The sequence below is a fragment of the Macaca nemestrina genome, chromosome 1 (genome assembly GCF_043159975.1).
Source record: "Macaca nemestrina isolate mMacNem1 chromosome 1, mMacNem.hap1, whole genome shotgun sequence".
Taxonomy (NCBI): Eukaryota; Metazoa; Chordata; class Mammalia; order Primates; family Cercopithecidae; genus Macaca; species Macaca nemestrina.
In genome coordinates, this window is record NC_092125.1 from 102165095 (window position 1) to 102309273 (window position 144179).

General features: G+C 42.7%; 1 protein-coding gene across 10 annotated transcripts; it reads left to right on the forward strand.

Annotated features, from left to right (window-relative positions):
* The first annotated feature begins 322 nt into the window (after nt 1–322).
* Nucleotides 323–43346, forward strand: LOC105498090 (Fc receptor like 5). Of its 10 annotated transcripts, XR_011615843.1 has the most exons (18): nt 323–521; nt 3659–3679; nt 4887–5141; nt 6659–6910; nt 7191–7475; nt 8599–8877; nt 12358–12636; nt 15788–16066; nt 23078–23356; nt 26405–26683; nt 29667–29942; nt 30411–30527; nt 31205–31232; nt 32196–32278; nt 32481–32549; nt 35141–35172; nt 35250–40953; nt 42359–43346. XR_011615843.1 is itself a non-coding variant. In XM_011769930.2 (17 exons), the coding sequence occupies exons 1-17, from the start codon at nt 491–493 to the stop codon at nt 35337–35339; spliced, it is 2934 nt and encodes a 977-aa protein (XP_011768232.2). In that variant the 5' UTR covers nt 323–490; the 3' UTR covers nt 35340–41077. The 10 variants fall into 10 exon arrangements, 9 of the variants coding, with proteins under 9 accessions (XP_011768232.2, XP_011768233.2, XP_011768235.2 ...); XM_011769930.2 differs by lacking the exon at nt 42359–43346 and having other exon boundaries at nt 35250–41077; XM_011769931.3 differs by lacking the exon at nt 42359–43346 and having other exon boundaries at nt 3659–4616; nt 35250–35474.
* Nucleotides 43347–144179: the final 100833 nt, after the last annotated feature.

Here is a 144179-nt window from a genome sequence, read left to right on the forward strand (position 1 = left end):
TCAAACAAGGTGGTCTCGTCTTCTTGGCATGTTCAGATTTACCTTATTCTTTAATGATTGCTTGTCATTGTACGGAAGAATCAGAATATTCTTAAACAGTCTCCATATTGTGGTTTTTTGTTTTGTTTCCAGTGTGTAGGCAATAATGAATGCTACAATAAACGTTCTTATAGAACTCTCTTCAGATACTTCCTTCAGGGTAATTTCCCAATAGCAAAAATGTAGGGTCAAGGGTATTTGATTTTTTAAAACCTTAACTTTTTTTTTTCTTTGATCATCGGACAGGAAACTCTGATTAGTAGCCGAAGATGGGTATTCCCACTTCCTTTTTTCTAATTCACTAATGTATTCTGCTGTTTTTGAGAGCGCAACTTCTCGGATGTGCTCCTTGGAGCTGGTGTGCAGTGTCCTGACTGTAAGATCAAGTTCAAACCTGTTATTTCTGAGAAAACTTCTCTTTTGATCTCAGCCCTTGGTGGTCCAGGTCTTCATGCTGCTGTGGGTGATACTACTGGTCCTGGGTGAGTAAAAGGGCTCACGATGGGACCTGGGTGGGGTCGGGACAGCTTCTCTCTCCACCACAGGCCTGGTCCTTTCTTCAGCACAGCCCCTGCTGAGAGAATTTTTCCTACATTAGGAGACTGTGTTTTTGAACTTGGCTCTGCAGCTCAGGGCTTTCTCTTGAGGCTGAAGAAAATGGCCACAGCTGGAAGGAATTTTCAGTCTTACAGAGTAGGAAGCCACAGTAACCACGACAGTTAAAATTTCATTTTTTTTTTCTTTAAAAAGAACTTCATGAAGTCCAGAAAATGTTTCATGTTTGTTTGTTCATATCATCTTATTCATAGAAGAGCCCACTGTCCTCTCTGTAGAGGAGATGTGTTTACTCTTTGTATGACAAGGCCAGATCCTGGTCCCAAGCATGAGAGGGCAAGATTTCTAACAAGAAAGACAGCTCTTTCTCTTGCACATAATTGCAAAACACTGCAGCAATGGGTTAAGAATATGGTGTGGAAGAGAGGGGTCGGTGGACAAAGCAAGGACAAGTCTAAAGCACATGACTTTCTCTTTGTCCCTGTGGGTGTGTATAAGTCTCTATCAACTCGTATGTGCAAACTGGTTGATTTTTACTAACGTTTAAATATTGGAATTAAATATGCTTATTTATTTGTTCAGCAAATGTGTTTAGTCATATCTACGCACAGTATTGTACCAAGTGCTGAACAATGAGAGTCCATAGGAGACACTATGTCTGTGTTCTGGAAGGTCATGACATAGAAAGGCTCCCAGCAAGGCCAATGTACTTTCAAGCAGCTATGCAACAAGATCCCAGTTAAGTAATTGTCCAGGCAAAGTTACCAATGAATGCTGTAGGCAGATAATAAACTGTATTCAAAATAGCTAGTGAAGACTTCATGAAACTTAGAGGTGAGTAGGAGCTAGAGGAGCAGAAATGGAGCAGGCATAATATAAGAAACGAGGACCCCAAAGTTGGAAGATGCATGGACTATAATTCCTGAAGTAGGAACACCTCTCAATTATGGCCCCACACATTGTGGGTAATGGCCAGGTCCTGAGCATGAGAGGGCAAAATTTATAACATGGGCTCTGGGGTCAAACAGGATCTAGGTTCAAAACTTCATCCCGCCACCTACTGGCTACCAGATTCCTGGTTTACAAAATGGGGTTAATCCTAGCACTTACCTCATAGGGTTATTGACATGGTTATATGAAATAACCTATGTAAATGCAGACCATATAGAAACCACTCACAAAAATACTAGCTTCATTTAAAACAATGCAAAGACCAAAGAAGCCAAAATATTCAGGTGAATGGTGAATAATTTGTTGTTCTCAGTAAAACACTTAAGTTTGGATAAGTCTCCAACAGCCTCATGTGGACGGGGATGATGTGTCTCTCACACACTCCTGGATTTCTATTGCCTTGCTCTGGAGCATGATTGGCATTCCAAAATTGTGTTGAATAAATAAATCAACCCATATGCAGAATATATATTCAATTGATAAACATGCCAGTTTTGTGTCCTCTCTCTCTTCATTACCCATTTCTCAAATCTCTATTCTTCTACCTCTATATTATTAACCTAGTTCTTTAATTAATTCATTATACAACAAAAATATATTTAGTGAATATTAAAGGAACATCTTTTATATGCCAGTCACTGTTATAGGTCTTGGAGGATATATGGCAAACGTAAGAAAAGTCCTAGATCTCATACAGCTTGCATTATAGAGAAGGGAAAATAAACAAGCAGATAATGAAGATAATTTTGGAAAAACACTCTGAAAAAAATTACACATTACCATCTCTTGGGCTGAGTATCAGGTCTAAATAATCTGAGCCTCAGTTTATTGTTTAAAAATTAGGCATGATGATAATGAACCCTTGGATTCAATGATCTCATGAAAAGAGTATAGCCTGGAGTCTGGTGCCCAAGGAAGGCTTAATTCGCGTCCATAATCTTGCCCTGCCTTCTATTCAGTCTCCCTACTTCATATTATCCCATTAAATTCTGTCCACTGACAGAGTGCTCCATGAAAGTTTCAAATTCTAACCTTGTCAATCTCCCCTTGAAACCATTGCATGACTCCTTATGACTTTTATAATAAAATTAGAGCCACTTACTCAGGCCCTGCATGCTTCTCTTATCTTATTTCCCCCAACCCTCCCAACTCCTGAGCACCAATGTCCTTTCTCCACCTCTGTGCCCTTTCTACTTTGATTACCCTCTGCATCGCCTCTTACCATACACAAATGCTAACATCCACCTGCAGACTCATGTTCTCACTCACAGTTTTGTGAAGTATCATCTCCTTCAGGTACCTTCAAGGATCCACCTATCCTGTTCAACACATGTACACACAAACACACACTCTACACACACACATATATCCTACACACTGGGCTAGGTGGCCCTTCTGCCCCCAACATACCCCATGTGTATTTCTGTTATTGCACTTACACCCTGTGTTATATTATTTTAAATCGTGTTTCTGTTTTTCCACTAGTCAACTTCTTGATGGCAGATATCTTTTTTTTTTTTTTTTTTTTTTGAGACGGAGTCTCAGGCTGTTGCCCAGGCTGGAGTGCAGTGGCGCGATCTCGGCTCACTGCAAGCTCCGCCTCCCGGGTTCCCGCCATTCTCCTGCCTCAGCCTCCTGAGTAGCTGGGACTACAGGCGCCCACCACCGCGCCCGGCTAATTTTTTTTTTTTGTATTTTTAGTAGAGACGGGGTTTCACTGTGGTCTCGATCTCCTGACCTTGTGATCCGCCCGCCTCGGCCTCCCAAAGTGCTGGGATTACAGGCTTGAGCCACCGCGCCCGGCCGCAGATATCATTTTTAAAATACATTGTAAAAGTCCAAATACCATGCCATCTATATGTATATAATGTATGTGTGTATATATATGTATGTATATATATCTGTATAGATGTGTGTATATATTTTTGTATATATGTGTGTGTATATATATATCTGTATATATATATATACACACTTGATGAATAATTATTAGAGTTTTTAAATGAATTTTTTAAAGGGACAAGTAATACCTGCATGGGTTAAAAAAGGGAATTATCTTCTTCAAACAAAATAATCATGGTTCTGTGCTCATCTCTGGCTCTTATTTTTGCAGCTCCTGTCAGTGGACAGTTTGGTGAGTTCTCCTGTCTTTGTCTCTTCAGCGTCTCTGGTTGAGTGTCTCTTCCTAATCAATAGAGAACATTTGTGATGGCTGCCTGAGATCTCTAATATCTCCTGCTTTCTCGCTGAGGTCTGCAGGGATTTGAAAGTGATGCCTGGTTTTTTGGCATCTCCCAAGGGCCAGGAGAGCTCCATGGTCACCCTCTGACCCTCCCGGGGGGAAGGGGTGAATGCCCAAGCAGCTCCTGGCCTTTGCTAAGCCCTGCATTTACTGTTATTGCCAACAGATCCCATTTAGCCAGGCAGGACATCTTCAACTCCACGGCAAGTGTGCTGGACTCAGGATAGGATCCTCTCCCATCAGCAAGCCAGAAAAATCCCCAAAAACATCCCACTCTGCTGATGCCAGCAGGAATGCTGCATTCTCTGCAGCTTTGGAGTAAAATCCTCCTGGACATCCAACAACTGGGTCCTCACAAAAAAGAAAGGCACAGAAAGGGGAGATAGGGGAGAAGACAAGTTATCTGCATCCCACATTTAATTAGTTCTGGCTCTTACTGCCATTCCTTTGGCTCAGAGTGGATGATTGAGAACCCAAGAGTAGCAAGAACCCTCTACAACCCCTCTCCTTGTCCAAATCAGTGGTCCCAGCTGTAACCTTGTCCTAGTCACCTCTGGATGCCAGTGAGTGACTTGCCCCTTCCTTGCTCTGCCACAATTAGCTATGATGGGGTTCTTCTGGGCACTTGAATCACCATCTACAAAATGAAGATGTTAGGTAAGTTGAGGTCTCGAGGCTTTCTCAGGGACAAATCCTAAGATAATATGATTTATTCTCTTAGGGAAAGTGCAAAATTGTGATTTTAACATCACCTTTGGAGTTTCTTATGAGTGTTTGAACATGATGAAATGGCAGCGCAGCATTGATTTTCTCTGGGACCCACTTCCATGTAAGGCTACTTAACTGTGATATTTGATGGTGAATCCTGCTGGTGTCACCCTTCTGAAATCATTTTGCCCATTGCCATCCCCTGGGCAATTTCTCCCTTGGGTGAGATGAGGGCCACTGGCTGACAGGGAGCTTTGAGCTATCAGTGACCCTCCCCGAGGACCTCTTTCAGATCCTCCAAACCCAGGTCCTTCAGGCTATGCAGCAGGAGGCCCTGAGGCTGGGCCTGCAGGTGCCTCCACCTCAGACTCCTTTTCTCTTTCCTCTTCAGTAAGGACATACAAGTCCATTATTTTCCTCCAGCCTCCATGGACCACAGTCTTCCGAGGAGAGAGAGTGAATCTGACTTGCAAGGGATTTGGCTTCTACTCATCACAAAAAACAAAATGGTACTATCGGCACCTTGGGAAAGAAATATCGAGAGAAACCCAAAAAAATACCCTTGAGGTTCAGGAATCTGGAGAGTACAGATGCCAGGCCCAGGGCTCCCCTCTCAGTAGCCCTGTGTCCTTGGACTTTTCTTCAGGTGAGAGAGCATGAAAGATGCACCAACTTTAGAAATCAATTCAGCCCATGTTTCTCTCTAGCTGTTATTACTGTTTCCCTCAGACCCTTCATGAGTGGACAATTTTATTTCACACTATGGTAAGACAGGGAGAGAGTAAAAAGCTCAGAATACAACCAGACAGGGAATGGAATTAGCTGCTTAATTTTAAACATTCAAATGAATAAAATTTTTACTTGAGTAGATTAATGTCTCTGCACCTGTGGTTCTTGAAGTTTGATTTGAGTGAGAAAGCCTGGGCAGCTTATCAATCATAGAGACACTCAGGACCTACCTATGCTTATTCAATCAAAATCTATAGAAGTGAGGTCCATTAATTTGCATTTTTTACAAGGTTCTCGGGTACCAGAAAGCCTGAGGACTAATTTATTTGAATGGTTCCTGAACAGTTTTTTGGTTTTGTTTTGTTTTGTTTTGTTTTTTGAGATGGAATCTCGCTCTGTCACCCAGGCTGGAGTGCAGTGGCGTTATCTCGGCTCACTGCAACTTCCGTCTCCCGGGTTCAAGCAATTCTCCCACCTCAGTATCCCTGGTAAGTAGGACTACAAGAGCCCGCCATCAGGCCTGGCTAATTTTTGTATTCTTAGTAGAGATGGGGTTTCCTCATGCTGCCCAGGCTAACGCTGAACTCTTGGGCTCAAGTGATCTGCTCACCTGGGCCTCTCAAAGTGCTGGGATTACAGGTATGAGCAGCAGCACCCGGCCTCTGTGTCTAGTTTTAAGCCATATTATTTACTTGGAATAATAAGTGGCAGGAGAATTGTTCATACTTATGGGTACATAATGCATAGGTAGATAAATATACAGAGAAAGAAAGATAAAGGAAGAGACATTTCCTTTTTTGTCCTAAAGCCACGTGTTTTGAAGTTGAAGTTATATCATTTTTTAAGGTAGTGGGAGCAGTGTACCAGCAAGGAATAAATAAAATGCTTATACTCTTTGATTTAACAATCCCTCTCTTAAGAATTTACCTACTGAAACAATCATAGATGTACACCCCTGAAAATGGCAGACCTTGACATGGTTTAAAAAAAGAACAGTCATTAAAGAAATTACATTACTGCCAGGGAAGGAAAACTTTATGAACATTAAAAATCAGGTTCAATAGTGATACTAATGACATAGGAAAGTGTTCATAGCATAGTAAGTGAAAGTTATCAAATCTACAAATATTATTATTATTCCATAAAATAAATACACATGAGCTCTCAAGTACTTGAAAGTGGAAGAGAAAGCTGGAAAAACATATGCCAAAATGTGGGTGGTGAGATGATAGGTGATTTTACCTACATTTCTGCTTTTCACTTTTCTCGAGGTGTATGTGTTCATTTCTAAATCAGAAAAAAAGAAGTGATAATTATTTTAAGAGTTCTTTTTCCCAACCCATTTTTTTAAAAATAAAATCTTCTTGGAAAAACAATGAAAAGAAAGGGGAAACAATGGGATGCACCAAATAACTACTGTTGTGTTTCTCATAGCTTCGCTGATCCTGCAAGCTCCACTTTCTGTGTTTGAAGGAGACTCTGTGGTTCTGAGGTGCCGGGCAAAGGCAGAAGTAACACTGAAGACTACTATTTACAAGAATGAAAATGTCCTGGCATTTCTTAATAAAACAACTGACTTCCATATTTCTCATGCAAGTCTCAAGGACAATGGTGCATATCGCTGTACTGGATATAAGGAAACTTGTTGCCTTGTTTCTTCCAACACAGTCAAAATCCAAGTCCAAGGTAAGGCATTATTTTGTGAAGTGAGTTGGTCAAAAGGAGACTCCTTGGGGTCACAGAGATAGAACAGGAGGAAAAGGGTGGACTGGAATACCACTAAACTACAGGCCACGTGCCTGCAAGGACCAGAGCAAGTATAGTAGTGCTTTGGGCTGAAGGAAGCTAGGGATCAATGACATCCCTTTCTTTGCCTGCTTTTGGATGTGCTGCTGCTTGAAGTTTGTTTTTCTCCAAAGCACTTCCAGCCTCATTGCTCTAGGACTGTTGTGATTCTTCTCTCTAGAGTCATTTACACGTCCAGTGTTGAGAGTCAGCTCCTTCCAGCCCATCAGCGGGAGCCCAGTGACCCTGACCTGTGAGACCCAGCTCTCTCTAGAGAGGTCAGATGTCCCGCTCCAGTTCTGCTTCTTCAGAAATGACCAGATGCTGGGATCAGGCTGCAGCCTCTCCCCGAAGTTCCAGATTACTGCCATGTGGAGTAAAGATTCAGGATCCTACTGGTGTAAGGCAGCAACAATGTGTTATAACACCACATCTAACAGCTTGAGATCCTGGATACAGGTGCTGAGTAAGTGTTGGTGGAATCTGAGATTTGCTGCAGAGAGGGCTGGAAAAGTGGGACAGAGCTGCATATCAGCTTGGGTCACCAGTCTCTATAGAAAAAACTCATACCTGTGAGAATGGGAGTTGTGCAAGCAAAGAGACCTTTACTCTTATGGGCATCTTAAAAGAGTTTAGACCCAGGAAAATCCAAGAAAAGAAAGGTCTATTTTTTTTTCTTTCAATGCCATTAAATACAAGTCTTTCTTTTCTCTCACAGGCCTCTCTTCCCTGACATCATTTTTTTTCTTCTAGGCCCATAGGGATAAGCCATGGGCTGTGGCATAGCTCTCTGACTCTGGGGTACAGAGGGATCTGTTGTCCCAATTAACATTACTTATTGACAATAACCAATGTGAAAATTTCTGTAGGATACAAAGACAGGTTGCAACATCATAGTTACTCCAAATATGTAATTCTGGAGGTTTACCATTCCCTAGTTATGAGTATAAATATGCACCCCAGATTACATCACCTCCCTTACTAGTATACAGCACCATCCTTCCCCCAAAGCTATTGTGGTAGTTACAGTGATGAGGGAAAAACAGCTTCTGTAGAGCCCTGTGTCACCCCTCCACTCATGGCAAACTCCAGGCTCACTTCTAAGGAGACAATGTGATCATCACCAGAGTAGGAGTCAGGACACCAACTCTGGCCCTGGCTGGCCCTGAAAACAGCCTACACAGGCAGGTCTCCTCATCTCTCTCTGACTCAGTTTTCTCACCTGTAAATAAAGAATGTCAGTCTGGGCCAAGGGAGAGAGTAGGAGCAGGAGAAAAAGCTCTAGAAGACTATGCTAATCTTTAAGGAAACACTACCAACGGCAAACAAATCCCTGAGGCCAATGCAAGTGAAGGAGAAATGAACAGGAATAGGAAAGAAGACTCATAATAATTGGGCACTCCAGGTGCAACGTTTCATAGTCATAGGGCAGAGGGAAGGAGCAAGAAGCAGGTGCAGGAAAGGGTGTGTGGTTCTGATGGCAGCAAGGTAAGGGTGGAGACTGGAGATTGGGCATTTGCATTGGCCATGCCTTGGAATCTACAGTAAGAGGCAAAAGCAATTCTTGACTAATTTTTTCTCTTGCTCAGTCCCCGCATCTCATCCTGTCCTCACTCTCAGCCCTGAAAAGGCTCTGAATTTTGAGGGAACCAAGGTGAAACTTCACTGTGAAACCCAGGAAGATTCTCTGCGCACTTTGTACAAGTTTTATCATGACGGTGTTCCCCTGAGGTACAAGTCAGTCCGCTGTGAAAAGGGAGCATCCATCAGCTTCTCACTGACTACAGAGCATTCAGGGAACTACTACTGCACAGCTGACAATGGCCATGGTGCCAAGCCCAGTGAGGCTGTAAGCCTGTCAGTCACTGGTAAGCCCTGGGTTCCTGCCAACCACCCACCCCTGGCCAAGAGTCCTGTCTCACCCCGCCCTTCAGAAATCAGCATGTACCTTCCAGTATCCTCGGTTTCTTTCTTGGGAAAACCTAATGTCCTCCTCCACTCTCTGGCTCACTGAACCAGCTGTCTGCCTCTTGAGTCTCGTTGCATTGCAATCTGGGTGTCTTCATACCCCTGCCTGATGGTGCAGTGGCTTTCTCTCCCCTGGTCACCAATTTCTGAGAAGCCAGGTGCTTTTCTTGTGCTTTCCACTTGTCCTCTGGCTCCCCAGATGCCTGATTTTCATTCACTATATTATTCTCAGTAAACACAGACTCAATTTCCAGGAGCACAGAGGTATCTCCTGTTCTGTTAATATCAGACATTAATCAATAAACCAGAGGCAAAGACAGGTAAGACACAAAGACAAGTCTCTGGATCATAGTTAACCCAGCATGTCCTTCTTGCTCAAGCCTTTTTTGGAGTTGATTGGGCAGTAGGTAAGAAAGGCACAGACAATGGTGGGCTTGGGGCAGGCCAGGAGGAAGTTTCACCTCTGCTTGCTTGGCTTGATGCCCTCAGAGCTATTCAGGTACCAATTCAGCTGCCAATGAGTTATGACATCAAAAGGTTTCCATTGAGCTTTGGATCTCAGTTTTGAACCATCCATGCATGACTGAATGCCAGGTCCAATGTTGAAGGAGATAGTGTGATTTGGGCCTATACTGGTGACAGAGAGTCCAGTCTTGGTTGGGCCTGGAAGCAACATCAGTTTTCTCTCCTGTAAAACAATAATACCAGCTTGGAAGACAAGCAAGAATCCAGTGCCTCCCACAGGGATGTGTGAGATTATAAAGGAGAGGACCAGGGAACCCAGGGGGAGACATCAAATGACACAGAAAGAGAACAGTGTCCCTGACATTCAGAGGCCCAAGGAAAGTGGAGACAGTGACATCATGATCAAACACGCTCAGAGCTGTATCAAATTCTATTCAATGATTCATTCCTTCACCTAATAAATACTGATTGCATATATTCCGTGAACCAGACTGTACTGACATCTAAGGATGCATCTGAGAATATACTAACCTGGCCCTGCCCACACAGTTGGTAGAGGCTAATAGCAAATGCAAACAAGTAATAGAGAAAACATCAACCTGAGGATAAAAGTACCTGGTGGCTGCAGGAGCAGATGGAAAGGCAACCAATCTGAGTTGGGAAGTGAGAAAAATTTCTTGGAAGAGCTCATGTGTGAGTTGAGACCTGAGGATGAGTGGGAACATTTCAGGAGAAGAAGATTGTGGTGAGGGAGGGAGGTCATGATCCAGGAACTGGAGGGACAGTCAGCTCTTGGTGACTGTAGCACAGACTGAACAGTGGAGAAAGGTAGGATAAGGTTGCAGAGGAAGGTATGGTTAGACCATACTTAGAAGCAGAGTAAGGGCTTGGGCCATATTCTGCAAGGCAATCTGGGCCCCATGAATGGTTTAAATCTTGGGGAACACCTCCCTAGCAGCACAGTGAGGAACGAGTCATAGAGCAGACAGTTTGGGGAGCAGCCAGGAGTGAAGGGGAGGGCTCATCAAGAGAGTGTCCAGTTGGACAGCACTCCCAGGCCAGTCCCAGTGGACGAGATGGGACTTGAGAAGAGGCACTGTGAGAGTGTGCCCCACTGTCACCAAGGGCAGACTGTGTTCTAAGCAGAAGAGAGGGAGCCAGTTTGGATAAGGCAAAGCTAAGAGATGATGGAAGATAAAAACTGAGTCACATCCAGTGAATTTTGCCACAAAGTACTCTTTGGCAGACGACAGAGTAGAATCAGAATACCTCAGTTTGACTGCTGCCTCTTCACTTACTAGGGGTCCTTCACCCACTTGGGTCCTCAGCATCTTCATCTGTGAAATAGGGACAACAATTGTACCCACTTCAATGAATTGCTTTGATGATTAAATAAGTGTCTCTCTATATATCAATACTTACAAATTACATCCAACAAATATACACACACCAGAACTTAAAGACACCATAGTGTCATTATAACAAACATCTATTTTATTATTTTTATCATTTTCACAATAATTATATTCAGAAACATGAAAATCCACTTTAGTAGATTGTTGGGGATAAAATCCGAGTTGTAATAGACAAAGCATGCATATGAGATATGAGATAAAGAAGTAGAGATGTTAAAGGTAGGTCACTTCTTCCAGAAGACTGACTACAGAAAGGTGGAGAAACCGACTGTGAGGAACTTCAAATGCAAATGGGGTTGTTTTTCTATTGTCTGATGGTTTTTTTTTTTAACATGGAGTGGGTTAAACACATGCAAATGGTGTTTGCAAGAAGCCAGTAGAGGTAAGAATGCTTTATCTAGGACAGAGGCAGGTGTGCACAGGATGAAGAGTCAGAAGAAAATCCCCCTAGGCAGGCCAAAGAGGGCTCTTCTATGGTCTCAGGGCACAGGATGGAGTGAGGAGCTGCTGTGGGTAAGGGTGTGATTCCGCTCCTGGAAAGACAAGGAAATTCTTCTTTGAGAGTAACATCTCTCCACAAGAGAGGCAGATCATACAACAAGGGGAACTGGGAGAGGAGAAAAGACAAGAGGTCTGGTGGAAAAGGAAGAGACAGGGAATGACTAGCAAGAGGACAGGGGAGCCGGTGAGAGCAGCCTGGGAAGTGGCTGGGTCACCCTGTGGGTGGGTGGAGCCTGGAGACTGTGGACTGGAGACTGAACATCTGCACTGGGGAAATGTTGAATCTGTGAACCAAAACCTATCTGAGACAGGTCTCAATCAATTTGGATAGTATATTTTGCCGTGGTTAAGGATATGTGCCCCGGATTCAGCTCCCTGCCTTCTCCAAAGATGATTTTGAGGGTTTCAATATTTAAAGGTGAAAGGGCAGATACTGGAGAAAAAGGAAGACATTTTTTTAAAAGTATGTGTAGATAACAGACAAACAGCTGCATTCTTTTGAGTCTTTGATCAGCCTTTAGCAGAATACACAATTTACATGTGAGAGAGGGGCAGAGAAATAGTCAATGCTGTCTTCCTCTAGCCCAGTGAGTCTGCATTTTTAAATCAGGGAAACAATCAGATATGCATTTGTCTCCTATAAGCAGGGATGACTGAAAGTTCTGTCTTTTGTCCCACACCTGTGAAAATCAGCTATCAATTTACATTGTTAGGGTAAAACAGAACCATTTAAAACAGAACCATTTTAGGGTAAAGAGCTTGAGGCCCACAAAGAAATATTTCAGTGGACAAATTTTGAGGGAGGTATGTAGCTTTTTAAAAAGTCTTTGAAGTTATCTTATTAAGAAATAAAATAAAAGGCAGGTTTGCCTGAAACAGTTCTCAGCTTGACTTTTCCCTTTGGCTTAGTGATTTGGGGTTCCCAAGATTTATTTTCCTTTTACAAAATCTACAGCAAGCGGCAGAAACAAATCTTGACTAATTTTTTCTCTCTCTCAGTCCCTGTGTCTCGCCCTGTCCTCACCCTCAGCTCTGCAGAGGACCTGATTTCTGAGGGAGCCAAGTTGACACTTCACTGTGAAGCCCAGAGAGGTTCACTCCCCATCGTGTACCAGTTTCATCATGAGAATGCCTCCCTGGGGAATAGGTCGGCCCACTCTGCAGGAGGAGTGGCCATCAGCTTCTCTCTGACTACAGACCATTCGGGGAACTACTACTGCACAGCTAACAATGGCTTTGGCCCCCAGCGCAGTGAGGCAGTGAGCCTCTCCGTCACTGGTAAGCCCTGGGTTCCTGCCAATCACCCACCCCTGGCCGAGAGTCCTCTCTCACCCAGTCCTTCAGAAGTCAGCATGTACCTTCCGGTTTCCTCTGCTTCTTCTTTGGGACAACCTAATGTCCTCCTCCACTCTCTGGCTCACTGAACCTGCTGTCCACCACTTTCAGCCTTGTCTCACTGCAGCCTGGGTGCCTTCCTACCCCTGCCTCATGATGCAGCACTTTCTCTTCCCTGGTCCTCAAATTCTGAGCAGTCAATTGCTTTTCTCGTGCTCTCCACTTGTCCTGTAGATCTGCCAGATGCCTGATTTTCATTCACAAAATTATTCTTAGTAGATATAGACTCAGACTCAGTTCCCAGGAGCACAGAAATGTCCCCTGTCTGATTAATATCAGACCTCAATGAATAACCAGATGCAATATCATGTGAGACACAAGGACAAGTCACTGGATCATAGTTAACCCAACATGTCTCCCTTGCTCAAGCCTTTTTTACAGTTGATTGGGCAGTCGGTAAGAAAGGCACAGACCGCGGCAGGCTGGGAGCAGGCCAGGAGACAGCTTCACCTCCAGTTGCTTGGCTTAGTGCCCTCACGGCTATTCAGGTAGCTGTCAAACAGTTATGACATCAAAAAGGTTTCCTTTGAGCTTTGGATCTCAATTTTGAACCATCCATGTGTGGTTAAATGGCCAGGTCCAATGCTGAAGGAGACAGTGTAATTTGGACCTACATTGGAGACAGAGAGTCCAGTGTTGGTTGGGCCTGGAAGTGGCCTCAGTTTCCTCTCTTGTAAACCAATAATACCAGCTCAGAAGACAAGCAAGAATCCAGTCCCTCCCACAGGGATGTGTGAGATTATAAAGGAGAGGACCAGGGAACCCAGGAGGAGACATCAAATGACATAGAAAAAAAGCAATGTGCCTAACATTCAGAGTCCCAAGGAAAGTGGAGACAGTGACATCATGATCAAACACACTCAGAGATGTTTAAAGTCCTATTCAAAGACTCACTTCTTCACCTAATAAATACTGATTGCATCTATTCCATGGACCAGACTGTACTGACATCTAAGGATGCATCTAAGACTACACTGACCTGGTCCTGCCCACACAGTTCATAGGGGCTAATGGCAAAGGCAGACAAGTAATAGAGAAAACATCAACCTAAAGTTAGAAGCACCTGGTGGCTACAGGAGCAGATGGAAATGCATGCCAATCCGAGTTGGGAAGTGAGAAAACAATTCTTGGAATTTGAGATAAGACCTGAAGGAGAAGGGTATTGTGGTGAGGGAGGGAGGACACTTTCCAGGAACTGGAGAGGGGTCAGTTCTTGATGACTGAAGAAGCATAGACAGAACAGTAGAGAAAGGAAGGACAAGGTTGGGGAAGACGACATCATTAGAACCTACTTAGAAGCAGAGTAAGGGCTTGGGTCATATTCTGCAGGGCAATCTGGGCTCTATGAAGGTTTTAAATGTTGGGAAAACCACTCCAGCAGTACAGTGAGGAACAGGTCATAGAGCAACCTGTTTGAGGAGCAGCCAGGAGTGAAGGAGAGGGCCCAACAAGGGAGTGCCCAGTTGGACAGAACCCCCAGTCTAGTCCCAGTAGAGGAGATGGGACATGAGAAGGAAGGCCTCTGGCCGAGGGAAAAGGCACTCACTATGAGAGTGTGCCCCACTGTCACTAAGGGTAGAACATGTTCTAAGCACATGATAATGAGCCAGTTTGGATAAAGCAAAGCTAAGAGATGATGAAAGATAAAAACTGAGTCACAGCTGGGAGCAGTGGCTCGTGCCTATAATTCCAGCACTTTGGGAGGCTGAAGATGGGTGGATCACCTGAGGTCAGGAGTTTGAGACCAGCCTGGCCAACATGGTGAAATCCTGTGTCTACTAAAAATACAAAAATTAGCCAGATGTGGTGGTGGTTGCCTGTAATGCCAGCTACTTGGAAGGCTGAGGCAGGAGAATCGCTTGAACTCAGGAGGCAAAGTTTGCAGTGAGCTGAGATCATGCCACTGAACTCCAGCCTGGGCGACAGAGTGAGACTCCATCTCAAAACAAAACAAAACAACAAAACAAAACAAAAAAACTGAGTCACATCCGATTAATTTAGCCACAAAGTACTCTTTGGCAGGAGAACACAGACTAGAACCAGAATATCTGGGTTTGACTGCTGCCTCTTCACTTACTAGCTGTGTGACTCAACCACTCGTGCCTCAGTATTTTCATCTGTGAAATAGGGACAACAATAGTACCTACCTCACTGAATTGTTTTGATGATTAACTTAGTGTCTGTATACGTATAGATATTCACAAATTACATCTGACAAATATATACACACCAGAACTTAAAGGCACTATAGTGTCATTATAATAAATATCTTTTTTATTTTTATCATTATCATCATTACTACATTCATAAACATGAAAAATCAACTCTAGTAGATTATTGTGGGTAAAAACTGAGTTGTAATGGACAAAATGTGCATATGAGATATGAGATAAAGAAGTAGAGATGATAAACGTAGGTCACTTCTTCCAGAAGACTGTCCACAGAAAAGTGGAGAAACCGACTGTGAGGAACTTCAAATGTAAATAAGGTTGTTTTTGTATTGTCTGTTAGTTTTTCGTATACGGAGATAGTTAAACACATCAAAATGTAGTCTGGAAGAAGCCAATAGAGGTAAGGACTTCATGTCTAGGACAGAGGCAGGTGTGCACAGGTCAAGAGATGTAGGAAGTTCCCCCTTGGAAAGGCCAGGCGTGGCTCTTCCATGGTTGCAGGGAAGCCTGCATGGTTGCAGGAAGAAGTGAGGAGCTGGTGCAAGTGAGTCTGGTGGTGGCAAGACAAGGAATTTCTTCCTTGAAAGCATCATCTCCTCTGCAAAAGGGAGGCAGATCACACTACAAGCGGGGCCATGAGAGAAGAAGAGACTATTGGTCTGCTGGAAAAATGAACAGATGGGAAAGACCAGCATGGCACATAGGGGAGCTGGTCAGAGAAGCCTGAGAAGTTGCTTGGCTGCCCTCCCGGGAGGCGAAGCCTGGAGACGCTGGACTGGAGACTGGGCATCTGCACTGGTCAAGTGTTGAAATCTACAGTAAGAGGCAAAAGAAACTCTTGACTCATTTTTTCTCTTCCTCAGTCCCCGTGTCTCGTCCTGTCCTCACCCTCAGCTCTGCTGAGGCCCTGACTTTTGAAGGAGCCATGGTGACACTTTACTGTGAGGTCCAGAGAGGTTCCCCACGAATCCTATACCAGTTTTATCATGAGGACGTGCCCCTGGGGAGCAACTCAACACCCTCTGTGGGAAAAGTGTCCTTCAGCTTCTCTCTGACTGCAGCACATTCAGGGAATTACTACTGCACAGCTGACAACGGCTTTGGTCCCCAGCGCAGTGAGGCGGTGAGCCTCTTTGTCACTGGTAAGTGCTGGGTTCCTGCCAATCACCCACCCCTGGCTGAGTTCTCTCTCACCCATTCCTTTAAAAATCTGTTTGCACTGTCCAGTTTCCTCCCCCAATCAACTTAATCCCCTTCTTGGCTTCCTCCTCAACTAACTAGCTGGGGTTCTCAGTCCTCATAAGTCCAGGCTCAGCCAGACCCCTAAAATAGCTCAGTAGATTCCCCAGCTTTTACCAAATGAATTTATTTATTGTATTTTCTCCTCATTACTTGTATGTCCTAACAGTATGCTGATTTTTCTTGAGGCACAGAGCGTGTCCTACTTCTCCACTGACATTTACATATTAACTTAGCTACAAGCACAGTCTTGTAGGTAACTGTTGGTCAAGACCTTAAATTCTCCAAAGGATTTCCAATCTTATGGTAGATTTGGAGAAGTCTGCTTGTGAACAAAGGGGGAAATGGCTCCCTAGGAACCAGCTCCTCAAACTTCTGGAGTTTTTATGATCCCTTGTTTTCTAACCCGCTAAAATCAGTATCCTTTTATTGCATTATTTTAAAAAACTGTTGTTGAAGTATGACATACATTCAAGAAACGTGTGCAAATTATATGTGTATGATTTGGTGTCTTTTTAGGAGCTAAGCTGCTTCTATTTTTACTTGAATCTTTGTTTAGTAGAAACTGGGGGAAAGTTTATTTTCTTTTCAGAGAATCAAAATGGTATGATAGAAAAATCTTGAGCCTGATGTGTCAGACATGCCCCTAGTATAACTTGCTGAGTAAAGAGGTTATTTTTAAAATATAAATGTTCTGAGACTACTCCAAAGTCAGAGCCAAATCTATCTAGGAAGCTTCTAGGCTTCATGCATTCTGTATCCCATTACCATGTTTTTATCCATGTTTTACTTTCTTCTCATATTTAGCAGCATCTTAAGCCTCTTTATTTTCTGTTTCTTCACTGTCACCCTTAATGCCAGTGGAATGTAAGCTTCATGAGAACAGAACTGCATCCACCTTGGTCTCCACAACCTCCCTGTGCCTACTCAGTGTTTGGAACACAGTAGGTCCTCAGTCAACATTTGTAATTTAGTGGACAGATGATATGACAGGATGGTAAGAGGGGATTTTTAAAAATCATCTAGCAAAGCCCAAGAGGAAAAAAATCAAAGCTATTTTAGAAATGAAATACAAATTTGAAGCAGTAAGACTAGAATGGATACCTTTGAAAACCTCTAATTGAATGAAGAATCAATCTGAGAAAACAATACAGAATGCAAAGTAGAAAGATACAGAAATAAAGACAAAAATTATAATATGGAAATCAGACAATGGAGCCCCCCAGTTATCCAGTTATGTCGATAATTAAAATGGAGACCTTCAGAAAATTGAACTGAAGGGTAAAATGAAACTCAAAGACGTAGTAGAAATGGTTGAGAAGTAAAGAAAACTTGAATATGTAGATCAGAACATACATGCTGATAAAGTTATTGACCTTTGAGGTTAAAAATATATTTATGTGTTTATGATTATGGGGAAAAAAGCAGTCATCTCAGAAAGAAAAATATCAAGTTAGTCTTAGATTTTGCAGAGCACTCAATACCAAAGAGAGAGGAGTGATGTCCAGACTTGGACCTCCGAGGGAGGAATAATAACTGAAAATTTTATATCAAATCAAAAAGGCATTGTCAAAAATACAAGGATTCGGGAAACTGAGAATGCACTAAGCCTTCTGAAAAATCACCTAATGACAAAATTCAGCCCAACAAGATGTAAATGAAGATAAAGGACTCATAATGAGGAAACTGCACTATGACTTGTTCTCAACCCCAGTTGCACATTACACTCATCAAAGACCTTTGTAAAAGACACATTACTAAGCCTCTCTCCAGACTAATTCAATTCAGGATCTCACAGATGGGGCCACAGAATCAATATTTTTTGACAAAACCACAGGTGAGAATATTGTGTGGACAAGATTGGAAACCACTGATTTAGATATAGAAACAAAGGCTAATCAACTGTGAGAATTATGGTCACAGAATAGAAAGTAACTATTATAAACACTGAAAATGTAAAAAAAAAAAAAATTTGACAAAGAAAAATCAGTTAGAGGAAGGAGAGGAAGTAAAGGAACAATCATTTTCTCATGATTATTATTATTTCAGAGTAAACCGAATTATTTCATAATTCAAACAGAACAGGCAGTTTTTAAAAATTAGTGACATTTCAAAATGTTCATTTTGTAAATCATTTCTGAATACTTTGTCAATAGTAACTCATCATTAATGGCTTATATTTCACTAAAATTCCATGGAAAACCAACTAGTAGCCTGTAGGGTCACATAGGATAGGACAAGTGAATTCTTTGGGTGAAGCAACCATAGATGTTAGGGCTGACCAAAAAATAAATAATAAAAATAAGCCTGTGCAGTGATATGATCACAAATGATCAGGGAAAGAAGAAACAGAAACTCTCATACAAGAGAGTACAAGTTATTACAAGTGTAAATTGGTTCAACCTTTTCTTCTTAATTGACACATTGTAATTGTGTGTATTTATGGAAGTACAATTTGATGTTTTGAGACACATACATGGTATTTAATGACCAAATTAGGATGTTTAATGTACCCATCATCTCATGCATTTATCATTTCTTTGGGATAAAAACATTCAAAAGCCTCTCTTCCAGCTTTTTTGTAATATATTGTAACTGACTGTTAACCATCATCACCCTACTGTCCAATAGAACAGAATTTATTCCTCCTGTCTAATTATAACTTTGTATCCATTGAACAACTTCTCCCTATCCTCCTCTTCCCTCTCCCCTCCCCAGTCTCTGATAACCACAGTTCCACTCTCTGCTTCCATAGTATCAACTTTGGTTTTTTTAGATTCAAAATATGAGTGAAATAATGCAGTATCAGTCTTTTCGTGCCTGCCTAATTTCATTAAATATGACATCCTCCAGGTCTTTTCATATTGCTGCAAATCACAGGATTTCATTATTTTTTATGGCTGAATACTATTCCATTGTGTATATATACCACATTTTATTTATCTATTCATCTGTTGGTGGACACTTAGATTGCTTGTATATCTTGGCTGTTGTGAATAGTGCTGCAACAAACTTGAGAGTGCAGATACCTCTTCAATATAGTGACTTTATTTCCCTTGAATATCCACCCAGCAGTGAAATTGCTGGATAATATGGTAGTTCTATTTTTATTTTATTAGGAAACTTCCGTATTGTTTCGTGTAGTGGCTGTACTAACTTACAATGCCACCAGCAATATAAGGGTTCTGTCCTCTCCACAACCTAACCAACACTTGTTTTCTTTTGACTTTTTGATAACAGTCATTCTAACTGGAGTGAGGTGATACCTCATTAGGGTTTTAATTGTATTTCCCAATAATCAGTGAGATTGACCATTTTTTTCATGTACCTGTTGTCCATTTTTGTGTCTTCTTTAGAGAAATGTCTGTTAAAGTCTTTTGCCCATTTTTTAATCAGCTTGTTTGGTTTTTCCTGTTGAGTTGTTTAAGTTCTTTATATATTCTGGATATTAACACGTCAGACATATACTTTGCAAATGTTTTCTTCTGTCCTATGAGTTGTCTTTTTACTCTGTTAATTGTTTCCTTTGATGTGCAAATTCTTTTCAGCTTGATATAATACCACTTGTCTAATATTTGCTTTTGTTGTCTGTACTTTTGTATTTTAAAAGGTCCAGTCTTTTAGAAGAACAATTAGACATTATGTGTTATTAAAATGTTCGTATGGCCGGGCGCGGTGGCTCAAGCCTGTAATCCCAGCACTTTGGGAGGCCGAGACGGGCGGATCACGAGGTCAGGAGATCGAGACCATCTTGGCTAACATGCTGAAACCCCGTCTCTACTAAAAAATACAAAATAACTAGCCGGGCAAGGTGGCAGGTGCCTGTAGTCCTGGCTACTGGGGAGGCTGAGGCAGGAGAATGGCGTAAACCCGGGAGACGGAGCTTGCAGTGAGCTGAGATCCGGCCACTGCACTCCAGCCTGGGCGACCGAGCGAGACTCTGTCTCAAAAAAAAAAAAAAAAAAATACAAAAATATATCTACAGAATTACTTAATGCTGCATTACTTGACATTCAAGAAACAACAACATCCCAAACATCCATTAATGGGAAAATGCTTAAATGTATTATAGCATATCTATACATTGAAATACTTTGTCATTGTTAAGAATAATCAGGTAGGCCGGGCGCGGTGGCTCACGCTTGTAATCCCAGCACTTTGGGAGGCCAAGGTGGGCAGATCACCTGAGGTTGGGAGTTCAAGACCAGCCTGACCAACATGGAGAAATCCTATCTCTACTAAAAATACAAAATTAGCCGGGTATGGTCATACATGCCTGTAATCCCAGCTACTCGGGAGGCTGAGGCAGGAGAATCGCTTCAACCCAGGCGGCAGAGGTTGTGCTGAGCCGAGATCGTGCCATTGCATTCCAGCCTGGGCAACAAGAGTGAAACTCTGACTCAAAAAAAAAAAAAAAAAAAAAAAGAATAACCAGGTAATATATTTCCAAAACTATCAAGTTGCAAATTTAAAAGTTGTACTTTCTTGTGTCTAAATTATGCTTTAATAAAGATGAGATTTAAAAGTTAGTGATGTAGATTTTTAAGTAATACCACAGAAAGATGTCCATAATGTATTGCTAAGGGGAAAAAGCAGGTTGTAGGCTAGTATATTATTGTGATCCCATGCATGTGTGTGCTTCTAATGTATTTATTTGTCTATGAGTGTACTTATACATAGAAAACATTCTAGAAAGTATCACCAAATACTCCACAGAAGTAATTTCTGAAAAAATAAAGAAAATGGTAAAACTTTTTATTTTTACTTAGATAATTCTGTAAAGTTTGATTTTATTAAATGAAGAGCTGGGTTTTTCTTTCTTTTTTTTTTTTTTTCCAGTAGTTTTGGGGATCAGGTGGTGTTTGGTTACATGAGTAAGTTCTTTAGTAGTAATTTCTGAGATTTTCGTGCACTCATTACCAGAGCAGTGTACACTGAACCCAGTGTGTAGTACTTTATCCCTTACCCCACTCTCACTATTCCACTGAATCCCCAGAATCTATTATATTATTCTTATGCCTTTGTCCTCATAGCTTAGCCCCCACTGAGAAATGAGAACATACAAAGTTTGGTTTTCCATTCCTGAGTTCCTTAGAATAATGGTCTCCAACTCCATCCAGGTTGCTGTGAATACCATTATTTTGTTCCTTTTTATGGCTGAGTAGTATTCCATAGTACACACACACAAACATAGACACACACGTGCATATATATATATCACATTTTCTTTATCCACTCCTTAATTGATAGGCATTTGGGCTGGTTCCATAGTTTGCAATCACGAGTTGTGCTGCTATAAACACGTTTGTAAAAGTGTCTTTTTCATATAAGGACTTCTTTTCCTCTGGGTAGATATCCAGCAGTGGGACTGCTGAATGAAATGGTAGTTCTACTTTTAGTTCTTTAAGGAATCTCCATACTGTTTTCCATAGTGGTTGTAATAGTTTACATTCGCACCAGCAGTGTAGAAGTGTTCCCTTTACAACACATTCATGCCAACATCTATTATTTTTTGTTTTTTTAATTATGACCATCCTTGCAGGAGTAAGGTGGTATCGCATTGTGGTTGTGATTTGAATTTCCTTGATAGTGATGTTAAGCATGTTTACCTGTTTGTTGGCAATTTGTGTATCTTCTTTTGAAATAGTCTATTCATGTCCTTTGCCCAGTTTTTGATGTGATTGCTTGTTTTTTCCTGATTATTTGTTTGAGTTCTTTGTTGATTCTGGATACTGGCCCCGTATCAGATGCATAGTCTGTGGATATTTTCTCCCACTCTGTGGGTTGTCTGTTTACTCTGCTGATTGTTTCTTTTGCTGTGCAGAAGCTTTTTAGTTTAATTCAGACCCATCTATTTATTATTGTTTTTGTTGCATTTGCTTTGGGTTCTTGGTCATAAACTCTTTGCCTAAGCCAATGTCTAGAAGAGTTTTTTTAAATGTATGTTCCAGAGTTTATATGGTTTTGGGTCTTAGATTTATGTCTTTGATCCATCTTGAGTTGATTTTTGTATAAGGTGAGAGAGGAGGATCCAGTTTCATTCTTCTACATGTGGCTTGCCAATGATCCCAGCACCATTTGTTGCATAGGGTGTCCTTTCCTCACTTTACGTTTTTGTTCCTTTATCAAAGATCAGTTGGCTGTAAGTATTTGGCTTTATTTCTGTGTTCTCTCCTTCCATTGGTCTACCTGTCTGTTTTTTATACCAGTACCATGCTGTTCTGGTAACTATAGGCTTGTAGTATAGTTCAAAGTCGGGTAATGTGATGCCTCCACATTTGCTCTTTTTGCTTAGTCTTGCTTTGGCTATGTAGGCTCTTTTTTTGTTCCATATGAATATGAGGGGTGTTTTTTCTAGTTCTGTGAAGAATTATGGTGGTGTTTTGATGGGAATTGCATTGAATTTATAGATTGCTTTTGGTAGATGGCCATTTTCACAATATTGATTCTACTCATCCATGAGAATGGGATGTGTTTCCATTTGATTGTGTCATCTATGATTTCTTTCAGCAGTGTTTTGTAGTTTTTCTTATAGATATCTTTCACTTACTTGTGAAGGTGTATTTCTAAGTATTTTATTTTTTTGTAGGTGTCATAAAAAACTTTGAATTTTTTATTTGATTCTCAGCTTGGTCACTGTTGGTATATAGCAGTGCTACTGAGTTATGTACATTGATTTTGTATCCTGAAACTTTACTGAGTTCATTTATCAAATCTAGGAGCTTTTTGGATGAATCTTTAGGGTTGCCTAGGTATACAATCATATAATCAGTGAACAGCAACAGTTTGACTTATTTCTCTTTACCAATTTGGATGTTCTTTATTTCTTTCTCTTGTCTGATTGTTCTGGCTAGGACGAAGAGCTGTTTTTAATTTTAAAAATACATGTGTCCCTAACTCATTTTCTCTCTCAGTTCCAGTGTCTCGCCCCATCCTCACCCTCAGGGTTCCCAGGGCCCAGGCTGTGGTGGGGGACCTTCTGGAGCTTCGCTGTGAGGCCCTGAGAGGCTCTCCCCCGATCATGTACTGGTTTTATCATGAGGATGTCACCCTGGGGAGCAGCTCAGTCCCCTCTGGAGGAGAAGCCTCTTTCAACCTCTCTCTGACTGCAGAACATTCTGGAAACTACTCATGTGAGGCCAACAATGGCCTGGTGGCCCAGCACAGTGATACAGTATCACTCAGTGTTATAGGTAAGTTGACCTAACCAGCAGCACAAAAAGAAACAGACCATCTCCCCCAACTTTACCAGTAGCGAAAATCAGAGGTATGGTTTCTAGAGCCATTTGCTGTGTGACATCCTGTCAGGCTTGGTGCCTATACAGCCTCTATCTCTGAGTTTTCTTTCCTACATGTTCAGGAACTTGCACCTTCCCTTCCCTTGCTGTAATTTTCCTGCTAGCAGCAGTCCAGCCACCATTACCAAAATTACCCTAACATAGGACTAAAGGTTTTCAAAATACAAACTATATTCTGGCCAACAGTGATACTAAGAAAGAAAGTTATAAAGTTCTCTGTGCTTCACCTTGGAAGAGATTTAATTGTGGTTTTCTCTGTCTGCCAATCAATAAAAAGGCCAACACAATTCTCTTATTGACTCACACATTTCTCTCTAGCCTCTCCTGCCCCTGTCCCAGAATGGCTTGGGTTCCCACCCAAGACCATTGTTAGAAGACATCATTCTTCTGCCTCCTTATCTGTTCCTGTTCCATTCAGCAACGTCATGATCTTCCATGCATCCTTGTCACAGGCTGACTCCTAGTATGTCCACTCTCAGTGAAGGCTTTGGCACCTTCAGGCTTCCTCCATACCCCACAATCTGCCATCATTTCCTGACTCTCATGGCCACATGTATGACCCCCTTAACACCATGGCCTGTCCTCTCCACACCAGTCAGCCACTCCCACATACATACACTACTTCATCTCCAAAAGGACAATTTTAAGCCCTTATCATCTGACAACAACCCCCTATCCTTCTGCTTGAGTCAGCTCCTCCTATCTCTATTGTTCTCAGACCTCAACAGAACCCCCAGGTCATTAATACCTCTACTCCTTCCCTACTCCACTAGACAATAACCCCCTCCACTCCCACCACCAAACTGAGTGTCTAGCTCTGTATCCAACCAGTAACTCATCTCTCCTTTTCCTAAAATATAGAGGAGAGGACTCTCCTCCCTACAGGTGAACATCTCCATCTGTTCTGCAGATTTCATCATTTTGTGCATTCTCAGAAGCTGTACAACTGATTATTCCTTTCTCTTCTGTGGCCCCTAACATCTCCTTCTCTGTAGGATCCTTCGCACTGGCATTTAACATGCTATGTCTCTCCCATATCCAAGGAAAACCCTCTCTTGGTCCCACTTATGCCTCCCTACACTACCCCTTCATGATTAAACTTCCAAAAATAGTCAGCTACCCAGGTTGTCCCCATGCCCTCATTATCCACTAGGCTCTAATCTGCTACATTTTTCCAACCTCTCCACCAAAATGCTTCTCACAAAGGTCACCGATGACCTCCAAGGCTTTGAATCCAATGGCCATTTTTCAATCCTCATCTTCCTTGACATCTCAGATATATTCCATGTTGTTTACCATTTCTTCCTCTTGAAACCCTCCCTTCAGTGAATCCATCTTCTTCTGGCTCTCTTTTCTCCCTGGCCACTTCTTCTCAGTCTTCTTTACTGGCTCCTCCTTTTATAGAAAACCTTTAAGCATTGGCATGTTCCAGAACTTTGACTTATGCCCTCTTCTCTTATCTAAATCCTTTCTCTGGATGATACTGGGGATGTCATTTATAAATGGCCTTGTCATCTACAAAGATTCCTAAACTTCTATCTCTAAAAGGGACCTCCCACTTGGGCATCTGCACATGACATATCTCCACTCAAATATCTCAAAAGCACATCAATCTGAGCATCTCTAAAACTGAACTGCTGACATTCCCCTCCTCTTTCAAGGGTTCCTACCTCTGTGAAACACATCTCTCCTCAACAGATACACAAAACAGGAATGGAGGAGTCTTCCTCAACATTTCTCTTCCTCACCCCTCACAGCCAGTTAATCATTAAGTCCTGTTGATTTGACTTCCTAAATATTTCTTGAGTCTCTGTCTCTACCACCTCTATCTAGACAAGTCCATCATCATTTTTACTACTGCAATGCTACTCATCTACCCCTCAATTCCACTTCCATTCCATCACAGTCCACTTCATGCACAGAGGTCAAAATTGTCTTTTAAAAGGGACAAATTTGATCATCTCACACCCCTGCATAGATAGACTTATAGACTTCCCATTGTTCTGTGAAGAAGGATCAAAATCCTTTCATGGCTTATGAAGTCCAGCCTAGATCTCCAGTCTCCTATTTCACCTTTGTTTGCAGACTCTTCTCAGTGTGATGCTACTTTATTTCAATAATTCAAATGTGCCAGTCTTATTCCCAATTCAGGGCCTTTGCACATACTGTTTGCCTGCCTGTTGTACTCTCCACCTCCCTCTTCAACTGGCTAATTTCAATGTTAATTTCAAAGGTCATTTTGTGAGGAAGCTTTCCCTGACTAATACATACATTTCGTAGTACCCTGTCCTTTATCAATTATCAAAGTTTTAATTCTAATTTACTGCATTTTTATTTAACTGCTGCCTCTCATCCTTCTGGATTGTAGGGTCTATGAGAGCAGGAACTATGTCTTTCCCGTCATTGATTCCCTAGCATATCATGCCATTCTTGGAACTTATTAAATCTCAATTAATTTTTTTTTGCTCAATTTTTTTAAAAATTCTTGTTCAATTAATTTTTGATGGATAAATGAATATAAAAATGTGCAAATAACTTGACAATACTCATTCTCTTGTGGGCCCTATTTCTGATGCAGCCCAGATGCAATTACATCCCTGGTGATGTAAGCAGCAAGTCTCTCCTGTTCTTCATTTTCTGTTGAACTGATTTCTCCTTTCTCCAATTGCCTTTTGACTTCTAAGACACCTGAGTTTCAGTTTAATATTTGTTTTCACATCCTTTGAACACATTTGAGTTTGTATATTCCAGTATTCCAAGCTGTTTATAGCACTACTATAGCACTACACAAATGTTATTCTTTCTGGAGATCTGAAAATATTGCTGAGTTTTGAGTAACATCACAAGGGCATTAAAAACAGAGAAAAACATGTGAAATGTCTTTAGCATGAAGGAATATATTTTAGCAGAAGCAGCTGATAGGTAACGTTTTTCCTCCCTCAGTTCCAGTGTCTCGTCCCATCCTCACCTTCAGAGTTCCCAGGGCCCAGGCTGTAGTGGGGGACCTGCTGGAGCTTCACTGTGAGGCCCTGAGAGGCTCCTCCCCAATCCTGTACTGGTTTTATCATGAAGATGTCACCCTGGGTAAGATCTCAGCTCCCTCTGGAGGAGGAGCCTACTTCAACCTCTCTCTGACTACAGAACATTCTGGAATCTACTCCTGTGAGGCGGACAATGGTCTGGAGGCCCAGCGCAGTGAGATGGTGACACTGAAAGTTGCAGGTGAGTGGGCCCTGCCCACCAGCAGCACAGCCGAGAACTGACTGTGCCTGCTCTCCCCGCAGCTAAAAATGGAGCCACAGAGCTCCTTAGGGCTGTTTGCTTATGTGGCGTCCCAGCACACTTCCTGCCTGCAGAACCTCCCTGTGAAGGTCTGGGATCCTTTGTGGTATGGTTCCAGGCATCTGAAGTTTCCCAGCAGTTTTCTTGAATGTGATCAAAGCACCTCACTAAAATTGCAAATAAGACTTTTTTAGAACATAAACTACATTCTGAACTGAAATTATTATATGAAAGTGAGACCAAAGAATTCTGAGTATATGTTTCTCTGCCCTAGAAAAGATTAGGTTGTTTCTTGTCCAGATTCTTCTCTCATTGACTTCCAACAAACCTCTACTCTTGAGTTTCTTTCATTCCTGGGGAAGTATATGTTCCTTACATTTCCACATTAAAAATCCTATGTGAACATGAGCTATGTGCACAGCCCTTCAAGAGACACACTCGGTGATCTTTAAAGTAAGGGACACAGGAGACCAGGGCAGAGAAGGGGGAGCAGGATAACATGGAATGGAAATGGACACCCATCAACCAAATTCCTCTATTCTCGAAGCTCTTCTTTGATCTCTTGCAATTAAGTGTAATAACCCAAGGAAAGCTGCTTCTAGTGAGCTTTGAATCTTTTTGGTGATGACCTCCTACAAGCCAAACTTTGAAACTCCTGTTTAGAGAGACCTGGTGTTTAGCAAAAGTATACTAAGGGGTGTTGAGATGAATGTTCTAGACTTGGCTCTGAAGATAACTAGACAATTATCTATATTGTATGACATTGACTAAGCACATTTTCCCATAATGACATCAATTTCCACACCCATAAAGTGGGAAAATCAGACTAGATGAAAATCATGATCATCCCTTGTCCTAGAATTCTATGATTTTGGTAGACTTACAGGCTCGTAGGAGATGTGCAAAAGTAAAAGCAGGTTGTACCTGCTCCTGGAGTATATCCTGGAGAAACAGGAGACCATACAATGGTATGCAATCACCATTCCAGTCATGTAAAGCAAAATATACACTGACGCGCTTATTCCCTTTGGCAAGGTACCTGGGTATCATAAGGAATAGACAGAGCCACATAAGCAGGTTGATCTGGGCATGCTAACCCAGGCTCCAGCATCTCACAAGGTAGGCAGTGAAACCATTTCATTGTTATCCAGGAGGTGATGACTTCAGATTTGGGTTTTCCCATTCAGTCAGCTCATTCTTCTTCCCCCACCAGCAGCACCAGCCTCAACCAATTTTCCTGAGATTTGCAGGGGCTCTTCCCACACAGTTTATACACCTATCCCTTAAAGCCAGCACACAGGTGTGTACCACAGACCGAGGGCTGCTCTATCTCTCCTCACAACAGCAAGTCAACACATCATACCTCCCACATTCTGTACTTATGATTTCATGATTTTCTGCTCATCCTCACTCCCTTCTTTCTATAATTCCCTGTCACAAACGCATGTTATTTCTGCTGCTGCTGCTGCTGTTATCACAACTAAAGGGTTTCTTGCCCAGCCTGAATAAATTGTGTCTGAATCCTGAAACTAGAACACAAGTCATAGGGACTAAGAACTGCCACAAAAGGAAATATTATTTCTTATTATCATCATGACCAATGTCATCATCATAAACACTCACTGAGCCTTCACCAGGTTCCAGGCTCTGTGCTAAATGCTTAATATGCAATATCTCATTTAATCATTAAGATAAACCTGTGAGGATAAATTTTAAGCCATTGTATTCCCTATTTGCAGAAAAGAAACTGAGGTTTAGAGAAGTGTAGTAACTAACTTGTGGTAACACAGCTAGCCAGGGTAAAGCCAGGTTGAAGCATGGTCCTCTCTAACTCTTAACATTAGTTTGAAACATGATGACATTTCCTCATCCATTGTGGCCACTTTTTAACACAGCATTTTAGTTTTTAGTAATTTGTTATTCTGAAAGAACACATGAATCTTTGTGATGAAAAAAAATCAAATAATACAAAAGGGCCAATATTGAAAAGTAAAGGTATCTTTCTACCTGCTCATAATCACTTCCTATGCACATACCCTCCAGACATAACCACTGTTAATTGTTTCATGTGTATGCTTCTAGAAATATTCTACAAACCTAAAGGTGTATAATTTTTACAAAGCCGGAATAATATTACACATATAGTTATGCCAGTTGCGTTTTTTTAACTTAAAAATACATCCTGACTTTTGTTTAAGAAGCGCATCTTGGATATCATTCATATTTCATTACCCAATCTAGTAGGTGGTCTCTAATTTTCAGCTCTTATAAAAATGCTACAATAGAAATTCCTGTAGAAATATATTGGCATATTTTATGTCAGTATCCCTAAAGGAGATGGCCCTAGAAGTAGGATTTGAACTCCTGGGCTCAAGTGATCCTCCTGCCTCAGACTCCCAAATCACTGGGATTACAGGCATGAGTCACTACACCTGGCCTGCTAGAAGTAGATTTGTTGGGTCAAAGTTTATGTTCACTTTAAATTTTGTAGATATTGCCAAATTGCCTTTCAAGGAAGTGTGTTAAATTTGTATGACCACCTAGGGCATATGTAGGTGCCTGTCTATCCACAAGCTAATCAGTATGATCAGTCTATTTAAGCTTTGCCAACCTGAAAAATAGAGAAGAGAATAGTACTGTACGGTTGTCTTTGTGTTTAGTTAATTAGTAATGAAGATGAGAATCTTTTTATATATTTATTGCTATTTGAAGTTTTCAGTGATTTATACACTTTCTACAGTTTTCTAATGGATATTTTTGTACACTGAAAAGGAACTAGGTCAAAGTAATTAGCTTTATCATCTGCATTTTAATCTACTTTCCAAGATTGAGATATGACTTTTTACATTTGTTTAAAATACCTTTTGTTTCTTACAAATATGTTAGAAGCAGAAACGGCTGTTGACTTTTTGTTCTCTCTCAGTTCCGGTGTCTCGCCCCGTCCTCACCCTCAGGGCTCCCAGGGCCCAGGTTGCGGTGGGGGACCTGCTGGAGCTTCACTGTGAGGCCCTAAGAGGCTCTCCCCTGATCCTGTACCAGTTTTATCATGAGGATGTCACCCTAGGAAATAGCTCAGCCCTCTCTGGAGGAGCGTTCTTCAACCTCTCTCTGACTGCAGAACACTCTGGAAACTACTCCTGTGAGGCCGACAATGGTCTGGGGGCCCAGCGCAGTGAGACAGTGACACTTTATCTCACAGGTAAGTTTCCCATGCCTGGGCCACAGATGTGGACAAAATGTTTCCTCCGCGGACCCTCTGATAACCCTCACAGTGCTTGACCAGGAAGGCACTCCTCAGGGACAAGTAACACAGCTGGCAGCTCTCTAAACTGCTATATTTCCTGAAGTGCTCTGAAGTGATAGCGTTGGGGCTGAGAGCGTGGGTTGGCGGGCGGCGGGCAAGAGCATCACTGACTTTAGAGCTCCTCACTTGGCTGCCTCCTCTCTCACTGGCCATCGGCCACCCTGACCCTCGACACTTGCCTCAGGCGCAGAGACGGCTTCCTTACAAAGATGGGAGTCATCTTCTGTGCCACACCAGCCCCTGCTTAGCTGCCGGGGCCCTGCTCACCTAGGTTCACCCTCAGGCCCAGGCAGCAGCTTCCGGGGACGGGTCGTTCCAGACAACAGCCTCTCCCCTGGCTCACGCACGGGGTCTCCCCCTCAGGGCTGACCGAGAACAGAAGTGGCCCTGTTGCCACGGGTGTCACCGGGGGTCTGCTCAGCCTAGCAGGCCTTGCTGCTGGGGCACTGCTGCTCTACTGCTGGCTCTCAAGAAAAGCAGGTGGGTGACTCTGGGTACACCTTGGCTTGAGTTCATGCCCTTCCCAGCAACGCTCCCTTGGGCCTCATGCTGCCTTTGTGACCATCCCAGGCTGGCAAGAACTCATCTGCCTGTCCCTCAATCATTTTCCTTTCCCGCTGGGTCCTCCAGAATTGCTTTTACCAAATGCACAGCTTCCAAAACAGACCTATAAGGTGGAAGACGTCTTGATGAGATGTAGTTTATCCAACATCATAAACTGCAGAGTGTCTTCCTCTTGACCCTTATAAACCCCCCACCCACCCCCACAACGAATGGGAAGGGGAGGAGAAAAACTCAGAGAAATAGAAATGAAAATAGAAACCAGATAGGATTTGGTAATTTTCCGATTTTTTAAATGTACGCTATTTTTATAGCTGATCAAGTCAAGTTTTCCTGCCTGCAGCTACCAATTATTATCTTTAAAATCTCCAAGTTAAAGGTTATGGATTGTGGACTCCTGTTTCACATCATAGCATACCCCTCTGGCAGGGTTAGCAGTTTTTGCCCAATCTGCTACGTCCCTGGGGCACAACAAAGAAGGATTCAACCTTCAGTGACAGCAAGTCCTGGCAGTTTCTAAGTGAGCCTTGCCTGATCTGTGCCCCACTGAGGGTCTCTTCTCCCTGAATCCAATGTTCCTCTGCTTTCCTTTACAGGGAGAGAGCCTGCCTCTGACCCCTGCAGGTAAGAGCTGAGCTGCATTCCTGTGTGATTAGTGAGATGTCCACAGGGTGGAAAAATGGAATTGAATCTGATGATTACCAAGAGCACAGTTTCCGCCAAGTGCTGCTGAGCTGGCGTGTGGCCACTACCTGTTGTACCTCCCTGGGGATATCTCAAGGCAATTCCCAGGACCTTTGCATCCACCCCCTTGGTGGTATAGGCTGTTATCTCATCAAGTGTTAATTGCCTTTTCATTTATTAACCCACTTCCTTGGACCATTGTTGGCTTGGTTGTCTGAGTGACCACTAAGACCACCAAGTCTTTCCATGTCTTGAGATGACCTTAGCTCAGTCAACCTAGAAATCTCTGGAGATGCTGATCTCATCAACACCTCTTGTGATAACAACCGAGAAGATGGAGCCACACAACTTGGCCACCCAGAGAGGTCACTCTACCAGCAGGAGGTGGTGCCTATGAAGAAGGGGCCACCAACTTCTATCCCAAAGGCTGACTTTAGGAGCTGCAAAAATGCTCACAGCTATCCCTGGGCAAGCCCATGACAGCAGCATCCAAACCATGCAGAGCACCTCTGAGCCTTCTGGTGACCGACCTCTCTGAGCATGCAGGCTTTGGAGCCAGCTTTGAGACTTGGCTCATCCCCTTTCTGGTTACATGATCTTCATAAGTCACTTTTTGGAGCCTCCGTTTGTTTCAGCTACAAAATGAGGATGACATAGAACTAACGTCATATTGTTATAAACATCGGCACAGTGCCTGTTACATACTAAATGACCATAAAACCTGGAAACATAGATAATATGATTATGATTCATAATAGAATGCCCATGGGCCATTTGTCATGTACTTGTCCATGTTTCCAGGCCTGGCAGCCACCCTGCAGTAAGAAGTCACTCACTGGAAGTGATCATTATAGCTACTTTGTCAGGATTCCTAAGAAACATTCACGTTTCTCTGTCTCACAGGAGCCCTTCAGACTTGGACTCCCAGGAGCCCACCTACCACAATGTACCAGCCTGGGAAGAGCTGCAACCAGTGTACAGTAATGGTGAGGCCCAGGGATCCTGCATTTGGCAGGAGCCAGAGGGCTGGTGTGGGAAACGGGTGGGGCAGGAGATGGGGAGGGTCTATGCGGAGACCTAGAGGGCTCTAGTCCTTCCAGAGAAGAGACTCTGGCTGGGGAAGGAGGAAGTATCTCTAACAAGAGGCAAGAGCCTCAGCATCCTCTGAAACTTCAACTTCTTTCTAAGTAAATCCTAGAGGAGAAAATGTGGTTTACTCAGAAGTACGGATCATCCGAGAGAAAAAGAAACATGCAGGTAAGACCCAAGGATGTCTCTCTTCTGACCCACCCTCAGCTTAGACAGTGTAGCTCCGTTTCTACCTCCTCAGCAGATCTGAGCCAGACAGGCATAGAGCCGCCCCTCCCACTGGGTCACGGGGCTTCTTAACTCGTGCCTACGCTGCTTCAGGTGAATCCAAGCCTCCCCTGCACTCTCCTTTCCCCATTCTCTGCAGCGGGCCCCAGTATAACCTGAATAACAAAACTTTCTTTTTCGGCGTTCGCTTAACCTCTCAGAGCTTCAGTATCCCTATCCATAAACTGTGACTACTTCCCTACTGTCTTAGTCAGTTCTGGTTCCTGTAACAGAGTACCATAAACTAAGTGACTTAAAGAACTAGTATCTATTTCTCACAATTCTGGAGTATGGAAGTCCAAGATCAAGGTGCCAGCATGGTCAGGTTCTTAGTGAGGGCCCTATTCCCAGTTTCCAGACAGATGACTCCTTGCTGTATCCCCCACACAGCAGAGAGAAAGGGAGAGATCATCTCTCGTGTCTCATGATAATCATCATGATGTAATTGTCACCCAAAGGCTCCACCTCCAAATGTCATCACACTGGGGATTAGGTTTTAACCTATACATTTGGAGAGCAACACAAATATTTAGTCCACAGCACCTACCTACCTGTACTAGTTTCTGATTGCTGCTGTGACAAATTACCATAAACTTGGGGGGGATGAAGCAGTACAAATTTTTCATCTTACAGCTCTGTGGGTCAGAAGTCTGACACCGGTCTCACTGGGCTAAAACCAAGGTGTTGGCTGGACCGTGTTCCTCCCTGGAGGCTCCAGGGGTGAATGTGATCTTGCCTTGTCAGCTTCTAGATCCCATCCATTTTCCCGGGCTGATGTCTTCTTCCTTTCCCAAAGCCAGCAAAGTCACATTTCTCTAACCATTCTTCCATAGACAGGCCTCCCTCTGACCTCAGCTGAGAAAAGTCCTCGGGTTTTAGGGAGTCAGATGAGTATATTGGGCCCATCTGGATAACCCAGAAAAATCTCCCTGTCTCAGGGTCTGTAATCCTAATCACATCTGAAAGGTCCTCTTTTCCATTTAGGGTAATATAGTCACAGGTTGCAGCAATTAGGGTGTGACATCTTTGGGGCCACATGATGACAGCTGCCATGCTGTTTCATGGGGTAACTGTTAGGACTAAATAAGAAAATAGGTGTGGAAATGCTGTTGAAACTGCAGAGGGTTGAGCAGCTGTGACGATGACTACATGCTGGAGGTCTGGCTGTGTCATCAGCCCTCACTCACAGTCGGTGGTTTGAAATGAGGGAATCCCAGCCTGGCTGCCTCCTTCCTCTGAGCGGGAAAGAGGAACAAAGTCCTTCAGGGCAGACTTTTCTTTCTACCTCTGCTTCATAAAGAGTGCTGCGTGATTTTACCCAGTGTGCTTCCCTCTCTGGTTTTCCAATTTTTCTTATATAAAGTCAAGTGAATTGTGTTTGTGCCTCATTCTTGGTTCTATCACACCCCTCTGAGACATGTGAACTCATTCACTCTTACAAGCCCCTTTGAGGAATGCGCTGTTACTCCTCCCATTTTACAGATAAGGAAACCAAGGCATAGACACCTTAAATGACTTGCCTGAAATCTTGTAGTCAATCACCAAACACTCTTCTCCAGAGTCCAAACTCTGGACCAAACTCTGCTTCTTTGTGCAATTCCAGGGAGTCCTGATGTTCATTCCAAGCCAAAAGGGGAGAGCCTTGTCTGGAGAGTGTCATACTTCTCTCCAGTTTGATGATAATATAACAATAATAACTTATAATATATATTATGTGCTGAATAGTTCCTATTATGTGCCGGGTATAGTTTATAAGTGCAATAAGTAAATACACTATATTTGTATGGATAGCTTTTAGAACTATACCTGTAGCACTTATATAGAACTATGGCATGCATACCTCTGATAATAGAGAGAGAAAATGTATTGAATATAGCAATCAGGACTGTACCTGACACACAGAAACTTCTCAACACATGATAGATGATAGAAATAATATATGCACAGACACACCGATACATGTGCACACACGTATGTGTAAACTCATGTAGCTTCACCACAACCTTGCAGGAAGAGGATATTTTTATTCCCATCATTTAGATGAGGCAACTGAGGCACAAGACGTTGAGTGACTTCCCCCAGCTACGGAGGTGACAAGGCAGGTGGCAGGCTCAGTTTCAAGTGGCCTAGACCCGGATGGAGTGTGCTCTCTAAAACTTGCACCCGCCACACTTTCCCAGAACAATAATACCAATTATGCTCAAAGAACTAATAAGATAAAAGACAAATGTCTTTCTCTAGGGAGCCTCTAGGCAGCTCAGAGTAGGCCACGAAGTGTGAAGGGGTGTTGAAGACAGGGTCTGTCAGTGCTGAGAGGGCGAGGGTGTTAGGAATGGAGCGGGACAGAGTGAGCACCAACCAAGAGGAGCGGCTGACTCACTCCACAGAGGTAGAGCGGGCCTCCAGGAGGCTCAGGGCTGGCCTGACAGTGCAGGCGCAAGGGGAGAGCTCCATGTCAGTCTTCACAACTGAACACTTTCCTCTTTCCACAGTGGCCTCTAACCCCAGGCATCTCAGGAACAAGGTGAGTCTCCCCTTCTGCATGGCCTCCCCCACCTCCAGGCCCACCCTGGTCCTCACACATGTGCCCTTGCCTCCTAGGGTTCCCGTATCATCTACTCTGAAGTGAAGGTGGCATCAACCCCAGCCTCCAGATGCCTGTTCTTGGCTTCCTCAGCTCCTCACAGATGAGTCCACACGTCTCTCCAACGGCTGTTTCAGCCCCTGCACCCCAAAGTTCCCCTTGGGGGAGAAGAAGCACTGAAGTGGGAAGATTTAGACTGCCCCAGACCATATCTACGGGCCTTTGTTTCACACGTTCTCATTCTCAGACTGACCAGAATGCAGGGCCCTGCTGGAGTTTCGCCTATTTCCTAGTTACAGCCCTGACTGGCAGGTTTTTTAATCCAGTGGCGAGGTGCTCCCACCCCAAGGCCCAGCATATCTCCTGGCTTCCTTTGTGGGCTTCCGCTGTGGTGGCTATTCTAAATACTGTTCCCATCACACCCCCACAGAGGGGGTCTTACCACACAAAGGGAGAGTGGACCTTCAGGAGATGCTGGGCTGGCCTAACAGCTCAGGTGCTCCTAAACTCCAACACAGAGTTCCTGCTTTGGGTGGACGCATTTCTCAATTGTCATCAGCCTGGTGGGGCTACTACAGTGTGCTGCCAAATGGGACAGCACACAGCCTGTGCACACGGCACATGTAATGGATCTCCCCACGGGGGCTGCATTTCACACTCCTCCACCTGTCTCAAACTCTAAGGTCGGCACTTGACACCAAGGTAACTTATCTCCTGCTCATGTGTCAGTGTCTACCTGCCCAATAAGTGGCTTTCATATATCAGGTCCCAGGTACCTCCCATCCTAACAGAGGTAACCCAGCAAGTCAAGGCCAGGAGGACCAGGGGTGCAGACAGAACACATACTGGAACATAAGCTCAATTACTATTTGACTGAATGAATGAATGAATGAATGAATGAATGAATGAGGAAGAAAACTGTGGGTAATCAAACTGGCGTAAAATCCAGTGTGCTCCCTAGGAAATCCAGGAGGTAGTCTGGCTTCTCTGAGTAAGAAATAATGGAAGAGAAGGAGCTTGGATGAGGAAACTGTTCAGCAAGAGGAAGGGCTTCTCACACTTTCATGTGCTTGTGGATCACCCGAGGATCTTGTGAAAATATAGATACTGATTTGGTCGGTCTGCATAGAGCCTGAGACTGCCATTCTAACATGCTCCCAGGGGATGCTGATGCTGCTGGTCCTGGGACCACAGTGCATGCATGTGAGGCCCTGTAAGTCTCAGCAGAGGCCCATGGAGAGGCAGTGTGTGGCTCTGGCTGCCCAGGGCCTAACTCAGTTCACACGGATCATGCTGCTCCCTGGCCAGCCCTTGGCCGCAGCACCACCAGCTGCTGTTGCTGAGAGAGCTTCTCCGTGACATGTTGGCTTTCATCAGCCACCCTGGGAAGAGGAAAGAAGCTGCCACTATCTTTGTTTCCCCACCTCAGGCCTCACACTTTCCCATGAAAAGAGTGAATGTAGACAACCCAAGCCCTCTCCATTCAGAGTTGTTCTCCCATCTCTGAGCAATGGGATGTTCTGTTCCACTTTTATGATGTCCATCACATCTTGTCTTGATCTTTGCTCCCAGTGGATTGTACGGTGATCAATTCTAAGCCCCATGGCCCTGAAATAAAATCCTTCCAAGGGCATTGGAAGCTCACTCCACCTCCCACAAGGCTTTTCATCCTTCTAAGTGTCAGGGCCTTGCCCAGATAGAAAGATTGGGGTTGCTGCCCCAACCTTTCGAGGAGGAAAGCAGACACCTGAGACAGGAGCCTGTATGCAGCCTGGTGCAGCCTTGCAGAGTACAAGGCCAGAGGCATTTGTCATCACTACAAATATGCAACTAACATAGAAGTGGAGCAAAAGAAATGCATTCCCACTGAGGCCACATTTTTAGGCCTAGTTGAAAGTCAAGAAGGACAGCAGCAAGTGTAGGCTCAGGATTAAAGAAAAAAATCTGCTCACAGTCTATTCTGGAGGTCACATCACCAACAAAGCTCACACCCTCTGCAGCTCTGAGAAGGTGGAGGCACCAGGCTCACAAGAGGAAATTTAAAATTTCTCGTGGGGAAAGTAAGGTATCCCCATCCCAGAATGATAACTGCACAGTGGCAGAACAAACTCCACCCTAATGTGGGTGGGCCCCGTCCAGTCTGTTGAAGGCCTGAATATAACAAAAGGGCTGATTCTTCCTCAAGTAAGGGGCAGCTCCTGCTTTGGGCGGGGACATAAGTTTTTCTGCTTTCAGACGCAAACTGAAAAATGGCTCTTCTTGGCTCTAGAGCTTGCTGGCATTTGGACTGAAAGAAACTGCACTATTTGGATCTCCTGGATCTCCAGCTTGCTGACTGCAGATCTAGGGATGTGTCAGCCTCTACAGTCACAAGAGCCAATTCATTCTAATAAACCAATCTCTCTGTATGTGTGCATGTGTGTGTGTGTGTAGATATGTATATGTGTGTGTGTACACAGATGAGGTGTATATCTGTGTGCTTACCTCATGAGTGCATGTGTGTAGACACAAACACACACACACACAAGCACACACATCCTGTTGGTTCTGTTTCTCTAGAGAACCCTGACAAACACAACGATTAACGAGGATATGAGAACAAAATGGGCGGGCTGAGCATCCGCTCTCGGGGCTGGACTTCCTGAGAGGAAGGCTTCCGTCTTTCAAACAGATTCATTTTTCTAGTTTGCCGCCTTGTGCTGGTCCTGAGTGAACAGGAAGGAGAAAGTGAGTAAATCCCCCATGCTCTAGCCTGGGATAGGACAGACCCAGTGAAATGGGTCTATCTGTAATTTAGAATGGACAAACAAAGAGCAAACCGCAGCCTCGAAGATAGTGTGGCCTGGAGTGGATTTGAGTTCTCGAGGGACAAAATCTCAACTGCCCAGCAGAGGTCTCAGGAGGCTCCACAGAGGCAGAATGCTTTCTTTAGGGGGATGGCCCCACCTGCTAGGAGAGCAGCACGGCTCTTGTGACTGCAGAGGCTGACACATCCCTAGATCTGCAGTCAGCAAGCTGGAGCGCCAACAGTGTAGTTCCTTTCCGTCCAAATGGCAGCAAGCTCAAGACCCAAGAAGAGCCACTTTTCAGTTTGAGTCTGAAGGCTGAAAAACTATGTCCCAGCCCGAGGCAGGAAGAGTTCCCCCTTACTAGAGGAAGAATCAGCTCTTTTGTTTTATTTAGACCTTCAACAGACTGGATGGGCCCCACCCACATTAGGGAGAGCAATCTGCTCTATTTAGTCTAGTTATTCACATGTTCATCTCACCCGGAGAGACCCTCACAAAACACTCAGAATCATGTTTGACCAAATGTCTGGACACTCTGTGGCCCAGTAAAGTTGACACACAAACTTAACCATCACAATCACAAAGGTGCTCTCGCGGCTCCACACATTTTTTTGGGTTCTCAGTTGGGTCAGATCTCTGAGCTGTCACTTTTAGGGTCTTCTCAAAGAGAAGAGAGGCTCGGCTTCCCTCACGTTTGTGGTTAAAAGAAAGCTATTCCAAGATTATGCCCACTTCCTCTTTTTGTTTTGTCTTTTGTCACTTCTGAAAGTCCACCTGTCTCTTTGACAACTAGCTGACCTGTTTCATGTCTCCTAATTTTATCTCAACTAGCCAACCTTATTGTCCTTCCCCTCTTCCAATCTCCTCTGATTGATACTGCCCACTCAACAGAGAGCTGGCCGTAAGAATAACTACTACTTATTAAGGAATTAATGTGTCATACCTTATGCTAAGCTTTTTGCATAAATTATCTTATTTAGGGTGCATAACAGGCCTATGCAATACGTATCCATTACTGTCCCTGTTCCCAGAACCAAGCTGAGTTCGGCTGCATTTTCTCAAGGCCTGATAATGAGAAGCAGACAAACTAGGAAAGAAGGGAATTTATTGCTGTAACCAGATATAGTGAGAAGGCCAGAGATAATTCCATCAGTCCAACTCAAAGCGTTACAATTTTCTTAGTGCTTATATAGGTTGGGGTTATGTGCTTATGTGCAGTATAGCATTTGCTTAAGTCTGTTAGTAACTAATTTTGTTTCAACTGGAAAGTCAGAGGCAAAAAAAAAAAAAAAAGAGCTTGCTAAGTCCAATTAAAAGGCCCCCAGTACCTTCAAAACCGTCTACTGTGGTACTGGAATGATTATTTCTATCTTATCTCCTTTACAGCTTGGTCCGGAGAGCTGTCTTAGACTCTCCAATGAATCTGTTCAAACAGCTGCCTCTGTTACCTTGACCCGTCTCAGATTTCATTGACCAGAGACAGGTCCTCGCTCTAGGAATGTATGACTGTTGGTCCAGAGACCTGCCTTAGACTCTCCAATGAATCTATTCAAACAGCTGCCTCTGTTACCTTAACTCATCTCAGATTTCATTGACCAGAGACAGGTCCTGGCACCAGGAACGTGTGACTGTCTCTATGATTTTGGTTTGCTCCAGGTTAGGGAGAAGCCCATGCAAGACTTCTACTGACCATATGTTTCATTTCCAGCTTTGATGTCTGGGCACCGCTTTCTCTAGGTTTAACTGTTTGTTCAATGTTAAGGCAGTGCTGTGGAAATGTGTGTGTGTCGCTGGGGTGCTATGCAGGCCTGTCTGTGTGATTGTCATGCAGGCCTGTGTGTGATTGTCATGCAGGCCTGTCTGTGTGATTATCAGGGAGAATTGACCTGCCACATCCCTGTTTTACAGATGATGTAACTGAGACTTAACGAAATTAGTTTAACCTAAGACCACACAATAGTAAGTCAGAGCTAGAACTGTGCATCCCCAGAGTCCACGCTTAGTCACTTTGCCAAATGTCCTCCGTGAGTATTGTGGGCCACAGAGTCCTATTTGGGGAGAGGCATTTGTGAAGTAGGAAAAGAGCACATGAGACTTGGAGCTGGAAGGCCTGGCTCCTGTACAGGCCACTAGCCGTTGCTGTTTAGCCTTTGTGAGCTCTGGTTACCTTGTGTATAAAACTGGAAAAGAAATAACAGCTACTTGACTGAATTATGTATGGAAGGAGGTAAGGTTTGAGTAAACACCATGCAGATGTTCTTGGAAGCAGGTGGGGAGGTGCCTGTGTTTGTTGCAAAGTTTGCATTGCTTTCTGTTTGCCTTTGTTTGTCCCTCCCCGATCATTACAGTGAAGCAGCTGCTGAATTGCAAAAGCATACTTCAGAAGAAAATGATGGAAAATAACCTGGTATTCTTTTTAATGTGAGAGGAATGGGAGCTGTGGGAATACATGAATTCAGCATTTCATGGATTACACGGCAGAAGACATGGGAGAGTAAGGCTGAGAGGCCGGTGCCACTCACTTGCCTGCCTTCCATCTGACCAGGCTGCGCTCTCTGTCAGGGTCACTGTCACCTGGCCTCACCAAAAATAGAATGAGCACTGCATGGGAAGGGAAGGAGGAGGTGCTGTGGCCATAACCATAGGGTAACAGAGGTGCAGGGCGGGTCAGGGAATGGCTCAGAAGGACCCTCCCCAGCTGGCCCAGGGACTCCACGCTTCAGGTTTTGGGGTGTGGGAGTGGCCAGGGAGGGGTGATTGTCTAATTTTCAAGTCTTATTATTAGAGAAGACCTTAAAGGGCATCCTCTTCTTGTACTTTTCTCATGTTTAGGCCCCTCTACAGCATCCATGCTGAGACATCAGCCAGCCTATGCTGGAATGCCTCCTGGGTCAGAGAGTTCAGCACCTCACCTGGCCTGAAATCTCCGAAGGTTAGAGCTGGAAGGGGCCCTTGGGACTGTCAGGCCCTGCCCATGCTCATGCTTCCTGTCACCCTTCTTATACTCTGAAAGTGACCTCCCTGTCACTCTTACCCTTAAGGAGAGTCTGCTCCTTGTACTTATTAGCCAAACTGCCTCTTTCAAGTGTCACATTCAATAGCTAAACCGTGGGGCAAGGCAGTGTGGGAGCTCCTCCACTCTCCTCACTATCATTTGCAAACTCCTTCACTAAGTATGTGTTCTTATTTAGTGTGAATTCATATTCAGTGTCTACAACTGAGAATTGCTGAGAAGTCATCAAGATGACCCACCTTGTCACTATGCACATCCTCAGTTCTGCCTACAGCTGAAAAATCTTATTCATATGTATTCATATTCTATACCTGCAACTGAGCCAGGTGCTTGCTGTACTAAGTACTTGGAATACATTGGTAAACAAGGCAGATTTAAAAAATTCTGCCCTCAAGGAGCTGACATTCTAGCAGGGAAAACAGACCGTGAACATAAACATGATAAATATGTAACTTACGTCAGAATTTAAAAGGTGGCATGCGCCATGAAAAAGAAGAAATAGAGCCAAATAGGGGGATTAGGATGCCCGAGGAGGCTGCAACAATAAAGAGTGGCCAGGGAAGTCCTCACGGAGAAGGTGATCTGAATGAAGGCATGGAAGTTTCCATGGCCATTTGGACAGCCCATGGGTGTCGGAGGGAGGAGTGCCCCAAGAAGAGGGCATAAAATAGGATCACACCCAACAAGTCTGGGGCTAGACAGCAGAGAGCCACGTGGAGGCACGGGGGGCAGTTAGGAGACCACTACACGATCCAGGTGAGAGATTATGACAGTTGAGATGAGGGTGAAGGTCGTGGGGTCAGAAGTGATGGAATACTGGGCATATCTTGAAGCTAGAATATCCAGAATTTTCTGATGGGTGAACTGAAGATTCAAGAGAAAGAAACGAAACAACATGATTCCACAATATTTGGCCTGAGATTCTAGAAGGATGGCAACTCCGTCCTGAGGTGGAGAACGCTGTGGGAGAAGATCAGGAGTTTGGTTTTGAGCAAGTTGCACTTGAGATGCGCATTGGACATGCAGGTGGAGATGTCAAGGAGACAGTCAGCAATGGAAGGCTGGATTCAGGAGGGAGCTCTGGAGATGTATGTGTCAGTCATTGGCATTGAGGATGGCCTGAGGGCATCAAGGGTGTGCATGGTGATGAGGTGGGCCTTCTTGACTACTTCAGAAACATGTTTTGGCTGCCAATTCAGGATGGCCACATTAGCACCAAAATGTTAGGTTTACCATTTATTGGCCATTGTCCTAACAGTACATATATTGTCTCACCCCATCTCAAAATAACTTGCAAGAGAGTTGTATTGTTCCCATTTTACAGATGAAGATGCCACGGTGCTGAGATCCAGTTATCCAAGACCACAGGATTAATACGAAGCAAGGTTTCAAACTCAGGAGGCCCACTCTTAACCACCATGTTATGCTAACGTAGCACATGTTCCAGCAAATCTAACCTTAAGCAATAAAAATAAAATCCAAGAAAGAAAATGTCACAAGATCCATGAGAATGTAGGACTCAGATGTGCCACAAAAAAATCCAAGCTGATGGCTACACAGCAGCCCCAGGAAACAATGCATCCAAAAATCAGAGGACTCGGTGAAGATTGTGCCACTTCCACCAGAGCAAGTCGCTTCCACTGCAGAAACTGTAGAAATAAGAACACAAAATAAAGATTCTACGCAGGTCTTGGTCGACTCTAAACAATCAGATGAGATATGTTATTCTTCAATAAAAATTACAGCAAGTAGAATGACAATTAGAAACCCAGGGAAAACAAGACAGTCTAAGAAAGTCATGGTTCAAATCTGATGCAACTGAAGTGTGGGTAACTGTGGATAATTAATGGAGTGGAGAAAAGAGACCTTCATTCACAGAACATTCTCCTCTGAGTGCCCAAGGTTTAATTACATAGTATTTTATTTCCTTTTCTGTGGGCCTAATCACAGTACTTGGTTCTGTAGTGAATCGTGTTTATATAATCATAATGCCGTAAATACTGTTTAAGGGTTTTCAATTTTTAGAATCAACTTCAAGCGCAGAACACTTAATTATGGCTACTTCAGTATTCAAATTCTATAAACATGTGCAATAGAAAAGTGATATTATGGCTGATAGAAATCTGGAGGTGAAGAGCAAAGGAAAGTCTACATGCACTAACTTTGTGTGTGTGTGTGTTTGTGTGTGTGTGTTTGTGTAGTACAGAATCAATATAGACTTTTTCTAAAAATAATACATCAAAAAATTGAGATTTGACTGGGTGCAGTGGCTCACAGCTGTTAATCCCAACACTTTAGGAGACCAAGGTGGGTGAATCATTTGAGCCAGGAGTTTGAGACCAGCCTGGTCAACATGGTGAAACTCCGTCTCTACTAAAAATACAAAAATTAGCCAGACATGGTGGCACACACCTGTAATCCCAGCTACTCGGGAGGCTGAGGCAGGAGAATTGCTTGAACTCGGGAGGTGGAGGTTGCAGTGAGCCGAAATCGCTCCACTGCACTCCAGCCTAGGCGAGAGAGTGAGACTCTGTCTCAAGAAAAAAAAAAAGAAAAAAGAAAAAAGAAATTGAAATGTAAGTACTTTTTTTAAAGCATAAATCTATCCATTAGAAGAACCTAGTCATATTACAGATTGAAACCAGGAAGTAAAGGGGACAGGAAGACAGGAAAGCCCCTAAATTCTTGATCTTTCCTACAATGCAGTTAATAGACACCATCTAACATAGTTTGGATATGTGTTCCTGCCCAAATGTCATTTTAAAATGTAATCCCCAGTGTTGGAGGTGGGGCCCAATGGGAGGTGATTAGACCTCTAGGGCAGATTTCTCATGAATGGTTTAGCACCATCCCCCTTGGTAATGCCCTCACAATAGTGAGCTATTGTGAGATCCAGTTGTTCACAAGTGTATGGCATCTCCCCCTACACTATTCCTCTCTCTCTTGCTCCCCCTATGGCCATGTGATGCACCTGCTCCCACTTTGCCTTCGGTCATGATGGTAAGTTTCCGGAAGCCTCCCAAGAAGCTGAGCAGATGCCAGCATCATGCCTCCTGTGCAGCCTGCAGAACCATGAGCCGATTAAACCTCTTTTCTTTTTAAATTACCCAGTCTCAAACATGTCTTTATAGCAAGAGAGAATGGACTAATACACTATCTAAAGTGGGTAAATCAAGGATTTACACGTGTTGTGTTATTTATATTCGTGTGCTGACCAGATAACTAAAAACAGAAAACGCTAATCACAGGAGTCAACACAACCTATAGGGAGGAGAAACTTTACTTTTTATTGTATGTCTGTACCAGCTGTTTGAATTTTTAAACGTGAGTACATATCCTTTAGCCACATATGTGCCTATTTAACGTGGAGCCTTCTTCTTCCACATTGAACTCAAGTACAGCCTCAGTTCTAACTAATGGCCAGTAGGTGTCACTAGGTCCCCGGGCTGTGCGGGGCTCCGAGCAAAGTAGCCAGGAGAGCTGACTGTTCTGTCTCTTTGGGACCCTGACAGGGAATGGGGCAAACGGAGGCAGCAGCTGGAGGCCAGTGGCTTGCCAGCAGCAGAGCTGGCATTCTCCACATAGCTGCAGTTCTCAGGGCATGGGCAGCCCCAGATGGCACCATCATGAGGAAAATGTCCCGATGGAGGCAGTTCACAGAAGGCTGGGCTGGGCCAGCCTGCATTAGGAGGGCAGAGACTGTGAGAAAGCAAAGGAAGTCAGTCGTGAGAAAACAGAAACTGAAGCAGAGAGCAGTACTTGCATCAAGCAAGAGTGCCTGACCCACCTTCCCTAGAACCGCCATGTGCCAACTTTGTGACTGCAGCAAGCTGCTTAGCACAGGAGAGCTGAGCATCCTCACCTGGGAGTGGGATAAGAGCAGTACCCACCCCGCGCAGTTCTGAAGACTAAAATATTCATAAACATTTTAGAAACTGCTTCTTAGTTTGGCAATTTCCTATAAAGTTAAGCATACAATTCCTGTACAAGCCAGAAAATCCCCCCAGGTTTTACCCAAATGAAATGAAATCTGAAATTCACAGAAGAACCTATACATGTACATTTTTAGCAGTTTTGTTTACAGTCACCCAAAACTGGAAACAACCCAAATATTCCTTAATAGGGAAATGGATAAACAAATTGGACAAATTCCATGCAATGGAATCCTTCTCAGCAATTAAAAAAGGGAGCAAACTCAAGAAACATATGACTTGTGTTGCAGGACTTTTCCTTAGTTCAGCTAAAAATAGGGTTCTTTGTCCCATGGACACGAAAATTCAAGCTCACAGACAATTTAAATGGTGAGTAAGACAGGTTTTTATTGACTTAAAGGGAAGAAAAGGGGCAAACAGGAGCTCTTGGGAAGACAGGGCCTGCTGGAGCGCTTCCCTCCCAACCTTCAAATCCCAGGTTCCACACAGGAAGAGGAGGGGCCGACTCCTCCCCACAAAGGGTGTGAACTTCTGTGCCTCCATCCCATTGTGCAGGCTGGTTAGAGTTTTTTCTGGGAGCCCCCTCCCACCTGGCTGTCTCATTCCCCTTTCTAAAGAAGTACATCTAACTACTGTTAGATTAAGGATAAGGATGAAGACCCAGCTTAACTGCCTCCTGCTGACAGGGGACGCTGTTTTGGGGAAACAACAGTCAGAGCTCCCTCAAAGGTCTATTTAAGGTTTCCCAGCAGAAGGGGACATTGTCAGAGGCTCCAGTTGCATGACTGTTTGGAGTTGGATGGCCTGAAGGCAAGAAGAGACAAACCAGGTTATTAGAAAACATGTATCAAAATGAAACAAGGGGAGGGTTAAGGACAGCTCTAAAATTCCGAGGCCTTTTACCAGTTTGCACAGGAAGAGGGAGGCCAAAAGCCCAATTGGTTAAAATACTTTACTCTTTTGTCAGCATGTTGGGCTCCTGGGTTCCCTTCCCCTGAGTCCAATCCTAAGCCAACCAGTTTAAGGCCTGGGAAATTAACTCTTTCCAGTTTGGAGGATGCATCTGAAGGGAGTGTCTTGTAGTACAGAGACACAATTACCTATTAGTGAAGAGAGGACAGAGAAGGAGAAAGGAAAAAAAGAGGCACCAGTTAAATGAGTCCTAGAGGTTCAGGATGCATTCGAAAGGGGTATAGACTGAAGATGAATGGCTACCCATCAAGAAAGAGGGGAGCAGGCATCCCTGGTTCACTTCTCTTCCTAGCAGATACCCGGGATACGTGAGGGAGAGAAGGAAGAGCATCCTCTTTCCTCTTCCGTCCTTCCATCCCTGAGTTCCAGTGACCTTGGAAGGTCCTGCCATGAGTGCCAAAGAGGCTTGCACCCATGAAGCAGGGGACCTTGGGGGTGGGAATCATCCACTCTTACCCACATATGCCCTATCTCCCCTGCTGTCAGTAGCCTCGGAATTCCCTAGATCTCATTTATGCCATGGATACTAATGTGGCCTTTATCCATGAAATAGGAAGCTTGGGGTTGGCTTAATTGGCAGGAATCAGCCATGCTCACCTGCGCTCTGACTTTTAGCCTTTGTGGTTGCCTGCCTCTGGATCCCTTAGATCCAGTTCTCCTTCTTAAGAGCATTGACCCGAAGCTTGCAGTTGAATTTGGGACAAAAAATGTGTCTCGGGGGGTTGCATGGACTCCTTCTCATAAGCCAAATATTAAGGTGAAACTGTGGAACTGAGTCCTTCTCCAACAAGGGAGAGAAAAAGATGTCTTGTGACACACCCAGATAACTGGTGGCTTTAGTTATCCCTGCGAAGATTTGAGGGTACTGCATCTTTTGACTTCCCTTAAAAAAATGCTTGATTCAAGCACTTGTCTTTCTTTAGGCCAAATTAATTAGAGCTCTTTTTACAGACATTACACACAATACACACACGAACAGGCAGAAGAAAACCCAGTCCACACGAGATTCTTTTTCACAATGAAAAACTTTATGGAGAATACAAACAGTGATAGTTGTGGGGCTTGGCCTAGTAAAACTTCTTCTATAAAAACAAAAAAACAGAAACAAAAAATGTGCTAAATGTGCTTAAAACTTAACTGTTGACAGGGTAGAGAAGAGGGTAAAAAAAGAGAATAGTTTAAAAATGCCTGGGGAAGAATCTCTTATTCTTAGGCAAGTGGTTCCTCCACCAAGAGAAAAGCTTAATTACTGTCCAATGGAGCTGAACCTCTTGACCAGGGAAGGAGAAGGCTCCAGTGGCTTGTGGGAAAATGCCAGCCAGCTGGCTGTGTGAGACCCTTGGGCCATGCATCCCAGCCCTGGCAGGGAGGGGAGAGCAGCGGGGAGCTGTTACTCGCCAGTGGGTCCTGAAAAGAGAAGGAAAAGGCCATTAAAATCCCAGGAGCTAAGGTGGTTAGGTGTAAGGTTTTGCCTACCCCCAAGAGTCTGAGGATGAAAAGGCTTAGAGCAACAGTGAGAGTTTTTGAGTCCCCATTTCACTCACTGCTTTTCTAGCCCAATGTTGGCCACCAAAAATGTTGCAGAACTTTTCCTTAGTTCAGCTAAAAACAAAGTTCTTTGTCCCACAGCCATGAAAATTCAGGCTTGCAGACAATTTAAATGGTAAGCAAGACAGGGTTGTATTGGTGAAAAGAAGAAAATGGGCAAGGAAGAACTCTTGGAAGGTCAGAGTCCCTGCTGGAGCATCTCCCTCCCACCCTTCAAATCCCAGGTTCCACACAGGAAGAAGAGGGCCCCAACTCCTCCCCACTGCAAAGGGTGCAAAATTCTGTGGCTCCACCCAGTGTGAAGGCTGGTTGGAGTATTTCTGGGGAGCCCCTGCCATCTGTCTGTCTCACATGGATGACTCTCAAATGCATTATGCCAAGCAAAAGAAGCTGTTCTCATAAGACTGCGAACTGTGTGATTCCATTCTCGTGATACTCTTACAAGACAAAACTAAAGGGACAGCAAACACACCAGTGGCTGCCAGAGACCATGGTAGAAAACGAGATTCACAACCAAGGGACATAAGAGAAGACGTTGTGGTCAGAAATGACTCTGACTTCCTGGTCGTCACTCCTGCCCCCACATGGCATGTGACTTGTCTCAGCTCCCCAAGGCTTAAGGTGCTATCCTGGGAAGCAGTGGGTTTCTCCTTCCCTGGAATTACCCAAGCAGAGGCTGGAGGAACTCTTAGCAGAGAGGTGACAGAAGTCCTGAAAGCTTTTGCCACTGACAGACAATAAATGCATATTTCACCACTGACCCTAAGACATGCAATAACTCTAGTTCTTTCTTTCTCCCCTCTCCTCCTATCCCCTCTTCTTCCTGTCTGTTATCTTCTTTTCTGTGGGTGGGGCCCAGCAATCTGTGGTTCAACAGGCCTTTCAGGTGATTCTGATACAGCCTAGAGTTTGAGAGTCACTGCCTTAGGGACAAGAACAGACGTGCTCCAAATTGCAAACAGGGAAAAGATTGCACCTTTGTGACGATGAAGGAGCCAAAGGTGGCCTTGTACTTAATGTGCCATAACATGTGCAGTTGGAGGCTCAGGAGTTCGAGCCACAGATTTACAGAGCAAACTCAATGAGAAAGTAGGTGCAACACCCACAAACATCCTCAGAAGGGTGAAGCCTTTCAACTATGATGCCATCAGGAAAAATCCACAGAGGCCAGGAAGAAGGGTGATGGCAACATAAAGTTTTTTCAAACAAATGTGATAAAATCAGTAAGGTCATGGGTAAAATGCAGTTAAGAGGTTATGACATATTCATCCCAAGTATGATCGTGACCAAAGTCCTATTTACAAAGAGGAGATTTATGGGGATCCTGAGATAAGAAGAACCTGTGTTCGAAAGAGATATTTAAAAACAAAAACTCTGATGGTTCTGCAGACCTGAGAATGGGGTTAACAAGACAGTTCTCATTAAATGAAGGAGGCAGCCTAATAAATTAAGGGGATCATGAGGCCTCTGGATTCCAGGCTTTCCAGAATTGGGAAAGATCAGATGCAAATGGTTTCTTCATTTTGATTCTCAGCCATTACTCGAGGCCTTTCCTTAGAATCAGGTGCCTGGCCTTGTGGTCTCCATGCTGCAGGCCCTGGACCTTAGCTATTTGTGGCAGGTTCTGTTCCCTGGGCATGTTGTGCTGCGGGACCTGACCATCCTCTTCATGTTTGATTTCCTGCTCCTGTGTGAGCTGCCTAAACTTGACAGGAGTTTCCTTGTGACACTGCATCCTTTTTCCTGAGAGCACGCTGACCTTTGGCCCCATTTGGGGAACCTCTGGCAACATTGCAGAGCAGAAATAAATGAAATTCCAGGCATTCCACTTGGAAGCAGGGATGGTCCGTCTGGAGACACAGGTGGGTCTGAAATCCTGCAAAGATTGGAAGGGCTTCGTGTGGCCTAGGAATGATGACAGGTTTGTGGGTCTTAACTGTGACCACCATCTGGAGACACACTCTAAGAACAGAAGTTGAATGTGCAGGCTCTGCAGACAGATGCCCAGTTCTGTCACTTTCTAGCTGGGTGTGCCTGGAGAACTTATGAAAAGTAGTTTCACATCTTTCTAAAATGGGAATATGAATATATTAATGGTACTACTGTTATAGGGCCAATAGGTTCCTATGACCACTGTGCAGTAACAGACCAATTACACTAGGTCAGCAGGGTTTGCAGCAGAGAAAGAGTTTAATGATCACAGGGCACTGAGTGAGGAGATAGACGAAGATCCTCAAATCCATCTCCCTGAGAAGTTCTGGGCAGGGCTTTTTAAGGATATCGTGGAGGGAGAGAGACCAGAAAGCTGGGGTTGTTGATTGGTTGGGGTAAGGGGGAAGAAATAATCAGCAATTGGAAACTGCACATTTTGGTGAGTCAGCTGCTCCTGGGATCATTCAGACTCACTGAGTCAGTAGTTTCATCAGTATGCAAGACCTGAGGGAATATCTCAAAGGGAAAATGTAACATTTGAAGTTGTTATTTATAGAGCAGTTGATAGGAACTATAATCCATAAGAGGATCTACGTGATTCTGAGGCAATAGGCACCAAACAACTGTGGGGAAGCAGTCAGAGAGCAGCAGACCTCATGATTCGTGCCGAAGGTGCTGCAAGCTCGGTTTACTTTTGCTTCTCCCCTCTTCTTCTCCCTGTCCCCAGTCCCAGGATTCAGGAAGACAATTATGAGAGTTCAGAGGTGTTGGTGGCTGCGTGATGCTGCAGGCAACTTTTTCAGGATGGCCTTGAGCTTGGGTGGGAGAGCAGGCATGGTAATGGGAATGGGTCAGGCCCAGGCTGCTGAGGACAGAGCATTGTAAAGACCATGATGACCTTTAGAATTCTGTAATCAGTGGATTTGACCATTCATAAAATGCCTGAAGTTCTCTAGCACGTAGCAATTCACAAACTTACAAATATAAAAAAAATTTGAATTGTGTGTTCTGTGAGGTTGGTGTATTGTAGATGGCTTAGCTAGTGAGTGAGCCTAGCAGACTGCCAAGTGATCCTAAAATCATGGCTTAGTGGCTCTCTAGTGGTGTACATTGTTGAACCACTCTAATTGTTAGAAATGCCTTCCTGAAAACTTTCTTACTCTAAAAGTCATCATTTGTTTCTACATTCTGTTCCTAGTATACGAAGTGTCATCCCTTCCTCCATAAAGTTGCTGCAAATACCTGAACAGCTACAGTGTGGAACAGGTCAATTAGGGGAGACATCAGGGACTGGTAGGCCCTCATTTCAACACCGCGTCAGAGGGATCCAGAGACTTATCTAAAGGAGAACCTGTTTGTCATTGAAATCGTCCACCATTCAATGAAGTTGCGGTTCTGACTTGAACCACTAGGTGTCACTGACACTATGCGTGGCAGACACTAGTGTGAGGGCCGAGAATGAGTCCTCTGTTAAAAGTGAAACATGCCCTTTGAACCCCAATTTTGACTTAAATTGCTTTATTATCACATTACTCAAAGGCATACAAATACAAAATCTATACACTGTATGCTTAGCTCAAAATAATAAAATTAAAAGTGTAGAAATAGAAACAAACCAATAAAATTCAAGTTAATTTAATGTGCTAGGTAATGTTATTCTACTGGAACTAAATGAGTGATTTGGAGTTTTTAACATCACTAATGTGCATTCATATTGTTTTGGTCTACTGGTCATGGACTTAAGTCTATTTACTACACATATGATGGACCATCATTTGAGTCATTTTTAAAACTTTTACTTAAAAACTAGCTATTTTTAAAATCATCAACCCATCCTTTCAGGTGCCAATAAATTGAAGAATACAACTACAACAATTCAATTCAATTATACCCCATTTTACACAATCCCTTGCTGTATTGATTCTTCATAATGCTAATTGTCTTTGAAATATTTCCCTAAAAGAGTTATATGTAAATACAAACTATTATGGTAGCTACTATTATTTTCTTTGTGTCCTTCAGTGAATGAGAGCTAGGCTGACCTTGGAGAGCAGAAGCTACAGGTCTGCTCCATCCTTCCTGACACCTTCACCAGGTGCAACTTGAGTCAAGTGGTGCAGCTGCTTCACCCCTGCCCTGCAGGTCCCTGTGGTCTTAAGGCCTCAACACCTGCCTCCACCAGCTTTGTCATCAGAGGCAACAAACCCCAGAATCATGAGCTGCTGACACTGGGTCTCAACTATGAGGCCAAATACGTGGGTTACCCTCCCTGCCCTGCTCAACTCAGCTCAGCTATTACAGGTCTGGGCCTTCAGGCGCGAGCTCTGAAACGTGTCTTAAGCAGAACAGCATCATATCCTGGGAGCACACCTGGGAAGCTGGGAGTCCATGTGTGGGTTCCATCCTCTCCCAGCCTCTGCAAATCAACGTATAAGGAGAAGAGTCCCATTAATTCACCCAAGCTCCAGGTCTTTCCCACAGTGGAACTGCACCCAAGAAACGTGAGGATGCGGCTGGACATCTGTTAGAAGAATTCCCAAACACTCCATTGTAATTACAGGTCTCTCTAACATCTGCAGTGGGAGCTGATCTGCATTGAGTAAGCATCTCAAGAGTGAAGAATGGCTCGATGCCAAGTGAACCCAAATCTCAGCCCTACAACAGCCAAGATACCCTGCTCTGCCTTTTGTTTCAGGAAACAAACTTTGTAGCTTCTGTAAAGCTCTTCATCCTTACCCAAGAAATTCTCCCAGAAGGGTTTGCAGTGAGTATGCTGTTTTCTTTCTTTCTTTTTCTTTCTTTCTTTCTCTTTCTCTCTCTCTCTCCCTCCCTCCATCTCTCTCTTTTTCTTTCTTTCTTTCTCTCTCTCTCTTTTCTTTGTTTCTTTCTTTCTTCTTTTTTTCTTTCTTCTTTTTTGACAGAGTCTCCTTCTATTGCCCAGGTTGGAGTGTAGTGACATGATCTCAGCTCACTGTAACCTCCGCCTCCTGGGTTCAAGTGATTCTCCTGCCTCACCCTCCCGAGTAGCTGTGGTTACAGGTGTGTACCACCATGCCCGGCTAATTTTCTGTTTTTCAGTAGAGATGGGGTTTCACCATGCTGGCCAGTCTTGTCGAACTCCTGACCTCGTGATCTGCCCACCTCGGCCTCCCAAAGTATAGGGATTACAGGTGTGAGCCACCACACCCAGCTGCCTGCTGTTTTCTTTAGGCTCTACTATTTAGAGATAGTAACACAAATGATACTGGTTACCAAGTTGGTGGGTCTTGCAGAAATTAAAATACACATGCCCACTCACAGACATGAACATTAATGGGCCACTACTGTCACTGGAAAACAGTGCATAAGCCCAGGACACTGACCTGAAGTGCAAATGTTTCCAACAAATTCAGAGAAAGGCTACAGAAACTAAGCTTTCAGAATGTAGCTACCCACAGTCCAGCCTCTAAACCCACTTGTGTCTACACAGTAGCTAAGCAGAGAACATCAACATGTGTCTCTCTCAACTTAAGTTCCAGGGGCAAGATGCAAACAGAAAGGGGAGACATGGTTTGACTCATGATATAGTCAGAAAAATGACAGACCAGGCCAGACTGTCCCCCATTCCCATGTAAGAGGAAAAACAGTACGTGAATCTTATACACAGTTGTAGAAAAATAAAACTTTTCTCTAAGAAACACAAGGAAACTTTGTTAATATACTTTAAATTGTTGAATTGTACTGGATATAAACCGGACCTCCATAGAAGCCATCGGCTCCTGAATTACACTTGCTTCCTCCTATCTCAGACCTTCTCACACACCACTCCCTCTGCCTGGAATGTCACATCCATTTCCTCTCAGTTCCCGGCTCTTTCATACTACATCTGATCTGCAGTGTTTTGCTTCTGAACCGTTTATTATTTGTAATTAAAAGTTACGTGTGCCTGTTGCTTTTAACATGTGGTTCTCTCTGCATACATATGCTCCATGAAGGACTGTATTCTCATCATCAGATGAACCCATCTGGGAATGTGGATTGAAGCTACCACCTCTTGCCCCATCCTGGAATTGTGAAAAACAGAAGATCTCTCTAAGAAGACTCTGAGCAAATCCTTTTCTGTCAGCGGGGGTCAGTGCCCACCAGGGTCTATATTGTCCTTGAGCCTCGAAGACCCCTAGGTTCAAATTATTTTTTTACAGGAAGAAAATGTAAAAATAAAACAAAATATTGAAATATATTTATATATATATATATGTGTGTGTGTGTGTACGTACACATATATGTATATATTTGAGATGGAATTTCGTTCTTGTTGCCCATGCTAGAGTGCTATGGCATGATCTTGGCTGATGGCAACCTTGGCATCCCGGGTTCAAGTGAGTCTCCTGCCTGAGTCTCCCAAGTATTTGGGATTACAGGCATGCACCACCATGCCCGGCTGATTTTGTATTTTTAATAGAGATGGGGTTTCTCCATGTTGGTCAGGCTGCTCTCGACCTCCCGACCTCAGGCGATCCGCCCGCCTTGGCCTCCCAAAGTGCTGGGATTATGGTGCCACTGCGCCCTGCCTGAAATAGTTTTTTAAAATGAAATAGAAAGATAATCCGCAGGTAGGAGAAATTATTTGCATTTGTATATGTGATAGGTATTTTTATCCAGGATATATGAATAACTCTCACAACTGAAGAATAAACAGACAAATAACCTAATTTACAAACAGGCAAATGATCTAATAGGCATTTCCCCAAAGAAGATATACAAATGGCCAATACACACATGAAAAGGTGCTTCACAGCATTAGTCAACAGGAAAATGCAAATCAAAACCATGAGATACCACTTCACAACTGTCAGGATAGCTAGAATCAAAAAGTTCATAACTACAATGCTGGCAAAGATGTGGGAAAATTGCAGCCCTCATACACTGATGGTGAAGTGCAGCCGTGTTAGAAGGCAGTCTGTCAGTTTCTCATATGATTGAACATAGAATTTTACCATATAATCCAGCAGTTCCAATTCTAGGCATATACCCAAGAGAAATGAAAACACACGTTCACACAGAAACTTGCACATGGGTGTTTACAGCAGCATTGTTCATAATAGCCAAATGGTGGAAACAACTCAGACATCAGTGGATGAATGAATAGATAAATAAATGATTGCATATCCATTCAATGGGATATTAGAACTGATATATAACACAACACTGATGAACCTTCAAATGTTGTGCTGAATTAAAGAAGCCAGTCACAAAAGACCACATCTATTTGATTCCACTCCTATGAAAGTCCAAAATAGGAAACTCTATAACAGAGACAGAAATTAGATTAGTGGTTACCCAGGGCTGAGGAAAGATGGGGAATAGGAGAAAATGGGTGGATGGCTGAAGGATACAAACTTTTTTTGAGGCAATAATGTCCTGGCCTGGCGCCGTGGCTCATGCCTGTAATTCCATCATTTTGGGAGACTGAGGTAGATGGATCTTGAAGTCAGGAGTTTGAGACCAGCCTGACTGACATGCTGAAATCCCATCTCTACTAAAAACAATAATTAAAAGAACTAGCCGGGCATTGTGGTGTATGCCTGTAATCCCAGCTACTCAGGAGGCTGAGGCAGGAGAATCACTTGAACTGGGGAGGTGGAGGTTGCAGTGAGCCAAGATCGCACCACTGCACTCCAGTCTGGGCAACAGAGCAAGACTCTGTCTCAAAAAAAAAAAAAAAAAGGTCCTAAAATGGACTGTTTTGATGGCTGCACAAACTTATGAATATATTAAAAAGTATTGAAATGTACACTTTAAATGGGGAAATATATGGTATGTAAGCAAAGTTGTTTTCTTTAAAGATTGTATTGGAAGTATAGAACAAATGTTATGGGGCCAGACTGACCTGAGTTTGAATTTTCGCTCCAGTATTTACCAGCCTTGGATCTGGATTAAGTCCCTTTGATCCTCTAAGCCTTGCTTTTCTCATTTGTAAAGTGAATACATTGATCATACCCACCACAAAGAGTTGTTCTGAGAATTGAGATAACGCATATCAAGTGCTTAGCCACATTGCCTTGTACATAGTAGGCACTAAATGACTGTTAACTGACCGAAATATGCCAGGGAGCACACAGCCAGATGTAAACACATAGAGAAGATGCCCAGGGACCCCAGAGATTATTCGGAAGCCTGCAAATAAATTTGATAGAAGAGCAGATTTTATCCTTTTGTGGGGACTGCTTTCCAAAAGGGATAAAACCTATTTGAAAGCCCCAAACATAGGGGCACCCAGGCCAATCAGTTAGTTGTAGACATTTTTCCTGGGTGGAGTGGAGATGCTCTTTGCATGGTTAGATTCTGATAAATGCCCACCCTACGGGGAATGGGGACAGTGGACTTCCCTCCTTTCCTCTACACATTCCCTGGGCAGAAGGTCCAGGGGAAAGAAGGGTGGACAGAGAGCAGAGTGGTTACATGGGTGTGATGGGCAGAGGTCAGATCTCCCTCCAGGTCATGAGGAGACTCACGGCAGATCTCAGTGGATGGAAGGGCTCAGCCCAGGGGAGATCCATCTCTGCACAGGAAAGGTTCTTCCATCTCTCATGTAGGGAGGTTTTGAGGACTTTGGCAACAGCAGCCAACATCATCTGTGGAGTCTAGTGGTCTCCAAAGGTCAGTGGGGGAGAAAGCATCCACTCTGTGATGGGGCTGGCATTGAGTGAGGGTCCTGGCAGGAATAGGGCTGTGCTCGCTAACCAAATCCCAGACAGGAGGGAGGGCCCCTGCCTCATTACTAGCCTGGTCTTATCTCTGATTGGCATTTTGGTTGGTGAGGCGCTTGGGATCATGCCACACACTTAACTCTACCCCATAGACTTCAACCCTGGGCACATATTTTTACCGTTCCCCATGGATTTCTAATGTTCGTTTGAAATAATTGCCTTTTTCATAACCAGTTTTTTCTAGTCCTTTGGACACAAATATATAATTTATTCAGCCTATCCCTTTGCTTAGGTTTAATAACATTTCTTTCTGATGAGTGAAGAATCTACTGGGGGTGTGGAGGGAAGTGTTATAAATATACACTTTAAAATTTTTCTTTCATTGTAAATGAGTTTCAGTGGTTCATACTTCAAAATGCAGAAATACGTTGACTAAAATAATTAGTAGGTATCTATCCTCAGGTGTTTCCTGTCCTCAGATTTTTTTTTTTTTTTTGAGGCAGGTTCTCCTTCTGTTGCCGTGACTGGAGTGCAGTGGTGCTATCAGGGCTTAGTGCAGCCTCGACCTCCCTGGCTCAAGTGATCCTCCCACCTCAGCCTACCAAGTAACTAGGACCACAGGTGTGCACCACCACGCCCAGATAATTTTTAGATTTTTTTTGTAAAGACGAGGTCTCATTGTGTTGCCTACACTGGTTTCAAACTCCTGGGCTCAAGCCATCCTCCCACCTCTGCCTCCCAAAGTGCTGAGATTACAGGTGTGAGCCACCAAGCCTGTCTAATAGTTTTTACTTTGAAAGAAAAATTGGAAAATACAGAGCCACGAGGGGGCGCCCTAGACTCTGGTCTGGTGTTAAAGCCAGCCCTTCATAAAGGAGGAAAGATCTCTTAGGTGCGGGGTTCAGAGTGAATTAGGATCATTGGCTGAGCATCTGCCAGGGACCTCACTGGGCACGCACAGGGCCTCACTTACTAAACGCAGATACTCCCTGAAGTGGGTGCTTGTGTCCCACTGAGATGAGCTCACAGGCTCAGGCAAGTTCAGCAATCTGTCCAGGGTCACTCGGGTAATAAGCGGAAAATGAGATTCAGACCCAATTCTGTGCACTTCTAAAGCCCAGGCTTTCCCAGGCCAGCTGACTAAGGCTCGGTCCATCTAGGGAGAGCTTGATACTTGGCAGGCGCTGGTCAGCGCGGAAGCGAGGCTGGTGGGCGCGTGTCCTCGGGGCAGGGTCGCAGGCATCAGCCCACCAGGGAGGTGTTTCCAGCCGGGGTCACAGAGTGTCGGGGTGTTCCTGAATGTGGGAGAAACAGTCCCTCACCCTGACCATCTCGGAGTCTGTGTCCAGCAACAGCCCTTGTTATTTGGAAGATGCTCCCTTATTAATGGGGAGTATCTTGGTTTGCTGACTTGGTGCCCATCCCCAGACAGGAGTATCCTTTCTATTATAAACGAGTAACTTGCTTTCTGCTTTACAGATCATTGTCCATATAATTTTGTCACCATGAATGTATCACCAGGAGTCTGTTACTAAATAGGATAAGAATTTAGAGTTTTTAAACCTGAGGTACTGAGGATAAAACTGTAGAATTTGAGGTTCTCCCGTGAGGGGTAAAGGGTTTGGGGGGAAATTAGGTTCCATATCTGAAAAATAAAGTTGAAAAGATGTGGCCAAGGGAACTACTGAGGGGGTCAGGAACAGGGAAGGTGATGTTTATCAGGATGGGGAGAGGGGGGTGAAAGAGGGTCAGGAGCAAGATAAGGACAATGAACACTTAACGAGCATTAATCTAATGAGATAACAATTCTTGTCTCCATTTTACACAAGAGGAAACTGATGCTTAGAGTTACATAATCAAGTTACATAACTTGATTAGGGTCAAACAGCTAATACTTGGCAAGGCTGGGACCTGAACCTGGTTTTCCGGATGCCAGTGCCCAGTCACTTTCCATAATGCCAAATGGCCTCTCAGAAACCCAACACCTCTTCTCTAAGTGCTTTCCCTGTTTTCCTCAAATCCAGGAACTGTTGGTCTTTTCGGCAATTCTGAGTGCAGCCACTAAGTGGCGACATTGCCCGACTACGGGGCTCAGCCCTGTTTCTCTGGGGAGGAATAGGGAAGGGGAGGGAATAGGAGTTGCTCTGCTGTGTGTTGTGCTGTGTGTGCGGCTTTATTCTATCTATTTAGTCCTACCAGCAATCCTGCAGAGGAGGTATTACCCATTTTCCAGATGAGGCCATTGGGGATCTGCTGGATGATAGAGCTTAGTGGTAGAAGCAGGAATGGAATCAGTGTCCCGCTGGATCCCAAGTCCTGCCTCCGAGCATGTTGGGCTCCCAAATATAAAGTCATTTTGTGCCCTCAAATTTTAGTCTGGTGGGGAGGTAGATGGGGGAACTCCCTTCAGCCTGGGCTTGGATGGCCTAGTGAAGAAGGGTGGAGAGGGAGTAACCATGCCTTTCCTTCGGTTACTGGAAGGAAGAATTCAGTTTTAAAGTGGAAGTTAAATACAGTTAAAATTACTCTGGTGTTGGGACAACTGGATTTCCACATGCAGAAGAGTGAAAATGGACCTTTATCTCACTCCATGTGCAAAAATCTACTCAAAATCAATTACAGACTTAAATATAAGACCTGAAATTATAAAACTACCAGAAGAAAACAAAAACAAAAAGAAATAAATAGGCTTACTTTAAACTAAAAGACTCCTGCCCAGCCAAGGAAACAATTAACAGAGTGAAGAAACAATCTATGGAACGGGAGAAAATAATTGCAAACCATGCATCTGATAAGGGATTACTATCCAAAATATAGAAGGAACTCCAAAAACTCAATAATAAGAAAACAAAGAATCTGATTAAAAAGTAGGCAAAGGATCCAAATAGACATTTCTCAGAAGAAGACATATGAATGGCCAATGAGTATATGAAAAAATGCTCGAAGTCACTAATCATCAGGGAAATGCAAATCAACACTAGTGAGCTATCACCCCACAGCTCTTAGAATGGTTATTATCAAAAAGATGAAAGATAGCAAGTGTTGGTGAGGATGTGCAAAAACAGAACCCAAGTACACTCTTGGTGGGGATGGAAATTAGTACAGCCATTAGGTAAAACAGCATGGAGGGTCCTCAAAAAATTAAAAACAGAACTACCATATGATCCAGCAATTCCACTTCTGGGTATATATCCAAAGGAAATGAAATTAGTATGTTGAAGAGATAGCTGCACTTCCATGTTTATTGCAGCACTATTCACAATAACCAGGATACGGAATCAACCTAAGTGTGCATCAACTGATGAACAGATAAAGAAAATGTAGTATTTATACACTGTGGAATACAATTTAGCCATTAGAAAGAAGGAAATTCAATCATTTATGACAAAACAGATGAACTTGAAGGACATTACATTAAGTGAAATAAGCCAGCATGGAAAGAAAAATATCTCATGACCACACTTACATATGAAAGCTATAAAGCTGAAGTCATAGAAGCAGAAAGTAGAATGGCAATTACCAGAGGCAGGGGAGTGGGAGGAAATGTTGGGCGAAGGATACACAATTTTAGTTAGAGAAGAATAATAAGTCCAAGAGATCTATAGTAAAACATGGTGACTATGGCTAATAGTGACACACTGTATTCTTGGAAATTTACAAGAAAGTAGATTTTAAGTCTTCTCATCTCACACACACACAAACACACAAAAGATAAGTATGTGAGGTAATGTATATGTTAATTAGTTAGATGTAGCCATCTACAATGCTCATGTATTTAAAAACATGTTGTGTACAAAAATGTACACGATTTTGTCAATTAAGTAGAAAATAACATTTAAGAAATAGAAAACTGAATAAAATTACTCTTGTGAATCCATTAGAGTTCTTCCTGCTTTAGAAGAGACTGCATTTTCTTCCTGATGAATTGTTTGGCTGGTGTTTAGGGGCCATGCTATGTGAAAAATGTGACCTTCACATTTAAACGTTAGATCCACCCACGGACAGTGTGTGCTGGAGCCAGCTGGAAACCACTTGTGAGCTGGTTTTGTGCATCTCCTCCCAAATCTACATTCACAGTCATGATGTTGGTAGCTTGAAATCAGCCAAAGTGGGGTATTTACACCACAGAAATTGGCAAATGCTTGAAAGCAGGACTCTTTGCTCCTTGAGAGCTGGCCTTTAATCAGATACCAGCAAACCATGGGCACCCAGAAAGGTAGGTGGGAACAGAGAGATGGACCAAGGGAAACATGGATTTACAAATCCCAACTCCTATTCACTCCTAGGCTTAGGTATTTGAAAGAAGTCGATTCTACTGGGGTAGAATTGCTGCACAATTTAAACTGTTACTTTTTTCTCTCACTTTTCTTTGCTGAGGGTAAAAAACTGTATTTCAGAAGTTCAGCCTGCACCTGAAACGCCTCTCCCAGCAAGCAAAATGGCTGGCACTGGAGTGTGTCTTGGGGCCAGCCCTGAGCTGGAGCCCTGCTGGCTCCTAAGGAGGTGGGCACCACAGTGCCAGGGTGGGCTGTGCTGTCAGCTATGGAACAGCAGCGCACACCTGACTGCTGAGGGCCACCTGAAGACAACTAGAGGAGAGGAGCTCTCCTTCATTTTACCACAGAACACGTAACTTGGGCCCTTGTGGGCTGAGGTGACTGTCAGAAGGGGAGGTGCTGGGTGAGGTTGTGCTCTCTGTGAAGCCACCTAGGGGCTCAGTGACAGCAGCAGATGGTGACTGGACAGGAAGGGAAGTCTCCTCCAGTACCAGGCTCAGGTGTGCTCGGTAAATATGTGCTGCATGACAAGCAGTCCAGGCTGCTGCCTGTAGCTTAACTGGAAGCTAATTGTCTTGTTCCAGAGCATACATGACACCCTCAGGGTCTTCATGGAGAACAGCTAAGAGTCCTGAGGGAGCCCAGAGCCCCTAATTCACCTGGGGCGGGCCGGGGCCGGCTCCCCAGGGCCATGTGAGCTGCATGTGGAAGGGGTAGCAGACATTTGACAGGGGATGACAGGGAAGGCTTTTACTCAGGGACTGGGTGCAGGCAGGCAGGCTGGAGGCTGACGGGGCGTCCTTCTGTGGTCCATAAGGAATGGGGCTAATCCCTGTAAATGAGGTGTTGTTTTCACAATGAACAGCTCCTGCTGGGCTCTCCCTCCCCTCTGTATCCCATCAGGAGGGGGCTCAAAGGCCTGTGGGCATGTTCTCAGGTTGCAGTTGGGATCTGCAGAGACCATACATTTCCCTGGTGGGTGGAATAGCTGTGGCTTGAGTCCTTGGTGGGTTTGGAGGTTGGACTAGGTGACGTGGTCTGTCCTCCTCTGATGGAAGAAAGAAACCAAGAACCGAGAGGGAACTCTTGAGATAAAGGAAGTCCTGCAGAAAGGCATCAGTCTGCTGTGGTTGGGGTGCAAAGGTCACCAACACACTGATGTTGGGCGGGAGCTGACCCTACCACAGACCTGAGCCATCTCTCCATCAGTGGAATCTTCCTCCATCAGAGGAATCTCCATAGTGTTCTCCATAGTGACTGTACTAATGTACATTTCCACTAACAGTGTACAAGAGATGGATGTCCCAATTACACGGATGTATTACACATTGTATGCCTGTATCAAAATATCACATGTACCTCATAAATATATACACCTATTATGTACACATAATAATTAAGAAGAAAAAAATTTAAACAATAAGGGGGACTAGAAAAAAATTTAAACAATGAGGGGGACTTTCCTGAGTCTCCATTACCCACACCAGCTGCCCGACTTCTCTCCAGACCATACATTCAGGGATTTTTCCTTTTTGTGTTTGAAGAGCCCTCCGTTGTTGGTGTCTGAGGAGGAAATGCCTGGCTTCTGGAAGGTCAGTGTCTGTAAGGGAGGAGACCACCCCTTACATCGTCTTATGCCCCATTTCTGCCTCCAAAGAAAGAAGAAGTAAAAACTAAAAGGCAGAAATGAAATCCACAGGCAGACAGCCCGGTGCCACACCCTGGGCCTGGTAGTTAAGGATTGACCCCTGACCTAATTGGTTATGTGATCTATAGATTACAGACATTTTATAGAAATGCACTGTGAAAATCCCTATTTTGTTTTGTTCTGATCTAATTACGGGTGCATGCAGCCCCCTGTCATGTACCCCCGCTTGCTCTCACACGAACCCCCTTAGAGTTGTGAACACTTAAAAGGGACAGGAATTGCTCACTCGGGGGACTCGGCTCTTGAGACAGGAGTCTTGCCAATGCCCCAGTTGAATAAACCCCTTCCTTCTTTAACTCAGTGTCTGAGGAGTTTTGTCTTCGGCTCCTCCTGCTACATTTCTTGGTTCCCTGACCGGGAAGCAAGGTGAATGGTGGATGGTGGAGGCACCTCCTTAGGCAGCTTAAGCCTGCCCTGTGGAATATCCCTGAAGGGAACTCTGACCAGTCCAAGCAATGCGGATCCTGAGAATGCTCCCGGGTAGGCATTTGCCCCAGTGGGATGCCTCACCAGAGCAGTGTGTGGCAGGCCCTTGTGGAGGATCAACGCAGTGGCTGAACACCGGGAAGGAATGGGCACTTGGAGTCTGGACATCTAAAACTTGGTAAGACTAGTCTTTGAAACTTGCCTACTGCTTTTGAATGGAAGCGTGGCCTGATCACCCATGGCATGCCTTTATTGGCACTTTGGTTTTGGTTTTGGTTTTGACTTGGTTTGAATTGCTTGACAGGACCAGTCTTGAGAACTTGCCTACTCCATTTAAGTGGAAGCATGGCCTGATCACCCACGGCGTGCCTTTATCGGCACTTTGGTTTTGGTTTTGACTTGGTTTGAATTGCTTGGCAGGATTGGTCTTAGGAACTTGCCCACTCCATTTGAGTGGAAGAGTGGCCTGATCACCCATGGTGTGCCTGTACTAGCACTTTGGTTTTTGTTTTTGACTTGACTTGGATTGCTTGATACTTTGGTTTTGGTTTTGACCTGGCTTGGATTTCTGTATACTCTGATTTTGGTTTTGATTTTGGTTTGGTGCAAACTGCAAAAGTGTGTGTGTGCCCTTTTTACCTGTTCTTTGTTTTATGGTGTGCGTGTGGTGTGAGCGTGGTGTTTTGTCTCGAAGAAGCATAGGTCAGGCACAAATAAGCCCACCCTACTAGGAACTATGTTGAAAAATTAAAAAAAAAAAAAAAAAAAAGGATTTAAAGGAGACTATGGAGTACTATACACTAGGAAAACTTAATACTTTGTGTAAGATAGACTGGCCAGCATTAGAGGTAAGTTGGCCATTAGAAGGAAGCCTGGGCTGGGTGCAGTGGCTCACGCATGTAATCCCAGCACTTTGGGAGGCTGAGGCAGGTGGATCACGAGGTCAGGAGATCCAGACCATCCTGGCTAACACGGTGAAACCCCGTCTCTACTAAAAATTCAAAAAAATTAGCTGGGCACAATGGCGGGTGCCTGTGGTCCCAGCTACTTGGGAGGCTGAGGCAGGAGAATGGTGTGAACCCAGGAGGCGGAGCTTGCAGTGAGCCGAGATCATGTCACTGCACTCCAGCCTGGCGACAGAGTGAGACTCCATCTCAAAAAAAAAAAAAAAAAAAAAGGAAGCTTGGACAGGTCCCTTGTTTCAAAGGTATGGCACAAGGTAACCTGTAAGCCAAGGAACCATACCAGTTCCTGTACATAGACACTTGGTTACAGCTGGTTTTAGACCCCCCGCCCCCAACACACAGTGGTTGAGAAAACAGTAGCATAAGGGGCTAGCAGAGGCAAGGAGAGACCAGCAGAGAGAGAGAAACAAAAGAGACAGAGAGGAAAAGAGGCAAAGAGAGAGAGGAAGAGACAGACAAAGAAGAAGTCAAGGAGAGAGAGAGAGAAAGAAAGAGAGAGGCAGAAAGAGAGAAGAAGAGACAGAGGCAAAAGGAAAGTGAAAGAGAGAAAGAAAGAGAGATATACAAGTAGTTAAGAAAAAAAAAAGAAAAAGAAGTGTACCCTATTCCTTTAAAAGCCAAGGTAAATTTAAAACCTGTAATTGATAATCGAAGGTGTTCTCCATAACCCTGTAACACTCCAATACCACTTTGCTGTCAGTGTAAACAAGGGCGTATCCCGAAAGCACTGAGGCCTTCCTATTGAAAATCCTTAACCCAGTAACCCATGGATGGCCCAAATGCATTCAATCTGTAGCAGCAACTGCTTTGCTAACAACAATAAAAGGTAAAAAACAATAATAATAGTAACTTTTAGAGGAGAGGAAACCTCATTGTGAGCACACATCACCAGTTCAGAAGTATCCTAAGATTAAAAAAAAGGAAAAAAAAGAGGGGGTGGAAATTATATAAAAAGAGTATTATATGGTAAATTCTTGTCCTGAAACAAATTAACTGGTTGTTTCAAGAAAAAAAATATTTGTAATAAGTCAGAAAGTTGAGGCACGTCGAAGAATTGTCTGTGAAAATCATGAAAAAGAAAAATGTTATAAAAAAAGAAATTATGCAAGAAATATTGTATAATTTAAAAGTAACTACGCCTCCTTAATGAAAAATTATTGGAAAAAAAACAGTTAATGTGCAAGGTGTATAAGAAAAGTAAAACATACCTTTAGTAAAAGGATTATAAGGAGGCATAAGAATGTACATTTTTACCTACATTAAAAAGTTTTTTAAAAAATTTTTGTTTTGAAGGTTTAAGCAAGTTCTAAAATGTTAATTGTAAAGAAAATCCTGCATGTAAACATATTAGCTAAAGTTAAAGAAGTATCATTCAGTTTTTCTGTGAACTGGACATTAAAGTAAAAGCATAACAGGTTTTTCCTAAAGCACCAACCTGCTCTTTAGCAAAAATTACAGAGGGTTAAAAAGAGTCTATAAAATCTTACCTTAAGATTTTCGATCAATCACGACCCTCTCACATGCACCCCCTTAGAGTTGTGAATGCTTAAGAGGGACAGGAATTGCTCACTCAGGGGGCTCAGCTCTTGAGACAGGAGTCTTGCCAATGCCCCCGACTGAATAAACCCCTTCCTTCTTTAAGTTGGTGTCTAAGGAGTTTTGTCTGTGGCTCCTCCTGCTACATCTGGAGCTGGTGGTGGTTGGGGGTTGACTGTGTCATACATGGGCCTCCCACAAAGCTCCCTGCCTCAGCCCCACTTCTCACCCAACCCTGCATCCCACCTGGCCTCTCTGAGCTCAGAATCCCTGCAAGTTCCTCTGGGCAGAGAGCTCCAATCCCTGCTGCACCTCTATTTGTGTATTCTAGGTCAGTGATTCTCAAACTTAGCTGTGCATTGGGCACATTGGGCTCCCCTGGGTCCTTAAAGAAAAACTGTTCCCTGGAAACCATCCCAGAGATTCTGATGTGGTTGGTCCAGAGTCTGGCACTGTGTTTCCAAGTCACCTCTTCCATCTCTTGGTGAGATTACAGGCCTCTCTGGTATGCTCATTAGCTGCCAATCAGTTTTACTTTCGTGTTGTGATTCAGAGACTAAAACAACATAAATTCACTATATTATTTTTAAGAAGCTTAGGGAAGGATGGGAAACACGTGGATGTACCTGGTTCATGAACACCTTGAACAAGAAGTCCAAAGCCTAATTTCAATTGTGATTTACATGCCCAACTTAACTTTACATGTCTATTTACATGTCCAACTTAATCTCCAACTACTCCTTCTCAGCACTCTATAATTTAGCAAATACAAATAAACTCCAAGACCACTCCCTTCCTCCCACCTACACACTTTTTCCCACAATCATAAAGTTACTCATGCTGCTCCTGTGGTAATGTCTAAGCACTGAGATGAGCTTTGGCTGAGTTTGGATCAGCACTCAGGAATTCCAGGGCCCAGGTCAGCCTCTGCCTCCTCTTAACCTCTGCTCTGAGAGGGCTGCCACAGATTTGTTTTGTTTTGTTAATTTTAGTTTAAGTTAGTGGACCCATGTGCAGAACGTGCAGGTTTGTTACATAAGTATACATGTGCATGGTGGTTTGCGGCACTTATCAACCCATCCTTAAGGGTTTAAGCCCAGCATGCATTACTATTTGTCCTGATGCTCTCCCTCCCCTCACTCCACACCCCCTGACAGGCCCTGGTGTGTGTTGTTCCCCTCCCTGTGTCCATGTGTTTTCACTGTTCAGCTCCCCACTCATGTATGAGAACTTGCATTGTTTGGTTTTCTGTTCCTGGGCTCTCACAGTTCTGAGCACCATATTCTCAGTCAGCCACATGCAGAGGCAGAAGCCAGTGGGCAGTGTGGGGCCAAATTTCTTCCTCACCCTATCTATGGTTTGAATTGTCCCACAAATTTCATGTGTTGAAACTTAATCTCCAATGTGGCAGTATTGAAAGGTGAAAGCTTTCAATAGGTTGGGTTGGGTCATGAGGGCAGAGCCCTCATGAATAGGCTAATGGGTATTAGTAAGTGGTTTGGTCATGAGTGCAGAGTCCTCATGAATGGGTTAATGGGTGTTCAAGTAAGTTTAGCCTAAAACCGCCCCCTTACATATTTTAGGTTCAGCCTAAAGGTTTCTCCACACATAGTGAAATGTGACCTAGCTGGATGTTTAAACAAACTATAACCTACTCTTGTATCAATCGCAGAGTTTCTGCCCATCACAGACGCCAACTCCTCAAACTGTGTTAATACAAGTAGGCATTAAGTACCTTATATGAACAGGATAGGTTATAGCTTAGCCAATCACACTGTTTCTGTACCTCACTTCCACTCTCTGTCTCTCCCTTTCCTCTTTTTGGTCCATAAATCTTATCTGACCATCTGGCAGCCCAGGAGTTGCTCTGAACTTATTCTGATTCTGAAGACTATCTAATTCTCAATGGTTCTTAGCTCAGTTAAATTCGGTTAAATGTAATTTGCCTGAAGTTTTTCTTTTATGAGGGGTTAATAGATTAATGGATGATCATGGGAGTGGAACTGATGGCTTTATGAGAGGAAGAGAGACCTGAGCAAGTACACTAGTACACTCACACCTAGGCCCCTTAGACTAAGGCTCCCCTTCCTCCCTAGCGTATCTGAAGCCCCAGCACATCCCCCCCCCACCAGCTTCATAACTGAAAGTCCTTCCTGCCTTTACCCTCATAGAAAATCTTTTGTCAGGTGATGATGCTGCAGCAAGAATCGCCATGTGATAGCCTGTGCCACCTCAGGACACGATACAGGATCTCCACCAGCAAGAAGGCTCTCACCAATGTGCCCCCTCGACCTTGGACTTCCAAGCCTCCATAACTGTAAGGAAATAAATAATCGTCTTCTCTATAAATTACCTAGTTCCAGGTATTCTGTTAAGAGCAACATCTTGACAAGACGAAGGAGGGTGTCTTAGTCCATTTTCTGTTGTTTTTAACACTATCGACTGATGAGGGAGATCAAATATATGGGTAACTAGAGTCCCCAAAAATGAGATCAAAGATATGGAGAGGAGAAAATACAGTAATCAATACCATCAATTTATTCCCCCAAAATCATTCCCCTTCTTACTGAGAGAACCCTTATGGTTCAGGTGTCAAGGAGAGATACCTGGTATCAGGGACGAGGTGGGCATGTGACACTAGTCTGACCAATCATATGTAAGAAAAACTTTGGTTGGACGTGGTGTCTCATGCCTGTAATCCCAGCATTTTCGGAGGACAAGGAGGGTGAATTGCCTGGGCTCAGGAGTTGGAGACCAGCCTGGTCAACATGGTGAAACCCCAACTCTACTAGAATACAAAAATTAGCAGGGCGTGGTGGTATGTGCCTGTAATTCCAGCTGCTTGGGAGGCTGAGCCAGGAGAATTGCTAGAACCCTGGAGGCGGAAGTTGCAGTGAGCCGAGATGGCACCACTGCACTCCAGCCTGGGCGACAGAGCAAGACTCCGTCTCTAAAAAAAAAAAAAAGAAAAAGAAGAAAAAGTTTACTCAGGGCTGCTTTGAGCACTTGCAATTGCCAGCACCACTCTAAGTGCTGCCAGTGTATTAACTAATCGTCTTGTTCTACAGCTCTATGCAGGAAGACATTCTAGCTACTCCCATTTTCATGGATAAAGGCACTGAGGCACTGGGAGGCTAAGTCCCTGTTCCAGAGCCTGCTCAGCCAGAAAGTATTAGGATTGTAATACAGACAGCTTGGCCCCAAAGCCAAATTTCTTATCCATTAAGTTGTAAGGCTCTCATTAATTTACCCAAAAGTCAACTCATCTAAAACCAATTTGCTGAAAGACAGTTTACTAGAGAATCCATTTCATGAGTGAGAAAATCACTGAATGACCAATTTGCTGAATTGGCTAAATTTATAAAATAAGTATTTCTATCAATTTTTGATAAAGTTTGGAGTGATTTGAATCAGATAGGTTATAAGACCTTTGGGAAGAAAAGGTTCTGGCTTCAGATTTCTTCCCTGCAAGTCATTCACCCCTCCTTCCCCCTTCAGTCTCCTCCTCTCTGTCCCTCAATCCCCTACCTTCAGGAATCAGCAACTCTAGATTCTTATGAACTGACTTGTCTTTCTTTCTCTTAGCAGGGAGTTGGGTAGAGAAAAATTAAACATAGGCACTCTTAAGAAAAATAATGAAAACCTGTTAACTAAAATGACACAGAAATGTTTAAAAGCTGTTTAAACCATCCTATACAATATGCTTTAAGCCTTATCCATAGTTAAAAGAAAGAGGATTCTGAAAAACAGATGGGTTTGATCATTTTGATAACTTGATCATTCACTGAATTGGCACCTGGCAAATTGGCTCACTTCTGTCCCGTAGCACCTCTAAAACAGGCCTGTCAAACCCAAAAGTCCTTGTTCCACAACTGTCAGGGACATACCTGACTGTCAAGCAGAGGTGTGGGATTCTATTTTTGTTGTAACCGCTTGCAATAGTTCATTAGCAATACTGCAGTAAATGCTCACTATGGTAGCAAACAGCCAGGGTATAACTTTTTTGTTCTATGATTCTAATAATAAGTAGATAATATGCATTGAGTGGAAATTTCAATTATGCTGAAATGTTAATTTTTTCAGGTGAAGAAAACAATTTTACAGATTAGTTGTTACCTGGAAGCCTTTTGGTTAAGAATAAGGTTAACTATCTTGAACCAGTAAACAAAGACTTTAAATTAATCAAATATTGTACAATAAATGTATACGAATTACCATTCTTTGTATTAAAGGTTTTTTTAGAGGTTATAGAACCTGATACGAAGCCTGTTTTTCCTCTCAATCCCAACGTCAGTTATTTAGTTTCAGCAAAACAAAAACACCCATCACATTAGCTTACATTTATAGCTTTGAATATTAGTTTAATAACCATTTTTCTTTGTTTTACTGTTTTGTTTTTATTTATATTATATACATTTGTCATTTATAATATAAAAGCTATTAGCACAAGACATTTATGCATAGTTTTATGTTTGTATGTCTTTAAGTAACATTGTAATAAAAATAATTTAAATAAACAGTAATAAAACTTTTTTAAAAGAACATTTTTTACTTAAAAATATTTTATTAAATTATTAAAAGAAGTAAAGATAAAGTACATCCTTAGTAAACAAATCCTTAATAAGCATAACACAAACACCAAACTGACAAAGTAAAGCATAAAAACTAGAGGAGAATGTCATTTATGAATAATGATGCAAAAATCATAAATAAAGACATTATCAACAATAGCAAATTAAAAGAATAGTACAGCAACTGAGATTTATCCCAATAATGCAGGAAAGGTTTGATAGTAGGAAATCTATTAATGTATTACTAATAAATTAAAAGCACAAAACTATATGGTATATTCAAAGATGCAGAAAGGGAGATGTTAATACTTGACATTTTATATTTGATAAAGCTTTTCATAAAATAAAATGGGTATATACTTTCTTTTTAAAAAAAAAAATTATTTTAAGTTCCAGGGCAAATGTGCAGGATGTGCAGCTTAGTTGCACAGGTGAACGTGTGCTATGGTGGTTTGCTGCCCCTATCGTCTCATCACCTAGGTATTAAGCCCTGCATGCATTAGCTATTTTTCCTAATGCTCTCCCTTCCCCCATCCCACTCCTGGACAGGCTCCAGTGTGTGTTGTTCCCCTCCCTATGTCCATGTGTTCTAATTGTTCAGCTCCTACTAATAAGTGAGACATGCAGTGTTTGGTTTTATGTTTCTGTGTTAGTTTGCTGAGGATACTGGCTTCCAGCTCCATCCATGTCCCTGCAAAGGACACGATCTCATTCCTTTTTATGACATACAGTATTCCATGGTGGATATGTAACACATTTTCTTTATCCAGTCTATCATTGATGGGCATTTGAGTTTATTCCATGTCTTTCTATTGTGAATAGTGTTGCAATGAACATACACGTGAATGTATCTTTGTGATAGAATGATTTATGTTCTTTTGGGTATATACCCAGTCATTGCTGGGTTGCTGGGTCAAATGGTATTTCTGGTTCTAGGTCTTTGAGAAATTACCACACCATCTTCCACAATGGTTGAACTAATATACATTCCTACCAACAGTGTAAAAGCCTTCCTATTTCTCCATGACCTCACTAGCATCTGTTGTTTCTTGACTTTTTAATAATTGCCATTCTGACTGGAGATGGTATCTCATTGTGGTTTTGATTTGCATTTCTTTAATGAAAGTGTCATTGAGGTTTTTTTTCATTTGTTTGTTGGCTGCATAAATGTATTCTTTTGAGAAATGTCTGTTCATGTCTTTTGTCCACTTTTTAATGGAATTTTTTTTTTTTTTTTTTTTTTTTTGAGACGGAGTCTCGCTCTGTCACCCAGGCTGGAGTGCGGTGGCCGGATCTCAGCTCACTGCAAGCTCCGCCTCCTGGGTTCACGCCATTCTCCTGCCTCAGCCTCCCGAGTAGCTGGGACTATAGGCGCCCACCACCTCGCCCGGCTAGTGGAATTTTTTTTCTTGTAAATTTGTTTAAGTTCCTTGTAGATTCTGAATATTAGCCCTTTGTCAGATGGATAGATTGCAAAAATTTTCTCCCACTCTATAGGTTGCCTGTTCACTCTGATGATAGTTTCTTTTGCTGTGCAGAAGCCCTTTAGTTTAATTAGATCCCATTTGTCAATTTTTGCTTTTGTTGCAATTGCTTTTGGCAATTTTGTCATAAAATCTTTGCCAGTGCCTATGTCCTGGATGGTATTGCCTAGATTTTCTTCTAGAGTTTTTACATTTTTGGGTTTTATACTGAAGTATTTAATCCATCTTGAGTTAATTTTTGTATAAGGTGTAAGGAAGGAGTCCAGTTTCAATTTTCTGCAAACTGCTAGCCAGTTCTCCCAGCACCATTTATTAAATAAGAAATATTTTCCTTATTGCTTGTTTTTGTCAGATTTGTCAAAAACAAGATGGTTGTAGATGTATGGATTTATTTCTGAGTTGTCGATTCTGTTCCATTGGTCTGTGTGTCTGTTTTTGTACCAGTACCATGCTATTTTGGTTATCATAGCCTTGTAGTATAGTTTGAAGTGTGGTAGCATGATGCCCCAGTTTGTTTCTTTTGCTTAGGATTGTCTCAGCTATATGAGCTCTTTTTTTGTTGTTTCATATACATTTTAAAATTATTTGTTCTAAATCTGTGAAGAATGTCGATGGCATTTTAATGGGAATAGCATTGAATCTATAAATTACTTTGGACAGTATGGCCATTTGCATATTCATACTTCCCATCCATGAGCATAGAATGATTTTCCATTTGTTTGTGTCAGCTCTGATTTCCTTGAGCAGTGGTTTGCAGTTCTCCTTGAAGAGGTCCTCCACTTCTCTTGTTAGCTGTATTCCTAGGTATTTTATTCTCTTTGTAGCAACTGTGAAGAGAAGTTCATGATTTGGCTCTCTGCTTCCATGTTGTTAATGTATTGGAATGCTTGTGACTTTTGCATATTGATTTTGTATTCTGAGACTTCACTGAAGTTTCTTATCAGCTTAAGAAGCTTTTAGGCTGATATGATGGGGTTTTCCAGATATACAATCATGTCATCTGCAAACAAAGATAATTTGACTTCCTCTCTTCCCCTTTGAATACCTTTATTTCTTTCTTTTGCCTGATAGCCCTGGACAGAACTTCCAATACTATGCTGAATAGGAGTGGTGAAAGGCGGCATCCTTGTCTTTTGCCAGTATTCAAGGGGAATGCTTCAGCTTTACCCATTCAGTATATGAGTTGTGAGTTTGTCATAAATGGGTATTATTTTGAGGTATGTTCCATTAATACCTAGCTTATTGAGGGTTTTTAACATGAAGGGATGTTGAATTGTATCAAAGAACTTTTCTGCTTCTATTGAGATAATCATGTGGTTTTTTTCTTTAGATCTGTTTATGTGATGAATTATGTTTACTGATTTGCTTATGTTGAAACACCCTCGCATCTTGCAGATGAAGCCAATTTGATTGTGGTGAATAAGTTTTTTGATGTGCTGCTGGATTTGGTTTGCCAATATTTTATTGAGAATTTTTGCATCGATGTTCATCATGGATATTGACCTAAAGTTTTCTTTTTTTGTTGTTGTATCTCTGCCTGGTTTCTATATCAGGAAGATGCTGGCCTCATAGAATGAGTTAGGGAAGAATCCCTCCTTTTCAATTGTTTGGAATAGTTTCAGAAGAAAAAATACCAGCTCCTCTCTGTATTTATGGTAGAAGTCAGCCGTAAATCCATCTGGTCCTGAGCTTTTATTGGTTGGTAGGCTATTTATTACTTATATATTATTTATAATTTCAGAAGCTGTTATTGGTTTATTCAGGGATTCAACTTATTCCTGGTTCACTCTTCAGAGGATGTATGTGTCCAGGAATTTATCCATTTCTTCCAGATATTCCAGTTTGTTTGCATAGAAGTGTTTATTGTATTCTCTGATCATTGTATTTCTGTGGCGGAAGTGGTGATATCCCCTTTATTATTTTTTATTGTGTCTATTTGATTCTTCTCTCTTCTTTACTAGTCTAGCTAGCAGTCTGCCTACTTTGTTGTTGTTATTTTTTTTTTTTTTTCCAAAAAAACAGCTCCTGGATTCATTAATTTTTTGAAGGGTTTTTTGTGTCTCCCTCTCCAGTTCCACTCTGATCTTGGTTACTTCTTGTCTCTGCTAGATTTGGGGTTTGTTTGCTCTTGATTCCCTAGTTCTTTTAGTTGTGATGTTAGGATGTCAATTTGAGATCTTTCTAGCTTTTTGATATGGGCATTTTAGTGCTATAAATTTCCCTCTTAACACTGCTTTAGCTGCATCCCAGAGATTCTGGTATGTTGTCTCATAGTTCTTACCAGTTTCATAGAGCTTAATTTCTGCCTTAATTTTATTATTTACCCAGGAGTCATTCAGGAGCAGCTTCTTCAATGTCCATGTAGTTGTGTGGTTTTGAGTGAGTTTCTTAATCTTGAATTCTAATTTGATTGTACCATGAATGATTTATTTCCAATTATGTGATCAATTTTAGAGCAAGGGCTTTGTGGTGCTGAGAAGAATGTATATTCTGTTGTTTTGGGGTGGAGAGTTCTGCAGATATCTATCAGGTCCACTTGATCAAGAGCTAAGTTCAAGTCCTGAATATCTTTGTTAATTTTCCTTCTCGATGATCTGTCTAATTTTGACAGGGTAGTGTTAAAGTCTCTCACTATTATTGTGTGGGAGTCCAAGTCTCTTTGTAGATCTCTAAGAACCTGTTTTATTTATTTATTTATTTTTTTGAGACGGAGTCTCGCTCTGTCACCCAGGCTGGAGTGCAGTGGCCGGATCTCAGCTCACTGCAAGCTCCGCCTCCCGGGTTCACGCCATTCTCCTGCCTCAGCCTCCCGAGTAGCTGGGACTACAGGCGCCTGCCACCTCGCCCGGCTAAGTTTTTGTATTTTTAGTAGAGATGGGGTTTCACTGTGTTAGCCAGGATGGTCTCTATCTCCTGACCTCGTGATCCGCCCGTCTCGGCCTCCCAAAGTGCTGGAATTACAGGCTTGAGCCACCACGCCCGGCAAGAACCTGTTTTATGAATCTGGGTCCTCCTGTATTGTGTTGATAGCTATTTAGGATAGTTAGCTCTTCTTGTTGAATTAACCCCTTTATCATTATGTAATGTCTTTCTTTGTCTTTTTTTATCTTCGTTGATTTAAAGTTTATTTTGTCAGAAACTATGATTGCAACCCCTGCTTTTTTCTGTCTTACATTTGCTTGGTAAATCTTCCTCCATTGTTTTATTTTGAATCTATATGTGTCTTTGTATGTGAGATTGGTCTCTCGAATACAGCATGCTGATGGATCCTGACTCTTTATCCCTATCAGTTATACACTTAATCTTTTAACATAATCCCATAGTTCTTGGAGGTTGTGTTCATTACTTTTTATTCTTTTTTCTCTAATTTTGTCAGCTTGTCTTGTGTCAGCAAGATAGTCTTCAAGCTCTGATATCCTTTCTTCCACTTGGTCTATTCAGCTATTGATACTTGTGTTTACGTTATGAAGTTTTTGTGTTCTGTTTTTCAGCTCAATGAAGTTATTTATGTTCCTCTCTAATTGGCTACTCTGGTTAACAACTCCTGTAGTGTTTTATCCTGGTTCTTTATTTCTTTGCTCAGCAAAGTTTATTATTACCAATTTTCTGAAACCTACTTCTGTCAATTCATCCATCTCAGCTGCAGCCCAGTACTGTGTTCTTGCTGGAGACTTGTTGGGATCATCTTCAGGAGAAGAGGCTTTTTTAGTTTTCAGCTTTATTCCGTTGATTCTTTCTCATCTTCATGGGTTTATTTACCTTTGATCTTTGAGCCTGCTGACCTTTGGATGAGGTTTTTGTGGGATCTTTATCATTGATGTTGTTGTTGCTGTTGCTTTCTGTTTGTTTTTCCTTTAGCAGTCAGGCTCCTCTTTCATAGGGCTGCTGTGATTTGTTGGGGATCCACTCTAGACTCTATTCATTTGGGTTCCTCCCACCCCTGAAGGTATCACCAGAAGAGGCTGCAGACCAGCAAAGATGGCAGGCTGCTTCTTCCTCTGGGAGCTCTGTCAGAGAGGGGTACAGACCTAATGCTGACTGGAATGCTCCTGTATGAAGTGTCTGGAGACTCCTGTTGGGAGGTCTCACCCAGTCAGGAGGAGTGGGATCAGGAACCACTTAAATAAGCAGTCTGGCTGCCCCTTGGCAGAGTGGGTGTATGTGCTGGGGGAACCTCTCTTGCCTGGGCTGCCATGACTCTCCAGAGCCAGCAGGCAGAAAAGGCTTAGACTGCTGATCCACAATATTGCAGCCCCCGCTTCCAGGGGCTCCTCTCAGGGAGATCAGAGTTCTATCCATAGACTTCTGGCTGGGTATGCTGAAATTCCCACAGTGAGGCTCTTCCCAGTGAGGAAGGGTAGATCAGGGTCCCACTTAAAGAAACAGCCTGGCCACCATCTGACCCAGCCGCTATGCTGCACTGTGAGGAATTGCTCCCAGTCCAAACCACCCATTCTCACCGGCACCAGTGGCAGGGGAAAATGGCCTACTGGAGCTGCAGTGATGGCAGCCGCCCCTTCCTTCCGGGAGCTCAGTCTTCTTAGGCAGTCTTCAGACTGTTGCCCTGGCCAGCAGGGGTTCCAAGCCAGTAGGTTGTAGTTTGTGGGGTCCCGTGGGAGTGAGGCTGCTTGGCTCCCTAACATTATCCCCATTCCAATGGGAGTGAATGGATCTCCTGCCTCACCAGAGTTCCCAGAGCTGGAGTACACAAATACTCCTGTGTCTCAGCGCTGGCTTGAGTGACCACCCACTTGAGCAGCCACTGTGAATGTGCACAGCTCTGTGCTCGGGACCCGAGGCCCTAGTGGAGTGGGCACATAAGGGGATCTCTTGATCCCCTTGCAAGGATCCATGGGAAAAGCATGGTTTTCAGGAAGGTGTAGTACAATCCCTCACCACTTCTCTTGGCTGAGGGAAGGAGGTCCCTTTTCCCCATGCAGCTACCAACTTGGCCATCGCTCCACTCTGAGTTTCCTCACTCTTCATGGTTACATCAACTGCTTAGTCATTCCCAGTGAAAGAACCTTGGGACCTCTATTGAAGATGCAGAATTCACTCACCATTTTCATCATTCTCAGTGGGAGTCACAGAGCAGAGCTGTTTCTATTTGACCATTTTGGCTGGTACCATGGTCCTATATTTTCCTAATCAATGTGGTGCCTTTTAACACCATAAAATTAAGAAGGCTGAAAATTCAACCTACTTTGAAATCCAACAACACACAGGACAATAATATCTAATTTTTGACTCTGGAAAATAAGAAATTATTTTATGATGAGATATTATGAGAAAGTCCTTGTTTTTAAAACATTTCTTAAACTGAAAATTTTTAAACTTGAACTTGTCTTCAGCAGAAGTAGAAGAATCCAGGCTACCCTATATATCTCATATTCACCCAGCCTTCTCCCCATAATTTTTAATCACAGTAACCACTTCAATCTGGCAGCATCTTATCTTTAACAGGCATTTTGTTCCAGCTGACAACAGGTGATAGTTTAAGTAAATGTCTACAATTCGGTGCTATATACTACCACTGTGACATAATAGAATAGTAATATTTGTAACTGCATCAGATTCCTTTTATTATACAATATGACTTTTAAATCGATTAAATAAAAATATGAAATTCTTCTAATCCACCCAGATTAGATAGAGAATTTCATATTACATTTTCCTTTACAGTCTATTGCCAGAAACTAATTTTATATCACTTTGCATTAGTGAAAGGTTTTTGTTAGGACAACCACATTGTAGCTACTCTACAAACAAAAAGGTGTACTAAAGGATACATTTTATGATTTTTTGTTGTAGAAAACTAGCCTGTTATATGGCAAGAATGATGCCATCTTGAAGCAAAACCATTAGGATGATTGATGTTTGACTCCTGCATCTGCAGCAAGGTCTTTACACACTGTCCATAGCAGAGACAACCCCTCATAAATAAACAACATATACAGCATAAATAACCCCTCATGAGGATTTCTATCTAACCAAAAAGCTTGCTATAGAAAGTATGTTACTGGAGGGCAGGTGTAGGAATCCACCATCTTGCAGCTGCCTGGGACATCATTTCTGTTTGTAACTCCCTATTAAATGTTTTTTTTTTTTTTTTTTTTCTGTTGTTGTTGTTGTTTCTTAGAAACCAGATTTGTCAGTCTCTTTCTTCAGCCTCTCAGTTCCCTGGGCCTTTAGGGGTAGGTTTGCCATAACTGCTCATCACAGAACATTTGGTAGGGCTGAAAAAACAAACTCAAGCCAGAGATCCCAGAAATGCCTTCCAGAGCCGCACTGCAGAATTCAGCTGTGGAGAGAGCTGCTGCCTGTGCCAAAGACAGGAAACTGCAAGGTCAGTAGCTGCTGGTCATGACCATGCCATTACTGCCTGCGTTCCATAACCAAAAAGGCATACCCTGCACTTTGCCTCAACCCCCATGTTTCTCAGTCTCAATGAAAGTCCCAGTGGGAAATGCCTCAGTTGAAATACATCTGGAAAATGTAGTTTTGAGCTTTTATCCCCTGCAGTACTAGAAGGCATCTGATATGGTTTGAGTCTGCATCCTTGCCAAAATCTCATGTCAAATTGTAATCTTTAGTGTTAGCAGTGGGGCCTGTTGGGAGGCAATTGGATTCTGGGGGCAGATTTTCCCTTTAGTGTTGTTCTGTGTATTGTGAGTGAGTTATTGTGAGACCTGGTTTTTAAAATGTATGTAGCACCCCCACACACACGCTCCCTCTTCCTTTGCTCTGGCTATGTAAGGTGTGCCTGCTTCCCCTTCACCTCCTTTGTTCATTGTAAGTTTCCTGAGGTCTCCACATCCATGCTTTCTGTACAGCCTGTGAAACTGTGAGCAAATTAAACCTCTTCATCGTATTAATTACCCAGTCTCAGGTATTTTTTTGTAGCGGTGTGAGAATGGACTAATACAGCATCCTAGGTCAAGAGTGTAACAGGTGTTGGATGAGCCCCTTCAGGACATCTGCCAATTTGTCCTCAGAAATACACTTGAGCTTGGTTTCACCCCTCTCTGGAGTTTTACAAAATGATGTCCACCATCCTTCTGTAAATGTCCATCTTTACTGTCCCACTGTCATCCACTTCCTTTCCCTCCCATGCTAACCATTCCCACCTGCACCCACACCTACTGTCTTGGCTCTGTTCTGCCCTGGTTTTCAGGAAAAAATAACCAGTGGATTCAAGATGGTGCTCAGTCATTGACTTCACTGCAAATCTAGGTCTATCTCAGGGAGGCATCAGATCTTGTTGGCCACCCACAGGCTTCCCCTCTTAGCCATCACTTTCATATTTGCCTCCTTCCACAACCTGAGTTCTGCCTGACACAGGACCACCCTCCTGTCTGCGATGTCCTCTGGGCTTGGTGATCTAGTCCATCCTCACTAATTAGTTCTCTGAGGGAGCAGCCTGGCCAGATTTTCAGCTCCTGCAACCTCCCCCTTGGAACTCTGGTGAGTGAGTTTATTAGTCTCTCCTCACACTGCTATGAAGAAATGCCCGACACTGGGTAATTTATAAAGGAAATAGGTTTAATTGACTTACAACTCCACATTGCTGAGAAGGCCTCAGGAAACTTACAATCATGGCAGAAATCAAAGGAGGAGTAGGCACCTTCTTCACAGGGTGGCAGGATGGAGTGAGTGTAAGCAGGGGAAATGCCAGATGCTTATAAAACCATCAGATCTCATGAGACTCACTCACTGTGACAAGAAAAACATGGAGGACACTGACTCTATGATTCAATTACCTCCACCTGGTCCTATCCTTGACACATGGGGATTATGGGGATTACAATTCAAGATAGATTTTGAGTAGGGACACAGAGCAAAACTATATCAGTAAGACTTTCCTACCTCACTACCTCAGTGTGCACAGGAGGACCAGAGATGGAGGGAGAAAGAACTGAAAAAGTGATAACAAAAGGTGTATATTTCGGTAATTTTTCTTAAGCCCGAGTAAACCAGTTGAAACTACTCCAACCTTTCCCATGAAGTGAAGTACACGTTTATTACCAGATAGTATACATGATAATTGCTTCAGCTTCTATTCCCTATTGGAGAAGAATAATCCATCATTTTTTGGGCCAAGTCCGTATAATACAGAAAGGAAACATGGCACACTGCAATATAGTGTGATGAGAGGGAGTGGAGAACATTTAAAAAGCAACTCCCATGGACTGGGGTCTTTCTCTCTCTTTAACTGTAATATATTTGCTTTCTATATCTGGGGTGCTCTTGTGTTGGGTGTATATGTATTTACAATTGCTATGTGCTCTTTTTTGAATTGATTCCTTTATCATTATATAGTGACCATCTTTGTCTTTTGTTTTGTTTTGTTTTGTTTCGTTTTTAACACAGAGTCTATCTCTGTGTCCCAGGCTGGAGTGCAGTCACAGCATCTCAGCTCATTGAAACCTCTACCTCCTGGATTCAATCATTTCTCATGTCTCATCCTCCAGAGTATCTGGAATTACAGGCATGTGCCACCACTCCTGGCTAATTTTTATATTTTTAATAGAGATGGGGTTTTTCCATGTTGGCCAGGTTGGTCTCCAACTCCTGGCCTCAAGTTATCTGAGGCCTCCTAAAGTGCTGGAATTACAGGTGTGAGCCACCACAGCACCTGGCCCATCTCTTTGTTTTTAGTCTGTGTGTCTTTACAGCTGAAGCATTTTTCTTGTAGGCAACAGGTGATTGCGTTTTTTTTTTTTTTTTTAATACCCATTCAGTCACTCTATGTCTTTTGACTGGAGAGTTTAGTTTATTACATTCAATGCCATTATTTGATAAGTAAGGGCTTACTGTTGCCTTTTGTTATTTGTTTTCTGGTCTTCTTGTTCTTGTTTTCTCCTTTCTCTCCTTGTTTTAGTAAACGTGATTTTCTCTAGCAGTATATTTTAGTTTCTGGCATTTTTTGTGTGTAGCCATTTAATTTTTTTAGATTTAAGGTACTATGAGGTACTAAATAATATTTTATAACCCATTATTTTAAACTGGTGATAACACTAATTGCATAAACAAAAAACAAGCAAAAAAAACTAATGAAACTCTGTATTTTAACTTCATCTCCTTGCTTTTTAACTCTTTGTTGTTTCTATTTATATCTTATTGTAATGTCTATGTCTTGAAATGTTAGTTATTATTTTTGATCAGCTCATCTTTTTGTCTTTTAACTTAAGATATGAGTCGTTTACATACCACAATTACAGTATTATAATATTCTATGTTTCTCTAGGAACTTACTACCATGCATGAGTTTTGTACCTGTAGATGATTTCTCATGCTCACTAATGTCCTTTATTTTCAGATTGAAGAATTCCCTTTAGCGTTTCTTGTAAGTCTGGTCTGGTGTTGATGAAATCCTTCAGCTTTTGTTCCTCCGGGAAAATCTTTATATTTTCATGTTTGAAGGAGTTCTTTTTGAAGGACTTCTTTTTGTGTGTAAAATCTGCTTGGTGTTCTTTAACTTTCTTGTACTTGAATATTTATACCTTTTTCTAGGTTTCAGAAATTCTCTGTTATTATCCCTTTGAAAAGACTTTCTACCCCTATCTCTGTCTCTACCTCCTTTTTAAGGCCAGTAACTCTTAGATTTGTCCTTTTCAGGCTCTTTTCTAGATCTTTTAGGCATGCTTCATTCTTTTTTATTATTTTTTCTTTTGTCTCCTGTGACTGTGTGTTTTTAAATAACCTGTCATTGAGCTCACTAATTCTTTCTTTTGTTTATTCGATTCTGCTATTAAGAGTCTTTGATGCATTCTTCAGTATGCCAATTGCATTTTTCAACTCTAGAATTTATGCTTGATTCTTTATAATTATTTCAATCTCTTTGTTAAATTTATCCATAGGAATCTAAATTCCTTCTATATTATTTTGAATCTCTTTCAGTTTCTTCAAAAGAACTATTTTTGAATTCTCTGTCAGGTCACATATCTGCCTCTCCAGGATTTGCCCTTGGTGCATTATTTAGTTCATTCGGTGAAGTCATGCTTTCATGAATGGTCTTGATGCTTGTGGATGTTTGTCAGTGTTTGGGCGTTGTAGAGTTAGGTATTTATTGTGGTATTCACAGTCCAGTCTTGTTTGTACCCATTCTTCTTGGGAAGGATTTTCAGGTATTCAAGAAGACATGGGTGTTGTGGTCTAAATTTTTGGTTATTGCACCTGTATCTACATTAGGGGACACCCCAAGCTTAGTAATCCTGTAGTTTGTAAAAATACTGCCTTGGTGATATTGGATAACATCTGGAAGAATTCTCTGCATTACTAGGCAGAGACTCTTGCCACCATGCCTGGCTAATTTTCCCTTTTTGTTTGTTTGTTTGTTTGTAGAGACGAGGTTTTGCCATGTTTCCCAGGCTGGTCTGAAACTTCTGGGCTCAAACAATTCTCCCACCTTAACCTCCCAAAGTTTTGGGATTACAGGCATGAGCCACCACACGTGGCCCTGAGCTTGTCTTGGATGATAAGTGACCAGGAGGTTGGTAGATAGATGACTGTAATGAAGAGGTGTAGAGTGTGATAATAGTCAGATACATCCTCAAAGGACTGGGTATTGAACATTTTATGGAGAAATTGTGACCTGATACAAGAGAGAAGTAAAGAAGGGAGAAGTAAAGAAGGCTTGAACACCTGTCTATCCTAAAATATGTGAGTGTGGTTAAATGACTACCAACCTCTAGAGAGGTTCGGGGAGGCAAAGTGAGAGACAGGTTTCAGTTAAGGTTAACTTTTATAATATTTACAAATAAACCATTCTATTCTTGTGAATTATGTATATTTTTCCTTCAATTACATTTCTATTTGGTTGTAAGTAATGTACTATGTTTTTTGATATATTGTTCTTAAATTCAACACACTTAATTAAATCCTTCTATATAAATGTTATATACTATAATACTATTAATGTTTATATTAAGTTGGAATTAATACAATCTAGGTGTTTATAAATTAATATGTCAATTGAATCATCATGACAACCTTGTAGAAAATAACTGCAAAATATAGAAAAAGACAAAGAGATTAAAATGGTAACATGGAAAATAAGTGTTGAACACAAAGAAGGTAGCAATGGGGGAATAAAGAAAGAAAGAATACATAAGATATATAGATAACAGGAAAATGGTGGATGTAAATCTTATCAATAGTAACATAAAAGGCAAATGAATTAAACGTTCCAATAAAGGTCAATAGGTCATTAGAATAGATAAAATAAAAAGATCTATTTATGTGATGGCTACTGAGACACAGATAGATGGAAATAAGAGAATGGAAAGAGATATGCCATAAAGCAATAACCAAGAGAGCTGGAGTGGCTTTAATAATATTATGCAAAAAAGAATGTGATAAAAATGGTTATTAGAGACAAGTATATTGTATAATAATAACAGGATCAGGCCAAATGTGGTGGCTCACGCCTGTAATCTCAGCACTTTGGGAGGCTGAGGCTGGCAGATCATGAGCTCAGGGTTAGAGACCAGCCTGGCCAACACAGTGAAACCCCCTCTCTACTAAAAATACAAAAAGTAGCTGGGCATGGTGGCACGTGCCTATAGTCCCAGCTACATGGGAGGTTGAGGCAGGAGAATTGCTTGAACCCAGGAGGTGGAGGTTACAGTGAGCCAAGATCGTGCCACTGCACTCCAGCTCGGACAACAGAGTGAAACTTTGTCTCTAAATAATAATAATAATAATAACAATAATAATAATAGTAACAATAATAATAGGGTCAATCCATTAAGAAAATATAATAATTATAGACATATATGCATGTAACAACAGAGCCCTAAAGTATGAGGCAAAAATGGATATAATTGAAAGTACAAATAGACAATTCAACAATATTAGTTGGAGACTTTAATATTACAATTTCAATAATGGACAGAATATGTAGACAGTTGTTCATCAAGTAAATAGAAGGCAATAGAATACCAAAAACCAATTAGACCTAATACACATCTATTGAACTTCTTCTAACTATTGAGCAGATTACAAATTCTTCTCAAGTGTTTATGAAACATACTGTGCAAAAGACAATATATTAAGTCATAAAACAAGCTTCAATTAACTTAATAAGCATGAAGTTAAACAGAGTATGCTTTCCAAAGCCAACAGAATGAAATTAGAGCTATCAACAGCAGCAGGAAATTTGCAAAAGTCACAAATCTGGGAAATATAAAAATGCACTCTTCAACAACCAAAGTGTCAAAGATAACACCACAATGGAATTAGAAAATACTTTAAGATAAAAAATCCTAAAAATACAACATACCAAAACTCAATGTGATGTGTTGAAAGCATTAAACAGAGGCAAATTTACAGCTATAAATGCCTAAATTAAAATAGAAAGATCTCAAATCAGTAACCTAACCTTGAGACTTAAGAAACTAGAAAAAGAACAGCAAATCCAACCAAAGTAAATAGAAGAAAAATCAAGTATTCAGTTGTATGGTTATACCATGTTTCATTTATCCATTTTTCAGTTGATGAACATTTCAGTTGTTCTGTCTTCTTGACTATTATAAATGCCATGTGTTTCTATGAACATGTTTACAATTTTGTTGGCTGTTTAGCTTGCTGTGGAATTTCTGGGCCACATGGTACCTCTATTACTACTATTTTGAGGAACTTCCACACTGTTTTCCAATGTGGCTGAACTATTTTATATTCCCTCCAGCAATAAATTATGGTTTTTTTCTCTTATTATTGTCCAATTTTAAAAATTATAATCATCCTAGTGGAAATGAAGTGGTATCTTATTTTGGATTGACTTTTTCTCTAATGACTAATGCTCCAGCATATCTTTTTATTATTTTATTGGCCATTTGTGCAAGTCCTTTGATGTCTACTCAAATTATTTGTCATGAAATAAGTTAAATTATTTGTCTTTTTACTGTTGAGATATAAATGTTCTTTATGTTTTCTAGATACCAGGCCCTTACATGTATATGGTAAAATGGGCTAATATTTTGTCCCTTTCTCTGGGTCATCATTCACTTTCTTGATGGTGTTCTTTGATGTGCAAAAGTTTTTCATTTCTTTGAAGTTTAACTTATCTGGTTTGTTCTTTAATTATTTGTCTTTTAGGTATCTTACTTCAGAGACCATTGTCTAATAAACGAATATTTTTACCTACCTTGAAGAGGCAGCTCAGTTTTAGCTCTTATAACTAAGTCTTTAATGCATTTTGAGTTAATTTTTGATAATGGTCTGAGCTAAAGGCTTAACTTTATTCTTTCACATGTGTATATTTAGTTTTCTCAGCACCATTCTTTGACAATGCTATTCAACACTATTATTTTCTCCATTAAATTTTCTTAGCATCCTTGTTGAGAATCAATTGATTATTGATGTATGGGTGTTATTACCAAACTTTCTATTTTATTCCAGGTGTCTATCATTATGCCAGTACTACATTGTCTTGATTACTTCAGTGTTGTAGTAAGTTTTTAAATTGTGAAGGTTGAGTCATCCGTATTTGTTTCTATTTATCAAAATTTTTGGCTATTCCTCTGACACTACCATAGTAATTTCAGGAGTAGTTTGTCAATTCCTGCAAAAGATCTTGCTGGGCTTTGGTAGGGATTGCACTGAGTTTGTTGATGAGTTTGAGAAATATTGCAATTTTAATATTAAATCTTGTCTTTCACAAGCATACCATGTTTTTCCATTTATTTAAGTTTTCTTTAATTTATTTTAACAATATTCTGCATTTTTTGGTTCACTTTTCTTGCACTTCTCTTGTTTTTGTTTTTGTTTTTGTTTTCTTTTTTATTATACTTTAAGTTCTAGGGTACATGTGCACAGCATGCAGTTTTGTTACATATGTATACATGTGCCATGTTGGTGTGCTGCACCCATTAACTCGTCTTTTACATTAGGTATATCTCCTAATGCTATCCCTCCCCCCTCCCCCCATCCCACAACAGGCCCCAGTGTGTGATGTTCCCCTTCCCGTGTCCAAGTGTTCTCATTGTTCAATTCCCACCTATGAGTGAGAACATGTGGTGTTTGGTGTTCTGTTCTTGTGATAGTTTGCTGAGAATGTTGGTTTCCAGCTACATCCATGTCCCTACGAAGGACATGAACTCATCCTTTTTTATGGCTGCATAGTATTCCATGGCGTATATGTGCCGCACATCTCTTTTTAATTTATTCCTAAGGACTTTTTCTTTTTGATTCTATTATAATGAAATTGTTTCTTAATTTATCTTTTGATTGCTCATTATGAGTATATAAAACTATAAGAGGTTTTTTACAAATTTATCTTGCATTTTGTAACCATGATGAACTTGTTTCTGAGCTCTAATAGTTTCTTGTAAACTCTTTTGAATTTTCTATATATGAGATCACGTCATTTTAAATAAAGATAGTTTTAATTCTTCCTTTCAAATCTGGGCACCTTCTAATGGTTTTTCTTACTTAATTGTTCTGGCTAGAACCTACAGTACAATCTTGAATACAAATGTTACAAGCACACACCCTTGTCTTGTTTTGAATTTAGGGGGAAAGTTTTCCATTATTCATCATTATGTATGATGTTAGCTGCACATTTTACATAAATGTCCTTTATCAGGTTGGAGAAATTCTTCCTACTTCCGACTTACTCAGTTGTTTTTCTTCATGAAAAGGTGTTGAATTTTGTCAAACACTTTTTTGCCTTTACTGTAGTAATCATATATTTCCTCCTCCCTTTTATCTGTTCATATCTTCTATTAAATTGATTGATTTTTGCATGTAGAATCATTACGTATGCTTGAGATAAATCCCACTTGGTTGTGTTGTATAATCCTTTTTATATGTTGGTGAAATCAGTTTCACCAACATATAAAAACATAGTATTTTCACCAACATAGTATTTTTTGAGGAATTTTGCATGTATAGTCATAAGAGATATTGGTCTATCATTTACTTTTTATGCCTTTGTTTTTGTATCGGTGTAATTCTAGCTTTATAGAATGAGTTGCAAATATAACTTTCTATTCTATTTTCTGAAAGAATTTGTGAAGGATTGGTATTAATTTTTAATTAGATATTTGGTATAGTACCACAGTGAAGCTCTTCTGTTTTTACTTTGTGGGAGTGTTTTGATTACTAATTCATTCTCTTAATTGTGAGAGGTCTATCTAAATTTTCTATATCTTCTTGAGTCAGTTTTCATAGTTCATGTCTCTAGAAATTTTTCTACTAACTACTTTATCTCTAATAACTAATGCTGCTGCATATCTTTTTATTATTTTATTGGCCATTTGTATAAGTCTTTTGATGTCTACTCAAACCTTTTGTCATTAAACAAAGTAAATTATTTGTCTTTTTACTGTTGAGATATAAATGTTGTTTATATTTTCTTGATACTAAGCCCTTACATGTATATGGTAAAACGGGTCTGGATTTTAAAAATGTCCCTGGTGTTTTGCCAGCATAGAATGTTCATTTGCTGACCCTCTCCAGAGTTCCTGGCTTCCAGCCACAGGGTTGGTTTCCTCTCTGAAGGCTCGTCTCTTGCATTCGCCTTCCTTACAAATAGTGTTCATAGCCCAGCACTTCTCTAAAAAGTTCATTCTGGAGAGCTGTAGGCATGGGGGTGGATATGAGGTTTCATCCCCATTGCCCTGAGGGTGACCAGTGAATAGGCTGCCCAGATTTTGATTCCACATAAGAAGGAGTGTCTAACTCTGGAACTCGTGTACTGCCTTTTTGCAGTAACTTCCCCACTACCAGGTGGAGTAGTGAGAATCAAGCCAATCTTGAACATCCTCTCTCCTGGAAACCTGCAGAGCAGCTCTGGATGAGAGCAGAGTGCACTCAAGGTGACGTGCTTGGGGTCACACAATGGGATGGGAGAGTGGCTGTGATATCAGTGATGAGTCCTGAGCTTGTGGTCAGGAGTCCAGACCCTGTGCTTGATTAGCTGTATGAACTTTCACAGCTTCCCTAATACCTCTGAGGTTTGGGTTTCACAGCCATTAAATGGGTTGAATACCCAGGAACCTGACTACCTTGAGGTGGTCATGGGGTCAGGCCTGCAGCTCCAGCCTTGGAGGTGTTCTGTTTGGGCAGCTGTCAGGGGAGACGACTGGAGGAGGAGCCAGTGCCTTGGGGTTAAGAAGATGGTGCTCCTCCCTCAGGGTAATGGGAGGGAGAGTTCTTAAATGCCCTGGGGTATTCAGATCCGGAGTGAAGAGGACACGACCTGAGCCTCAGCAGGTGGTGGTGAGTTTCAGGCTGCTGAGGCTGTGGCAGAGGGAGTGTGAACTTCTCAAGAGCCTGTCACCTTCTGTAGGGGGTTCTCCTTACCCTGAGTGTATAGAGAGGTGATGACCACTAGTGGGAGCTGAGAAACCATATAGCCGCCTGCAACAAGTAAATGCTGATATTTGCGTTGAAGATGTGGGGAGTTAACAATCTCTACAGGAGATTTGTTCTTTTGCTTACAGCTTCTTACTTAGGCATCTGAGAGGTGAAGTTTTTGGAAAACGAAAAAAGAAATTTAACTTATTATATGAGGTAGGAACAAAGGAAAGTCACCAAGTTCCGGAAGGGCATAGCCCAGCCTTGCTGTAAGAGGGTGACATCTGTGCCTGATGATAGGCTGACACTGGTGACCAGGGCCACCTGGGGCAGAGCTGTGAACCCAGGGAAGCAGGTAAGTGTCAGGGGAGGGTGTGAGAAAACAGCAAACTGGCTGTGCCTGAGAGAAGGGGGCCTGTCTAATACACTGCCCAGGAACATCACAGAATGAGGTTGTACCTTTATTTCTTCCGCAATTACTTATCAACCATGTGCGGTACTGTAAGGGCTGAGAGGCGATGAAAGAGCTGAATGGCTTTCTCTAGACTGGTGGGCTGTCTCCCAGTAGTAACTTGCTGGCCCTGCCCTTGAAGTGGGGAAGAGTGTGAAGGGCTCCTTGATCAAGCTTGTCCTCTTTTCTTACCTCTTCCCCTCTTCTGTTTCCGCTGCAGCTGAACAGGCCATCAGGCAGCCTGCCATGGGGCCCTGCTCCAAGAACCGGTCCTTCTGCCGGGCAGCTGTGCTCCTGGTATTCATCAGCCTCCTCCTCAGTGAGTGGCAGGGTCCTTGGGAAGGGAGGGCAATTGCAGGGGGCTGGGCTAGCTGGGCCCTGACCACTGGGTGGGCTGTTCAGGTTCTGATGTCTTTGGGCAACAAAAAGAGAAAAAGACTCTGTTATGATTAACAAATGCAACATATTTGGTTGGAGTCCCAGGATGGAAGGAATGAATTGTGTTTTTGATGGTGAGGAGGATGGGAACCCTGAGCCAGGGCTGCCTTGGCTGTATTGAGGGAAACTTCACCCACTATCTGGGCTCAGGGCTGAGCTCCAAGGAAATCACCAGAAAGGAGAGGGCCCTTGAAAGTCTCACCCTTAAAACTGTTTTTGGAGTTTGTTTAGTGTTCATTTTAAACGTTAAAAAGAACTTATATTTGGGTAAAATGTGTCTGTAGTGGGAGCGCTTCACATCCCTGTGAGTTGCCTTTCCTCTACTCGGAAATGCTGCTCAGACCCTCAGATGAAACCATGTTTATCACGGCACTGTTCTAGGAAAAACCCTGGAAAGAAACAGGAGGGGCCCATCAATTCAGGAACAATTGAACAAGCTGAGGAGTATCTGTTCCATGGCATATTATAGAAGCTTACAAAAGCAAATGTTCTAGTTATCTGAAAGGAATGTTCAGGTTCCATGAGGTAAGATGCATAGATTCCCATCAGCAAGATTCAGGAACCTGAATACAATGCAATCTTCATTTTATAAAAGGAAACACAGCCATCAAAATTTAAGTGTTTATACACCTATATGTTTCTAAGACTATGCTAAAAATGTGGAGGGAATCAGTAGATTGCTAACATGGGCTACAGGAGGGCATAAAATTGGGAAGGAAAACATGGAGAGTGAGAAAGAGAACACAGAATGTTAAGCAAAAAGTGAACTGAAAGAAAGACTGTCCTAATCTAAGCTGTATATCACATTTGCTATTTTATGAACCATGATATGTTTGCATTTATAATAAAATTAAATTTTAAAATGAGAAAACAATAAGATCTAGTGCATATGAATTTTGATGAAAGCTTTGCTATGGTTTTTGCTTTTATATCCCCGTCACTAACTGAACTAACTTACAGGCCAAATCTAATGATTAGAGAGCACTTATAAAACAGGAGTTCTTGAAGGAACAATAAGCTTTGCAATAGCAAGAAGTTAGGTCCCAGTTCTTTCAACAGCAAAAAGTAGGCATTCTCCAATTCTACAATGTTGTTTATCTGGAAGTGTGTCTAACTGTGTGGAGTTTTCTTTATAGGCACTGGGGGTGGAAGATTGCTTGACAAAGAAAAAGAAGGAAGGAAGGATGAAATGAAGGATGGGAGAAGGAGAAGGAAGAAGTAAAGAGAGAGAGAGAAAGAAAGAAGCAAAGAACTTAGAATTTCTCTCATTTTAGGGGTAAGAGATCTGTGTTCAGACAAGGAAAGTGATTCTCTCAGGGAACCACTGGGAAGGAATGAAATTGAAATTGGTTGTTCCATCAGGCCTGACCTCTGTGGTACTGAATGAGACAAGGCCCCTTGCAGTGAAGTTTGGTCAGAGGCTGTTTGTGGAAGGAACATCACTGTGAAATTGTTCTGTGTCCTCTGAGGAATCCTGAAGCTCCAGAGTTGGATACATTTTTTTCTGTGCTTTCTGGATTATCCCTGTTCTAGCTCACCCTTGACCTAGGGAGAGGGATGGGTGGTGAAGCAGTGATGATGAAGGTGGGGTTGAGATATTTGTCCTAATCATTCTTAAACTTTTACACCCTTCCTGAACATGTGTTTAAATGGGAAAATGTGGAAGGGAAGGAAGGAGCCTGAGGGTGATTCAGTTCACATGTAATTTCGCAGAGACACAGGCAGCTGCAGGTGAGGGTGGTCCTCAATTTTTGGGGACCTCTTAAGGGAGGAGACCACCCCTCATATTGTCTTATGCCCAATATCTGCCTCCAAAGAAAGAAGAAGTAAAAACTAAAAGGCAGAAAGGAAACCCACAGGCAGACAGCCCGGCACCGCACCCTGGGCCTGGTAGTTAAAGATCGACCCCTGACATAACTGGTTCTGTTATCTATAGATTACAGACATTGTATAGGAACGCACTGTGAAAATCCCTATCTTGTTTTGTTCCGATCTAATTACTGGTGCACGCAGCCCCCAGTCACGTACCCCCTGCTTGCTCAATCAATCACGACCCTCTCACTTGCACCCCCTTAAAGTTGTAAGCCTTTAAAAGGGACAGGAATTGCTCACTCGGGGAGCTCGGCTCTTGAGACTGAAATCTTGCCGATGCCCCCGGCCGAATAAACCCCTTCCTTCTGTAACTCGGTGTCTGAGGAGTTTTGTCTGCTGCTCGTCCTGCTACACTCTGACCACAACAATAACAGCACTTACTGAATGCCCACCCCGGGTCTGCCAGCAGGGAGCTGGAGGAGAAAGGGTCTCTGCATTAGGGGCTCCAGATAGAGACATGAGACAATGGAGATGGCACCAAGAAGTGCAGTTTGGGCATCAAACATGAATTGTTGGTTTGTGAGTGTGCTCATGGTGGCTATGTCAGACAAATGAGCAATCTTTTATGTTGTTTACAGATCTTGAAATGTTATACAATTTAAATGAATGTTTAGCTCCACCTCATAAATGACCAACCACTCCCTGGCTTGTTCTCTCTTCTTCAGGATTAGCATCTCTGTAGATCAAAGAGCTCCTGCTGCCTTCCTTCCCTCTCTGAGTCTTCCCTCATCTTCCTCCTGGCTGTGCTCATCATCCACCTTCTGGGGTAGATCCTTCCTAGCAGTCTGAGAGCTGAGCCTCCTCTCTCCCTGGTTCACTCATCCAGGAAGTAAGCTTGTCCAGGCTGGCTGTTTAACCCTCTGCTAGCCAGAAGTCCCTGCTCTGCACTGCCACTGAAAATACCTGCTTCCCCTTTTAAGGAGAGGGCCATTGAGGTGGAGGCCATGGCAGCTTTTCTGTCCTGGTGGGCTCAGACCACAGTGCAGCTGAGCTCTGGGGAGGGCAGGTGAGGGTGGAGGAGCTCACAGGCAGTATCCTGCAGGGGAGGCCTTGGGCTCGGGGGGAAAGTGGGCTCCAGGTCTGGCTTTGGGGAGGGCAGGTGAGGGTGGAGGAGCTCACAGGCAGTATCCTGCAGGGGAGGCCTTGGGCTCGGGGGGAAAGTGGGCTCCAGGTCTGGCTTTGCCCTGCGTGACCCAGGACAAGTCTACCCCCTAGAGAGCCCCTCCTCTGTTAAAGCAGGAGCTTGGGCAGAATCACCCCTAAGTCCCCTCTCAGCAGTGAGGCTCTGGGATTTGGTGACTCTGGTGGCTCTATCAAGGTCTCTGCTCTGTCTCCCCATCCTGTCCTGTCCTATCCTATGGCCTGACAGGCACTGACAGCCAGTGAGCCTGTTTCAGCTTCTTCAGAGAGAAGACCCTGGGTGTCCCTGTGGCCACTTCCTCAGCCCTTGATGGAGGAAGGGACTCTTCCTCTCTCAGCCCCCTCCACCTGACTCTCTGCTTTCTCTGCCTCTGCTCCTGAGAGGAGTCTCAGGGGCCATTGCCCTCAGGCCACCTGCTGAAAGACATTGTATTCGTCTGTTCTCTAACTGCTATAAAGAACTACCTGAGACTAGGTAGTTTATAAAGTAGAGAGGTTTAACTGACGTTCAGGTTCTGCAGTCTGTACAGGAAGCATGGCTGGGGAGGCCTCAGGAAACTTACAATCATACCAGAAGGTGAAGGGGAAGCAGGCACTTTTTACATGGCCAAAGAAGGGGGAAGAGATAGCAAAGGAGGTGCCGCAAACTTTTAAACCACCGGATCCTGTGAGAACTCACTCACTATCATGGGAACAGCAAGTGGGAAGTCCGCCCCCATGATCCAATCACCTCCCACCAGACCCCTCCTCCAACATTGGGAATTACGTTTTGACATGAGTTTTGGGTGGGAGCACAAATCCAAATCATATCAGACATCCACCCCCATCCCACAGTGTATGGAAATGTGGTCTGCACACTGCACTCAGGAAGGTCTGCTGAAGCTGTGATGTTTAGAAGCGGCTAATAAAAGCCTCAGCCAGACCTTTTCCCATCTGCTTTGCAGAAAAGACTCGCTTATTTCTCAATGATCCCTCTTTCAGTGCTGGCAAGGGGAAAGACGAACATTAATTTGATCAGAATTATCCATGAAAATGCCTTAGGAAGGTCCCTCTGAGGAATCTGAAATGTTGTCTCTCTAGCTAGTCCATTTGTCTTATTTCCCCCATTCAGAAAGGGGACCGTGTTTTTGAGCCCTACATTCAATAGAGCACTTATGTTTTGTGTCCATTGTTGTGCCAATAATTGTGTATTTAACCATGCAATTAACTCTGAAAGGGAAGGATGGGATGCTTGCTCATTAATTAATGAGGGGCCTAGTAGGATGTAATAACCCATTCAAAGGGAGCATCAAAGATACTTCTGTAGGGCAGCAGGAATGCTGAAATGAATTTACTAATAGATGCCGTGTGATCACAGGGTCTGTGGTATTTGTGGGTACATAGATGACTGCCTGGAGGATACACACTATTTAAAGTATTTTCCTTTGGGATAAGCCACATTTTGAACTTGAAGCAGCTCCGCACCCTGTAAAATTTTCAATGTAACATATAACACTTTTATGTTATAAACAACCTACTAAAGAAAGGGGAAAATGGGTAAACCAAATACAGTTAATAATATAATATTTTTTAGCTCACACTTGAAATCAAAAGTGATCTCTCTTTTCTTCAAATTTTTTTGTTGTTGTTTGTAGAAATGGGATCTCACTATGTTTCCCAGGCTGGTCTTGAACTCCTGGCCTTAAGCCATCCTCTGGCCTGTGGCTCCCAAAGTGTTGGGATTAGGGTGGTGTGAGCCAATGCACCCAGACCTTCCAGCCATCTTTACCACTCTCCTCACCACAAAGATATTCTTAGCTCGTTGGTAATATGGGAATTGATGATGGTCTGTGTGGACACAGCAATGAACTTCCTTTTAGACTCAAAGCTTTGGTAAAAAAGAAGGTCTTGAGTGGAGCTTGACACTCTGCAGCCACTTATGGGATTTAATCCAGAAAGATTTAACCATCTAGGACTCATCCTTGGACCCAGGAGACGACCCCTGAGAGGGGCGGCTGCTGCGGAGGAATGGATACCAGCCTGGAAGCTGGGAACACCTGGTTCTGATTCCAGGTGGGCTTGGTGAAGTAATACTCATCATGACATAGAGAGCAGCTCATGTTAATAGGACAATTACTGAACACTGTACTGCAACATTTTCTCTATTTAAACCCAAAGAAGATTTCAATGAAGTAAGCATTTTCATTGTTTTCATATCACATATGAGAGTGCTGAAGTCAGAGAGGTTAAATAGCTGCTCTAGTTCACACAGCCAGAAAATACAGGACCTGGACTTAATTCTCACAGGCTCTAAAGTCCAAACTTTTCATCACTCTGTGAAACCAGAGTCATGTCACAGACGGGTGACACCAGCCAACTATGTCACTTAGTTGACTCCAAAATAAATTTCAGATGTATCTAAGAGTAAACATAAAATTTTAAACCATATATGTACTTAAAGAAAACAAGAAAGAATTGAAAACCTACTTTTGAATTGTGGACTATCTTTTAAAGCAAGATACAAAAAGAATAAGCCATAAAAACGGATACATCGGACTTTATGCTAATAACATTTTGGCATTGCAAATAGTCGGTAGGTAAATTTGAAAAATAAACTTAAAAAATTGTATTATGTTAGAAAAAAAGCTAATTTTCTTAAAATAAGTGTAACTCCTATAAACTAGCAGAAGGAAAACCCCAATGGATAGAGCACATTAGCTAACAGTTCATAGTTCACAAAAAAAGCAGTAAGAATGACTTAGTAATCTAAAATGACAATGATGAGTATCATTTATAGAAGAAATACTCATTCATACAATAAGGAGATATTTTCTCCTATTATCTTGACAAAGGTTGAAAAGTTTGATCAGTATGTATTGATGAGAAACCTAAATATTATTGGTAGGAATATAGATAAGAACACTCTTTAGAGGTAATAATATCAATCAAAAGTTTAGGTATGTTTGCCTTTGATCCACTAAACCCACCCTAATCATTTTCCCTAATATATACACACCCACGGGTGCAAAGAAACAAATATAAGTGTATTCATTGCAACACTGCTTGTGGTGTCAAGCAACAATTTAAATATCAGAAGCAGAAGAGCTTTAGAGCCCCACAAGGAACAGTAAGCAGACAGGACACAAGACACAGCCAGGTGTAGAGATCCCGAGTGGGATCCAACAAATGTTGCTTTGAGAAAAGGCAAAGAACAGGACAGTCACGTAGCATGTTTTGTGTATGTGGAGATTCACATGTGTGCATGTCAGTATTGCATAAACTATCTCTGCATGATAACACAAGACACTGATAATAGTGCCTGCCTCTAGGAAACAGAACCAGGCAATGGGAGTCAGAGACAGGAGAAAGACTTCATTTTCAATCTCCTTAATTTCCCCCTCCTTTAATTAAAAAAAAAAAAAAGAATGTATAATCTGATTAAAATCAAAAAAAAATTTTTTTAAACTCTTGGTATTGCTAAAATGCAGTCTCTTCAGCCTTTTCGTGGGGATAATAATTTGTAATCTCCAACCTTGAAGTGTCCTGAGAATCATCAGAAATTCAGTATCTGAAGGAGCTGCTGAGATGTAGGGACTGGGAATGACATTCATGGAAGATGGGCAACCTCTTTCCCAGACAGGGAAAGCAATGGGAGAAATCCACCTACAGTAACTGTGGCAATCCATGGTAGTTGGGCCCTGATAATAGTAACAATCATAGCAGCGAAACACTACTGTTGAGTGCTTTTTTAAAAATGTATCATCTGTGTTAATGCTTGTAGGACACCATGAATACTTGCAATTATTATCTCTATTGTTCATCTGTGGGAACTCAAGGGCTAGATAGTTTAACAATTTGCTAAAGATCACTCAGCCAGTAAATATGGTGGATCTGGGATTGAATCAAGGTCTGTCTCATTTCAGAGCTTGCGCCTCATGTGATTTGCTGGCCAAGGGCCCAGCCCTGACTCTCCAGGAATCCCTGAAAGGGTCAACCTATAATCCTTGGGTGCCACTTGTCTCAGTTCATTTGTGTTGCTATAAAGGAATACCTGAGGCAGGGTAATTTGTAGAGATAAGAGGTTTATTTGACTCATGTTTCTGCAGGCTAGACAAGAAGCATGGCATCAGCATCTGCTTCTGGTGATGGCCTCAGAAAGCTTCCACTTACAGTGGAAGGTGAAGGGCAGCAGACATCACATGGCAAGAGAGGGAGCAAGAGAGACAGGAGGGAACTGCCAGGCTGTTTCTCACAATCAATTCTCCCGGGAGCAAATAGAGCAAGAACTCACTCATTACCACAAGGATGGCACCAAGACATTAATTAAGGATCCACCCCCATGACTGAAACACCTCCAACACTGGCGATCTAATTTCAACATGTGATTTAGAGAGAACAAATAGCTAAACGATATCACCACCTTTCCTGAGTTCCTGCATTAGATTCCTAGGATTGTCAGATAATAAGAACTGAGTGGCTGAAACAATGCAAATTTATTGTCACACAGTTCTGGAGACTAGAAGCCCAAAATCAAGGTGTTGACAGGGCCACACTACCTTTGAAATCTGCAGGGGTATATTGGTCAGCTATGGATACCATAATAAAATATTATAAACTGGATGGCTTAAACAACAGAGCCTTATTTTCTCCCAGCTCTAGAGACTGGAAATTCAAGATCAAGGCTGTGGCCAATTAAATTTCTGGTGAGTGCTCTCTTCCAGTTTTGCAGAAGGCTGTCTTCTATGTCCTCACATGGCCTTTCTCAGAACATATGCATGGAGAAAACTCGCTTGCTCCTTGACGTCTCTTCTTATAAGGACACTAATACTATTGGGTCATGGCCCCACCCTTATTAACTCATTAAACCTTACTTCATTAGAGGCCTCATCTCCAAATACAGTCACATTGGCTGTCAAGGCTTCAACATATTAATTTGGGGGTAACATAAATATTCATTCCATAACAAGAGACACCTGTCCTTGCCCTTTCTTAGCTTCTGGTGTTTGCTGGCAATCGATGGTGTTCCTTGTCTTGTAGCTGCATCAGTCCAGTCCTCCATCTACACACGCCTTCTCTCCATGTTTCTTCCCATTGTCTTCCCTGTTTGCATTTCAGTGTCTGTGCTAAATTCCCTCTTTTTATAAGAACATCAGTCATACTAAATTAGAGACCACCCTCATGACCTCATCTTAAATGGACTGTATCTGCAAAGATCCGATTTCCGAATAAAGTTGCCTTCTGAGGTGCTGGGTTTAGGACTTCAACATATCTTTTCTGGGGGACACAATTTAACCCATGCAGTCCCTCTCCCTCTCCCTCAAGGACATTGCCTCCAGACCGGGAGACACTAGAGTCTAATAAATATGTCTGTAACATCACCTTCCATGTATCCTGGGGTGCCCAGCTAGAGACTACATTTGTTTTTCTTCTTTGTTTATAAATTTTGACAGATGAATCTTTAGATAAATGACTAAAAAAAATTACCCTCAAAGAAGTCTTTCAAAACATTTCCCCAAGTGTTCTCCCTTGGTTATGAAAGTACAGTATGAGCAGGTCACATTTTGGGGAAAGAGAAACTAGACCTTTAGGATTTTAAGACACTTCCTTCCTGTGGGGTACTTTCCTGTGGGGAGTATGGGTGTGGGGATGTCACTGTATAGATGTTGGGTGCAGTGTGGGAGCTCACTGTTGGGGAGGGCAGGTGGTCCAAGGTTCTGGGTCTGTGAGGTGGCTGTCCTGGAAAGAGGCCATGTGTGAATTGAAAGTGGCTCTCTCCCATGGTCCCTGCATCTTCAGCCTCTTTGAGTGGGCCACTTCCCACTATCAGGGAAGGACCTTGAGACATGGAAGACCAGATGGCCTTTCCCCAGAAGCTTCAACATCTTGGCCAACACTTCCTTTCAGAACTATTTGATCCTCGGATGGTCATCTTCCTACGAAGGGAGAGTTAATGAAGACCCTGAGCAAGCTCAGTTCACCTGTTTGCTCTCCGGCCCTCTACCTGCACCTGGCCACAGAGGTGCATCTACTCCCATAATGGGGGTTCAGGATCTAGTGGAAATGGCTGCCCCAAACCTTGGCTGTCTCACCCCAGTCTCTCTCTCATCCCCTCCTCCTTGGGACAGTCTTGAGCCCTGTGAATGGCTTTAACTTGGACGGGCAAGGCTACTTTGGTTGACAGTCACCCTCACTTAGTTTGGATTTGTGAACAGGGAGCCTGATTCAGAGAAGGTGCAATTGCCAATCACAGCAGTGTCCCAGCACTCACTGCAATTGGAAGAGTGGAAATTTGTCTGACTTCTGTCCATGTGGCAAGATCCACCAGGAGCAGCCTCTACTTAGTGGGTATCACTGGTCTCCATTCCCCAGCCAGCACATTGCTCCAGGACAGGCTAGGCTGGACTCCTTCTCGCTGAGACTCAAAGAACCCTGAAATACTCAGCATCTCATGGGTACATAAAGGAAGGGGGTGGAGCTAGGAGAAGGAAAGAGTGCATTTCTACCCTTTCTGCTACTGACAAGCGGGCACTGTGTCTGGGGACCCGTTGGACTGTGGCCTTTGTGCTCTGGCTTGCTTAGAGGGCTTTGGCAGCACAGCCTCATCTGACTCTCCTCAACAACCTTTTGTGGGCCAGGTCAGGCGTCTGTGCTGTGCCCCAGGATGCTCTGTGGGAGACCATAGGCCCCCTCTTGAACTGGGTGACAGAGGAGTGTGAGATGTGGGAGGAGGACTGCGGAGGAGCTGGAGGTGATAAGAGGAGGCTGGTGGCTGAACACTTGCTGCCTCTCCTGTATGGTCCTAGGCGGAACTGGACAGGGCACTGCCCCCTTCATTTGGTTTGGGTGTTTGTCCCCTCCAAATCTCATGTGGAAATGTGATTTCCATGGTTGACGGGGGAGCTGGTGAAAGGTGATTGGATCATGGGGGCAGGTCCCTTGTAAATGGTTTGGGGTCGTTCCCTTGGTGCTCGGTGGGTTCTTGCTCAGTTAGTTTACAAGAGATCTGCTTCTTTAAAAGTGTGTGGCACCTCCCCCTATCTCTTGCTCTTGCACCTCTTCACCTTTGATGATAATTGTGAGATTCCTGAGGCTCCCACCAGGAGCACATGCTGGCTCTCCACTTCCTGTACAGCCTGCAGAGTCCAGAGCCATTTCAATATCTTTTCTTTATAAATTACCTAGCCTTAGGTGTTTCTTTATAGCAACGCAGAAATGGACTGACAAACCCACTAACCCTGTGATGTGGATCCTGAAGGCCTGTAGCTCTGGTGCTAAGGGGTGTTGAGCCTTGGGTGGGGTCTAGTCCCTTAAGGTAGTTGAAGGGAGGGAGTGGAGCCCTGGCCCAGATGAGGGGCCTGGTGAACTGAGTTAGTGAATAACTGGAAACAGAAATATTTGAAATACTTCCACATCTGAGGATTTGCATGAGCTATTCTCTGCTTGCAGTGAGAGCCAGGGATGGGTGTAAGGACAGAAGCAAGGTACTGGCTGGAAATAGAGAGAAATTTATACATTAGAGAGAGCACTGGGCACCCTGCAACTTAGCAGCAAACCCAGGTGGACCTGAGCTGCTTTAAGGAGGAGACGGTTCTTCCTTCAAGATCAAGGGTGTTCTGTGGCAGTTTCCCAGGTCCAGATTGGCCCCACCCTGGTCCCCAGGAAGAATACAGGTCTCTCGGTTCATTGTGGCTGTGGCTGGTGGGCAAGGAAGGGCTCAGGAGGAGGCAAATTGAGGTGGCTGTGGCCACTGGTCAGGGCTCTGTGGGACACGGTGACTGAGGGAGACTGACCGGGGGCCTCATGGGCACTGCGTAGGGAAGTGCTCTCTTGGTGGCAGGGACACAGCACAACCAAACAGTCCATCTGCTCCCCCACACTTTCAGTTCCTAGAAGTTAGCAGGGTCTCCTGACTAGTTCTGTCCAGAAAATATGGGCAAAGATGACATCACTTCTGGACAGTGCAGTGAACGCCTCACAGGTGCCTCTCTCATCTCCTCCCTTCTCTACCGTGGGGGCTGAGGATGCTGTGAGGAGGGTGTGGGTTCCATATGGAGCTGCTACAAGGTGTGGAGCCTCCATCCATATATGACATGACCCTTCCCTCACTATCCCTTGCAGGACATGTAGTGTGAGTAATATACAAACTTCCCTTGTTCTAAGTCCCTGACTTTTGTAATTGTTGCCACAGGACAACCTGTCTAATTCACTTCCATCCTATCCTGCTCTATCGTATCCTAATTCCCTTCCTAGAAGGAAAGGCAAAGGAAAGCAACCTTCGTCTTTGCCTGCGTTATGTATTGTTGTGTGAGCTTTTACCCTAGAACTTAGTTCCTTAACACAACACAGGGCATTGTTTCACAGTTTATGGAGGTCAGAATCCAAGTGTGGTTCAGCTGAATACTGTGGCTCAGGGTCACAGAGACTGGAATGAAGTTTTTACCCGAGGCTGCCCTCAGCTCCCTGCCATGTGGCCCTCTCCACAGAGCAGCTCACAACGTGGTAGCACTTCATCATCCTTAACAGGAGAGACTGATGGAGACAGAGGGTGTGAACAAGACAGAAGGGACACTCCATCACTTTTGCTGCATTTGCAAGTAATCAATGCAGCCCATACTCCAGGGGAGGGCATTACACAGGGGTGTGCACACACTGGGGAGGCATCCTTGGGAGCCATGTTAGAAGCTGCCTCCTGCAGTTATGCACTTAGCACATGCCAGAAAACGTGCTAGGTGCTTTTGATCTAGGATCTCATTTGATCCTTACTGTCATTATGGGGCAGGTAAGAAAATAGAAGATCGGGGGGTTCAGGAACCTGTTCAAGATCACACTCCACTAGAACCAGGACTTGATTCCAGAATTGCTTCAAGTCCATTATGCTAGGCAGCCCTCCCAGAATCAAGGGAGGATTTTGGATGGATTTCTGTGACTCTGAACCAAAGTTCTGTGGTTCTTTCAGTTGTTCTTGATGAGGAAATACTCACGTTTCCTGTTTCCATGCCCTAGGTGTCTGCAGCACAGCAGCCAGCACTTCTGGAGCACATGGCTCTGCAGTGAAGGATTCTGGAGCCCCCATTCGTCTGAAGGGGATCCGAGGAGGTTCTGTCTTGTTGCATGTGATCGAGACGCTCAGAGTAGATGGAGGAGCCGAGCTGGAGGAGGTTCTGTGGGCTTTGGGTACTCCGTCAAATTATACACAGTTGCTGCGAGTCCACAGAGGGGCCGTCTCTCCAATCTGGTGGAGCCTGGAGGATAAGTTCAAGCAGAAGGTTCATGTACCCAGCATGTCATCCCTGAGGACTGAGAACCTGGCCCCTGAGGACAGTGGGCAGAACTTTGCCGTCATCACCTCTACTGAGGAAGATGGGATTTTGCAGGTTTTCTACTTCACTGTCTATGGTGAGTGACACTCCTCCCTCCCCCATCCTCTGGCTTACCTGCTTTTTTTGTCCCTAGAGTGTCACATAGGTCCCATGTAGGGTTCTACTCAGACACCGGCCTTCAGACTCCATTTTCTCCACTAAAAATAAGGCACATGAAGTCCCCAGAGATAGAGCAGAGCTGAGATTCACACCAGAAAATGAAGCCCTTTCAGTGTTTTGGGAGAGGAAATGGAAATTCATCAAACTAGCAATTTTTCCAGTAACATTAACTGTCCTATATATGATTAATGTTACTTAATTTGTGTAGTAGTTTTTTTTATTACAGATGGAAGAAATTGCCAAAAATTATTGGCTGAAAGCAACATAAATGTATTATCTTACTGTGCTGAAAGCCAGAGGTCTGACACAAGTCTCCATGAGCTAAAATGAAGGTGGTGGCAGGGCTGTATTCTTTCCAGGTGCTCCAGGGAAGAGCCTGTTCTTTTGCCTTTTTCGCCTGCTAGTGGCTGCTGGCATCCCATGGCTCGTGACCATCATCCTGTACCTCCTAATAGAACACTGATGTTAGTGTTCTATTAGAAGTGTCAGAATCATCTCCCTATTTGAAGGTCAGCTGATTAGCAACCTTAATTCCATCTGGGACCTTAATTCTCCTTGCCTCGCAGCCTAATCTATTCCCAGGTTACCAGGATGGGTCCTGGACATTTTGGAGGCCACTGTTCTGCCTGCCACAGTTAGGAATCTCTATGAATAAAGTCCTCCCAATCTCCTCTCCTCTTAGCCTCAGCCAGAGGCCAGCTTCAGTCACACAAGCCATCACAAATGCAGCTCTCAAAGCCTCCATAGGTGGTGCGAGAAAGCGTACACTGCAACACATCTTAGGACACTCATTTACCAACTCTTTCTTTCCCTAAAGTTCCTCTCCGCTTGGAGAAATATCCTGCCATGGAGAGAGTGGCTTTTGCAGCTTTAGGTCCCACGTGATTTCTCAGGCTGCCCTATGAATCCCATTCTTCTCTTCTGCCTGTACCACGGATTCCAGTGGCTTCTTTCTTTCTTTCCTTCTTTCTTTCTTTCCTTCTTCCTTCCTTCCTTTCTTTCTTTTCTTTCTTTTCTTTCTTTTCTTTCTTTTCTTTCTTTTCTTTCTTTTCTTTCTTTTCTTTCTTTTCTTTCTTTCTTTCTTTCTTTCTTTCTTTCTTTCTTTTCTTTTTTTTTGAGATGGAGTCTCGCTGTGTCGCCCAGGCTGGAGTGCAGTGGTGCAATCTCGGCTCACTGCAAGCTCCGCCTCTTGGGTTCACGCCATTCTCCCGCCTCAGCCTCCCAAGTAGCTGGGACTACAGGTGCCCACCACCACACCCAGGTAATTTTTTTCTTTTTTAGTAGAGATGGCATTTCACCATGTTAGCCACAATGGTCTCGATCACCTGACCTCGTGATCCGCCCGCCTCAGCCTCCCAAAATGCTGGGATTGCAGGCATGAGCCACCATACCCAGCATCCAGTGACACTTTGTGAGCACACTCAGAGTCATTATTCCCAGTCACTATCACTGCATCTCCCACAGATGTGCCTACTTTTCGGAACATGGGCCTTTCTCTGTCCTCCCAGAGCTGGCCTGACGTCCTGCCCCATAAAGGCTGTGCAGTCCCAGGCATGGCCTCAGCTGGAGATGCAGTGGAAGGACACTGGGCCAGTACAAGCCCATCTTCCGGAGACTTCTTCCCCTTCCTAAAAATACCTCAATTTCCTGAAATCACTCTGCCCTGGGAAGGGGGAGTCTGGCCTTTATTTTCTTTGGGACAGTTTTAAGACATGTTGAACCTAGAGAACCAACATGGAGCTGAATACAGTGGCTTCCCTTCTTATTTCATTTCCTCCATATTTAGCTTTGTGCAAATTGTGTTTCATGTGTAGAATACACCCACTTTCCTTATAAGGCCCATGCCATGGCTGCAATGAGAAAATTATGACAAAGTGAGACATGCAATGTTCTCCACACATGTGAGATTCCCCTCTTTTGTCCCCTTCTGCCCCAGAGCCTGTGCCTCACCCTGAGATCCTGGCAAAGCCACTGTCTATTACACCAGGCTTATGTAACATCACCCAGGAGTGTAGAGTTCCAGGGGCCACAGAGGACCTGAATATGACTTGGGAGGACAAGGTCCTCCTCAGAGAGCTGGAGCAGAGAGAAACACGAGGACCAGTCCCCGACCCCTGGACCCTGGCTCTGAGCCTGCTCCTGAGCCAGCGGAACAGCAGTCTCACCTGTGTGGTCAGCAACCAGGTGGATCAGAAAGCTGCAACCTTAGATCTTGGGAAAGTCTGTCCCCAAGGTGAGTGGTGAGTGTAGCCTGCAGGATAGGAGGGGCTACCCGAGCTCAGGTAGCACTGGGGTCTGAGTGTTCTGGGGTCTTTTTTCCATGATGAGCACTAGCACCAGCTTCTACCTGCTCACCACACACAGCAGTGTGGGAGTCACATACACCTGCGTTCTGCCTTCAGTCATCTCTCCCTCCATACCCTCCTCAGCTCATCCCCACCATGTCCCTGCCGATTCAGACAGTAGCCTTCCGGGAGGCCCTCCCTGAAGACTTTGTACAAGGTGGAAACCTGTATCCCAGCTACGATCCCTCTGTCTGGCAGTTGGTATTTTCTGTCTTCTCTCGTGGGTGCTAGGCTGCTGTGAACATTGTCTTGTGCATCGCTGCATCCCTGGTACCAAGCAGCAGCTCCTAGCCCATTGTATGAATGGACCTGCCATGCTCCTCCCTCTGCAGCTTCTGCACCAGGCTCCTTCCCACTGCTCCACCTACTTTCTCCCTCTGTCTCTCCTTTGGTAGTTTGTATCTCAAATTATCTCCTGTCTTAACATTTCCACTCTCCCCATGTGACAGAAACAGATTCACACAAAGAGGACATGGATAGACTGCTGCCAGGCATCCTAGGGGCTGTTGCGGGTGGGCTGTTGGTACTGCGAGCTGGGCTGTACCTTTTGAAGAAGATGAAGGTGGAAATAAAAGGGGCAAGTTGCATTTCTCCTGACATGTCCAGACATCTCCCTTCCCTCACTAGAACCTCAGCTATATTTCTCTGAATTTTGCTCCCAGGGAGTGGACTTTGCAGAGGGGATGATGGGCGTGGTCTTGGCCTTGGGGTTCATGGCAGTGGGGAGCGATACATGTTTTCAAGACAAGGATTCAAGCTTTGATTTTGTTTCAGGTGGAGGATTGCAGGAGAACCAGGGGGTCGATGATGGTGGCATCCCCTTTCAGACGCTCAGCCAGCAAGTGTCTCAGAAGGGCAAGGACAAGGTGAGTACTGGGACACGGGGCACCCTGGGAACTCCCAGGTCTCTCTGCCCAGCCTCAGGCTTCCAATATCGGGATCTGCCATTTCTGGCCCAACTTCCTGTTTATCTATATCTGGACAATCAACAGTATTTACTAAGAAAATTTACATCCGGGTGTGGTGTAGTGCTGGGCACTTTAGAGGAATTCATGAACAGTGTATGTCGGTGGGTATTGGCTCTGTGGGCCCCTCCAGATCCATTCTATCCCTCAGTTGATCCAACAATCCTCTGTCTTGTATTTCAGAGCATCGGTGAACAACATCTGAAAAAAAAGGAGTCTCTCACTCCTCTCTACAGTGTGGTCTGTTATCCAGACCAGAACATGAAGATCATTTGATTGGAGGAAGCAGGAGGATCTGGCATTCCCAGGACACGTGCACTCTGAGCCTAAATCCTGCAGACTCCTGCCTTTCCCAGCTCTGGTTCAGTTCCCGCTTCCCCTTGTCTGTGTTACTCTAACCTTATAGCCACATTTCTACAGGGTACACATGGCCTGGTTATACTCTGTGACACCTCCCCAAGCTGCCCTTATACTTGGTCAAGGGCTGTTCTCGGTCATTGAGATGGCTCCTGACCCCTCTCCTCAGAAGCCTTCCCAAGAGGAGCCTGTCTGATTGAGCAGGTGGCGAATTCCCACCACCTCTGCTGTGTCACTGGTGTGTATACTTCTGAAACACAAGCCCAGACATGGGAACAGTGCAGAAGTGTTGACTATGCTGCAGAGGAGGGAGGTAGGACCTAGCTTCTGGATGCTGAGTTTGAGGACAGCATGAGTGGACAGAAACCTGCAAAGGTACAGGCCACGGCATCTTTTGAAGATTTTGTGTAGGGTCTCTTGGGGGTATCAGGCAGTGTGTATGCATGCAGGTTGGGAGGATTGTCTAGTGCCCATTATACCACTAAACCAAAGCCACCGTTCTTATCACCTGTGCTAATCTGAGCCGAATTTTCAGCCTCAGCCCATGGATTCAAACTCAAATTCCTGTAGAGTGGAAATAGAAATGTGTATCATCTCAAAACCTTCCCAACCTCTGTGTCTCAGGGATTTATGTTAAGAGGCCACAGTTGGAGGCTGCCTTAGGAAATCAGCCTCAGCTCTTCTCTTCTCCTAGGATAGCGCACTTGGTTGTAAGAACAGATGTGTAGTATCCTTCCATGCCCCCTTGATGAGGGCTACTTGGGCTCTGATGGGTGGAGCTATTGAGAAGATCTATCCCAGCCCTCTCAAGCCTCTTCTTATTCTGACCCTCAGTCTCCCTCAGCCATGCTGGCCCAAACCCCAGGTCAACCACTTCTTTGCTCACTTGCATCCCTCTGCCTGAAATTAAAGTTTCCTCTCTGTGCTCCTCACCCTCACTCCCGCCTGTTGAAATTCTAGGGTGCTGCCCAAAGCCCTTCCCAAGATGCTTGTTCTATGAACTTTATGAATCTTAAAGGTTTAAAAATGACATCTCCCATATCTGACTTTCCAGAACACCCTGGGCACTATGTATGGTCCCGGTCACAGTTTGCCCTGGGTTGGTCATGAGTCTTCCTGAAGTTCCAACCTGGGCTCTCTGAAGAGGGTGTGGGGCTGTGGGAGGACAGGATCAAGAAGACAAGCACCTCTTGGTGCAAAGATTCTGGAACACCTTTCTCCCATCTCCCATCCCTCTGCTCAGCAGAGGGAGATGCAGCACAGGAGCTACTGACAGCCTCTTCTGTGGCTCTACCTGGAAACAGGGGTGGACACAATGACCTTCCTCGACTATACATGTCCTGAGGTCCTAGTTGGAGACTTCCTTACTCCCTTATCAGCCTCTTATTGTGAACCTGGCCATGCTTCCACCATGGTATGTGGGTGGCTCTTCCCTCCTGAGGAGTCCTCACCTTCTTGTGACCTCTGCCTCCTATTTGCATCCCAGCTTTTATGCAGAGATGGGCTAACTCTAGTACCATGAGGTGCTGTGGCATGTCAAGTTGCCTAGATCCTTAGGTTCGTGGTTTCACTCATGCCAACCACAGAAAACAAAGGCCTGAAAAGAGTCCCTGTTAAGAGATTAAGCACCAGTACTTGCTAATGGTGGTTGGGTAGATGGGTGAAAGAAGGCAAAGAGTATACACAATAGGGCTTCATTTCTACCTTATTCCCATTTAGGGTGCACGGAAAGCTGAGGGTGTGCCATCTTCCTCACCGGCTTCCCAGGTGACTGGCAATGACCATATCAGTGTCCATTAGACCTGGGGCAGCATAAGATGTGATCAGCCTACCTTCCCACAGCACCAGTGGCTGCAAAAAAAAAAAAAAGAGGAACAGGGCTTTTGAGGCTGTTTTGAACCAGTTTTTGTCCCAGGCACTTTGCAAATATTATTCCTTTTAATTCTTATAAGAACCCACTAGGGTTGGTATTGATCACCAGCATTCAAAAGTAGATGATGGCGAAGTCTGTACTTTTGGTACAATTTTTCTATATATCCAAAACTGCTCTAAAATAAAGTGTATTAAATGACAAGTTTTAAAAAATTGAGAAGGCTGCCTGCAGGGATTGGATGGCACCAATGGACGAAGCTCTGACACCACCCAACTACGTGGTCTGGGCAGGCTGGCCAAGATCCAGACCATGGAGATGGGGCAAAGACTTAGATCCAACACTGGATGATTCCAAAGCCCCCTTTTTTTCTTCTTCATGAAATAGTGACTGAAGACCCCTGCTATGGTTTGGATGTTTCATGTTGGAACTTAATCCTCAATGCAAAAGCATGAAGAGTGGGCTTGGGGAAATAATTAGGCTCCATGAATGAGATTAGTGCTCTTATAAAATGGTTTGAGGACAGTGTCACCCTTTTTGCTCTTCTACCCCTTCAAACATGTGAGAGCATAATGTTCCTCTTTCCACCATCTGAGGACATGGTGTTCCCCCTTCCATCATGTAAGGACACAATCTGTCCCCTCTTCTGCCATGTGAGGACAGTGTTCCTCCTTCCACCATGTGAGCACACAGTTTTCCCCCTTCCAACATGTGAAGACACAGTGTTCCCCACTTACACCATGTGACAACATGGTGTTCCTCCTTCCACCATGTGAGGACCAGGTGTTTTTGCCACCACCATGTGAAGACACAGTGTTCCCTGCTTCTACCAGGTGAGGACATGGTGCTTCTCCTTCTACCATATGAGGACATGGTGTTCCTGCCTTCCACCATGTGAGGGCACAGTATTGCCCCTTCCACCATGTGAGGACACAGTGTTGCACACTTTCATAATGTGAGGACATGGTGTTCCCACTTTCCACCATATAAGGGCACTGTGTTCCCACCTTCCGTCGTGGGAGGACAGACTGTTCTCCCCTTTCACCACTGAGTGCAGTGTTTCCCCCCTGCCCACTATGTGATGATGCCACAATAAGATGCCATCTGTGGAGCTGAAGGTGAGCTGAAGAGACCCTAAATCTGACTTACCAGATGCTGAATCTACTGGTGCCTTGATATTAGACTTCTCAGCCTCCAGACTGTGAGAAATATGTTTCTATTATATACAAATCGCTCAGTGATTTACACATATAAGGTATTTTGTTATAGTAGCCAAATAGACTAAGACACCCTTGGAATCCTGGAGTATTCAGATGGGAGTAGCTTCCTGTTGTCAATCTCCCAAGGATCCTGGCCTCCTGACTCATGTGCCTCAACTCAGGCTGAGCTCCTCGGTGCTGGAACAACTAATGATTGAAAGAGAAATTACCTCTTAAGTGGCAGTATGGTCCTGATTGGGTAGAAGACATGGCATAAGGGACATTACACTCAAATGCAGACAAGACATTCAGAGTGGTGGTTATCCAAGGTTCCCTCCATCCCTGATCCATGTCAGAGATATCATCACCCAAATCCTCAAACTACTTTCTACTGATGAAATTTTTATTCATAATGTCATTCAGTAGGCTTTACATGAGTCTCTCATTTAGAGTTTCTACAATTCTGTAAGGCATAAACCGCCATTGTACACATGGAGAAACTAAAATCCAGAGAAGTACGTCATGCAATTTTTCTTCGGTGTAAGTGACGGCGTCATGATTTGCATCCAAAAGGAGCCATAATTTTGCTCATTTTTGACTCCTTCTTATTCATTCCAGATGCCCAACCAGCCAGTTTGTTCCATTGGGTTGTCTGTTGTAAAGTGTCTTGTATTCCATCTTCCTCTCACTATTTCATTTTTATTTTTCACCTTCACCTATGCCATTTTACATTCCACCAGTGACGTGTGAGGATATCTTCAAATCCTGCCCAACTCTTGTTATTGTCCATTTCCTTGATTATTGCCTTCTGAGTGTGTGTGAAGTGGTAACTCATTGTGCTTTTTATTTTCATTTCCCAAATGAAATGAAAATCCCAAATACTAATATTGTGGAACATCTTTTCATGTGCACATTAACCATTGGTATATCTTATTTTTTTTTTAATCTGTCTTGAATTCTCTTCTGTCATGCATTGCCCCCACCACTCCATTGAAATGCTCAGGTCCAGGTCAGCAGGAAACTCCCTGTTGCTAAATCCAATGATCAATGTTCAGTCCCCATCTTTCTCGATGTCTCAGCAGCTATTAACATATCCTCCCTTGAGACTGTCTTCACCTTGCAATCAACATTCACCATTCTTTTCCTCCTACGTAGGGGCTTCTCCTTTGTCTTCTTTACCAGTTTCTGTCTTATCTCTCTAACATCTCTATTCAGGAATATCCCCAGGTTTAGACCCAGCTGATCTGTCTTCATTATGCACTCTCATTTTCTTTCTGAGATTGTAGCTATGCAGTAATCCCTGAACCATATGACAATATTACCTTACATGGCAAAGAGAACTTTGCAAATGAGATCAAGTTTAAGGGTCTTGAGATGTAGGTTATCTTAGATTATCCAGGTGGGCTCAGTATAATCACATGAGTCCTAAAAGGTGGAAGAAGAAGATAAATAAGAGTAGGTCAGGGACATACAAGATGAGGACTTGTCCCACTGTTGGTGGCCTTGAAGATGGAGTAAGGGGCCCTCAAGCCAAGGAAATGCGGTAAGCTCTAGAAGCTAAGAAAGGATCTCAGTTTACAGCCAGCAAGAAAATGAGGATCTCAGTCTTATAACCTCAAAGAAATAAATTCTGGCAATAGCCAAGATGAGCAGGAAATCGATTCTCCCCAGGAACCTCCAGAAAAGAACATAGCCTAGTGACACACTGATTTTATTCAAAATAGGCTTGTTCCAGAATTCTGACCTCCAGTATGGTAAGACAATAAATTTGTTCTGTTCTACTTGCCTAAGTTAGTGCTGATTTATTATGATGAAAACAGAAAACTAATAAAGTTGTCATACTGTCTCAAGGTTTTAAATATATTTGCTACTCTGAAATTTACAGCCAGATCCCTCCTATGGGTGCCACATTGTGAATATCTAACTCCTTACTTGACTGCTCCAGTAGGATGTATAACAGGAATCTCTAGATTTACTTTCAAACTACCCAAATAGGCTTCCCACACAGTCTTCCTATTCTAATAAATGTCACATCTATTACTCCATTTGCGGCAGCCACAAAATCTTGGTGCCATCCTTGACTTTGTTCTTTTTCTCACACCCTACAATCAATCAGTGAACAATATCTTGTTATTCAATGTATGTTTTTATGGTATAACTGTTTGCCACTTAACTGTATGACCTCCATCTCTCACCTGGATTATTACAGTAGACTCACAGTATCCCTGTGCCTATTTTTAGCCTCCTAATGTTTAGTCTCAAAATAGCAGCAAATGATCTTTTCAAAACATCAGTTCCGCCATATTATTCCTTAGCTCAGAACTTTTCCCATGGCTCCCACTATACCTGCAAGGCCCTGCACCATCTGACCTCATATCCCATGCTCCCCTCTTTCCTCAATCTACTCTAAGACATTGAGGTTTTTTCTATTTCCTTCAATAGACCAGACATGCTCCTGCCTCAAGGCCTTTGATTCTGCCTAGAATTCTCTTCCTCCAGGTGTTTGCCTGTCTCATTTCCTGTCCTATTTCTGGTCTTTGCCACTGTGCTTTCTACTCAGTTGAGTCTACCCTGGCCCCTCCCTCCCCATTTCAAACTGCATCCTCCTCCTGGTTCCCTGCTCTTCCTACTTACTTCCTGCTCTACCTCCCTCAACACCACTTATCACCAGGAAATAAGGCAGGGTGCATTTTATCCAGCTGCCCTTTAATAACAAATATGCAAAGAAGGCCTCAACAAAGCAAAAATTGACAAACGGGATCTAATTTAACTAAAGAGCTTCTGCACAGCAAATGAAACTATCATCAGAGAGAACAGACAACCTATGAACTGGGAGAAAATTTTTGCAAACTGTCCATCTGACAAAGGTCTAATATCCAGAATCTATAAGGAACTTAAGCAAATTTACAAGAAAAAAACAACCCCATTAAAAAGTGGGAAAAGTGTATGAACAGACAATTCTTAAAACACACACACACATGCGGCCAACAAACATATGAAAAAAGCTCAACATTGTTGATCATTAGGGAAATGCAGATCAAAACCACAATGAGATATTGTCTCAGACCAGTCAGAATGGTGATCATTAAAAAGTCAAGAAACAACAGATGCTGGCAAGGTTGCAGAGAAATAGGGATGCTTTTACACTTTTGATGGGAATGTAAATTAGTTCAACCATTGTGGAAGACAGTGTGGCAATTCCTCAAAGACATAGAAAAAGAAGTACCATTTGACCCAGCAATCACATTACTGGGTACATACCCAAAGGAATATAAATCATTCTGTTATAAAGATACATGCATGCAAATGTTTATTGCAGCACTATTCACAATAACAAAGACATGGAATTGACCCAAATGCCCTTCAATGATAGACTGGATAAAGAAACTGTGGTACATATACACCATGGAATACTACACAGCCATAAAAAGGAACAACATTGGGCATCTGGCAAGATGGCTGAATAGGAAAAACACTGGTCTACAGCTCCCAGTGAGACCAATGCAGAAGGCAGGTGATTTTTGCATTTGCAACTGAGGCACTCAGTTCATCTCACTGGGAGTGGATGGACAATAAGTGCAGCCCATGGAGGTCAGCAAAAGCATGGTGGAGTGTTGCCTCACCAGGGAAGTGCAAGGGGCCAGGGCCCTCCTCCCCCAGCCAAGGGAAGTCGTGAGGGACTATGCTATCTGGCCCAAATACTATGCTTTTCCCATGGTTTTTGCAACCCACAGACCAAGAGATATCCTCATGGGCCTATACCACCAGGACCCTGGATTTCAAGCACGAAATTGGGCAGCTGTTTGGACAGACACCAAGCTAGCTGCAGGAGTTTTTTTCTCATACCCCAGTGGTGCATGGAACCCCAGTGAGACAGAACTCTTCACTCCCATGGAAAGGGGGCTGAAGCTAGGGAGCCAGGTGGTCTCACTCAGCGGGTCCTACTCCCACAGAACCCAGCAAGCTAAGAACCACTGACTTGAAATTCTCACCAGCAGCACAGCAATCTAAAGTCAACCTGGGATGATCAAGCTTGGTGAGGGGATGGGCGTCCACCATTACTGTGGCTTGAGTAGGCAGTTTTCCCCTGACAACATTAAGGAGACTGGGAAGTTCGGACTGGGTGGAATTCATCACAGTGCAGCAAAGTGGCTGTGGCTAGACTGCCTCTCTAGATTCCTCCTCAAGGGGCAGGACATCTCTGAAAGAAAGGCAGCAGCCCCAGTCAAGGGCTTATAGATAAAACTCCCATCTCCATTGCACAGAGACACTGTGGGAAGGAGCTGCTGTAGGTGAAGCTTTGGCAGACCTAAATGTTCCTACCTGCTGGCTCTGAAGAGAGCCACGGATCTCCCAGCATAGTGCTCAAGCTCTGCTAAGGGACACACTGCCGCCTTAAGTAGGTCCCTGACCTGGGTTCCTCCTGACTGGGAGATACCTCCCAGCAGGGGTCAACAGACACCTCATACAGGAGGGTGCCAGCTGGCATCACATGGGTGCACCTCTGGGACAAAGCTTCCAGAGGAAGGAGTAGGCAGCAATCTTTGCTGTTGTGCAACCTCCACTTCAGGCAAACAGGGTCTGGAGTAGACCTCCAGCAAATTCCAGCAGACCTGCAGAAGGGGGGCCTGAGTGTTAGAAGAAAAACTAACAAACAGAAAGCAATAACATCAACATCAACTAAAAGGACCCCCACACAAAAACCCCCTCTAAAGGTCATGAGCCTCAAAAATCAAAGTAGATAAATCCAGAAAGATGAGGAAAAGTCAGCAAAAAAAGGTTAAAAATTCCAAAATTCAGAATGCCTCTTCTCCTCCAAATGATTGTAACTCCTCTCCAGTAAAGGCACTAAACTCAGTGGAGAGTGAGTTTGACAAATTAACAGGAGTAGGCTTCAGAAGGTGGGTAATAACAAACTCCTCTGAGCTAAAGGAGCATGTTCTCACCCAATGCAAGGAAGCTAAGAACCTTGAGAAAAGGTTACAGGAACTGCTAAATAGAATAACCAGTTTAGAGAAGAACATAAATGACCTCACGGGGCTGAAAAACACAGCACATGAACTTCGTGAAGCATACACAAGTATCAAAAGCTGAATCAATCAAGCAAAAGAAAGGATATCAGAGATTGAAGATTAACTAACTGAAATAAGATGGGAAGACAAGATTAGAGAAAAAAGAATAAAAAGGAATGAACAAGGCCTCCAAGAAATATGGGACTATGTGAAAAGGCCAAACCTACGACAGATTGGTGTACCTGAAAGTGACAGGGAGAATGGAACCAAGTTGGAAAACACACTTCAGGACATTATGCAGGTGCACTTCCCCAACCTAGCAATACAGAAGAACATTCAACTTCAGAAAATACTGAGAACACAACTAAGATATTTCTCGAGAAGAGAAACTCCAAGACGCATAATTACCAGACTCTCCAAGGTTGAAACCAAGGGAAAAAAATGTTAAGCGCAGCTAGAGAGAAAGCTCGGGTTATCTGCAAAAGGAAGCCCATCAGACTAACAGCAATCTCTCTGCAGAAACCCTACAAGCCAGAAGAAAGTGGGGGCCTATATTCAACTTTCTTAAAGAAAAAAGTTTTCACCCCAGAGTTTCATATCCAGCGAAACTAAGCTTCATAAACAAAGGAGAAATAAAATCCTTAACAGATGAGCAAATGCTGAGGGATTTTGTCACCACCAGGCCTGCCTTACAAGAGCTCCTGAAGGAAGCAGTAAATATGGAAAGGAAAAACTGGTATTAACTACTGCAAAAACACATCAAAATGTAAAGACCAATGACACTATGAAGAAACTGTCTCAACTAATGTGCAAAATAACTAGCTAGCACCATGAGGACACGATCAAATTCACACATAGCAATATTAACCTTAAATGTAAGTGGGCTAAATGCCCCAATGCTAAATGCCCAATTAAAAGACACAGACAAGCAAATTGGATAAAGAGTCAGGACTCACTGGCGTGCTGTATTTAGGAGACCCATGCGACACACATAGGTTCAAAGTAAAGTGATAGAGGCATATTTACCAAGTAAATGGAAAAAAAAAATAAAAGGCAGGGGTTGCAATCCTAGTCTCTGATAAAATGGACTTTAAGTGAAGAAAGATTAAAAAAAAGAAGAAGAAATGCATTACATAATGGTAAAGGAATCAATGCAACAAGAAGAGCTAACTATCCTAAAAATATAGGCACCCAATACAGGAGCACCCAGATTCATAAAACAAGTTCCTAGAGACCGTCAAAGAGACTTAGACTCACACACAATAATAGTGGGAGACTTTAACACTCCACTGTCAATATTAAACAGATCAACAAGACAGAAAATTAACAAGGATATTCAGGACTTGAACTCAGCCCTGGACCAAGCAGACCTAATAAACGTCTGTGAAACTCTACCCCAAATCAACAACAAACTATCATCAGAGAATAATATAAACACTTCTATGCAAATAAACTAGAAAATCTAGAAGAAATGGACTAATTCCTGAACACAAACCTCTTCCCAAGAATAAACTAGGAAGAAGTTGAATCCCTGAATGGACCAGTAACAAGTTCTGAAATGGAGACAGTAGTTAACAGCCTACCAACCAAAAAAAAAGCCCAGGACCAGACAGATTCACAGCCTAATTCCACCAGAAGTACAAAGAAAAGCTGGTACCATTTCTTCTGAAACTATTCCAAATAGAAAAAGAGAGACTTCTTTCTAACTCATTTTATGAGGCCGGCATCATCCTTATTCCAAAACCTGGCAGAGATACAATAAAATAAGAACATTTCAGGCCAATATCCCTGATGAAAATCGATGCAAAAATCCTCAATAAAATACTGGCAAACCGAATCTAGCAGCACATCCAAAAGCTTATCCACCACGATCAAATCAGCTTCATTCCTGGGACACAAGTCTTGTTCAACATATGCAAATCAATAAATGGAATCCATCACATAAACAGAACCAATGACAAAAAATACATGATTATCTCAATAGATGCAGAAAAGGACTTTGATAAAACTCAACACCCCTTTATGCTAAAAACTCTCAATAAACTAAGTATTGATGAAACAAGGGCTATTTATGACAAACTCATAGTCAATAATCATACAGAATGGGCAAAAGCTGGAAGCATTCCCTTTGAAAACTGGCACAAGACAAGGATGCCCTCTCTCACCACTCCTATTCAGCATAGTATTGGAAATTCTGGCCAAGGCAATCAGGCAAGAGAAAGAAATAAATGGTATTCAAGTAGGAAGTGAGGAAGTCAAATTGTCCCTGTTTACAGCTGACATGATTGTATATTTAGAAAACCCCATTGTCTCAGCCAAAAAACTCCTTAAGCTGATCAGCAACTTCAGCAGTTTCAGGAAACAAAATCAATGTTCAAAAATCACAAGCATTCCTATACACCAATAATAGACCAGCAGAGAGAGAAATCATGAGTAAACTCTCACTCCCAATTGCCACAAAGACAATACGATACCGAGGAATACAAGTTACAAGGGAAATGAAGGGCCTCTTCAAGGAGAACTACAAACCACTGCTTAAGGAAATAAAAGAGGACAGAAACCAATGGAAAAACATTCCATGCTCATGGATAGAAAGACTCAATAGTGTGAAAATGGTCATACTGCCCAAAGTAATTTACAGATTCAATGCTATTCCCATTAATCTATGATTGACTTTCTTCACAGAACTAGAAAAACTACTTTCAATTTTATATGGGACCAAAAAAGAACCCGTATGGCCAAGACAATCCTAAGCAAAAAGAACAAAGCTGAAGGCATCACACTACCTAACTTCAAACTATGCTACAATGCTACAGTAACCAAAACAGCATGGTGCTGGTACCAAAACAGATATATAGACCAATGGAACAGGACAGAGGCCTCAGAAATAACACCACACATCTACAACCAATTGATATTCAACAAACCTGACAAAAACAAGCAATGGGGAAAGGATTCCCTATTTAATAAATGGTGCTGGGAAAACTGGCTAGCCATATGGAGAAAACTGAAACTGGACCCCTTCCTTCACCTTATACAAAAATTAACTCAAGATGGATTAAAGATGTAAATGTAAAACCGAAAACCATAAAAACCCTAGAAGAAAACCTGGGCAATACCATTCAGGTCATAGGCATGGGCAAAGACTTTATGACTAAAACACCAAGAGTAATTGCAACAAAAGCCAAAATTGACAAATGGGATCTAATTCAACTAAAAAGCTTCTGCACACCAAAAAAACCATCATCAGAGTGAGTATGCAACCTACAGAATGGGAGAAAATTTTTGCAATCTATCCATCTGACAAAGAGCTAATATCCAGAATCTACAAGGAACTTCAACAAATTTACAAGAAAAAAAAACAAACAGCCCTGTCAAAAAGTGGGTGAAGGAGATGAACAGACATTTCTCAAAAGAAGACATTTATGCTGCCAACAAACATGTGAAAAAAGCTCATCATCACTGGTCACGAGAGAAATGCAAATCAAAACCACAATGAGACACCATCTCACGCCAGTTAGAATGGCGATCATTAAAAAGTCAGGAAACAACAGATGCTGGAGAGGATGTAGAGAAATAGGAACCCTTTTACACTGTTGGTGGGAGTGTAAATTAGTTTAACCGTTGTGGAAGACAGTCTGGCGATTCCTCAAGAAGTACCATTTGACCCAGACATCCCATTATTGGGTATATATCCAAAGGATTATAAATCATTCTACTATAAAGACACATGCACACGTATGTTTATTACAGCACTATTTACAATAGCAAAGACTTGGAACCAACCCAAATGTCCATCAATGATAGCCTGAATAAAGAAAATGGGGCACATATACACCATGGAATACTATGCAGCAATAAAAAAGAATGAGTTCATGTCCTTTGCATGAACTGGAATGGATGAAACTGGAAACAATCATCCTCAGCAAACTCACACAGGAACAGAAAATGAAACACTGCATGTTCTCACTCATAAGTGGGAGTTGAAAAATGAGAACACATGGACACAGTGAGGGGAACATTAAACACCAGGGCTTGTCGGGGGATAGGAGGCAAGGGGAGGAAGAACATTAGGACAAATATCTAATACATGCAGGGCTTAAAACCTAGAAGGTTGGTTGATAGGTGTAGCAAACCACCATGACGCATGTATACCTATGTAACAAACCTCCACGTTTTATACATGTATCCCAGAACTTAAAAAAAAAGAAAAAAGAAAAAAAAAAGATAGCACAGCAATAATTTATATTGTACGATATTCTCAATGATTTGTAGAAAATAATTGTCAACTTTGAATTGTATACCTCAGTAAACGCTCTTCAAAAACAAGGGCAAAACAAAGATATTCCCAGAAAATTAAAACTGATAATATTTTCCACCAACAGACAATCACTAAAGGACTATTTCGTGAAGAAGAAAAATTGTCTAGAAGGAAAAGTTGAAAACAAAAGGCATGGTGACAATAGAAAGTGGTAAACAGGGAGGATACTTGAGCACTGTTTGCATAAAAACAATGACAATTTACAATTGTTGCAGCGAAAAATAGAAGAGAAATATTGGGTAACTATAGTATTTAGAATAAGAAGAAAATGAGAAGAGTGAAAGTGCTCTAAGTTCCTTTTCAGTGTCTGGAAGGGGGTGGAGATCCTGATTTAGACTTTGAATTAGGTATGTGTGTTAATATATTAAGTCAAATCCTGAATGAAGAGAAATGCAGTGTACAACTTCTATAAAAGCAGAGGAATACATGGAGTAAAATTTTACACTTAATTACAAGAAGGAAAGTAGAAAAGACACATAGAGAAAAGAGAAAATAGAAAGATATAATAAGATGAGAGAAATAATGCCACATGCATCCATAATCACAATACCTTAAGTGGAGAAACACCTCACTAATTAGATAATGCACATAAACAGATTGGACAGAAAACTCAATCCAGCCATCTGCAATACAGCTATTTATATGGGGAAATTTAGAGTTTACAAGAGACATTTTGGGGAAGAAAAGGAATCATACAACAATTCTAAATATACTGGCAATACATAGAAATGCTTTCAATAACACACTCTCATACCATATAATGCAAAACTCACAGAATTGCAAGAAGAAAAAGACTAATCTATTTTCATAATAGATGATCTTAGTACAAGTGTCTTAGTAACTGAAAAAGCATACAGACAAAAATTAGGAAAGAGAGCAGATTTGAACAACACAATTGAAAGATTTGATTAATAAATACCAAACCTAACACCCAGTAAATATAGAATGCATGTTATTTTCAAGTACACACAGAAGAGTTGTAAAACTTCACAACATACTAAGCCAAAAGCAAATTTCAATAAGTATTAAAGAGTTTGCATCATTATATTTCAAATTCAATGCTCATTGTACAAATTTCAATAGAAAATAATGACATAGGACCTCATTTTTAAATATTATAAAACAATTATCTAAACAATAATAAAAATAAAAATAGTATATGTATAAATGTATGAGTTATAGCTAGAATAATATTTAGAAAATTATATTAGAAAACAAAAATTCTACAAATTAATGAGCAAATTGTCCACTTCATAAGATTAAAAAAAAAAAAAGCTCAGAGAAATAAAAGAAATTGAATACAGCTATAAAAGGGGAAAGTAATTTAAGTGAAATAAAGATACAGTAGACATGGTTGACAAAGCCAAATGCTTGTTTGTTAAGAGGACAAAACAGTAGACAAAAACCTAGCAAGAATAACCACATAAAGAAAGAGAAGGCCTGCAAACAATACAATTTAGAAATAAAAACAACACAGCAATACAGGCAGCGGAGATTACAAAAAGAATGCTAATATTATAAATAACTCAGGCTAATATACTTGAACACTTTAGTGAATAATTTTCTAGAAAAATATAATCTACTAATACAGTCCCAAGAAGAAATATAAACCACACAGTACTGTTATTTTAAAAATTACAAATTACACGTCTACCTGAGGAAGAACAAGACCAAAGCAGTACCAAACAGTTATAGAAGTAAATTAATTCAATTCATTCAGCAGTTTTTACTTGAACATCTATGAGGGTAGAGGTAATGTTCATCAAATGATTTCCTTTGTATTTTCCTGGCTACACTGGAAAATTCCATTCTCTCCAGACTCTTCTGTAGTTTGGTGAACTATGTGATTGAGTTTTGATCAATGGAATGTGGTTTCTTAAGATCCAGGGTGAGACACAAAAGAAATGCCTGACTTTCCTTGTCCCAGTGGCTTCAAGCAAAGGACTCCTGCGTGGTATTGCCAGGTAATGGAAGAACCTGTGTGTGAAGTCACTGCTTGAACGTAAACTGCCAGGCAGAGCTGCTCAGTGTAACAGAAATGATGTAATTAGGAAATAAATTCTTATTTTCTAAAATTCCAAGATTCCAGGGTGGTTGTTATAGCAAGTAGTGTAAACTTTCCTGACAGATACACCTGCATTTGATATCCTTCTAGGATTCTGGGATACATCAGTGCTCACAACAGAGAGCACCTGCTCTTCTAGAATATATATTCTAGTTGAGGAGGTGAGAGATAGATAAAATTTAAGATAATAAAAACACATAATATGTTAAAAACTGTGAGTCGTTATGGAAAAAATAAAATTAGAGCTAGGTAAGGAGGATCAGGAATTCTGGGAGTGAGGGGGGAGACTGGCACGTTGCTCTTTGAAACAGAAAGCAGGGAGGCCTCACTGAGGTGAGATTTTCAGAGTAGAAGGAAGTGAGAGAGTCAATCACACTCACTCCCACCAACGTTCAAGGAACAGATAAACCAAATCTCATACAAACTCTTATGAAGAATGAGAAAGGAGGAATATTCTACAATGCATTTTATGAAGTTTGTTTAAAATTGCTACAAAATCCAGTACAACAGGAAAGAAGAGAAAGGAAAATGATAGTTCAATCTCACTTATGAATATAGAGATAACAACGGTAAACAAAATACTAAGAAACCAAGTCTAGTAATGTTTAGATATTAAAACAAAAACAAAAACAAAAAACAGCACCCAAGCCAAATTGGATTCATCCTTGGAATCAAAGAATGGTTTAACACTGGAAAAATCTATTTGTGAACTCCAGTACATTAGTTAGCAGGTTTAAAGAAATGAGTCTCATATTATCTTGTTATAACTAAAGTCTTTGTGTGGTTCATTGTCATTGCTAGAAAGGAATAATACTTGAGGCTGGTTAATTTATAAAGAAAAGAGCTTTATTTATGGCTCATAATTCTGCAGGCTGTACAGAAGCATGGCAGTGGCATCTGCTCCTGGTGAGGCCTCAGGAAGCTTCCAATCATGGTGGAAGGTGAAGCGAAGCTAGAATGTTACATGGTAAGAGAGGGAGGAAGAGGGGTGAGGGAGATGCCACACTGTTAAACAAGCAGATCTCACATGACCTCAGAGCAAGAACTCACTCATTACTGCAAGAAGGGCACCAAACCATTCATGAGGAATCCACCCCCATGACCCAAACACCTTCTGCTAGACCCACCTCCAACACTGGAGGTCACATTTCAATATGAGATTTGGAGGGGACAAAATGTCCAAACCACATCAATACAACTCAATTTTCACTTTGAAAAAAACTCATAGAAATCCAGGAACAGATGCATTGTTAGTGGAAGTGTTTTGAGATGCCCTGGAATGTGTCCTGAAAGGAAGAGGCTGCCCTTATTTGATTCCCCCTCCTGCTGCTTAGGGTGGTGTGATGAGTGGAGTCCAGGCTATCTTTTTTGACAGAGAAGCCAGGAATTCAGGACAGTGATACACAAGACGCTTGGGCTTCAGTGCTGTTGCTATGTCCTGTGATAATACCCTTTAATCTATACAAAATCATCTGTACCCTGGATAGCTTTCTTACTGAATAACTTTTAACCCTCTAAATCATATTTAAATGAACTTCATTGTTTTCTGAAAGGAATAGGTTATTTGCAAATTTTTTTGTTAGGCTGGAGGATGATCACTGGCATTTTCCCCTTCCCTACATGCTGTGGAGGAAAAGTTAAATACACAACTGAAAGTGGACACAAACAATGGTCACCAAGTCCCCGAACAGGTGTGTGAGCCCCTTGATGCATTCATCCAGCACTGTTTCAGAGAAATCTCTATTTCAGTCTATTCCTATATGTTAGTTATTGAAAAACAACAGACAATTGTGAAAACAAGTTGACCTTTTTGTGTTCCTTGAGCCCAGTTTCAAAGGGCCGTCATGACTGGGCCTCATGCCGAACAACTTACAAAAAGACCTAGGGTCCCAGGCCACACCAAAGCCTCATGAGACCTCTCCTCATTCTGTGCACAGATGGGTGGCTGACTCTGGAGCCCAGGCTGTTGCTTCCCCCATCTGGTGATGATTCCTCTATAATCTGGTGAATATATATTTTTATCTTTTTCCTTATCACCTTCCCATTGCAATTATCTTATTATATCTATGGGAAAAAGAAAGAGAGATCAGACTGTTACTGTGTCTATACAGAAAGAAGTAGACATAAGAGACTCCATTTTGTTCTGTATTTCAGATGCTGTTAATCTGTAACCCTACCCCCAACACTGTCCTTGCAAGAGACGTGCTGTGGTGACTCAAGGTTTAATAGATTTAGGGCTGTGCAGGATGTGCTTTGTTAAACAAGTGCCTGAAGGCAGTATGCTGGTTAAAAGTCATCACCATTCTCTTAATCTCAGGTCCCCAGGGACACATACACTGCGGGAGGTCACAGGGACCTCTGCCTAGGAAAGCTAGGTATTGTCCAAGGTTTCTCGCTATGTGATAGTCTGAAATATGGCCTCGTGGGAAGGGAAAGACCTGATCGTCCCCCAGCCCGACACCCGTGAAGGGTCTGTGCTGAGAAGGATTAGTAAAAAAGGAAAGAGGCCGGGCACGGTGGCTCAAGCCTGTAATCCCAGCACTTTGGGAGGCCAAGGCGGGAGGATTACCTGAGGTCAGGAGTTCAAGACCAGCCTGGCCAACATGGTGAAACCCCGTCTCTACTAAAAATACAAAAATTAGCAGAGTATGGTGGCAGGCGCCTGTAATCCCAGCTACTCAGGAGGCTAAAGCAGGAGAATCGCTTGAACCCAGGAGGTGGAGGTTGCGGTGAGCCAAGATCGTGCCATCGCACTCCAGCCTGGGGGACCAGAGTGAGACTCGGGCTCAAAAAAAAAAGAAAGAGGAAAGAAGGCCTTTTGGCAGTTGAGATAGAGAAAGGCATCTGTCTATCTGTCTCCTGCCCGTCCCTGGGCAATGGAACTTCTCGGTGTAAAACCTGATTATCTGTTCTATTTACTGAGATAGGAGAAAACCACCTTAGGGCTGGAGGTGGGGCGTCCTAGCAGCAGTGCTGCTCTTTATGCACTGAAAATGTTTATGGAGATGTTTGCATATATGCACATCAAAGCACAGCACTTTTCCTTAAACTTATTCATGTCACAGAGATCTTTATTCATATGTCTTTCTGCTGACCTTCTCCCTACTATGACCCTATTGTCCTGCCGCTTCCCCTTTTCCAAGATGGTAAAGATAATGATCAAAAATTCTGAGAGAACTCAGAGACCGGGGCTGGTGCGGGTCCTCTGTATACTGAGCATGGGTCCCCTGGGCCCACTTTTTCTTTCTCTATACTTTGCCTCTGTATCTCATTTCTTTTCTCAAGTGTCTCATTCCACTTGATGAGAAATGCCCACAGGTGTGGAGGGGCAGGTCACCCCTTCAATATCATTTGCTTATTGTATCATTTGCTTATTAAATCTGTATTGCCGTATGCTTCGGATAAAGGCTGTTTACCCTTAAAGGTATTGTGTGTGTGTCTTTTCTTTTCCCTTTGCACATTTCCTGCAAAGAACATTTTTTGGCATCATGAACAGGATTCAAAAAGGAAAGTATGTCATTTTTCAGTTGAAAGAACAGAGTTGGAGGCTCAGGGACTTCCCATATCCTGGATGGGAACTCCCCTAGTTCTCCCCACTGGGCGATTAAATGGTCCAGGGGAACTGGCCTTTGTGAAAACTGAGAAATCTAAATTAGTGCATTATAAACCATTGGCTGTGTGTGAGGCACTGCAGGGAATCCCAGTTGGTAAAGGGGACACTGAGGGAATTTCCTGGTGGGGATGGTGCTTGCTTACTGCTTAAAAGTTGATATATCAAGATAGGGACTTGTTGCTGCAAGAGAAATGTAAGCCAGAAAAGGAAAATGCTAATCTGACTTCCAGACTGGCCCTGACCCAATGCCAGACCTATGTCTTGACTGCTCAGGCTCAAAGCTATCAGCTTATTGCTGAAAAAATACAGCTGTCCGAGTGGCCAGGTCGGGGTAAAACTGAAGAACTAATTAGCCGGGACTTGGAGCAGGTAAAAACCCAGCTCCTATCTCAAGGATGGGAAATTAACCCGAGTAAAATTCAAGGACCTGCACAAACTGTGAAGTTCCTTGGCATCCTATGGAATGCAGGGAAACAGTCAATTCTACCAAAGGCTAAGGTTAAAATACTAGAATTTGCAATACCTACCACTAAAAAGGAGGCCCAACAATTTATTGGCTTGTTTGGATTCTGGAGACATCATATTGCCCACTTGAGTAACATTTTACAACCTCTTCATGCAGTCACTAGAAAAAACTATGACTTTCACTGGGGAAAGAAAGAGAACATGGCTTTTGAACAAGCTAAACAAGCGGTGCAACTGGCCCTGGATCTATGGCCCTTACAGGATGGGCCAGTAACTGCAAGTAACTGTCCTAGATCAACATGCTGATTGGAGCCCTTGGCAAAAACAAGATGGGAAGAGGGTGCCTTTGGGATTTTGGACCTGGAAGCTGACAGAGGCCGGCAAAGCTTATACCCCTTTTGAAAAGCAACTGTTAGCTTGCTATTGGGCTTTGCTGGAAACAGAGCACCTCTGCTTCAACCATGATGTCTTTATGAGGCCTGAAATTCCTATTATGACTTGGGTCATGAGCTCCCCCAAAATCCATTGAATAGGGCGTGCTCAAAAAAGTAGCTTTATAAAATGGAAATGGTATATAAAAGATAGGGCTAAGCCAGGACCAAAGGGGGTATCGTTTTTACCAAATTTGCCAACTCGGGAAACCACTGAGCAAGACCTGCAGATAGGGAAAGAAATCTTCCCCATCCAATGGGGCAAATCCTTTAAAGAACTAAGCCCAAAGGATCAGAAGCATGCTTGGTTTATTGATGGATCCACCAAATATATTGGTGGGATCCAATGCTAGAAGGTCATAGCTTATAATCCTGTTTAAAAAAAAAAACATATGCATTTCTGATGAAGAAAGGGGTGGGAGCAATCAGCTGACTGAATTGGTAGCCATCCTCTGAGCTACTCAGGAGGAGGCCAGAGAGATTTTTCACTTGTATACCAACTCTTGGTCAGTAGCAAATGGTCTTACTACCTGTATTCCCCAATGGGAATAAAACCAATGATTAATTGGGAATAAAGAGGTTTGGGGAAAACAATACTGGGAAGATATCTAAATCCTGGTGCACACCACCATTATCACTGTTTTCCATACAGTGATATGCCTACAGATGCTCATGCATCTCTGCTTTCTCTTACAAGACTATTCAATCAGCAGGCAGATCAACAGGCCAATATTGCCACCATAACTGCAAACTTGAATGTGGATGAATGGATTACAACACGTTCAAGCCTTGCAGTGAGAGGCATTATAGTGTATGGTGGTATAATTGATAATGATTACCGGGGAGAGTTAAAAATCATTTTATACAATACCACCCCAGATTCTTTTGCCATAAAGCTGCACATGCAGGTTGCCCAGCTACTGGTAACACCCTGTCAGCAATTAACCCCAGAGGAAATTTCTACCCCAATAGAAACAACACATACAACTGGAGATTTGGGTCCATCAGAGTTGGCTTAAGTCCTGGGACTTAAGTGGACATTTAAGTCCTGGGGCCAAAGTATGGGTAAAACACTCATCAGATCCCGCCCCCTAGGGCTGGTGAACTTATAGCTATGGGGGCAGAAAATGAAGAGATAATACCATGTTTCTCTCTGTTTTTGTTACTACAGAGAATAACCTGTCTGCTAGTAATCAGTACCTAGATAGTCATGTCTGAGGACGAAAATGAGTAAATCGACTGAGTAACCGCTGCTAGCTATGAGTTGAATTGCCAGAGGCTGCAGGAAATGGACTACCCTGGAGAGTCATCCCTGCCAACATTTCTGAATGGCTATGTCACTACCAGTGAGGCCACAAAAACAACACTTGCAATCCAATCGGGACTTCCTTTGACCAAATCAAGCAATCTATCTTTGCCCAAGTCAGGTGAAAGGTGAACTCCGCCCTTGCCTTGCACCAAAAGCCTTGGTATGCTGCCCAATATGCCTGGAATGGCTTATACTGGGAGCCTACTGTGCTGGTAGCTGGACTCCATATAGCCCCACTTTGTTTGGAGGCCTTACATGGCTCCTCCAATGCCATTCTGGGGTTTCTTCCACCAGACAATTGTCAATACGTACTCCAAATAACACTGCCCCCAGTGAAACACAATCTCTTTCTTACTTTAATAACACCATATACACTATAATTATAGTAAAACCATTGCTGTCCCCTGAGGGCCCTCTGGGTATGTGGATCCTATGGGTGGTGATACCTGCCCCAACATTGGATGGAGATATGCACTTAGGGGTGGCCATTAATTCCATTCACAGTCCAGGATAATATTCCCCTCCCCAGTAATCTAGATACTTACAAACCTGGCTGGTTACAAATGCACCAGACTCCCTGGTGGTGGTACCCTATCACAGTATTCTCCTCTGCCACCGGTATAATCCTGCTACAAAAACAAATTAAAATATTAAGCTTACATGTAGAAAAGGCTCTTAATGATAGTAGCATTGGGATTATGTTTTTATCGGATGAATTTGCTCAGCTGCATACTGTTGTGTTGCAAAATTGAATGGCATTACATACGCTTACTGCAGCCCAAGGAGAGGTTTGCATCTTACTGCATACTGAATGTTTTGTGTATATTCCTGATGATTCTCAGTATTACTGTCCTTGCCCAAGATATGCAAAAACAAGTAAAACGGTTAGAATCTAACCATCAGCACCCCATCATGGACTGGCTATCTAACTGGCATTGGCATTGGCCATGGTAGGTGTAGTTTTTATTAATTATGCTTTTAAGCCTCCTGTGCTTACCCTGTATCTGTAATCTATAACAACTATGCCTTCCCCATGTATCTGTAAGGGTATTTTCCTACAATTGAATATTAAACTGAGGTCAAATGTGGAGGAAAAGTTAAATATTAAATTTGAACTCAATTGAACATGGACACGAACAATAGTCACCAAGTTCCAGAACAGGTTGTGTGAGTCCCTTGATGTATTCATCCAGCACTTTTTCAGAGGAATCTCTATTTCAACCTATTCCTATACGTTAGTTATTGAAAAACAACAGATAATCACAAAAACATGTTGACCTTTTTGTGTTCCTTGATCGCAGTCGCAAAGGGCCCTCGTGACCAGGCCTCATGCCGAACAACTTGTTACAAGAAGAGCTAGGGTCCCAGGCTGTGCCAAAATTCATGAGCCCTCTCCTTGTCTATGCACGGATGAGTGGCCAACTCTGGAACCCAGGCTGTTGCTTCCTGGTCTGATGATGAATCTTCCTTAGATTACACCATAATCTTGAGTGTAGTGGCCAACTCTGGAGCCCAGGCTGTTGCTTTTTGGGCTGATAATGAATCCTCCATAGTCTGGTGAGTGTAGTGTCCAACTCTGGAGCCCAGGCTGATGCTTCCCAGTCTGGTGATGAATCCTCCATAGTCTGGTGAGTGTAAATATATAGATATATTTTCCCTTTTCCCCTTCTCATTGCAATTTGCTTATTATATCATTTGCTTACTATATCATTTGTTTACCATATCATTTGCTTATTATATCTGTATTGCTATACACTTGGGATAAAGGTGACAAAGCAGGATCATCACCATCATGGACAAGCACATCATTTTAAAATTCACCTTAATCAAAAACCACCTAAATCCAAAGGGCATCAGTCTAATGGCTAAGATCAACATGACCATAAACTACAAATAACATCTCCAACCAAAAACATGTCAAACTCTTCCTCAACCAGAGACATGCTAGCCCCAAGATAGCCCCACTCTGGCCGGGAAGATGCCAGCCCCCAAATAACTCTCCTCCTGCTGGAAAGATGTCTGCTCCAAAATAACCTCTCCTCCTTCCAGAGACATTCCAACCCCTCTATAAAACTTCTCCCTCACACAAAAACATTCCAAGCTTATAATAAGCCCCCTCACCCTAATATATACTCTTAGTCTTTAAAAAAAACGAAAGCACTCATAACCAAAAAATCAGCCAGATGCCCCTCTCAGGTTTTATCTAAAGTAAACCTGTCTTTAACTGTCAGCTGCATTTTGTGTTTCTTTCCTCTTTCTGTAAGTCTTACATTTGGTGCCGAAACCTGGGATGGGTGCTGGGGGCAGAGGCTTTCTTGCAACCCAGGAAGCAATAGGCTATGGCAGCTCATCCTAAGTAAATTCCTGGATCCTGAGGGTCTCTGGCCATCTGCCTCATCTTTTCTCTCACTTCACTTTTCGAGCAATTTGGGTGAGGAGGACAATTAACCTAAAGGGGGCTGTGAGGCTCTGGCCGGGGCTACTCCCCAGTGAGTTCTCTAAACACTCAAATCTCAGGAATTTCCTCCTGAAATCACCTCCAACCACCCATAATGGGTATTTCACTCTCTCCCCTCCTCCTCTTATCCTCCCTTCTCCTTCTTTCTCTTTTTCTGTCTTCCTTTTGTGGCTCCAGCCTGAAGGACTCTTTGCCGATTCTAACCAGAACACCCAACATCAGACATTAATCCAGCTGAATGATAAGATCTGCCCTCCCCTGGCTTTCTCTCAGTACCTGGGAAAGTCAGGTCTGCTCTCCTGGTCCCTGAAGGACCAGTGGGACTAAGCTAGAGGAAATCTGGGGGACACCCAGTTTCTTCTCACCTTGACTGTCCTCTTTAGAGAAAAGATTTCGAGTCTCTGTCTTTTGTCTGGGGATGCCTAAAACAAAAAGAGACACCCTGAGTTTCTTCTCATCAGTCCACATGGGTTCCAAACAATCCCACATTCCTACACCCTGTCCACTGTGCTGTCTTCTTCACAACCTCGCCAAACTTGGCTTAAGCATTTAGTCTTTTATTGCAATACAGCCCGACCCCAGTACACAATAGATAACAACAGTCGATGGCCCCAAAATGACACCTTTAACTTGGAAATCCTCAGGAACCTTAGCAACTTTATAACCAGGAATGGCAAATGGCAAGAGGTTCTCTCTATTCAGGCTTTCTTCTATGTCTACCTTAAATCCCAACCCTCACTGTGTCAAGCTTCCAGCTCTCATAAAATCTTTCTTCTTAATAAAAACCCTCCCCAGGTCTCTCTCTCCTCCAAAACTCCTTTTAACTCATTCTCCCTCTGCAGGAAGTGGCTGGGGCTGAAGACATTGCTTGTGTTTGTGTCACTTTCTCCATATCTGATTTGTCACCGATCAAAGTTGTAAGTATATTCAAAGGGCTTTATGATTTTCTCTTCACCAATCTTATTTTCCTGGAAAAGGTTTTTTCCCAGTTAACTGAATTACTTTTCTCCACTCTGTCTCACCACTTTTTTTCATGTATAAAAAACCCCAAAATGACTTCTGGTGGCCAGGGACTCCTTGGGAAAATGGAAAAGTCACCACAAATCCCATTTGGGAAAAATTCTGTTTTCCTTATGGAACCCATGGAATTAAAGGTAAACAAGTACCTCTCAAAATCTGTCTTTGTCTTCCAGCTATACTCGTTTGGCCCTAAAAACTGTTTTCCTGGCCCTGTTCTTAAAGGGCCTCACCCAAAGGCCAATAATCCAATTGGGAAATTAGCAAAAGAAAGATCTTATAACTACTGAATCTTCTTCTGGTTGTCTGTGTGGCTATATATGTATTAGGTGTGCAATGTCTATTTAAAATGATTTAATTAATAGGTCTAAGAAAAATAAACACTTAAATCAAATCATTTTAAGGAAAAGGTAAAAGCTGTGACCATTCAGTTCATGTGACTTTAATTTTTAAAACTTACTGGTATAGTAAAATTAGAAATGTCTTAAAAGTTGCTAGCATACATTTTTGTTTGCATTTTTAATCAAGCAATTTCATACTTATCTCTGCCAAATACTGTAACATGTCAAAATTTGGCATAGAGTTTACAAAACTATAACTCAGCCCCAAAAAGTAGTCTGCATGAGTAATTTTTTAATAAATAAAACATTAATATTGGTTTAATGAAAATAGCTACATCTTAAACTGTTTAGTAAAATACCCTAACTTCTAATATTGTGGCCTTAGGCAGTCTAGACCACAGACATGAAAGAAGATTGTCTTGGGAAAAAACTGTTATCTTTAATATTTTTAAAAAAGAATTTATATTAAAAAGAATCTTGGCCAGGAGCAGTAGCTCACGCCTGTAATCCCAGCACTTTAGGAGGCTGAGGCGGATGGATCATGAGGTCAGGAGATCAAGACCATCCTGGCTAACATGGTGAAACCCCGTCTCTACTAAAAATACAAAAATTAGCCAGGGGTGGTGGTGGGGGCCTGTAGTCCCAGCTACTCGGGAGGCTGAGACAGGAGAATGGCATGAACCCAGGAGGCGGAGCTTGCAGTGAGCAGAGTTCACGCAACTGCACTCCAGCCTAGGTGACAGAGCGAGACTCCATCTCAAAAAAAGAAAAATAATAGAATCTTATATGATAAATTCTTATCCTAAAGTAAATTAACTGGTTGTTTAAAAAAAGGATGTTTACAAGTCAGAAAGTTGAAGCACGTCAAAAATTGCCTGTCAAAGTCATAAACAAATTTATAAAAGATAATTTATGCAAGAAATGTTGTACAATGTAATCATAAAAGAAATTCTGTGTGTAAACATATTGGCTAAAGTTGTAGGGGTATCATCCAGATTTTCTGTAAATGAAGCATTAAAATAAAAGCACAATGGGTTCTTTTAAAGCACTAACCCGCTCTTTAACAAAAAATGTAAAGGGTTAAAGAAGGTCTATGAAAATCTTACCTTATGGTGAAACATTAACACTGGGTAAATATGTCTACAAGACTTTATTAAAAATTAAATTTAACATTAATGGCACACTAATATAAAGGTAAAATTTGGCTTATTTGGTATAAAATCAAACAGGAAACATTCTCAAATATAAAATAATGTTTGGCTTTCTTTGGGCTATATTTGTATAAAGATGTTATTGGTATGTGTTCCAAAGTGATGGGAAACTTCTATAATTCTAATGTATCTTAGTGTGTGTTATCAGAAATAATTATCATGTTAAAATTATTGTGTGCCACAGAGGTAACAAATATCCTTGTCAATTATGTCCTTAATTATGGCTACCCTAAAACTTTTTGTCATCCAGAAACAATTATCTTGTTTTGATCCTCTTTAAAACCTGGTATTATAATCAGCTATAAAGTTCTAACAGATACTCTTAAATGCAGATTTCTAATAACTTTAAAGATTGTAACATCAAAATAAAGGAAAAACATTCAGAACTCTTAAAAAGCTAACATGTTAATATCAAGAGGGACAAAAATTAACTGCATAAACTAAACTAACAGGAAACTGGAGTAATCTTTTTAACATTTTACTTAAAATATTCCTAATCCTTTGTTTTTCAATGTCAAACTTTTCTTTTAAGCTATTGACAGCTCTTAACAATTTAGTGTACTCCCATAAACAAAATTTAAAGCATGCTTATTAGGTTGGGCGCAGTGGCTCAAGCCTGTAATCCCAGCACTTTGGGAGGCCGAGACAGGCGGATCACGAGGTCAGGAGATCGAGACCATCCTGGCTAACACGGTGAAACCCCGTCTCTACTAAAAAAATACAAAAACCTAGCCGGGTGAGGTGGCGGGCGCCTGTAGTCCCAGCTACTCGGGAGGCTGAGGCAGGAGAATGGCGGGAACCCGGGAGGCGGAGCTTGCAGTGAGCTGAGATCCGGCCACTGCACTCCAGCCTGGGTGACAGAGTGAGACTCCGTCTCAAAAATAAATAAATAAAAATAAAAAATAAAGCATGCTTATTTCTCTTTACTTAATTTTCTCCAAAAATTTAAAAACTATCTGTAAGTATTCTTAAGTTATGGCAAAATAGTTACTTTCATAAGTGCAGTAAAAATCTATTTTATTTTGTAATAGAACACACTTTTAAAAACTGGTTATTTTTACCAGGGTTTTAACTTAAATAGTATACTTTCCTTTAAAAAATCAAACTTGACTTATAAAGCCAATGCCCTTGGGAAACGGGCCTCATATTTTGTGTACACAGTCCCTGTACAGGGTTTCTGATCTGTGGTAAGTAAAGAATGTCACTTTCTGACAGGCCGGGAACCCCAAGTTGTCTTAGAAACTCAAAAAAAAAAATTCACCCAACTCATAAATATTTAATGTTATAAATCCATGGCTGGGCTTGGCCTTAAAAAGGTCTTATCTCAAATTATTTCTACAAAACAAAGTTCCATCAAAGCCAATTTAAAAGGCCTATGTAACAAATAAGTATTCTTGCTGCACTGTATGCAAATAAGTAAGCCATGTATAATAAAGCAAACCAGTCCTACAATGATTTGTCTTTTAATAAAAATGGAAAACTGGAAAAAAAATTATGTTTCAAGAAATATAGCACACCTGTTGTTAAATTCTAGTATTGCCTAATGTTTTTCAATTTTTATTATTTTCTACTGTTTAAATTAAATTCTAATTTTTCTGGCTACAAGTTTCAAAAATAAGCTGTGCTTTCTTAAAGCCCTATAAACTAAATGTTTCAGCAGGCACTGCCTCTAAGCCCCCCAACCATCACAAGAGGAAATCTCTTCACTGTTGGCACTGACAACTAATAACTGAGGGTGCCTGGAATCCTTCGCCCCCACGTCTAGTGAGTCTACAAAACCCAGGGTAATTAAAACTGTATTTGTTACAGGAATCAACTCCTAAATACAATCACACTCAAGTCAAAGGCTGGAAAGCTGAGAAAGCAACCCCTAACAGCCCAAAAATAGTCTTAAATATCAATGTAAAAAAATAGGAAATCCTAAGATAAAAATCATTAAAAAAAAAAGTAACTAAGTAAAAACTACTCATCTTACTCAGTGTCACCCCTACTTCATCAAATACTTTTTGTCATTCCTACCTCCTCTCTTTTTAAGCTAAATATTAAAACTTTTTAATGGAAATTATTTACTATGCCACCCTTGTGGAAATTGCTTTACTCACTCTGCTATTTGCAGTAAAACTGTATACTGTGGCACCCTCAGGGTGCAATATCAAACAAAAAAATCACAATGAATGTAGCACTTTGCTTAATTTTTATCCTCATAGCAGGAATAATGGTTACTACAAAAAATAACACATGGGCCTTTCCAAACAAGTGTCTCTGCCTCTCATTAGTTAAAAATGTTGTTTCTATATCAACCAATTGGGCCTAGTAAAAAAACTCTGCTAAAAAGCTTAGGGGAAAAAAAAAAGCTATACACGCCTGTAGTCCCAGCTACTCGGGAGGCTGAGGCAGGACAATCGCTTGAACCCAGGAGGTGGAGGTTGCAGTGAGCCAAGATCATGCCACTGCACTCCAGCCTGGCAACAGAGTGAGACTTCATCTCAAAAACAAAACAAAACAAAAGAAAAAAACAAAAAAAAAAGAGCTAAGAAAATGTCAAAACAACAAAATCAATTCTTTTTTAAAAACAAAATCATAGCATGGGTCATTCCATTTCTGGGAATAAGCCTAGAACTAATGTTGTTACCCTGCCTAATTAACCTTTTTCAAGAATTTTTAACTAACAGAATCATGGCCACTTCACATACAACTACCCAAAAACATCTACAGATGGCATTGTTCCTACAGTCAACCAAAAACCAAAAAACTCTCTATCCCTTTGTCAGCAGAAAGTAGGCAAATAAAAATATTTTTAAAAAACACTGTTCCTCATCCTTTTTATAACTATAGGGTCTGGATTGACAACGCAGGAACATTGCCATCGGGGACAAGCACTTCATTTTAAAATTCACCTTCATCAAAAACCACCTAAATCCAAAGGGCATCAGCCTAATGGCTAAGGTCAGCATTACCATAAACCACAAATCACATCTCCCACCAAAAACATTCCAAACTCCTCCCCAAAACCAGAGACATGCTAGCCCTGGCCAGAGCAAGAGCAAGAGATACGGGAGGGACCATACACTTTTAAACAAGCAGATCTCCTGTGAACTAACTGAGCAAGAACCCATCTAGCACCAAGGGAATGACGCCTAACCATGTATGAGGGATCTGACCCCATGATCCAATCACCTTTCACCAGCTCCCCCGTCAACCCTGGGAATCACATTTCCACATGAGATTTGGAGGGGACAAACATCCAAACCTTGTCAGTGGGCCAGTGCGCTGTCCAGTTCTGCCTAGCATACAGGAGAGGCAGCAAGTGTTCAGCCACCAGCCTCCTCCTATCACCTCCAGCTCCCACACAGTTCTCCTCCCACATCTCACACTCCTCTGGCACCCAGTTCAAGAGGGGGCCTATGCTGTCCCACAGAGCATCCTTAGTCCACACTAAGTGAGGGTGACTGTCAACCAAAGTAGCCCAGCCCGTCCAAGTTAAAGCCATTCACACGGTTCAAACCTGTCACAAGGAGGAGGGGATGAGAGAGACTGGGGAGAGACAGCCAAGGTTTGGGGTGGCCATTGCCACTAGACCCTGAACCCCATTATGGGAGTAGATGCACCTCTCTGGCCAGGTGCAGGCAGAGGGCCAGAGAGCAAACAGGTGAACTGAACTTGCTCAGGACCCTCATTAACTCTCCCTTCGTAGGAAGATGACCATCCGAGGATCAAATATTTCTGAAGGGAGGTGTTGGCCATGATGTTGAAGCTTCAGGGAAAAGGCCATCTGGCCATCCACATCCCAAGGTCTTTCCCTGATAGTGGGAAGTGGCCCAAAGAGGCCAAAGATGCAGGGACCATGGGAGAGAGCCACTTTCAACTCACACATGGCCTCTTTCCAGGACAGCCACCTCACAGACCCAGAACCTTGGACCACCTGCCCTCCCCAACAGTGAGCTCCCACACTGCACCCAACATCTATACAGTGACATCCCCACACCCATACTCCCCACAGGAAAGTACCCCACAGGAAGGAAGTGTCTTAAAATCCTAAAGGTCTAGTTTCTCTTTCCCCAAAATGTGACCTGCTCATACTGTACTTTCATAACCAAGGGAGAACACTTGGGGAAATGTTTTGAAAGGCTTCTTTGAGGGTAATTTTTTTGGTCATTTATCTGAAGATTCATCTGTCAAAATTTATAAACAAAGAAGAAAAACAAATGTAGTCTCTAGCTGGGCACCCCAGGATACATGGAAGGTGATGTTACAGACATATTTATTAGACTCTAGTGTCCCTCGGTCTGGAGGCAATGTCCTAAAGGGAGAAGAAGAGGGACTGCATGGGTTAAATTGTGTCCCCCAGAAAAGATAGGATGAAGTCCTAAACCCAGCACCTCAGAAGGCAACTTTATTTGGAAATCTGATCTTTGCAGATATAGTCCAATTTAGATGAGGTCATGAGGATGGTCTCTAATCCAATATGACTGGTATCCTTATAAAAAGAGGGAATTTAGCACAGACACTGACATGCACAGGGGGAAGACAATGGGAAGAAACACAGAGAGAAGGCGTGTGGATTGATGCAGCTACAAGACAGGGAACACCACCAATTGCCAGCAAACACCAGAAGCTAGGAAGGGGCAAGGACAGCTTTCTCTTGATATGGAATGAATATTTATGTTACCCCCAAATTCATATGTTGAAGCCTTAACAGCCAGTGTGACTATCTGGAGATGAGGCCTCAGATGAAGTAAAGTTAAATGATTTCATAAGGGTGGGGCCATGACCCAATAGTGTTAGTGTCCTTATAAGAAGAGATATCAAAGAGCAAGCGCATTTTCTCCATGCATGTATTCTGAGAAAGGCCATGTGAGGACATAGAAGACAGCCTTCTGCAAAACTGGAAGAGACCCCTCACCAGAAATTTAATTGGACACAGCTTTGATCTTGAATTTCCAGCCTCTAGAACTGGGAGGAAATAGCTTTCTGATGTTTAAACCATCCAGTTTATTGTATTTTGTTATGGTATCCATAGCTGACCAACATACTTCTGCAGATTTTAAAGGTAGTGTGGCCCTGTCAACTCCTTGATTTGGGGCTTCTGGTCTCCAGAACTGTGTGACAATAAATTTCCATTGTTTCAGCCACTCAGTTCTTGTTATCTAACAGTCCTTGGAATCTAATGCAGTAACTCAGGAAAGGTGATGATATCCTTTAGCTATTTGTCCCCTGTAAATCACATGTTGAAATTTGATCCCCAGTGTTGGAGGTGGGCCTGGGTAGGAGGGGTTTAGGTCATGTGGGTGGATCCCTAATTAATGTCTTGGTGCCATCCTTGTGGTAAGGATTGATTGATTAGTTCCTGATATTGAAAACAGTCTGGCAGCTCCCTCCCCTCTCTCTTGCTCCCTTTCTTATCATATGATGTCTGCTCCATTTCACTTTCCACCATAAGTGGAAGCTTCCCAAGGCCCTTACCAGAAAGAGATGCTGATGCCACGCTTCTTGTCCAGCCTGCAGAAACATGAGTCAGATAAACCTCTTCTCTCTATAAATTACCCAGCCTCAGGTATTCCTTTATAGCAACACAAATGAACTGAGAAAGTGGCACCCAAGGATTATACGTGGACCTTTCAGGGATTCCTGGAGAGTCAGGGCTGAGCCCTTGGCCAGCAAATCACATGAGGCACAAGCTCTGGAGTGAGACAGACCTTGGCTCAATCCCAGATCCACCATATATACTGGCTGAGTGATCTTTAGCAAGTTGCTAAACTAACCACTATTGTTCATTTTTTCCACAGATGAACAATAGAGATAATAGTTGCAAGTATTCGTGGTCTGCTACAAGCATTAACACAGATGATACATTTTTTAAAATGCATTCAACAGTGGTGCTTAGTTGTTGTGATTGTTACTATTATTAGGGCCCACCTGCCATGGAATTGCCACAGTTACTGTAGGTGGATTTCTCCCATTGCTTTCCCTATATGGGAAGGAGGTTGCCCAACTTCCATGAAAGTGATTCCCAGTCCCTACATCTCAGCAGCTCCTTCAGATACTGAATTTCTGATGATTCTCAGGACAACACTTCAAGGTTGGAGGTTACAGATTATTATCCCCATGCAAAGGTTGAGGAGATTGCATTTCAGCAATACCAAGAGGTTTTTTAATTTTCTTAATTTTAATCAGATTATACATCCATGGTTTTTATTAAAGGAGGGGGAAATTAAGGAGATTGAAAATGAAGTCTTTCTCCTGTCTCTGACTCCCATTGCCTGGTTCTGGTTCCTAGAGGCAGGCACTATTATCAGTGTCTTGTGTTACCATGCAGAGATAGTTTATGCACTGACATGCACACATGTGAATCTCCACATACACAAAACACGCTATGTGACTGTCCTGTTCTTTGCCTTTTCTCAAAGCAACATTTGTTGGATCCCACTCGGGATCTCTACACCTGGATGTGTCCCGTGTCCTGTCTGCTTACTGTTCCTTGTGGGGCTCTAAAGCTCTTCTGCTTCTGATATTTACATTGTTGCTTGACACCACAAACAGTGTTGCAATGAATACCCTTATATTTGTTTCTTTGCACCCGTGGATGTGTATATATTAGGGAAAATCATTGGGGTGGATCTAATATATCAAAGGCAAACATACCTAAACTTTTGATTGATATTATTACCTCCAAAGAGTGTTAGTATCCATATTCCTACCAATAATATTTAGGTTTCTTACCAATACATAGTGATCAAACTTTTCAACCTTTGTCAAGCTGATAGGAGAAAATATCTCCTTATGGTATGAATGGGTATTTCTTCTATAAATGAGATTCAACATTGTCATTTTAGATTACTAAGTCATTCTCACTGCCTTTTTGTGAACTATTAGCTAATGTGCTCTATCCATTGGGTTTTTTTTTTTTTTCTGCTAGTTTCTAGAAGTTACACATATTTTAAGAAAATTAGCCTTTTTTCTAACATAATACAATTTTTTTAGTTTATTTTTCAAATTTACCTACCGACTATTTGCAATGCCAAAATGTTATTAGCATAAAGTCCAATGTATCCATTTTTATGGCTTATTCTTTTTGTATCTTGCTTTAAAAGATAGTCCACAATTCAAAAGTAGGTTTTTAATTCTTTCTTGTTTTCTTTAAGTACATATATAGTTTTAAATTTTATGTTTACTCTTAGATACATCTGAAATTTATTTTGGAGTCAACTAAGTGACATAGTTGGCTGGTGTCACCCGTCTGTGACATGACTCTGGTTTCACAGAGTGATGAAAAGTTTGGACTTTAGAGCCTGTGAGAATTAAGTCCAGGTCCTGTATTTTCTGGCTGTGTGAACTAGAGCAGCTATTTAACCTCTCTGACTTCAGCTCTCTCATATGTGATATGAAAACAAGAAAATGCTTACTTCATTGAAATCTTCTTTGGGTTTAAATAGAGAAAATGTTGCAGTACAGTGTTCAGTAATTGTCCTATTAACATGAGCTGCTCTCTATGTCATGATGAGTATTACTTCACCAAGCCCACCTGGAATCAGAACCAGGTGTTCCCAGCTTCCAGGCTGGTATCCATTCCTCCGCAGCAGCCGCCCCTCTCAGGGGTCCCCTCCTGGGTCCAAGGATGAGTCCTAGATGGTTAAATCTTTCTGGATTAAATCCTATAAGTGGCTGCAGAGTGTCAAGCTCCACTCAAGACCTTCTTGTTTACCAAAGCCTTGAGTTTAAAAGGAAGTTCATTGCTGTGTCCACACAGACCATCATCAATTCCCATATCACCAACGAGCTAAGAATATCTTTGTAGGGGGGAGAGTGGTAAAGATGGGTGGAAGTTCTGGGTGCAATGGCTCACACCACCCGTAATCCTAACACTTTGGGAGCCACAGGCCAGGTGATGGCTTAAGGCCAGGAGTTCAAGACCAGCCTGGGAAACACAGTAAGACCCCATTTCTACAAAAAAATTTTTAAAAATGAAGAAAGAAGAGATAACTTTTTATTTCAAGTGTGAACCAAAAAATTATATTATTAACCTTATTGGGTTTATCCATTTTCGCCTTTCTTTAATAGGTTGTTTACAACATAATTATATGTTACATTGAAAATTATACATGGTGTGGAGCAGCTTCAAGTAAAAATTCAGAATGTAGCTTATCCCAAAGGAAAGCACTTTAAATAGTGTGTATCCTCCAGACAGTCATCTGTGTACCCACAAATACCATAGACCCTGTGATCACAGGGCATCTATTGGTAAATTCATTTCAGCATTCCTGCTGCCCTGTTACAGAAGTATCTTTGATGCTCCCTTTGAACGAGTTATAACATCTTACTAGGCCCCTTATTAATCAATGAGTAAAATAGAAGTATTCTTTAACTCCTCAGTCAAGCATCCCATCCCTCCCTTTCAGAGTTAATTGTGTGGTTAAATATACAATTTTTGGTGCAACAATGGACACAAAACATAAGTGCTCTATTGAATGTAGGGCTCAAAAACACAGTCCCCTTTCTGAATGTGGGAAATAAGACAATTGGACCAGCTAGAGAGACAGCATTTCAGACTCCACAGAAGGACCTTCCTAAGGCATTTTCATGGATAATTCTGATCAAAATAATGTTTGTCTTTCCCCTTGCCAGCACTGAAAGAGGGATCACTGAGAAATAAGCGAGTCTTTTCTGAAAGCAGATAGGAAAAGGTCTGGCTGAGACTTTTATTAGCAGCTTCTAAACGTCACAGCTTCAGCAGACCTTCCTGAGTGCAGTGTACAGACCACATTTCCATACACTGTGGGATGGGGGTGGATGTCTGATATGATTTGGATTTGTGCTCCCACCCAAAACTCATGTCAAAACGTAATTCCCGATGTTGGAGGAGGGGTCTGGTGGGAGGTGATTGGATCATGGGGGCGGACTTCCCACTTGCTCTTCCCATGATAGTGAGTGAGTTCTCACAGGATCTGGTGGTTTAAAACTGTGGGACCTCCCCTGCTATCTCTTCCTCCATCTTTGGTCATGTAAAATGTGCCTACTTCCCCTTCCCCTTCTACCATGGTTGTAAGTTTCCTGATGCCTCCCCAGCCATGCTTCCTGTACAGACTGCAGAACCTGAACGTCAGTTAAACCTCTTCTTTATAAACTACCCAGTCTCAGGTAGTTCTTTATAGCAGTTAGAGAACAGACTAATACAATGTCTTTCAGCAGGTGGCCTGAGGGCAATGGCCCCTGAGACTCCTCTCAGGAGCAGAGGCAGAGAAAGCAGAGGCTCAGGTGGAGGGGCTGAGAGAGGAAGAGTTCCTTCCTCCCCCAAAGGCTGAGGAAGTGGCCACAGGAACATGGAAGGTCTTCTCTCTGAAGAAGCCTGAAACAGGCTCACTGAGTGTCAGTGCCTGTCAGGCCACAGGATAGGACAGGACAGGATGGGGAGACAGAGCAGAGACCTTGATAGAGCCACCAGAGTCACCAAATCCCAGAGCCTCACTGCTGAGAAGGGACTCAGGGATGATCTGCCCAAGTCCCTGCTTTAACAGAGGAGGCTCTAGGGGCTAGACTTGTCCTGGGTCACACAGGGCAGAGCCACACCTGGAGCCCACTTTCCCCTACAGCCCAGGGCCTCCCCCTGCAGGACACGGTCCATGAGCTCTTCCACCCTCACCTGCCCTCCCTGGAGCTCTGCCGCACTGTGGTCTGAGCCCCCCAGGACCTGAGCAGCTGCCAGGGTCTCCACCCCAACTGCCCTCTCCCAAAAACAGGAAGCAGGTACTTTCAGTGGCAGAGCAGAGCAGGGACTTCTGGCTAGCAGAGGGTTAAACAGCCAGCCTGGACAGACTCTACTTCCTGGATGGGGGAACCAGGGAGAGAGGAGGCTCAGTCCTCAGACTGCTAGGAAGGATCTACCCCACAAGGTGGATGGTGAGCACAGCCAGGAGGAAGATGAGGGAAGACTCAGAGAGGGAAGGAAGGCAGCAGGATCTCTCTGATCTACAGAGATGCTAATCCTGAAGAAGAGAGAACAAGCCAGGGAGTGGTTGGTCATTTACAAGGTGGAGCTAAACATTCATTTAAGTTTTATAAAATTTCAAGCTCTGTAAACAACCTAAAGTATTTCTTGTTTGTCTGACATAGCCCCCATCAGCGCACTCACAAACCAACAATTCATGTTTGATGCCCAAACTGCACTTTTTGGTGCCATCTCCATTGTCTCATGTCTCTGTCTGGAGCCCCTAATGCAGAGATGCTTCTCCTCCAGCTCTCTGCTGGCAGACCCAGGGTGGGCATTCAGTAAGTGCTATTATAGTTATGGTCAGGGGGTCCCCACAAGTTGTGTACCACCCTCACCTGCAGCTGCCTGTGTCTCTGGGACGTTATCTGTGAGCTGACCCACCTCAGGCTCCCTCCTTCCCTTCCACACTTCCCCATCCAAACACACCTTCAGGAAGGGTATAAGAATTTAAGAATTATGATCACAAATTCCTCATCCCCACCTTCATCATCACTGCTTCACCACCCATCCCTCTCCCTGGGTCAAGGGTGAACTGGAACGGGGATAATCCAGAAACCACAGAAAAAGAATGCATCCAACTCTGGAGCCTCAGGATTCCTAAGAGGACACAGAGCAATTTCACAGTGATGTTCCTTCCACAAACAGCCTCTGACCAAACTTCACTGCAAGGGGCCTTGTCTCATTCAGTACCACAGAGGTCAGGCCTGATGGAACAACCAATTTCAATTTCATTCCTTCCCAGTGGTTCCCTGAGGGATCACTTCCTTTGTCTGAACACAGATCTCCTACCCCTAAAATGAGAAATCCTAAGTCCTTTCTTTCTCTCTCTCTCTCTTTACTTCTTCCTTCCCCTTCTTCCATCCTTCATTTCATCCTTCCTTCCTTATTTTTCTTTGTTTAGTAATCTTCCAACCCCAGTGCCTATAAAGAAAATTCTACACAGTTAGACATATTTCCAGATAAATTGTAGAAGTGGAGAAAGCCTACATTTTGCTGCTGACAGGTCAGGGATCTAACTTCTTGCTATTGCAAAGTTCATTATTCCTTCAAGACCCCCTGTGTTACAAATGCTCTCTAATCCATTAGATTTCATATAATTACCTATAAGTTCAGTTAGTGTCTAGGATGTAAAAGCAAAAATTATAGCAAAACTTTCATCAAAATTCATTATCACTAGATCTTATTATTTTCTCATTTTAAAAATTAATTTTATTATACATGCAAACATGTAATTACTCATAAAATAACAAATGTCATATACAGCCTAGATTAGGACAGTTTTTCTTTCAGTTCACTTTTTGCTTAACTTTCTGTGTTCTCTACTTTCTCCCTCTCCATGTTTTCCTCCCCAATTTTATGCCCTTCTATAGCCCATGTTGGCAATCTACTGATTCCTTCCACATTTTCAGCATAGTCTTAGAAACAGGTTGGTTTATAAAGACTTAAATTTTGATGGCAGCTTCTCCTTTTATAAAGTGAAGATTGCATTGTATTCAGTTTCCTGAATCTTGCTGATGGGAATCTATGCATCTTACTTCATGGAAGTTGAACATTCCTTCCAGATAACTAGAACATTTATTTTTGTAACCTCCATAATATGCCATGGAACAGATACTCCTCAGTTTGTTTAATTGTTCCTGAATTGATGGACCCATCCCATTTCTTTCCAGGGTTTTTCCTAGAACAGTGCTGTGATAAACATCGTTTCATCTGAGGGTCTGAGCAGCATTTCCGAGTGGAGGAAAGGCAACTCACAGGGATGTGAAGCACGCCCACTGTAGACACATTTTACCCAAATATAAGTTCTTTTTAACTTTTAAAATGAACACTAATGCAAACTACAAAAACAATTTTAAGGGTGAGACTTTCAAGGGCCCTCTCCTTTCTGATGATTTGCTTGGAGATCAGCCCTAGGCCCAGGCAGTGGGTGATGATTCTCTCAATGCAGCTAGGGCAGCCCTGGCTCAGGTTCCCAGCCTACTCACCAACAAAAAGAGTTTTCATTCCTTTCATCTTGGGATTCCAACCAAAGATGTTGCATTTGTAAATCATAACAGAGTGGTTTTCTCTTTTTGTTGCCCAAGGACATCAGAACCTGAACAGCCCACCCGGTGGTCAGGACCCAGCAAGCCCAGCCCCGTCCAATTGCTCTCCCTTCCCAGGGACCCTGCCACTCACTGAGAAGGAGGCTGATAAATACTAGGAGCCCAGTCACCCAGCAAAAGGACCGGTTCTTGGAGCAGGGCCCCATGGCAGGGTGCCTGCTGGCCTGTTCAGCTGCAACAGAAACAGAAGAGGGGGAGAGGTAAGAAAAGAGGATGAGCTTGATCAAGGAGCCCTTCACACTCTTGCCCACTTCGAGGGCAGGGCCAGAAAGTTACTACTGGGAGACAGCCCACCAGTCTAGAGAAAGCCATTTAGCTCTTTCATCCTCTCCGAGTCCCTACAGTACCATACACAGTCAGTAAGAAATTGCAGAAGAAATAAAGACATAACCTCATTCTCTGATGTTCCTGGCAGTGTATTAGACAGGCCCCCTTCTCTAAGGCACAGCCAGCTTGCTGTTTTCTCACACCCTCCCCTGACACTTACCTGCTTCCGTGGGGTCACAGCTCTGCCCCAGGTTGCCCTGGTCACCAGTGCCAGCCTATGGTCAGGCACAAAAGTCACCCTCTTGCAGTAGGGCTGGGCTATGCCATTCCGGAACTTGGTGACTTTCCTTTATCTCTATCACATATAATAAGTTAAATTAAATTCCTTTTTTGATTTTTCAAAAACTTCAACTCTCAGCTGCCTAAGTAAGAAGCTGTAAGCAAAAGAACAAATCTCCTGTGGAGAGTGTTAACTCCCCCACATCTCCAACACAAATATCAGCATTTACTTGTTGCAGGTGGCTATATGGTTTCTCAGCTCCCACTAGTGGTCATCACTTCTCCACAGGCTCATGACTCACTGCTGCCCTCAAAGCCACTCTCCCATCCCATTGTGTGGTCCCAAGCAAGTAACCTCAAGTACACTCTGCTCTCACCCAGAGCTGCTTTGCAGATTTCCAGGAGAGAGGATGTTCAAGATTGGCTTGATTCTCACTACTCCACCTGGTAGTGGGGAAGTTACTGCAAAAGGCAGTCCATGAGTTCTAGAGTTAGACACTCCTTCTTATGTGGAATCAAAATCTGGGCAGCTCATCTGCTGGCCACCCTCAGGGAAATGGGGATGAAGCTTCATTTGCACCCCACCCCTGCTGAGACCAGCTCAGTCGGGGAGACCCTAACCCAGTGGTGCTAGAGGAATTAAAGACACACACACAGAAATATCGAGGTGTGAAGTGGGAAATCAGGGGTCTCACAGCCTTCAGAGCTGAAAGCCCCAAAAAGAGATTTACCCACATATTTATTAACAGCAAACGAGTCATTAGCATTGTTTCTGTAGATATTAAATTAATTAAAAGTATCCATTATGGGAAACGAAGAGATGGGCTAAATTAAATGAATAGGTTGGGCTAGTTAAACTGCAGCAGGAATACGCCCTTAAGGCACAGATCACTCATGTTATTGTTTGTGGCTTAAGAATGCCTTTAAGCGGTTTTCCACTCTGGGTGGGCCAGGAGTTCCTTGCCCTCATTCCTGTAAACCCACAACCTTCCAGCTTGGGTCTTAGGGCCATTATGGACATGTCACAGTGCTGCAGAGATTTTGCTTATGGCCAGTTTTGGGGCCAGTTTATGGCCAGATTTTTGGGGGCTTGCTCCCAACACACCCCCATGCCTACAGCTCTCCAAAATGAACTTATTTGAGAAGTGCTGGGCTATGAACACTATTTGTAAGGAAGGGGAATGCGAAAGACAAGCCTGCAGAGAGGAAACCAGCCCTGTGGCTGGAAGCCAGGAACCCTGGAGAGAGTCAGCAAATGAACATTCCACCCTGGCAAAACACCAGGGACATTTTAAAAATCCAGACCCATTTTACCATATACATGTAAGGGCCTAGTATCTAGAAAATACAAAGAACATTTATATCTCAACAGTAAAGAGACAAATAATTTAATTTGATGACAACGGATTTGAATAGGCATCAAAGGACTTATACAAATGGCCAATAAAATAATAAAAAGATATGCCACAGCATTAGTCATTAGAGATAAACTAGTTAGTAGAAAAGTTTCTAGAAAGACATGAACTATGAAAACTGACTCAAGAAGAAATAGAAAATTTAGGTAAACCTATAACAATTAAGATAATGAATTAATAATGAAAACACCCCCACAAATTAAAAACAGAATGGCTTCACTGTGGTACTACACCAAATGTCTAATTAAAAATTAAGACCAATCCTTCAGAAATTCTTCCAGGAAATAGAATAGAAAGTGATATCTGCAACTCATTCTATAAAGCTAGAATTATACTGATACCAAAACCAAAGATACAAAAAGTAAATGATAGACCTATATTTCTTATGACTACACATGCAAAACCCCTCAACAA

Coding starts and splice junctions, on each gene's coding strand:
- LOC105498090 (XM_071083138.1), top strand. CDS start 3,622: ATGGTTCTGTGCTCATCTCTGGCTCTTATTTTTGCAGCTCCTGTCAGT. Junction 12,637..15,787: donor AGTGAGCCTCTCCGTCACTG/GTAAGCCCTGGG, acceptor TCTCTTCCTCAG/TCCCCGTGTCTCGTCCTGTC. Junction 31,233..32,195: donor CCTGCCTCTGACCCCTGCAG/GTAAGAGCTGAG, acceptor TCTGTCTCACAG/GAGCCCTTCAGACTTGGACT.